Raw genomic sequence first — 134577 nt, 5'->3', positions numbered from 1 at the left:
CGCCGGGGCTGGCGGCGCGCCGGGGCTGCGGGGCGCGGGCGGGGGAGGGGTGCCGCGTGGCCGCTGGCCTGCCCCAGCCCCCTCCGCTTCCCGCCCAGCTCCTCGGCGACCGGGCGGGGGAGGGGGTCATTCTTCGCATTCCTCACCCCGCCCCTCCCCCCGCTTCAATCAAACTTGCGGCGGGCGGAAGTCCCGCCCCCGGGCCAGCGCCGGTTGGTCGGGGCTGCCTCCCGCCGTGGCGTGACTGGCTGCGGACGTAGCCGGCCCCATGACGTCACTTCCGCCGTCAGGTTTGTGGGCCGGGGAGACCTTGGCTCTGGGGGTTGGGATGAAGGAAGGTAGGAAGTGCGGGGGGAGGGACGGGGCGGGAAGGCGCTGGCAGGGAGGGACGGAGAGCCAGCGCTGGCTGCTTGCCCCTGCTCCGCTCGGCCAACTGCGGCCTGAGGGCCTGGAGCAGCTGCCGGCGCTGGAGCTCCGCTGCGGCGGCCCGTCCTTGGCCAGGGGGAGGGGAGCGCGAGAGCCGGAGGAAATTGTATCCCCGGGGATGGGGCAGGAGATTTGCAGCTCGGGGGCACCGGAAGCGCCTCTGGCCTTTTGACTGGGAGGCTGCAGACTCTTGTAACCGAGGCCTCTCGGAAGGCTGGCTAGTCAACTTCCCGGCGCTCCTGAGTGGAGGCGGTGTGGTAACCTTGGTGTCCTTGGCCAGTGCTGCCCTTCGGTGATCCAAGTCGTTCGGGTGGGCTCCCTGTCAGGGGGTCGTGCGAATTGTAGTTCTCAACTTTTTGGGTGAAGAGTACCGTTCTGAAAGGGCAAGGTGGGGGGAGGAAAAACTTCAGAAGCTGAGTTAAAAATCGAAGGCGATGGCAGTTTTAACTGTGTTGAAAATACTGCCACTTGTGCAGCCTGTTCTCGGTTAAAACGTCTTAGCGTTCTCATTTTGACTGCCTGACACTCTTGTGAAGAAAATTAAACGTCAAGTTAAGCAATTTTGTAAGGAAAATTAATACAGACTCTTCTGCATTTTGGCTTTTCGGTATATTCCGTGTCAACTAAAGCAATAATTGGAAATTTTGAATAAAGTCTGAAAATATTTTTAAAGTTGTGTAAATGGGGTGTGTATTTCACCCTTACGAGTAAATTTTGCTGTAGAAATTGATAGTTTTGTAGTCTTGAATCAGGCTTTGCCTTTCCCCATTATAAATTGAAGTTGGGCTGAATTTGAGACTCAGTAATTTTTCAAGTTGGAAAAGTAGAGGAATGCAAAACATGCCGCTATAAAGAAAGTGGAGGGCGGTGGTGGCTCGCATCTTTCATCCCGCCCAACACTCGGAGGCAGAGGCAGGTGGATCTCTAGAGTTCGAGACCAGCCTGGTTTACAGAGTGAGTTCCAGGACAGCCAGGCTACATAGTGAAACCCTGACTCAAAAAAAGTGTAATTCGTTTCACAAAGAGTGAAGTATTGAAAATGGTCTTGCTGGAGTTGTTGCTCAGTGGTAGAAAGCTTGTCTTACATGCCTGATTGGTGGGTTGGGTTTCCAGTAATAATAAAATAGCTGCTCTTAATAGTTACTGCTAGCAACGTCCCCATAAACCTCCCCACTAAGGAAACTAATTGGTTTAGAGAATAACGCCCGGGATATCATGTTCTTTTATTTTAGTAACTGGAATTGTAGAACTCACAGTGTGGATTGGTGTTAACACAAATAAATCCAGGGCCATGGAGACAGCCAGTGGATAAATGCACTTATGCAGCCTGAGAGTGACCTAAGTTTGGATCCCGGGGACTCACCCACGTGGTGGAAGGAGAAAACTGACTCCAGCAAGTTGTCCTTTGATCTTCACGCTTGTGCAGACACAATACAAAATAATTGTTTAAAAATATATATTTTTAAAAGACCACAAAGCTGGAGCTCAGTTGGTAGAGTGCCTGCCAGCCATGCCTGGAGCCATGAGTCCATCCTCAGTACTCTGTAGTTAGGCGTGGCAGTACCTGCCTGTAATCCCAGCATTGTTATCCTCAGCTGCACAGAGGGTCCCAGGCCAGCCTGGGCTGTATAAGACCCTGTTTCAAAAGAAAGGGAACACCACACCAATGTTCCAAATCATGTCACTTATGTGTGATGATCAGAAACTTTAGAAAAATGATAAAAACATGAAATAATGTGGTAATTCAGCATTTGTATTCCTGTGAAGTACCATTTTGTGAGTGGCAAAAAAGGTTAATGACCACCTGAAGGGCATGTTTTCTCTTAACACTGGTCTCCAAGGAATATTAGAAACAGCTATTACTGTAGGTAATATTTTGTGACATTTGTCCACCCCACCCCCCATTAAAGAGTGCATGAGTTGAAAAATATTTTCCACTCAAGGCTGGCATGTGTTTCAGTTGTAATAACTTTCAGTACCTTTAGAAACTTGTTTACACTATAAAGAATATTTTTTCAGAATACTAGTTTTCTTTTTTTGCTTCATGTTACCTTGGGACTAGAGTAATTGGAGGGGGAACCTTACATGGTCTTTGTATGTGCGTTATGTAATCAATTAGGAGCGGGCTGACTGCATTAACTAGATAGAATGAGTCTTTTTGGTACCTAGTGAAATCTAGAGTATCTTACATTTACAACAGCAGTATATTTTAGTTACAGTGTGGACCATTTTGGGCTACTCAGGTGTCAGCTGTTCAGCACTGGTCATTGTTTCTTCATGAGTAATGCAGCTGTGATGAATTGTTAGCTCCTTTTCAAAAATCAGGTTTGATACCTGGATATATTTGTCTTAAAGGTGGGCAAATGTTTTCTTCCTCTCTGCAGCCTTATTTCAGATAAGGCTTTTTCTATAAAGGTACCCGTTATTACTTTGGGAATATTTTGAGACATTTTAGATAACTTGCCTTTAATTGATAAGTATGGTGCATATGGTTTGGGAACATTTTGTTGTAACTAGTTACCCTTTTCTCTTTTGCCTGGGTATTTCATGAAGATGAAGGTACATTGAAGTCCTGGGAAGGAAGGAATGACAGTCTTCAACCCATTCTTATACCTTTTTTTTTTTTTTTTTCTTTTTATCTTTGTTTTGAGACAGAGCTCTATGCATCCCTACCTGGCCTGGAACTCAAGATTCTGCCTCTGCTTCCCAAGTGCTTGGATTAAAGGCCTGTGCCACTATGCCAGCCCCATATCTTGTTTTCTTTTGGCTTGTATGATTGCCTAATGCCTAGAAAGAAACGTAGACAGAATTGTTTGTTAAGAATAGTTAATTTTAGCAAGTTGTACAGTCTATATTAAGTGACTAGATTTAGGTTAAGGGTTATGTTCAGGGTTTTTGAGTGTAGAGAAGGAAGGTAGAAGATTTTAGAGTAGAGAAAAAAAAAATCTCAGCCAAGTTGGAGTCACTGCCTTTCCCCTAAATGTTTGCACTTATTTATGCTTTAGAGCAGAGTATATTTAGGTGTGTGGGGATAGTGTTGAACTTGCTTATCATCATAATCAGTTTATACTGAAAACTTAAAAGGAACTAGCTCTGAGGATTGCCTTGGCATTGATTACCTTTTAAATAGTGTCTTTAAGTGTCTTGCCATATGCCTAAGAAAGGAAATGGTCCTTTTGGGAAATATGACCTAGTAAAATACTTTGCTATTTAAAAGTTAGCATGAACTTCAGGATTAGTGCAGTGTGCTTAATAAGTAGGCTAATAGAAATCTTGGAATTGGGTTAACTTTGATTAGAGAAATGAGAATCTAGAAAATGCCATCTTGTTAATTACTCAAATTACCATTGCTAGAAATACTGCAAATGCTTTATCAAAGAAGAGCAAAAATACCATTGGAGAGTTCGTTTAATGTTATAATATTTAGCAAGCAGCAACAGTTCATTCATATTCAGTTGAATATTTGATAGAGGGAAATTGTAAGTGGCTGGTATTCTAATTTTGAATTGTATATGATAAGCAAGTGAAACTGAAGGTGAAGCTAGAGGAAACTTCATTTTACTTCTAAGAAAGTTGGGCCCAAGTGAAATTTATACCAAAGAAAAGTAGCATTCTGAGCTCCTCTGTAGACACAGAATACCAAAAGCATAATGTGTTAGTACACTATCCAAGTGTTTCACAGTGCTGGTTGTCATTATTTCTAAATGGAGTTAGATGGTTTTCCAGGCTGTTTCTCTAACCTTTGGTTACTTCCTGTCAGCTTTTAGATTTTAGGTTTTTTGTTGTTGTTGTTGTTTTTTTTTATAGTGTTCTGCCTTCATGTACACCTGCACTCCAGAAGAGGGCTCCACATCTCATCTTAGTTGGTTGTGAGCCACCATGGTTGTGGGAATTGAATTCAGGACCTTTGCAAGAGCAGCCAGTGCTCTTAACCTCTGGGTTATCTCTCCAGCCCTAGATTTTAGTTTTTAATCAAGTACTAAATAGAAGTTAAAGATTAGTATTGATTTGTGAACAGTATCATCTTTTGTATTTTGTATTTCTATACCTGACATGTATAGACAGGTCAGAACTGTTTAGAATTACAGATACTGAGTGTGGCGGCTCACAGACCTGTCATCAATCTCAGCACTGGAAATGTGGATCGGGAGGATTATTGATGAATTTTGGGCCTGGCCTGGGATGCAAAGTAAGATCTTGTTTCACACACAAAACAAAAAGAATATGGGAAAAAAATTACTTGTTAGGTTGGGAGAGGTGGAGATAACTATCATTGGCTTGAAGAAACAACATAAAGTAAGCATGTCACACATCAAGATTGAAAAAAGAGTGCATCTTAAGGACTAAGTGTATTTTTCAACGCTAGAACACTTGCTAGCATGTATGGAGTCCTGGATTGTTTTTTTTGTTTTTCAGCATCATTTGTACATGTACACACCTTGAAAACCCTTAAAAGATTGTAACATGTTTGGTTTTTTGTGCAGTGTTGGAGATTGAACTCTTTAACATGCATCTTTAACATGCTAGGCAAGCATTCTACCACTGAACTATAGCCCCAGACATAAGCATGATTTAAATGAGGAATTTGGCTGGAGGTTGGTGTTGAACTTGGAACAGAGAGCAGTTTTCAGTCTTGGATGATTCTGTTTTCTAGAGATTTGGCTTTTTTTTTTTTTTGCATTTATTTGTATGCATGTGTGTACACATGCTCAAGATAGACCCTCTTTTGTCCTCCATTTACTTGGAGCTGGAGTTAGAGGTTGTTGTGAGTCACACAATATGGGTGCTGTCCTGGAAGAACAGCAAATGGTCTTCAGCACTAAGCCATCTCTCCAGCCCTAGGTTTGACTTATCTAGAGACAGTGATTATAAATGCATATCTTGGCATTGTGGAATTTCCAGCTCTGGTGTAATATGTTGGCGATCCTGTGCTGTTTCCTCCAATTTGGGGCAAGCTGTTAAGCGTAGTACCAATTTTTACTTAGAAATGGTAGAAGTTTGCTGTGTTGTAAATATTTCCCTCTTTTCATAGTTGTAAATATTTCCCTCTTTTCATAGATACTACAACTAGGAAAACTGAGAGGTTAGAAAGGCTAAATTAATTGTACAAGGTTTCAGTTTGAAGTGAACGATGAGAATTTTGGAACATGTTTTTTGTATAACTTTCAAATGCTGCTCTGGTATGCAATACTTGTGTTCACATTTTTTGAGTAGATGTATGCTGAGGAACAAAGTTGCTAGGTCTTATGTTAAACTTTTTACTCATTTAAAAAGCAGTTCTGATCAACTTGGCATTGTTTTTGACGCCAACAACCACTTCTCTAACTCTGTGAACACGAGTTGTGGTTAGCGTAGGTGCCATAAGATTGCCTGTCCTATTTCAGAAGCTACTTAGAGTGTTAGGGTGCTACTCGAATGTAAACTCTGTGGCTGTAAATTCACAGGCTTCCCACAACTCAACTTTCTTAGGCTCAGGAATTTGCTAGAATGATTCCTAGAACTCAGGAAAGATACGTTATAAACCATCACTGGTATGTTCGAAAGGGTATTTATAATGAGGCCCGGTGATTTCCTGGAGGATATCAGTTCTTCCACTATGTGGATCCTGAGGATTGAACTTAAGAGCTTTGTCCTGGTGGTCAGAAGCCATTCTTGCCTGAGCATGTTTCTAGGCTGAAAGCTCTGAAACATGTCATTCCTTTTAAGGGTCTTCATTACTTAAAGGCATGGTTGGTTTACATCACTGGCCATTTTGTGATAACTTTCTTGTAGGTTGAGAAGTGAGGCTGAAAGTTCTGCCTCTGTAAGGCCTTGGCTTTTCTGGTGATAGCCCTCAACCTAAAACTTTTTAGAGGCCTCTGGTCACCCATCATCTTTTTGGTATTAAATCACATTCATCACTTGGAAGATTGGGAGGGATTTAGGCACAATATTTCAGGATTGCTATCTTGAGACCAATACCTTCTTACATTTGTTATGTTTGATGACATCTTCAATTTTTACTAAATTATTAAATTTACAAGAAGCTTTGCTATTTCACTATTCTTAACAGCAGACTGTAAGATTCCAGTTTGGGTACATCATTGCTGGGATTTGTTAGTACCTTAAATGTTTATTTGTGTGTGGGTGCTAACCATGGTGTGTGGAGGTCAGAGGATAGCTCGTGGAAATCAGTTCTTCGTCCATGTGAATCCTGACGACTGCATTTCGGTCTTTAGGCTTGCTGATAGGTCTTATTTCCTGAATGAACATCTCTAGTTCTCATTTCCTTTTCGTTAGTAGCTAATGTGAGACGATATGTGGTTGTGTTTTGGATAGGTATTTTTCTAGTGACTAATGAATGATACTTAAGATTTTTTTCATGTACTTATTGGGTATTTGTGTTTATGAGCCATATCTTTGCAGTAATTACACTGTACTTTCATTAAGTCACTTAATGCTGTTAACTTCTGTACATGGTAGTAGGAGATTCTTGGCAGGTTATTTCTGTGCTCCTAAGGTAGCTATCCCAGCACTAGCGAAACAATTTTGAATATCTTGCCTGGCTTTTTGTTCTTGAGATGGGTTTAGCCTTGTTTGGCCTCAGATTTATGGGCCTCTTGCCCCAGCCTCCTTGGTACTCTGAAAATCTGTTGAACCTGTGTATGGCTTTATTTCTGAACTTTAAACTTTTATGACATTGAATTATGTATTTTTGCTTATATTTGTAATAATATGGGTATCTTTGCTACTAGATCACTACAAAATCTTCAAAATCTTCAGTGTTTAATATAGTGCCTTCTGAAATTTTTATGGTAGCTACTTAAGTATTGAAGCCTGTAAAATTGAAGACTATTATAGTTTAGACTAATTGGGGTGTTGGGATTTTTATTGTAAGTTCGTGCTGGTCATGTTGCTTAGTTGAGAGTTAAATATTTTAGATTTTATGATTCCCATCTGTATGAAACCTGTCTATCTAAAAGGAAAGGTCCTGATAGAAATATTGTCAGCTGTTTCTGTTCAGCTATTTTTGTTTTTCTGAGACCAGTAAGTTGTTGCTTAGTGGAATAAGCAGGCTTCTATTAAACAAACATCATTTCTTTGCTCATAGGTGCATTTAGTAATGGGTTATGTATGACATATAGAGCTTTTAGATTTTAAAGCCACTGGAAATTGCAAGATTGGGTTCTCTTGTAATATCTTGTTTATCATCAAGGAGTAAATAGATTTTATTTTTTTAGCAGTTACAAGATGCTAAGACAGATAAGACAGGTTCTTTTTCTGAAAAACTTGACTTTGAAGGGTCTTAGGTTATAACTTAGGTGTTCAAGATTATTTGCATATGTATCGTTATTTACATATATATCTTGAGATCTTAAACACAACTCATTTCTGTCTCATGAACACCTTTACCTGCTGGTTGAATATGATTTTATGTAGTATATTTAATGTGCCCGTAATTTGGCTGTGATTTCACACATGTAGTCAGCTATAAACTTTTACATTTGGTTACCTCATATTAGTGCTCTGAAAACTTCTGGATTGGGCTCATTTAACCTTCAGTATGAGACAGTGGTAAGAATGTAACTTTTGGATGTTACACTGAATTAGGGGTTTGTAGCTCAAGTGTATCATATAATAAAATTACAACATAGCTAATGCTTGTAACAGTGTTCAGTTAAACTTTATATTCAAGTTAAGAAATTAAAATCTAACCTTTTCTTTTCTTTACACAGGGAACCAGGATTACAAAGGAGAACGGCTGCCTGTGGTGCTCTGCTGTGATTACTTTCAACAATCACCATGGATGTTCTCTTCACTGTGGGATGAGGTAGTAGGTTGTATAGTTTTAGGGTCACACCCACCACTGGGAGATAACTATACAATCTACTGTCTTTCCTAAGGTGATAGAAAAGTCTGCATTCTTGGGGTCTCATAGAAAACCAAGAACTAACTGTAGTGTTTTAAAGTGGAACTTGCCTTAAAATGTTTTTGCTTATGGTGTGCATGTCTTTTTAGTGATTTTAGATGATAGGGATGGGCAAGTTTGTACTTACTATGTTCTGTGTCAGTATAAATGAGGATTTAGTTTTAATTGATGGTGATAATTTAATGTTAACCTTTCTTGAAAGAGATTGATGTTTATTCCAGAAGAAAAAAATTGCTCTGTCAGAGTGAGGTAGTAGATTGTATAGTTGTGGGGTAGTGATTTTACCCTGTTCAGGAGATAACTATACAATCTATTGCCTTCCCTGAGGAGTAGACTTGCTGCATTGTTTTTATCTAGAGGATATTATAGAACTTAGGTGAGTTCTGACCTTTTGTTTTACAGTTCCATTTCCTTGCAGTACAATAAACATTGTTATAACATATTTAGCATTCATGTTTTAAGAAATAATCTGAACGGGAAAAGTAAGTATCTAGGACCGAGCCTTTTAGGATTCTGAATAGTTTCATTGTTCTATATTTCTGGTAAACATGTCCAGAGAAAGATGGCTCAGGTAAATGGACATACCAGCTGGAAGGGCACTGCTGGACTAAATTGAAATCAGGTTGATTATTTTATTATACTTAATGCTGTTAAGTATTAATACTACTTTATTGCTGTGTTGATTTGGACAGACAAAAGGAAAGAGGACCTCTGGCTTCTGTTTTGGTGTTGCTAAGACTGAATCATCCAAAGCTTGGGACAAAGTTTATAACTGACAGCTTTTAAAAAATGAGAGGGATATTAGAAAAGGTGGCTTGAATATTAGCATCATCAATGGGCTCATATTTCAACTTTTCCTAGTGGTTAAACTTAAGTATTTGCTGTTCAGACTATTTGGAGTAAAGAGTGGGGAAAGGCAGAATGTGGAAGGCAAGGGCAGTTACATCTATTATAATTACAGTACAATGTTGTAGTCAGTATGATCTTTACATCAACCAGATTTAAACTATTTACTATCTGGCATAGGTGGACACTGCACAAGATTGGTTTTTGTTCTAAATTGGCCATATAAAACATTGAGGAACAAGGGGACTTACACAGTTTACTTAATACCAAAGAAAAGCAGAAATGCTTAAGATTCTTTTTGCCTTAGTCTTTTAAAGTTGGCACTGCGTATAACCTACTTGATTGTGTTGCAGGTAGCCGAGGAATTTTGTGGTTTTCTGCCCTTTATTATTATTCAGCACGAATATCTACTAGTTGGCAGTTTTGAAATGTTCTTTACTGAGGCCTGGAGGTGTTTATTCATATTTTAATTATTAATTGCACAAGGACCAATATCCTTATTACACCAAGTAGATGGAATTTGGGAAACTGGTGGTAATCTCTTAAAGTTGGTTTTGGCCAGTGATAAAAGTCATGACCAGAATTTGCTTCTGTTGGTTTAGGCATCAAAAATTGAAACAATTTCTGGGACCAGTGTATATGCTAATTACAAGTGACAAGCATGTGTCCTGTAAATGGGAGCTTTAAGTTCATTTGTTTCAATTGATACATTATAAGCAAGATTTTATATATAATGTAATTTTCTGGTTACCAAGAGGCCATGAGACTTGATAATTGAATTTTTGATAACTGTTTTAAATAAAGTATGCAGGGGATTGAGTGTTAGACTTTTTTTTAATCTTATGTAATTGGGTTAATTTTTAACTTTGTAACTTAGTGGGGTTTTTTTTTTTTGTTTGTTTGTTTTTATCGATGTGTTTTGGCTTTTGCCAAGATCACGTGGCCAAGAACTTTTAAGAACATCAGTGAAAGAATTCTGAGTGCTTGAATTTGAAACAATTCAGGCCTGATTTAACAGGTGTTTGAAGTACATCTACCAAGTAGAAGACCAGCAAGAGTAAAATGGGTTCCTAGGAAGAGGTAGTAGGTTGCATAGTTTTAGGGCAGAGATTTTGCCCACAAGGAGTTAACTATACGACCTGCTGCCTTTCTTAGGGCCTTATTATACCAGCGTACAGTTTCTTTTCTACATTGGTTTGGTGTAAGCAAGAATTCTGCAGGTGGTTTTGTAAGTGGAAACATTGCAAGCATCCTGAAGACAGTGTTTGCATTAATGATTAGTAAACAGTGGCTACACCAGTATCAGCTACGTCATCTAATGAGAATTTGAGATCTCCAGAGTAACCTTAGTTGCCTGTGTTTCTTATATTTGGAATCACAGGTTTTGGGAAGCAGAGTTTTCATATTCATCTTTTACTTAGTTTTTTTTTTTTTTTTTTTTTTTCCTGTGACATGAGAACATCAGCTATTCCTATATTATGTTGGAAAGAAAGCATTTAACAAGATTATTGGAATATTTGCCTTTAACACTGTAAATATGTAAAATTTTTGTGTTTTCTGTGGTGTGGGAGGTAATTTATTAAGTGGCTCAGTACAGCATGCAGCTTGACAATACAAGTGAAAATGGTTGCTAGGGTAGTGGAATAACATTTTCAATAAAAGTATGACATACTTAAAAACTTGTGTTTTTCTATTTTATGCTGAGTCTACTTCACCCAATATTTATAGCATAGGCTGGTCTTGAACCTGAGATCCTTCTGTTCTACTTCTCAAATGTTAGAATTACAAGTGTGTGCCACTGCACCTGACACCATCTTATTTTTTAAAGATCTATTGACTTTACTAGGGACTACTACATTCACAAATACATTACTAAGGCTAGTTCAATATTCAGTGTTTCCTATTTTGTAAATACTTGTGTAGCTGTTATATGTATTATTACAAATTTGGTTACACTTGCTTACACCTTTGAGTCTGAGCTTGCACAAGCAAACACTGCCTTATAAATACTGTTCCCTCTTCCTTTCCTCAGTCTGTTTAAAACATTTACGAAGTAAGGAAAGTGCCAAGTCTGGGATCCCAGGGTAATTTTACTAACAGTAATGTGTTCTATGAAAACTTGGGGTAAGGTTGAATGGTGTCTTAATTTGCATTGTATTGCTATAATAGACCATGATCATACTTGAGGAAAGGGTTTATTTCAGCTTAAAACTGATGATACTCCTCTGAGTAAAAGCAGGAACCTGAAAGCAAGAACTGAGACAGGCTATAGAATAGGTCTCCATAGTTTGTTCAGGCTGCTCTCTATACAACCCAGGAAAGCTTCCCCAGGGGTGATACCTCCTAAAATGGGGTGGGCGTGGTCCTCCCAAGTCAGTTTAAGGCCTCAAACTTTCCTGCAGACTAATTTGTAGCTTTTTCCTCATTGAGGCTGCCTCTTCCAAGATACCTTGTGTCAAGTTTAAACAATTGGGAATTCAGGGTATACATATAAACAGGATCTGATTATAATGAGATCAAGGAGATGGAGTTGTGAGGGTTTTTTAAGTTAAGGAGAAACGTTTTAATGGTGATGGTAATTGCAGCTATTTTGTGACACGGTGTAGGTTGGTCAGTAAAGGTAGTCTAGACTTAGGCAGCAAGCAGAACCTTGATGTCTAGCATTTGTTGCTCTCATAAGCTGTCTTGGAAGTCACTCTGGAGGACAGCCTGGTCTTGAACTTAAGGTCCACCTGCCTGCCTCTGCCAAGTATTGGAATTAAAGATGGGCTATCATGTCTTATTTCAATGTTAAATTTTGTGTGTGTGAGAGAAATGTACTACCCTACAACTTGTGCGAAGAGGAAATTTAATGTTTTGTGTTCAGGGGAATCCTGAAAGTTTTCTCAACCCTGAGGGAATAGTGAAGACAACAGGCTCTCAGGAAAAGGCTTTGTGGTTTACCTAGAAATAAAATAGGTGCCTGCTGGTGTGGTGAGTATGTGAGCAAGAGCACAGAAGGCGCTGGGTAGAGCCTGTACCCCATTTACCTGGCAGCCAGACTAGGATAAAAAAGGATCAGATGTTTGTAGTGCTAGCCTTGGAAAATTTGGGTCACCTTAAGTTGATTCCTAGTGTGTTAAAGCAAGATAATCAGGTGCACAGGCAAATTGGTAAGCAGTGAACTCAAAGGTACATGGGAGCAGAGCAAGGTGACCCCTGAGATAAGGTAGTCGAGAAACTAACTTCCCCATAGGAACATAACTTTTAATAGAACAATTTTAGAAGAGTTAACCGAGGTCTGACTATCTTCGCTGCTATTAACATCCTAAATCGTCAGCAGGCTTCCCAGATTTTGCAGTGTTTATAGAGAATTACTTGGGAATGAGTTAGGTTTAGACTTCACACTTGAAACCACTACTGGGTCAAGCATCACTGCCCTGTCTGCAGAGGACACCACAAATGGCCTCTACTCTCTTGATGGCTAAGGGACTTGCCTTACCTCAGGAAAAAGAATATGGTTTCACCTTGAAACACGGTGCCTGTGTTCCATGAATCCTTTGTTACAGTACCCAGAGTTCATGTACCCACGCAGTCCTCTGCAGACAGCTTCCTATCCTAAGAACTGTACACACCACACAGTAGTGATGAACTCATGTTTGAAATTGAGCTGGAGCTGGAGCCTGTTTTACTGTGGCCATGAGACATGCTGTGCTATGATGCTATCATTGGGAGCCAAGAGACTTAAAATCCATAACCTGTTCCCAACTTAGGATGAGTGAGATTGTTGATGTGTGTGTATGTTTTGGGAAAGGGAAGTGAGCACAAGACAGAACCCAAGTAAAAGCATTCGGTGCATCCCAGTGTCTTGCCCCAGTTAGTATGGTGACGCAAAGCCCAGCTACTTGGATCTGTGTATGGCTTGCATTGCTGTGCCTGGTTGTGTCATTCCTTGGTTATGAGTGTGCCACAGAACCAGGCATTTGCTACTTTTGCACTGGTGTTGGCCTTCATGCTGTTGGTGGCCATGGGTTTCCCTCCTAGACTCAATCCCTGACAGCACAAGATGAATTACTTTGGAGGAAAAATAGTTAAATTAACTGGGGCTAATCTCTATACCTAATGCCCAGAAAAGGGATATCAATGATACCTAATCACAGGTGAATGACTGTAACCACTCATTGGCTTCCACTAATCTCTCAGAGAAAGGCTTGGTGTGATGAGGTGTTCTCAGTTATTCAGTGGCTTGAGTCATCTGAATGTTTCTGTAACTGCTCATTGAAACAGGAGCTTCAGGTGGTCTTTAGCAGGAAATCAACATCAGACAAGACTGCAAACGACTGAAGGTACCAACTAGTGCTGAAATGGCAGAAGTGACTACAAATTTAGAATAATAGCCTCCCTTTTTGGGGGGAATAATGGGCACAAATAAAAGAAAAGCCACAGACTTTGAATGCCTATATACATCAGGAACTTTCTGGAATGGTTTTGATAAGGAATAAAATGGGCATCAGAAAATGGCCATTTAACAATTGATAAATGAGCTTTGGGATATCCATATAAATAAGTATTAGAGAAATAGATCAACTAAAATAATAGGGGAGCTCTTAGTAATCTGCATCACCCAGACAAAAACATGGCAATTACAGAATTTATACTGTAACCAATAGTTAAGAATATTACAATTTTAAATTTCATGAAACAAAAATGGGAACCACATACTAAAGTACTGCTGAAAGGGAATTTAGAGTGACCAGTATGTACATCATGAGAACAGGAAGATCTCAACTTACTGTTACACTTAAAGGAACTAAAGGAGAACAAACCAGTCTCCAGATCAGTAAAAGGAAAGAAATATTAGAGCAGAAATAAATGAAAACCCAGTTTTAACAAAAAAGCAAATTAGCAATTTGGGGTTGAGGAAGGGACACAACAGTACTCAGAATCAGGAAATAGAGATGTTACAACTGACTGTAGAAATAGAGAGATGGGCTCCTAAGCTTTTTTCCAAAGGTCCTACTTTCAATTCACAGCAACTGCATGGTGGCTCACAACCATCCATAATGAGATCTGGCGCCCTCTTCTGGTGTGCAGGCAGAACACTATAAATAAATCTTTAAAAATAATGTAGAGATAATTGTGAACCGCTCTATATAGTTGGTAACTTTAGAAGTGAACAGAGTTTCTGAGACTGAATGATGTAGAAAACCTAAGCAGACCAAAGAGCAATAAATTAGTAAAAGGTTCCCACTAAAGAAAAGCCTTCACTCCTGAAATATATTAAGCATTTAAAGGAAAACAAACTCATTTGTTTCAAAATCATATGAAGAGGAAAAAGGCCTTCCAAATTCATTCTCCAGTGCCAGCATTATCCATAGAGTAAAACTATACAAAGGCTGTGGGCTGGAGAGATGACTCTGTGGTTAAGAGCATTGTCTGCTCTTCCGAAGGACCTGGGTTCAATTCCTAGCACCCACATGGCAGCTCACAGCTGTCTGTAATGCCAATTCCAAAGGATCCGACACCTTCACACTAACACACATAAAAAACATATTTTAAAAAAACTATACAAAGGCACAAGTCAGTGACCAATATGCTTATAAACATAGATGCAGAACTCAATACAACTAGAAAGCCAAATCCAAAAGCACATTAAATGGTTTTCCACCACAATCAAGTGGAAATCATTCCAGGGATTCAGGATGGTTTAACAATGCAAATCAGTATGACAAAGCACATTAATGAAAGATAAAAACCATATGATTATTTTGATACATTCAGAAATGGCATTTGACTTTGAAGATAAGAAACAGGACAATAGTCCACTTTTACCACCTTTATTGAAAATGCAGTACTTCTAGCCAGAACACTGAAGCAAGAACATCTGAATTGAAAAGAAGGAAGTAAAATTGTTACTATTGGAAGATGACAAAGATGTTATAGATAGAAATCCCCAAAGATTCTGTTAAAGAAAAAACATAGAAAAAGTGATAGCACTACTAGATGCTAATAGTGAATTGTCTGCAACTAAGGTTTGTAGGTCTAATACCTACAAAAATATCTAGAAATGCATTTAATTGAAGCATGGGCACTTAGAGTAAAACACATTTCAGTGATGGAAAGAGCACACAGTATGTCTTACTTTCTTACTGCTGTGATAAAGCACTGTGACCAAGCAAGTCAACTTAGGGAAGAAAGGGTGAGCCAGGACCTTCGTGGTAAGGAGCACGGTAGCAGGCGGGCATGGTGCTGGTGCAGTGGCTCAGAGTTGCTGAGGGCTGGTGTCATGAGACAACAGCCATGAGTTTGAAACCTCAGAACCTACCCCTGTGACACACCTCCAAAGTGGCTGCACCGTGGCTATACTGCTTCCTGCTGTTCCCACCTTTGTGTTCCCTCAGCAGGCACTTCTAGGAAGGAGTGTGCATTTTTCAGAAGACCGTTTTGCTCAGAATTCAGTCAAAGTAGAACTATGAGGTACAAGGATATACATTATAAACGCATGAGGTACAAGATTGTATTATATAGGAGATACAGGAATATATATATCTATTTAACCCTAAAGAATATATATTTATATATAATATATAACATAATATGTTCTTTAGGGTTAAATGAGCCTTCCTTCATGTCTGCCAGGGTTGAGTCCACTCGCTGTTGCTTTGCTCAATCTAACATAAAATATCTAAGTAAATGAATATGCATCTGTGATCCCAGTTCTTGGAGGCTGAGGAAGGAGAGTTTTAAATTTGAGACTAGCTTGGTCTGGGTGATGTATATAGTGAGATCCTGTCTTACAGAAATAAAAATACTACTACACACACACAAGTTAGAAATTGTGTGTGTGTGTACATTTAGGGTTAGATACCCCTAAAGTGGAAAGTTTGCGAGGGAAAGGGGCGGCAACACTTAACACATGCTCTCCTGGAGAAGTCTTGAAATGCTTCAGTCTGACCCATCTATCAAGGACCACTGCTGCCCGTTACTGTTTTGGGGACCTTGAGCTGGCTCATCTGGAATAGACCGCAGCTGCTATCGTTAGGGCCTGTTTCAGGGCCTTGAGCTGGCCCACCATGCTTCTCCATGTCCTCTCTCTCGGGCACTAAGCTCTTGCCTAACAGAACAGATGACCACTGGTTTAAATTTCCCATGGCGCTGGAGGCATAGCGGAAGATACTTCTCTTCCACTCCTATAGGGCCTCAACGTGGCGGGCAGAGTAAGAAACAGAGGTACAGACATAGTTATAGCCTACTCTTGACCCATGGGTGGTTCCTTCCCTTCTCCATTCACTGTTTCCTCATCCCCTCCCCGTCCCCAAAACAGGGCCTCGCTATGAAGCTCTGGCTGTCCCAGAACTCATGATGTAGGTCAGGCTGCCTCTGATCTCCAAGTGCTGGGATAAAAGGCGTGCGCCACTTCACCCAGCTCTGTTTCATCACTGTGATTGCACTGACTGGAGACGCGAGAGAAACAGGTGAAGTCCCGCTCAGTAGCTGCCACGGTCAGCTGCTGAGAGCCGCTGCCTTTTGACCCAGCAGAGAGGAGGAGCAGCCGGGATGGCCAGAGACTCCTGGCTTCTCTCAGGACCTTGCTGTGACTACTTCTTTGGGCTGGCTCTCCTGTGGTGGTGAAGTAGTTCTATGGCACCCTCAAGCCTGTCATTTCGGACAGAGACAGGAACATCGCCTTTTGGCTCCATGTAGATACTGCTGTGAGGGTTTACAGACGGTTTTGTGAAACACTGTCCACTAGAGATATAATAATGTGAGCCACGCGTGTACATTTACTTTTGTGAGAAGTACAGAAGCAGTGAAAATAATTTCAGCTGTATATATAAAACATTAATTTCCACATATAATCACTACTAAGCACTAATTAGATGTAGTAAGGTCTTCTTTCATACTCAGGTTTCAAGCCCCACTTCAAGCGCTCACCTTGGCCGTTTATGTGCTGAAGGCTTTCTTTTTGGATAGCCGTAGTTTTGGATTTGACTTCCTGAGAACAGAGCCGTGCTGCCATCTGGTGGTAGATTAGTCAAATAGCATCCAGGCACCACTGTCCGCCTGGTCCTTGCCCTTCTCAGAAACTTCCTTCCTGTGCTCGTACCCTTTTAACTTAAAATTAAGACGAAAGGTGCGACTTCTCAGAAACAAAAGTATTTTCAGTTTTCAGAGACTTGCCTGTGAGAAGGCTATAGGAATGAGGAGGCATTTTATAGATGCAGAGTAAGAGAACACGAGATCTGCTTGGAGCCAGGCTCTCAGGGAACCCCATCTCCAGGGAGGCCACAAACACCCTCACCTAGACCATGGCAATCACCCGGAAGTTTTCTGTCTTTACTGATGCATCCCTTCGATTGACCCGAGTGTCTCTCCCAGGCCCAGCCCCTAACTGCTTAGCTTCCCGTTAGTGAGGAATCACAAGCAGAGCTGTGGTAACCCAGTGAATATTTATGTGTGGAAGTCTATTTGTAGAATAGTTGTGTGTGCGCGCATGCGTGTGTGCACGGGTACATGTACTTGTGCATCCACTCGTGGAGCCACAGAAGCTCAGTGTCCCGTTCTGTCCCTCCTCTGTCTTCTTTCTTTAAAACAGGATTTCTCAGTGACACTGGGACTACGCTGCCAGCCTGCAGCCCCTCAGCCTGAGCGAGGGCTCTAGGCAAGTGCGGCCATACTCAGATTTTCACCTGGATGCTGTGAATTTGAATTCAGGCCCTCGTGCTCGGGTGGCAAGTGCTCTGACCCAACACTGATCTATCTCTCCAGCTTCATAGAACAGCTTCACGATTAGACTTGTAAATGGATTTGTTGGGCCCAGGGGTATGTGCATCTGTAATTTTTTGAAATAAAAAAATCAGTTTTATTTAGATATAATCCACATACAATAAATCTGCTGTTTTAAGTGTACAATTTGATGAATTTTGGCAAAGGTATACAGTTATATAACCACCACCACAATCACGATACCATTTCCATCGCTCTCAGAAATTCCCTACGGCCTTCAGCAGTTAACTTTTTTATTCCCTTTCCCATCTCTGGCAAGTACTTACATTCTCTGTCTGTCTGTCTGTCTCTTCCTCTATCTCTTTTTTCCTTCCTTCCTTCCTTCCTTCCTTCCTTCCTTCCTTCCTTCCTTCCTTCCTGCCTTCCTGCCTTCCTGCCTTCCTGCCTTCCTGCCTTCCTGCCTTCCTGCCTTCCTGCCTTCCAATTGAGACAGGGTCTTACTCTGTAGCCCTGGATGGCACGGTCCTCCCTTGGTGTAGCAGGCTGGCCTCAAACTCCCAGAGATCCTCTGCCTCCTGAATGCTGGGGTAAAGGCCTTCACTATCCCGCTTGGCCTTGTGAGGGAGTCTCTTCATTTCATTAGTTGATGTGAGTGAAACCATTTCCTGGACAGGGGATTCTAGGCTGTACTACATGGAGAAACAGAGTTAGCCCTAGTTTTGTATTCATTTTTCACCATTTTTTTCTTTTTCCTTCCTTCCTTTCCTCCTTCCTTCCTTCCTTCCTTCTTTCTTTCTTCCTTTCTTTCTTTGTGAGACAGGGTTTCTCTGTGTAGCCTTGGCTGTCCTTGACTTGCTTTGTAGCGCAGGTTGTGCCTCAAACTCACAGAGATCCGCCTGCCCCTGCCTCTGCTTCTGTTGGGATTACATATGTGCACCACTGGACCCAGCATCCTTCTCCATTTCTAATTGTGCAACGTGACCAGCTACTTGAAATTCCGCCTCATGATTTCCTACTGTGAGGGTCTGTGAGCTGAGATAAATGCTTTCCCTTTTCAGTTCCTTTTGTCAGGGTAATTTGTCACAGGAAGAGGAAAGAAATGAAGGTGGAGTCGCTTGCCAGTAGAGGATTATCAGAGTAGCTAGGGAGGCAAGGTTGGCCACAGATGATGCTGAGAGGGATTTCAGAATTTTTACACCAGGATGTAACAAATTGTGACCTTATCTTTAAAACATGGGAGTTGTTATGACATTTTGGTCAGTTTGTGGTCTTAGAAGTTGCAGTGATCTGAATGAAAATGGCCCCCACAGGCCTATAGGGAGTAGCACTATTAGGAGGTGTGGCCTTGTTGAGTAAGTGTGTCACTGGGTGGGGTGGGCTTTGAGCCAAGCCCAGTGTCACTCCCTCCCGGGTGCCCGAGGATCCGGATGTAGAAATCTCAGCTGCTTCTCCAGCATCACACCTGCTTGTTTGCCCACACGCTTTCCACCACCATGACGTGAGCCATACCTAATTAAATGTTTTCCTTTATAAGAGTTATGAGAGTTCTGGGAAGTAAAACATATTGGACAGCCATTAGATCGGACCGAACACCCACAGTCAGCTTCTGTGTGACCAAACCAAAATGTACCCAGTCATGCCAAAGTTCCGCTTCACCAGCCCAAAGTCAAGGTATTTGTTTGACCTTTGAGATATAAGGAGAGACTTTGTCATGGAAATCTCTCTAGAATAAACACTCGGACACGAATGATAGTGGAAGGGAGCTGTCACTGGTGGGCTGAGGCCAGGATACTCCAGAAAGGCTTTGGCCCTGGATCCAGCTGGCATTTTTATTTTATACTCCAAACCCACGAGGTGGGGTGATCGGGCAGGCAGGTGAGATTTTACGGAAGCTGTGTGGCAGTCAGCTTTTGTCTTTAAAGCCATATGTTATAGTTGACAGAAGTCAGCTTTTGTGATACATTGTTAAGGGCAACAGTCATTGTGTTTTAGCTGCTTCTCTAGGCCATTCTGTTCCAGTGACAAAGTGAAGTCCTCTTTGGGAGTGAGCAGTGGTTTAATAAATCTAGTAAATCCAGTAACTGCTCTTTTCTACCTCTGCTTCAACATGGCAGCTGCTTTCTACCAGGCTGGTTTTATCAGGCTTATGGAAGTCCCTTCTGCTCTTCGTCTCAGAAGGAATGTTACTGACATTAATCAACTTTTTGTGTTCTGCTGATTCTTGGTTCCTGTTAAAGCTGCCTTATGAGAAAACTGACAGTCTGTTATGCCCAGCTTAACATGTCTCCATTTTTAGATGAAATGCTACCTGGTTCGTGAATTGCAAATAAAGGCAAATTATTTGACTGTACTTATTTTGAAAAGTTGCCTTTTAAAACAGTAGATGGTCTATCTGAACAAATTTGTGTTAAGTTCTTTGTTGTTGTTGTTGGTTTTGTTTCTTAACTATGCAGTTTATCTGTTTTACAAATCATGTTGCATTTTACAAATGGTTTCCTTTTCTTTTTTTTATGTCACTCTTTTAAATTTGGTGTAGAAAATACAGTGTGATAAATTAATATATCACAGTAACAGTTCTAAGAGGCCAAGGCAGGAAGATCAAAAGTCCAAGCCCAGTCTGTGCTACATCGCATAAACATGTCTCAAAAACCAAGGGAACAGTAACAAATTGGGTGGCGTGATCAGTGTTGGGAAGGGCTAGAGCAGGGACATGGCTATGTTTACTACAATGCTGGCTTTTCAATTGGGCTTGATGTTTAATGAAAAGCAAGTCAAAAGCTTGGCATGTCAGCCTTAATTTTCCATTCCTCTTTTTTGTCATAAAGTTTGGGTCAGATTCCTGCTCAACTGTGCTTGTGGATATATTAGTCATTTAAGGAACAATCATCCAGAGCCGAGTGCCCTTCTTCTTTAAGGGTTAAGATACCAAGATAAGAGTAAGGCTCTTTCCAACGATTACCAACTGCCAACTCTTATGACACCCGGTTCCAAACCCTTTGGAGTGCTGCAGAGAGAGTCCTTTTCACATTGCCTTTCCCTTGTAGGAACACTGGAGGCTTGCAGGCAGATAGCCCCATGAGGGACTGTCCCCCTCTCCTCCATGCATAAGCACTCACTGATTCCAAGAAAATGCTACCTTTCTATGGTTAAGGTGTGTGTGATCGACCATTTTATGGAGACCGCCTGACTATGAGTCCTTCTTGTCCCCTTCAGTATGAAATTTTGGAGCTTGTGTTAACACCTCTGAAGATATCTTTCCAATACAGATTTATTTACTATATTCCGTTCTTTTTTTCATAATTACCCTTTCCATTTAATTCCTGGGATCCTGGCCAGATCTGATTTCTTGGGATCTGACTTGAGATAAGAGCTGGGCTAAGACTGTTAGTAAGATACATATGGTGGCACATGCCTGTAACCCTAGCCCTTGAGAGGTGGAGGTTGGAGGATCACAAGTTCCAGGCCAGCCTGTTCATGATAGTAAAACCTCTCAAAAAAGGAAAAAAGACCACTAAGAAAGCTGGAAGTAGGATATCCATTTAGGAAGTAATAGTTTTGCACCTTTACCCTATTTATGATCCTACTGTATAAAGTGAATTATAAATAATATCTAAATATGAAAATCAAATCCAAGAACACATAAAAAATCATCCACCATGATCAAGTGGGCCTTCTCCCAGAGATGTAGGGATGTTTCAAAAATAAGAAAATCAGTCAGTGTAACCCAACATATAAACAAACTGAAAGAAAACACACATTCACACACACACACACACACACACACACACGATCATCTCATTAGATGCAGAAAAGGCTTGTGACAAAATTCAACATGCCTCTGTGATAAAAGTCCTGGAGAAATTTGGGATACAAGGAGCATACCTCAACATTATAAAGGTAATCTACAACAAGCTGATAGCCAACATCAAATTAAATGGAGAAAAACTCAAAGCAATTCCACTAAAATCAGGAACAAGACAAGTTTGCCCACTCTCTCCTTACCTATTCAATATAGTACCTGATGTTTTAGCTAGTGCAATAAGGAAACTGAAGGAGATCAAGAGGGGTACAAACTGGAAAGGAAGACGTAAAAGCATCATTATTTGCAGATAAAATGACTCTAAAAATTTCACCAGGGAAAGAAATCAGGGGAACAACACCTTTAACCACAACCCCAAATAATGTTAACTATCTTGGGGTAACTCTAAGCAAGCAAATGAAGAACTTGTCTGATAAAAATCCCAAGTCTTTGAAGAAAGAAATTGAAAAAGATATCAGAAGATGGAAAGATCTCCCATGTTCATGGATCAGGAGGATTAATACAGTAAAAATTGCCATCTTTCCAAAAGCAACCTATAGATTTAATGCAATCCCCATTAAAATTTCAACATGATTCTTTACAGACCTTGAAAGGACAATTTTCAACTTCATAAGTACAAACAAACAAAACCCAGGATAGCTGCAACAATCTTGAACAACAAAAGAACTTCTGGAGGTTTCATCATCCCTGATTTCAAGCTGTACTAGAGTTATCGGAATAAAAACCATATGGTATTGGCATAAAAACAGACTTGTTGACCGATGGAATTGAACTGAAGACTCAGACATAAAGCCACACACCTGATTTTTGATAAAGAAGCCAGAAATACACTCTGGAAAAACTGCATCTTCAACAAAATGGTGCTGATCAAACTGGATGTCTACATGTAAAATGCAAATAGAACCATATTTATCACCCTGCACAAAACTCAAGTTCAAGTGAATCAAAGAGCTCAGCATAAAACCAGACACACTGAACCTGGTAGAAGAGGGAATAATCTTCACAGTGGCACATGTGTTCAGCTTCCTGAATAGAACACTGATCGTGCAGGCACTAAGATCAACAGTTAGTAAACGGGACCTCATGAAACTAGAAAGCTCTGTAAGGCAAAGGACACCGTCAATCAGAGCAGCAGCTCTCAGAATGAGGAAAGATTTTTATCACCTCCACATCCGATAGAAGACTAACACCCAAAATAGATAAAGAACTCAAGAGACTTAAATATAAAAAAAAAAACCCAAATAATCCAAAATTGAAAATTTTGAAAATGTGGTACAGAGCTAAACTGAGAATTCTCAACAGAGGAATCTCAAATGGGTGAGAAACACTTAAAGAAATGTTTAACATCCTTAGCCACCAGGGAAACACAAATCAGAATCACTTTGAGATTCCATCTTACACCTGTCAGAATGGGCAAAAGTGATAACACAAGTGACAGCTCATGCTGGTGAGGGTGTGGGGCAGGGGGAGCACGCCTCCATTTCCGGTGGGAGTGCAAACTCTTACAGCCACTGTGGAAGTCAGTATGGTGGTTCCTCAGAAACCTGGGAATTGATCCACCACATGATCCAGCTATACCACTCTTGGGCAAAGGATGCGCCAATTCTATCATAAGGACAAATGCTCAGCCATGTTCATTGAGGCTTTATTCATAATAGCCAGAAACTGGAAACAATCTAGATGCCCCTCAACAGAAGAAGAGAAAAAGAAAATGTGGTATTTTTACACAATGAAGTATTATTCATCTGTTAAAAAAAATGACATCATGAAAATTTTAGGCTAATGGATGAAGTAGGAAAATAAATCAACCTGAGTGAGGTAACCCAAACCCAGAAAGATAAATATGGCATGCGTTCACTTGTAAGTAGATATTATCTGTAAGTAAATGATAGCCAAGCTACATAACCTGTAGATCCTGAGACATCGGGAAAATAGGAACGGTCTGGGACAGACACATGGATCTCCCTGGGACAGAGAAAAGAATAGCGTTTATGGGTGGGGAACACGGAGAAGAGCTGGGTGATTACATGGAGCCTTCATCCCTATGCTGTTCTAGTCTCTGGTGAGGGAAGATGCTTACTCTGCAGGCTACCAAAACAAACAAACAAACAAACAAACAAAACGTGGAAACCACCCAGCCACAAAACCTTAGAAATTCAATTTGTCCTGCCTGCAAAATATGCCACCAAATGATGGCACAGAGCTTGTGGGAGTTGTCAACCAATTTCTGATTTGGCTTAAGGCTCATTCTACAAGAAGGAGCCTGACACTGTGTAACCAAGAGCCGGAGACTAGAATATCCCAGAGACCCAGGGTCAACTCAAACACTGTTTGTCTAAAAAAAAAGCATTAATAAAACAATCCCTAATAATATTCTGCTATACTGATATGGCATAGTCATATCCGCTGGAAATGGCGAGAGTCATGAAGCCAGCACAGCTGCTTGACACAGCTCCAGCAAAGCTGAGCAGAATAATATATTGCTACTGCTATAATATTCTATATCTAACTTCTGGGTTTTGGTCTCCGTGTGTTGCATCGTTGGGGACTTTCTGCATTATGATTCATTTTCTGTCTTTTTCTGAGAAAGTTATATCTAAGTCTTTTTAGGGAAATACCAAGATTAACTTTATCTGTCTACTATTGAAAGTCTTCTTCATGCCCTGGAGATCATTAAGCATAGATAAGCACACAGCTAGAAGCGGTCCAAGAGTCTTCTTGGGGTATCTGCCCCTGAGCTAACTCAAACAGTATAATTAGTGCAGGGTAACAAACTCTGTCTGACCAGGAGGACAGGTTATAGAGTCAAGGTCTCTTTTTATTCTCTTTTTATTCCAAAAGCTTAGAGCTTTTGGAAAACGTAGTTTAAGGATAGAGGGTCGAACAGGGTACACCCCTGGAGGAACAGAGCTCAGTAAATAAGATAGATGGACTAAAATAAACTTTTCCACGCTATAGTGTAGATGATGACACATATAGCAAAAGAACTTGGGTATTAGTATTTGTTATTCATAAAAAGACTGGTTCAGACAGTTTCTGTTTGTCTGGAGTGCTCTCCTAGTACAAACGCTGCCAGCCTAAAAGCAGGTTGTCATATAATAAATGTGTTTGCATCGGAGAAGACACTCTTTAGATTCTTTAAATTGGAGCCATGGGGATGATAATAAGGATAAGATCTGTTCTGTTTGTAATTTCTAATTGTGACTGAACTTATAACCCTGTAATGAAAAATCAAACACATAATCTGTACTTCTTGGCTGTGGGGGTTTGTCTGGTACTATGAAATCTAATGCTAAATATTGTCCACCCCTCCCCCAAATCTGGTTGCAGTACATCCTCATGTACGCTGGTCTTAGCTGTGTAAACTTTGCTCTACCTAATTTGAATGTTAATTGGTTAATAAAATACCTAGAATCCTGTAACTGGGCAGAGGAGAAGTAGATGGAGTTGAGGTTCCTGGGGTTGGGGTCTGAGAGGGATCACTAAGTGAGAAGGAGAGAGAGGAAGCAGAAGATGTAACAGGAGGAGAAGTGGGGGAGAAGGAAGCCGCCATGGGGTGACTTTTAGGATCAGACTGGCCTCGATTTTAAGATCCTCCCACTTCCGCCTCCACAGTACTTTAACTTCTCCGGGATAGACTGTCTACATACATCGTTTGGCATTCTTTGATTTTGGAGATTTGAATGTTTTTTTTTTCACATTTATTTATTTATCTAATAATTTGCACTAATATTGACTCAATGGATACTTATAGTTTAGATTATGACCCAGGGTTTTTTTTTTTTTTTTTTTTTTTTAACAAATTGTTACAGACTTGGGTGCTGTGAGATTTTTGAGTTGGTTCCTGGATCCTTTTGAATAATCTCATCAGTTTGTTTTTTAATTCTTGCAACTTTTTGGTACTATGAGATAATCTAAGCTCATTCTGTGTATTCCCTGTAAGTCCCACACAGGGAGCTCTGATTCCTCCAGTAGAGAATGGCCTAGGAACCAGATGTGGGAAGATGTGCTCACTGCTGCTATAACTGTCTTTGGATTCTTTCAGATGACAGAGCTAGGAAACACATATGTGAGCATTCCAAGCCACAGGCACCAGCTATCTAGGTATCGGCACCCACCTGCATCTTCACTAGAGTAAAGCAGAATGCATGATGCTGGGTCTCATTCTACTGTTACCACATCCTGACTGCATCTTTCCTCAGTTCTTATCAACGACCTTCCTCTTCAACGGTGGAAAAGTCTAGTTTCCACCGTCTGTCATCCTGTTGGAACAAGGCCCAAGAATGGAGCCATGTGAGAATTCTGAGTGTTTGTGAGAAAAACAAAACGGAACGGAACAAACTAAAGAAGAAAAACAAACAAACAAAACCCAAGAGTTTTATGACCTCAGTTTCTACAAAACACTGAGTTGTTGTTGGAATGTGTTTCTATGCTCTTCCCATTGGTGGTGGATAGGAGTTTATTTTAGGTTACTCATTATTTCTCATTAGTGCTTGCCTGTGTTGTTCAATTAAATGTTTATATGCGCTGGGCACGGTGGTGCACGCCTGTAATCCCAGCACTCTGGGAGGCAGAGACAGGCAGATCTCTGTGAGTCTAGGACAGCCAAGGCTGCACAGAGAAACCCTGTCTCAAAAAAAAAAAAAGTTTATATGCCCCTATGGGAAAACATGTTTTTACCACATGTGGCTTGTCCTCAGCTTGATTGCAGAACAACTTTACTCAGGTGATTTTTTTTCTTAATCCTCAGTATAAATTGGCTGATGCTATGACTGAAGTTGGCTATTGCATTCGACTTTCTTTAGTCCGCCTCAGTTTTTGGCTCCATTCTCCCAGGTCCCACCTTCTCTGGAGTGGTGGACAGCATACTTTTTGTTTGTTTGTTTGTTTTCTGTCTCAGTATGCACACTCCTTTGAGAAACATTTTTTGAACTAAAAGGCATTATAGCAGTTTCAGGACAGAAGCTTCTTAGGCGTCTTAACAGTTTGAAAAGAAAATCAGATGACCTTGGATAACGGCTTCTGGAGGTGTTCTGGACTTATGGACAGACACCCGGGGTCCTCTGCTGGCTTCCAAATGCTGGCTTCATTCTGGGCTCACGCCCAGCTCTCTTTTTCTTTTGCATGTGTTTGTCAGGTGTTCTCTTCGGTCACTCTAAATCATATAGATTGCATGGTGCCACACCTTTAACTCCAGCACTTGGAGGCAGGAGCAGATGGATCTCGGTGAGTCTGCGGTCAGCCTGGCCGACGTGGTGAGTTTCCTGGACAGCCAAGGGATACAGAGAGACCCCTGTCTCAAAATGCAATACAAAACAACAACAACAAAATTGAAACAGGGTGTTGAGCATCCAAACCTAAGTCTTCCTGCTTGAGTGCCACGCACATTATCCAAGGAGCCGGTCACCAGCTCCCCAAGGCGTTCCTTACTCTCCTTTGACCAGTGTTTTGCCTGCACGAAGTCATCAGGTGCATGCCGTGTCTGCAGAGGCCGGAAGAGGGCGTCTGATTCCTGGGAACTGCAATCCAAAGCAGTTGTGAGCCACCACGTCGACGCTGGAAATGGAACCTCCGCAAGAACAGCAAGTGCTCCTAACTGCTGAGCTATCTTTCCAGCTCCTCCCCCTATTTGTTAATTTTATTTTTATTGATTTTATTTTTTCTTCATCTGAGCACCATAATCCTATTTTTCTTGTGTGACATCTTTTGGTTGAAAAATTTAACCCTTCAAAGTTTTGCCTTACTTAGTGTGACGTAGGTACGTGTTCTAAGTACGTTTACAAATAAAATGAGGTTACTTGTAAACAATTCGATCTTTTTCTAGGCTTGGTTCTGAGCTTTCTTAGCTGAAACAGGAAAGGCTCTGAGGCCCACATTTGTCTTACTGTGGAGGTGAAACCATTTCCAGATATTACGTAAAACTCTGAAGGCTTTATTGTTTCACAGCGTAAGCCTTGTCGCTCACCCGCTGTGTTCCCGCTAACATTTCCCCCGTGGTCTTCTCCTGGATGGGGCAGCTTTGTGTCCCCTGCTGTCCGTATACAATGGATGGGTGAAGAAAGGGAGCCAGTGCCCATCTCTGGGTTTCTTTGTCGTTTGAACTCAGGCTGCTTTGGTTCCCCCAGGACTCCCTTCTGTGTTCTGGGAACAGAAAATGTTCTCCACCAGGGAAGTTCCCTGCTCACTCCACTTATTATCCGTATCGCTGATTTGCCTTCACTGTTTCGATGTGGTGTTTCCACATCTGCACTTTGTCCCTTTAAAGCCTGACTTACGTGGAAGACTGAATCTGGTCCCTGTGAATTCTGATATTTGTTACTTCACTTTAAGAAGCAAATAGGAAATATTTTGAAAATACTACTCACGTCAAATTCCCAGGAATACAATTCAAAATTCAAGATCAATTAATTTCAGTTCCACTCAAATTCCTGTTTGCAAAGGATCTGCCTTTCTGTTACAACCAACAAGTGATTTTTGTATGAGTAAAGTAATTTTAAACATTACAGCTTTAAATGTCTTCAAACTTAGCTTGCCCTCGTCTTCTTGTAATCATTACAAAAATCAGAATTGTTTTCAAGAATTTTTGGCATTAAAAAAAAAAGTGCATCCATACATGCTACAGTTTAAAACACACCATGTCATTTAAAACAGATGTGTAAAGAAGAGTTGCCAGGATGAAGGCATTTAGATAACACATCTTTCTAAAATAATTGGTCAATGAGCCTCCTTGAAAAATACCTGATGATTATTTCGGTTTGGCTTTTCTAATTTTTCAGTTTCTCCCAGACCCAACCCTGTCGTCCTGCAGGGGTGGGGAGACCCCTCCAAGTCGTCCGAAGCTTCGGATTACAGCGTCGGACTCAGTACCGGGCGTCCTGCTGCACGCAGCATTCTGGGTATTGTAGTTCCCCCACGTCTAGAGCTGCGTGGGTAGCGAAATGCGCGCGCGTCATCCCGGCCGGTGTACTTCCGCATCCTGCAGTCGTCACCTGAGCGAGTACACGGTCCTCCTGCGGGTCTGGTGAGCGAGTGTGCGGACCACCCCGGCTCCTGCAGATCTCTCCAGGCGGAGAAGATTCCAGAGAGCTGGCGCGGGCCACCACAAGGTTCAGGCGGCAGGGGCTGCTCCATCCTCGATGCGTGGAATCTTTGGGAGCGGAATCAGTTGCGCTGCCCCTCTCAGAGGGGGGTCTCGGTGAAGACCCTCGGGTGGGGAGGGGGCCGTGTGGGAGTGGGATTTGGGGTCCAGTGCCGTGTCCTAGACAAGGTGCAGGTTAGCCTGGCCCGAGACCTGCTTCCCAGGCTACGCTGTGGGGGTGTGATCCCTGGGTTTATGCGCTGTCAGGGAGACTGGATCTGGGGCACCCAGATGTCATCCTTCCACTCCCACCCGCCACTGAGACTGCGAGGTGAGGGATCGGAGCCGTCCTCCACAGGAACTCCTGAGTTGGGGAGGACGGGAGTCTCGGGTAATAGTCTCAGGAGAGTTTACTCAACAGGACCTGTGTTCATGCAGGAGCATTGCCTTGCGGGGGAAAACATACAAAATTGTCCCATTGAAGGGACCAACAAAGACCAGGAGACTGGGGCCAACCGTGAAGTTTGGAGCCCTGGTGTGCCAAGGCTTGTGTGTGTGTATGTGGGGAGTGTGTGCGGGGGAGAGGGAGGGAGAGAGAGGGTCTGGGGATGTTGGCCTTTGTCCATGTTGTGGGCTTCTGACCTTGTGTGGCTCCCTTGAGCTTTGGGACCTTCCGAGAGCCTGGAGTGCTGCGGAGGAAAGGGACATTTCCCTCATGTCCAAGGGCTTGTCGGCTGACTCGCTGAATTGCTGGAGGTGTGGCCAGGTCTTTTTCTTCTTCTTAGGTCTTTGAGTGATTCATACAACTCATTGTGATCGTATTTACCACCCAAAATCTTCTCAGATCCTCCTGCTTTTTCTACCCAGTCATCTTTGTGTTTAAAAAAAACAAAAAAATAAAACAAAACCCATTACAACTAATATGTGCTGCCCAAATATTCTTGGGTATTTCACTGTATCGTGATTGGCTTACCGTAGGCTATACTCTTAGAGAAAACTGTCCTCTCCTCTCCCAGGAGCTAATTGTTGCTTGCACAGGTCTTGGGCATGCTGTGAGTTCATGTGTACAGCTGCCCTACTGTGATCCTAATACACTGTTTCTTTGAAGTCACCCACCACCTCTGCCCCTTTCTGGTAGCTCTTCCTCAGTGATTCCTGAGCCTTGGCTGGGGATTTGTAGTATATATGTTCCTATTAGGGCTGAACTGGCTGCAGTTTCTTACTCTGCACCAAGCCAGCTGTGGTCTCGGCGTTAATCATTCTGTAAACAGAAGTGTCTCAAATGAGGATGGAGATGCATTAACCTGTGGGTAAACCAACACATCATTAGGAATTGGTTTAATTATACTACATCCATTTAGCAGAATAATGGTAGGGTCCCCTCCAGGAGCTATTCCGTGTCTACACACTTGAGAGGGCTGCCAGTAGAAATTGTCTCACCTGGTTTATTCCAAAATTCCTTTTTACGGTCAGGTCGGGGCAAAGCACCTCAGTACAATGAAGGGGTTCATTGAGAAGTCAAAGTTGTTTACCTCGACCACCTGTCTGTGTGATCCTCACACAAACAAAAGGGAAGTAACTTGGCGAAACATTCTGCCTATCCCTGTCTCCAGGTGAAGGCCAGGGTGAAAACATTTTTTTTGCTGAGAGCTCAATAACAAGCAGCTCTCCAAGGTTTCATCTTGTGGAGTAATGCTTATATCCAATCAGAAAGTGGTTGGTTATTCCTTAATGTTTTTGTCACTATTGCACCAGGGGACATATCTGCATATTGCTAGGCCAGTCATTATTGTAGTTTACAGGGTCATAGCGAGGTACAATTGATGACTACCTTTTCACTCTGGTAGCCTGCGCAGCACCTTTCAACAGTTGAAAGCTAGTCAGAAGAAATAAAGCTGCCAGGTCAGTGCCAGCTTGAGCTCTTCACGTTCTGTTACGCAACTATGTGGTGTCTTCAGCAACAGGGTCTTACTGTCACGTTTTGGAGGGTAGCCAAGAGCAGTGGCCATAGCCTAGAATGTTTGGAGAAGTGCTTTGGGCCCCACTGACTGTTAACTCCCAAAGATGTAGCCCAGTCCTTGCAATGGACTTTTAGTGTTAGTCTCTGGTGCCTGGTGGGGATATTGTTACAGGATAACTACATTATAACTCTTTTTCTTTCTCTACCATTGAGACTTCAATGGAAGTAGGTTTTCACATGCTTTTTTCAAAAAGGTGTTCAGTGTTTTTATCCCCCTCTCAGGATTTATTTCTCTCTCTTTTTCTTTCTGTATTTTGTGTGTGTGTGTGTGTGTGTGTGTGTGTGTATCCTTGGCTGTCCTAGATTTGCTTTGTAGATCAGGCTAGTCTTGAACTCACAAAGATCTACTTACCTCTCCACGTTCTGGGATTACAGGTATGTGCCACTGCACCCACTGTGCCCTCTGAGCCCGGCTTCAGGACTTACTTTTAACTTTTACAGGATGAAAACATTGTAGTCATTCCAAGAAGTGTAACAGCTCAAAGGTTCCATGGGTTCATAGATTTGTCACCTGTAAATGAGTAAATGGCCCTGTACTCAGTCTTCACCTCAGAGTGTGCATTTCTTTGGAATTGGCTCTTTTCTAGAGGCCCAAGCCAGAGCCTGCTTTTGGGTCCAGCTGTTCTTGCAATCCCTCAAGGCCTGGGTCAGTTCTGGTTTGCCTCTTCACTGAGTCACTTTGAACATGGTTGTTGTAGAATGTTATCCCCAAGCCTAGGCATCACCATCTTCATCAGAACAGTTCCGATCTCTTGAAACAGAGTTCATTTGACTCATTGTGTGGATGGGTTTCTGAGTTTGCTCTTCTGTTGTCGTGATTACTGCTGTCACTGCATCGTGGGCTCTGGCAGTGTTTGGTTCTGCTCTTCAGGATTGGATGAACTCTTTTGTGTCCTTTGTCTTTTAATATGAATATTTGAACTTTAAAAATATCTATAAAGTAATTGCCCAAGATTTTGATTGGGCATGTGTTTTATCTATGGGCCAGGTTGGGGAGAACTGACGCCTTAACAGTGCTGAGTTTTTCTACGTATTATATGGTATATGTCTTCATTTATTCAGATCTTTCCTCTCTTTCAACAGAGTTTTGTCCTTTTCCTTGTAGCCATCTCATAATTAAAAACTTACACTTAGCATTTCTTTGTTTGGATGTTATAGTAAATGTTGTACTGTTTTAATCACAAATTCCAGTGGTTTACTGCTAATGTATAGGAAAATAATATTTTACTATTAACTTTGTATCTACTAGTTGAAAACGACTTGCTTTAGGGTTTTTTTTTTTTTGTTTTTTGTTTTTGTTTTTGTTTTTTTTTTTGGCTGGTTACGTGGATTTTTCTCCACAGTCATGCCATCTGTAGAACAAATCTCAGTTCTTTCTTTCATTGAGTACTTATAATAGGCCTCTCTAAGGTTCACATGATAAGTTTGATTGACATGTCTTTTAAGTACTTTTTTATACTTTTTATACTTTTTTATACTTTTTAAGTACTTTCCTTGAAAGTGTCCCCCCCTGTATATTTTAATACTTTTATTTGTTGAGGGCCTCATATTTAACAATAATTATAAATATCAATTCATCATTCAGAACCTTTGATTTTTAATAATAACTGTCATTTTCCTCTACCCCAAATGTCATAATCACACCTAATAATACTTAGAATTTTCTGACATTGTCTCATGCCCCACTTAACTTTTCTGTATAGTCTCCTTTTCTCGTTTATGTATGTAAGCCAGGATCTAGTACAGGTCGCACACATCATGTGAGAAATGTTTTTTTTCTTGCCTTTAATTATGAGAAGCGCTTCTTCTATTCCTTCTTCAGACAATCTGTTTACGAAATTGACTTTCTATGGAGTGGGGTGAATGTTGCAGATGACCTAATTTCCAAGTGACATTTAAAATCTTGGGATCCTCATCTTAGATTTGTGAGTGGGCATAGCCAGGCCACATGAGATCAGGCCTCTGTTCGCTCAGCTTCCGTTGTCCCCAGGTCTATAATTGGCAATTCTCGTTCCTTCTACTTTGGGCTTCCTGGACCCTGCCTTTTAGCCTCCAGCAGGTCTGGATGTTTTCAGGGTGCTCGGGAGCTTTATTTCTGTGTGAGGGTTTGCCCTGTGGGCGCTCTGAGTTTTATTCAGCTGTTGGAGGATGGAGGCGCCGTTACTCAGCTGGAGACAGGGTTTGATGGACTGGTGCAGATCTGTGGGTTCTCTTTACTGGTTAAGAATGGGCTGCAGGGGTGCTCTCTGCCACCCTGCCCACCTCACCTCTATCTACTTTCTACTGGGAGGGGGGCACTGGGACTTGAAGGGCCTTCCTGAGTGCCCTCACTTTTCTTCTTCTTCCTCAGATTGCACTCTGAAAATAGACTTCGTCAGGGGGATTATTCTGGAGCGTGGGAAATGGCTCCCGGGCTCCTGACAACCAGGGACAAGGTGAGTCCTGACATTTCCCATATCCCTTTGCCCTTTTCCTGTCTGAAGTCTTCCTTGTGGGTTCTAGGCAGGGCCTGCCCCCCATCTGGGAGGTCTAACCGATCTTACCTGGAGCTTTCTATAAAATTTGTTTCAGTCAGGACAAAAGTGTTCACCATGAATTTAACTGTGACCATCACATGGCTAACATAAAAACAGAGGATACCCAGGCTCACGGACCTGGTGATCTTCAAGGCCTAAAAGGTGTAGAGTGTGTGTGTGTGTGTGTGTGTGTGTGTGTGTGTGTGTGTGTTTGCACATGAGGGTGTGGAAGCCAGGAGTCAGCCTTGGGTGTCATTCATTTTGAACCTTTGAGACAGCCTCTCGCTGGAACCTGGAGCTCGCCGATTAGGCTGGGCTGATGAGCTCCAGGGGTGGCTCTGCCTCCCGGCACTGGCATTTCAGCTGGCTTTTTGCATGAGTGCCGGGGGATCAGGCTCAAGTGCTTTTGGTATCAAGGCACGTTCTCTACCAACAGCTGCCTTCTTGGCTTCCAGGATGGCCTTTGATGGATTTGGTAAACTAGAGAGTTGGGTGAGCCATTCCTACAGGAAGGCTAGCCCTGCTCAGACCTAGTGACTGCAGGCTGTCCTTGTCTATCGGTTTCTCTGTGTGGAGGAGAGGAAGATGCTGTCCTTACTGTCTGTATGCAGCACACAATGGCTTTGGTTTTGGGGCTGTTACGCTGTGTGTTTGAGTTTTAAATCCACGTGATCCTTGACTGATGCTGGGGCGATGTCCTGAAAAGCCCATTATAACTCGAATGTACCGTAAGAAAGTGGATTCAGTGCACAGGGTGGTACCAAACACAGGAAGTTAGCCTTACAGGGCACAGGCGAGCACCGGTACTTACCCTCACGATCACTAGGAACCTTGTTGCACTGTATGCAGGTAATACCATGTGTCGTGCGCTCAGGAAGAAATCACAGCCCAGCGTCGGGCTACTTACTACAGAATGAGTGCACACAACCTTCATACTACTGTGGAGTTAAGAGTGTACGTTGGAGATGGGTGGTGGTGGCGTGCGCCTTCAGTTCCAGTGCTTGGGAGGCAGAGGCAGGCGGATCTCTGAGTTCGAGGCCAGCCTGGTCTACAAAGTGAGTTCCAGAGAAACCTCATCTCGAAAAACCAAACCAACCAAACAAACAAAAAAAAATCAACCAATCAAACAAACAAAAAAGAGTATACCATGGACCATTTTAAGTTGAGGAACCATCATCCATGCTTAAAAAATTGGAAGATGATGCTTAAAAGTCTGGATTGGGCTGGGGTAATAGGTCAGTTGATAATTTTTTTTTTAAATAAGTTTGAGAACCTGAGTTTGAGTCTGCAGAATCCATATTAAAAAAAAAAAAATTCTGGTCTGCAGCTCACATTCCAGGGCAGCTGGAGCTACACAGAAACTCTGCCTCGGCGCAAGCAAGCAAGCTCTCTGGAGAGCTGGGGTCTGTTTTCTAAGACTCACCCTGGTTGGTTCGCTGCCCCCTGTAGCTCCAGCTCTAGGGACTCTGAGTCCCTCCTCTGGCCTCCCTGGGGCAGCTGCATGCATGTTCATGCACATACGTATTAGACATGCATATCCATACAAAAAGTGAGGGGACGGCAAGTAGCTCAGTGGGGAAAGGCGCCTGCTGCCCGTGACCTGAGTTTGATCCTGCGATCCACAAGGTGGGAGGGGAGAACCAGTTCCTGCAAGTTGTCCTCCGACCTGCACACGTTGCCGTGGCAACGTGTCTCCCCCAACACACATACACACAAGCATTCAGGCATGGTGGTGCATGCCGGCAGCCCCACTGCTGGGCTGGCAGAGACAGCAGCCTCTCTCACCTAATGAGTCTCAGGCCAGTGACAGACCTTGTCTCCTAAAACACGATGGACAACACTTGAGAAATGACAGCTGAGGTTTCTCTCTGGCTGCTGTATGCATACACACGTACCCTTGTCACCTGACCCTCGTGCACACCCACGGGGTGTGAACCAACCTGCTTCTCTGACAACAGATCATTCCACATCGGCCAGACAAGCTAACGCCTTGATATAGCTCAGTAAAGCGAATATTCATCAAGCAGTGGGGCACCCAGCTGCTAAGGAGAGCGCTTTGTGCGTATTCTGTTAGTTACACAATGTTGCTGGCCATTTTTGCTGATTGAGTTTTGCTCTGTGCTGTAAATATATCAAGCCCTGAATGTTTTGAGAGAAGATATGGATATTATCCTTTTTCTGGGGTCATATGGTAAGTATTTACATAGTCATGGATAAGTTGATAATTACTGGTTTTGATATAATCAGAAAGAAACTGAAAGCTCTGTGCTCCTCATTTGTCAAATCTTTTATACTGTTGTAGAGAATGTTTGTTTGTTTTGACACAGACTTTCACCACGTAGCTCCGGCTGGCCTGGAACTAACTATGTAGACCAGGCTGGTCTAAAATTCACAGACCTCTGGCTGCCTCTGCCTCCCAAGTCCTGGGATCGAAGGGCTGTGCCACCACACCTTGCTGTTTTTAAACAAAATCCCAAACGTTTGATTTTACCAATAAAGACTCAGGAGCCAGATGCTGGGTGAAAGCCTACCAGCTCAGAGAGGCAGAGAAAGCACCTTTCTACTCAGCTGATGTCCCAGAGGAAAAAGCCCCCTCTCCTTCTCCACTGTCTTAAAAACCCTAGAAACTGGATGTCCCTCCTTTCTGTTTCCTGTGTGTCTCTCTATCTGTCCTCTGGACTTCCTCTCACTCTCTATGGGTTTTTCTTATGTTTACTCCCTGTTAGCTTGTTGCTGGTTACACCTCTTGACCTATGGTTGAATTTATTTAATCCTGTTTACAGAAAGCTCTTGGATTAGAAGTGTGTGCTAGGGCTGAGCCATACCACAACTAGAAACAGGTTTTCTAGTATATAATCTTGGGGTTCACGGTGTGATCAAATGTACTTCAACAACACCTGCTCCTAGAGAAACATTCTTGATCAACGGTGGTTTTTCAAGTTGTATGTTGTAAACGGTGGTGTATATTTACTAATAATTATCTTTTAGTAATGCTGCTGTTAGTCCTAAACAGCTGTATACCCAAATCACCACACAGAGACCGGGTTTATTTAGTTAACCTAGAACACAATGCTGGGCAATAGTTACTCCATCCTAACCTCCAAGCCTCATAGTTTCCTGACATTTAGATTTCCCACATTATACTTGCTTTTTGTGAAATCTTAGGTCTGGTTCATGCTCCACGTCCTCTAAGATCTCTCCTTCAAGATCTCTCCTCCAGCTTCATCTGCAAGCTCCCTCGTGGCCTTTCTCCTCCCACTCATTTCCTGTCCTCTGGCTCCTCCCAGCTCAACATTGTGTCTGGTTGCTTTATTTGGAAGTTTACACCAAGTTGAGACAAGATGTTTAGGATTGAAACCAGAGAGTGGGGGTGGGGGGGGGAGAAATCAGCATTTGAATGAACAAGGGTAAGGTGTACACATTTTAAAAGAACATTATACCAACATTTCCTCCTTTAAGTCCAATAAAAAGCTCCTTTTCTTTCAATACAATAATTATGAAATAATGAAAACTGTTAGGTAAAATCTACATGTGCAATTTCCAGTTCATGTGTATTTAGCACATGGAGAGGGTATCTTAGGAGAAAGTATCTGATTATCCTATCTATATTGACAAGTTACAAGTTCTATACCTAAATTAACTTTTATCCTTACTGGTACTACCTATATGAAAAGTTTTTTAAACTTCTAAACCACTCAAGCTTAATTGTGGCACAATAACTATTTGGTCTTCAACCCCATCAGAGACTTGAGAAGGAATAAAGTTAGTTATTAGAGTAAATTGGAAGTGCATGTTAGCAGCTTCCAAAAAATAAAAATTTGACAGAGACAGTTGGCTTCCTGAACAGTCACCCATAACTTTCTGTAACGTTGGAGCATCATCTTCAATCTTCTGGCTCAGAATATTTGACAGACATATACGTGAGGCAGGAACTATTTAGGTCTTGCTTACCCTGTCTTGGCAAAGTTCGGCAATTGACTTGTCCTGCATTTAAGTTTGCCCATTTTTGGCAGAATTTGTCTGTTGTGAAGCGAGGGTATTTTCTTTACCCAAGTGGCTTGTTTGCCACATTTGAAGCCATCTCCATATGGAGGTCCTTTGATGCTCATTATCTTCTTTCAGGTAGGCGGGGTGCTGCCAGGAAATGACTTGTCTCATTGTCAAAGAATCTTTAAAATAATAATATTTTAAATGCCATATTTTGTAGGTCTCTGAAGTTTTTGAAGACTACCTATCTTTATGTAAACGATTTGTATACAAAATCATATCTATCTGTTAAACCTAGGATGTATACTCCTGTGATAAATTAGACTAGTGTCTGACATGACTATGAGTTATGAATAACTAGCAATTAACTTGCATACCTAATATCCTAACCACTTTTTAATAATTTAAAAGTATTGGAAGTAACTTTGACTTTCTATCAATATAGTAAAGCTTATACCAATGTATTAAAAATACTTATTTTTGCATCAATATGCAAAATCCTATACCAGAGTTAAAATTAACCTTATTTGGGAATAACAAATAAAACCTTAAGTTGAGTAGATTCAATAATCTATCTTTTTTTCTATTTCTATAAAATATCCCTGTATATTCCTTGTTTCACTTTGAATAAGACCATTAATAATAAACATCTCCTAATGACAATAAAATTTTGTAGCCATAGCAAACAACCAAAAACATACCCAACCCCCTTTAAGGAAAATTGGATGCCGTTCTCATAGATTTCTTCTAGCTGACATTTTGGACATGTAGAAATCCTGTAGGGGGCCCAAATAAAAATAGTTAATTAAGCAAGCAATAACATTTGTGGTCCAATAACATTTGAATGTTGAGAAATTTCAGGCTTCATAAAAGTCCTTTTTGGAACAGTCTAAAATGCTGGATCAGTTAAAATTAGTAGCTTTCTTCAAAGTTCTTTTGAGAGCAGGCTTTGATGAGAAACAGCAATTGAAGCAGTTGAGGCAGGAACAAGCAGAATGCTGGAACATGCAAGATGCTGGAACAGATGTGTCAATGTCTCAGCATGCTGAAGAATGATTCTGTTAGGTTTGATCCAGCATCTCTGGTGTCCAGCTTTTTTGTTCTGCAAACATATAATTTCTCACAAGCATTATAGAGTTCTAAAATTAAAAATGTATGAGATGTGCAGGATGAAACTAAACTGTAAGCCATTTGTATCTGTGCAATTAAAAGATTAGCATAATACATTTTGAGGATATTATAGCCAAGGATTTATTGGCCAAGTATTGATGGAGTTCTGGCTGGAGACATTTTTTATGTCTCAGTCAGTTTCAGAGGTATTTCCAGGTAAAGGGATTATCAACTTATGTTACCTGTTCTGTTTGATCTTGATTTCTCTCTTCTTCTGAGTGGCTAAGGTCTTCCTCTGTCATTTCTGATTTTTATTGGTTTTGAAGGAACCCATAATTTCTCTTCTCCTGCATGAACATAGCAAAACCTCTTCCCTAGCGTAACACATTCCCCACTCTCCATTGTCAAGTTAGGGTATCTTTGAAATATATAGGCTGAAATAACTCAGCAGTTTTTTCTGTAACCCAGTGTCTCTCCGCAGCTGTTGTTTGTTGCTCATTAACATTTAAGAAATTTAAGGTCAATGAAGCATTATGTAATCTATCTCTGGGGGTTTTTAATACCCCTCTCTGTTTGTTAAGCATGTCGCTTAAAGTACGATTGGATCTTTCAATGACTGCTTGACCAGTAGGATTGTGAGATATACCTGTTACATGTTTTATCTTGTAATATGTAAAAAAATCCTTCCATTTTATTAGAGACATACGCTGTAGCATTATCAGGATTAATTTGTTTAGGTATGCCCATAATTGCCATCACTTCTAATAAATGGGTAATAACCAAATCAGCCTTTTCAGAGCTTATTACTGTTGCCCATCAAAACCCTGAATGTGTCTATAGTAAGGTGCACATATTTCAGTTTACCAAACTCTGTAAGATAAAGCACGTCCATTTGCCAAATTTCATTTTTTGGTTACCTTTAGGGTTACTTCCTGCAGGTAGTGGAGTTTGGCTGTATAAAGAACAAGTGGGGCATTTTCTCACAATTTCTTTGGCTTGTTGCCAAGTGATCGAAAACTCTCTTTTTAAACCTTTGCTGTTAACATGGTGTTTTTTTATGAAATTCTGAGGCCTCTAACATGCTTCCTATCAATAGTTATCAATTTCATCATTGCCTTGTGCTAGAGGACCTGGTAAACCTGTATGAGATCTGACATGTGTTATATACAACGGATTATTTCTCTTTCTGATTACTTGTTGTAATTGAAGGAACAGTGAAGTTTGAATTATCCTGAATTAGGTCAGCAGTTTCTATCTGCACAACTCTTTCTGCATATTGAGAGTCAGTGACTATATTAAGAGATTCCTGAAAATCTGATAATACCAAGAGAATTGCATATAATTCTGATTTTTGAACTGAATCATAAGGACTCTCCACCACTTTACTCTGATTTTCTGACTTATAACCTGTCCTTTTTGATTTATTGGCATCTGTATAAAACTCCAGAAATTGGAGTTCCTTTTACTATATGAGGGAGAATCCAATTGGTTCTTTTTTATAAACTGAAGTCGCTTGCTTTTTGGGTATCTGTTGTTGATTTCTCCCAAAAATTCACAACAAGCTCTTTGCCAATATTCGTTGTCTGCCCATAATGACACAATCTCAGCATTGGTAAAGGGCACCACAATTTCAGCTGGATCTATTCCAGCCAGTTGATGAAGTCTCATTTTTCCTTTTAGGATCAATTCAGAACCTTTTCTATATTCGTTCTTAGTTTTTTTATTTTGTTTGTGTGCCAAAAATATTCATTCTAAAATACAGTCCTCCCTCTGCATAAGAATTCCTGTGGGAGAATGAGTGGAGGACAAAATAACCAAAATACAGGCCCTGTTTGGATCAATACGGTCTATACATGCATCTTGTAATTTCCTTTCTACAAGAGCCAATTCCTTTTCAGCTTCAGCTGATAACGTCCTTGGACTATTTAAGTCCTTATCACCCTGTAAGGTTTGAAATAAGTTACTTAGCTCTTGAGTAGCTAAACCAAGGGTAGGCTGTAGCCAGTTAATATTTCCCAGCAATTTTTGAAAATCATTAAGAGTTCTTAACTGTTTTTTTCTAATTTGTACTTTTTGTGGTCGAATTTTCTGTAGACCTATTTTGTATCCTAGGTAATTAATAGAATCTCCTCTTTGTATTTTTTCAGGAGCAATCTGTAATCCCCAACAAGGCAAAGTTCTATTTATTTCATCAAAAATATTTTCTAATGTTTTCGTATCTGAAGCAGCTAATAAGATATCATCCATATAGTGGTAAATTATGGATTGAGGAAATTGCTTATGAATTATCTCCAACGGTTGTTGTACAAAATACTGGCACAAAGTAGGACTGTTTAACATCCCCTGCGGTAAGACCCTCCAGTAATATCTCTTTATTGGACAGCTTCTATTCAAAGTGGGTACTGAGAAAGCAAACCTTTCCCTATCATGTTCATGTAAAGGAATTGTGAAAAAGCAATCCTTTAAATCAATCACTGTAATAGGCCATTCTTTAGGTAACAAGGAAGGCAATGGGATTCTGGATTATAACGATCCCATTGGCTGAATAATTTTGTTAATTGCTCTTAGATCTGTTAACATCTTCCATTTGTCAGATTTCTTTTTGATGACAAATACCAGAGAATTCCAAGGGTTGTTGGACTCCTCTATATGTTGAGCCTCCAGCTGTTCCAGGACTAGCTGTTCTAGTGCCAGTAATATTTCTTTACTCATAGACCATTGTTCAATCCAAATAGGTTGGTTTGCCAACCACCTTAGTGGTAAGGCTGTTGGGGATTTTATTAGCAGTGGCTTCCCAACAGGAAGTTGAAAAGACAGCCTCTGCTATATTTTATTTATGGACAGCATGGACAGTCTGAAACTGTTTTTGATGACATTTTTTAATAATTTTAGCTTCTTTAGCAGGAGTATTACCTGTTTCTTGGCTTGTCTCAGAACTTGGGGGGATGTTAATCTGGGTTTTCCATTGATGTAACAGATCTCTTCCCCATAAGTTTATGGCTATCTCAGCCACGTATGGTCTTAGTTTTCCTATCTGACCTTCTAGTCCTGTACATTTAAGCCATCTAACACTTTGTTTCACTTTAGATAAAGTTCCAACTCCTTGGAATTGAATATCCACCTCTTGAAGTGGCCAATTTGGGGGCCAGGATTTAGGAGTAATAATTGTGACATCAGCCCCAGTATCTACCATGGCTTCAATTTCAATAGTATTTAAAATTACCTTTAACTTTGGCCTTTGATTATTTATAGAGGTTTGCCAATATATTTGTTTTTTGTTCTCTTCCTGGTTTTTTGATTAATCTATAGAATCTGCTTTGGCCTCGCTGTCCAAGTTTTTAATGTTTATTCCCAGAGCAGTCTATTTAATTTTCTTGTGGAGGAGTATCCCTGTCCTGTTCTGGGGCCTGTGAGAGGCCCCCTTGGGCGTTTTTTGTTAAAGGATTACCCCATTTATGTGACTGCTCTACATTCACTAGGCCAATGGCGACCCTTGCCACATCTTCTGCATATTCTAGGAAGCATAGGCTCCCTTCTTGAATTATTTTGGTTTTCCTGGTAATTTCTTTTGTAGTAATCTCGCCTATCACAATTACAACATTTCCCAAGGTCTTTTGGGGTAGCTTCTATCAAGGTCAAATTGGGTGAATGAGGTCTGATGTCAGTCTTATTTCTAATTCATTCATCTATTGGAGCAGATCTTGCTCTTAATGGCCTTATTGCCTCTTTGCAGTCAGTATTAGCATTTTCAAAAGCTAAAGATTCTATTAGTGTTTTTCTAGCTAGTGGATCTGATATACTTCTATCCACAGCTGAAGTCAATCTTTGCAAAAAGTTAGTAAATGTTTCACTTGGACCTTGTATGACCTGGGAGAATGGCTCAAGCCTTTTTCCTGATTCCTCAACCTTGTCCCAAGCATTTAAGGCTGCTAGGCAACATAATGCTAAGGTTTCTTCATTATATACAGCTTGTATCTCTGTGTCAGCACACTGGCCATCACCAAGCAGCTGTTCCTTAGAAACACCAACACCTCTGGCTCTATTTTTGTGCGCTATCTCTCTAGCTTCTTTTCTCCACCATGAAAGCCATTGTAAATATGGCCCAGGTTCTAATATTGCCTTTGCCATATCCTCCCAGTCCTTGGGGATTACTCTACTTTTGATTGACCAGGAAGTCAGCATTTGTTTTACAAATGGCGAATGCATTCCAAAATTAGTAACACTTTCCTTAAATTTCCTCAGATCTAGCACTTCTACAGGGCGCCATTCAGCTTCATGATAATTCAGTGGATGATCATCATCTGCTAGTCTGTGCTGTATACTGACTGGATAAGCCAACGTTTGTTTTCTAACCACCTTTGGAAGGCTTTCTTTATTTTTGTCTTTTGCCTCTACCTGAGTATTTTCTTTACTTAGTATTCTAAACTCTTCTCTTAAGGTCTACACCCATATTTCATACCTATCTCCCTGTTGTTTGTTTTGTTCAATAATGTCTTGAATCTCGTTTTTTGCCTCTCTTCCAACTTTCAAATTTTTCTTTATATTATTCTAGTTGTTCTTTGTGCTGTTCCAGTATCTTTTCTAAAACCTCTGCCCTATCTTCCTGTTGTTTATTCCGTTCTGCATGTTTTTTTATTTCTTGTTTTATGCCCTGTTTCCAACCTTCATTTTTTCTTTTATATTGTTCTAGTATCTTTTCTAAAGCCTTTGCCTTCGGGAAGACATAAAAGGCTAATGCAATGATTAAAGTTAAATTGAGGACTAAGAATGTAAGCATAGTCACAATTTCTAGACCTTCCCTTATTTCAGTCTTAAAACCATAGAATAGATTATCAGCCAAGCTCCAAGAAGTCTGTTTTATTGTTTCTTCCATCCTGTTAGACTGTAGTGGCAGCTAGTTTTGTTTTGTTAAGTCTGAGGTCTGCCCATAGTAGGCTGCCTTTTGCTCCAAGGTCTGTTTAAGACTCCTTCTTAAAGAGACAGTAATTAACCTGGGAGTTTTTAGGTTTTAAGTTTGGGTTTTATCACTGGGAGCTTATTCCCCCCTCCAAATTCTATTTAAGTATGATTTAAAAGGTGTGGATTCTTAGATTAGTTGGGCACCATTTGTTGTAAACGGTGGTGTATATTTACTAATAATTATCTTTTAGTAAATGCTGCTGTTAGTCCTAAACAGCTGTATACCCAAATCACCACACAGAGACTGGGTTTATTTAGTTAACCTAGAACACAATGCTGGGCAATAGTTACTCAATCCTAAACCTCCAAGCCCTCATAGTTTCCTAACATTTAGATTTCCCACATTATACTTGCTTTTTGTGAAATCTTAGGTCTGGTTCATGCTTCATGCCCTCCAAGATCTCTCCTCCAGCTTCGTCTGCAAGCTCCCTCGTGGCCTTTCTCCTCCCACTCATTTCCTGTCCTCTGGCTCCTCCCAGCTCAACATTGTGTCTAGTTGCTTTATTTGGAAGTTTACACCAAGTTGAGACAAGATGTTCAGGATTGAAACCAGAGAGTAGGGGGGAGAAATCAGCATTTGAATGAACAAGGATAAGGTGTACACATTTTAAAAGAACATTATGCCAACAGTTGTATTTTCAGTTATTATATTGTGTATCAAATCTGAATTGCATAGAACTATCTGACATATATATGTATGTCTATTATGTACAGGATACTTGTTAATTAGAAATCAATTAACAGCCCGTCATTGAATCTTAAGTTTTTTTGAAAGTTTGCTGCAAGCTGTACTATGTTTTATAAAAAATAATAACCTCACTTCAGGCTCCAGTACTGCAAAGTTCCCCATTTGATTAGAAGACCCATCACTGGAACTTTGAATGTAAAAAATGGGGGCTGGAGAGACTGCTCGGTGGTTAAAAGCACTTGTCCCTCTCGCAGAAGACTGAGCAAGTTCCAGTGGAGTCCAACCTCCTCTTCTAAACTTTGCACCAGTCATGCATGTGATGTACAGATAACACATACAGGCAAAACACTCAGAGACACGAAAATAAAATAAATGTACCTTTTGAAATGTATGTGGATATGATCTATATACTATAAAGTTCACCCATAAGAAATAATGCATTTCAGCGGACCTTAGCTTACTGTCAACTGGTATGCACTAAACTGTACAACAGTCACTGCCATAATGTTTGCATCACTTCCAAAGAAGTCCTGCATTCACAGGAGTGACTCTACCCCATACTGTCTTCTCTGAACTCCTGCTAACCACTGTGGTGGTTTTCATAAGAACAGCCCTCATAGGCTCATGTGTTTGAATGCTTAGTCATTAGGGGGTGGTGCTACTTGACACAGATTAGGGGTGTGGCCTTGTTGGAGGAGGTGTGGCCTTCCTGGGGGAAGTGTGTCCCTGGGGTTGGGCTTTGAGGTCAAATGCTCAAGCCAGTCCCAGTCTTTCTCACTTCCTGCTGTCTGCCGATCTGGATGGAGAACTCTCAGCTCCCTCTCCAGCACCATGTCTGTCTGAGTGCTGCCATGCCTCCAGTCTTGGTCATAATGGACTAAAGTGTAGGCCACCCCCAAAGAAATGTTTTCCTTATTAAGAGTTGCCATGGTCATGGTATCTCTTCACAGCAATAGAACAGTAACTAAGACAACTGCTAACATGCTTTGTGCTGTGTGGATTTACTTGTGGACATTTCATATACATAGAATAATTCAGTTAAAAAGAATGTGTAATAAAAATATCATAGGCGGGAAAGCCAGGTCTCAGTCCTTCCCAGCAAGCAACCAGTGAGCTGACAGAACGATGTCTGTAGAGTGATGGGGTCTCGTCAAAACAGGAAGATGCTGTGGAGGGAGAGAGCTGGTGTTCAGTGCTGTGATATTTTCAGCTGCCTACCTTCCCTTGTGTTGTCTGCCTGCTAAGTGACCACGAGGACACTCAGCACAAAGAGCTAAGGGAACCCAGACATGGAGTCGAGAGAATGAAGTATACAATGTTTCGACAAAATAATTCAGTAAAGAAAAATTATAAAAGGAAACAATACAGGAATTATGGAGCTGTAAAAGGTGGTAATGGAGTGAAACTTTCAGCATAGGAGTTCAACAGATCGAGTAGACATGCTGAAGACTGAAGACAGGCCAACTGTGTCCATTCGAAAGAGCAAACAAAGAATACAAGACAGAGTAATAAATAAAACTGGAGCTGGGCACTATCCAGTGTACTGATGTACACAGCGGGAATGGAAGGTCCATGGAGGAGGTGAAAAAATGATTTCTAGAAAGCCTATGAAGAAAGATGTCTACACATAAGAAGCTCACAAACACCAGATGAGATGAACATTACAAAAATCCATACGATTGTCATAACCAAAGACAGAACTTTGGAAGCCGTTAAATGGGGAGTGATCCCTCTTCCACAAGAGATCGTCAGTGTGATTAAGTTGGTCTCTTATCTGAAGCTGACACCAGGCAGTGAGCCACCACATTGCTAAGGAAGAGTAAAATTGTCTCTTCACTTGAAACCTGATCCAGTTAAAAGCGTGAAATACTTTACTGTAGTCTAAATGTTTGACCCAAGATTCACATGTTGAATCAAGATAGGATCTTTGGGAGGAGAGTACGTCATGGGGGGGGGGGCGGGTCAGGACTCTGACAGAAGAGTGATCGAATAAAGGGCTTTACCGGTAACTTCTTGCTTTCTGTCTCCTCTTCCCTATGAGGATGGTATTGTCTGTGGAGGATAAGACACTGTCTTAACCGAGCCCAGCATAGACAGCACTTTTAGTTGGCCTCTAGCACCGTGAGAAAGAAAAATTTCAGGCATTTTGTTAGAGCCTTGCGAATTGAGAAACATTCCCACAGCCAAAAAGATGGTTAGAGTTGGCAAAGTAACGAAATAATGGGCAGTCATACAATCAACACACAAACTCCAGTTCGGTCTCTGTGTCTTAACACCTGATCTGTCCGAATGAGAAAAATTAAAAAAAAAAAATTCCTTTAAAATGGTACTGAAAAAATTCTTGGTAATAAATTTAACCCAGGAAGCCAAAACATTTCTGGAAATGAAAACGTTTCTGGGAAAAAGAAAAGAAATTAGAAGAGCTCAAGAAATAGGCCGTTTGTTTATAGCCTCTGAATGTGCTCCATTCCAGACTGACTGGGGAGGCTCAGCTAGTCCTGAGGGGGGAGGAGGGCTTTCCATGCGTGAGGGTAGATGGCAGCACCACCTCTGATGATCCAAAGGTTCAACTCAATTTGTATCACTGCCAGTCTCTTTTTTTGTAAAATTCTTTTTTTTACTGCACATTTTTAAATTAAATTTTTATTTTTTAATATTAATTACATTTTATTTACTTTGAATCCCAGCTGTAGCTCCTTCCCTCATTCCGTCCCAATCCCACCCTCCCTTCCTCATCTCCTCCCTGCCCCTCTCTCAGTCCACTGATAGGGGAGGCCTTCCTCCCCATCCATCTGACCCTAGCTTATCAGGTCTCTTCAGGACTGGCTGCAATGTCCTCCTCTGTGGCCTAGCAAGGCTGCTCCTCCCTCAGGGGTAGGGAGGTCAAAGAGCCAGCCACTGAGTTCATGTCAGAGACAGTCCCTGTTCCCCTTACTAGGATACCCACTTGGATACTGAGCTGCCATGGGCTCCATCCGGGCAGGGGTTCTAGGTTATATCCATGCATGGTCCTTGGTTGGAGAATCAGTCTCAGAAAAGACCCCTGTGCCCAGATATATTTGGTCCTTGTGGAGCTCCTGTCCTCTCCAGATCTTACTAACTCCCCTTTCTTTCATGATTCCCTGCATTCTGCCCAAGGTCTCAGCATCTGCTTTGATACACTGCTAGGTAGAGTCTTTCAGAGGCCCTCTGTGGTAGACTCCTGTCCTGTTACTTGTTTCCTCCTACTTCCAATGTCCATCCCATTTGTCTTTCTAAGTGAGGACTGGTCATCTTACCCTGGGACCTCCTTGTTTAGCTTCTTTAGGTGTACTTTTTTTTTTTTTTAGAATTCTACCACACATTAAAAGACAGCCTCACTGCTGCACCATACCCCAAACACTAGACGAGGAGCGAACACCTTTAAAATCCCCTTTATGGAACAGGTATTATCTGGATACCCAAACCAGACAAATGCAGTTCAAAAGACGGTTAAAGACTATCATGTCATTGAATCCTACACCTGACCACTGCTTGTTAGGCTGTGGGGTTAATATGCGCTGTCATACTAGAGTTTACCATTTTTACTGTTTTAAACCAACAATTCAGTGCCCTCAGGTACCTTCACAGTGTTGGGGAGCCATCACCTCCATCCTTTAGATAAATAAAGAACAGCGTTTCTCCTTTCGTGATTGGCATACTTTTCTTGCTGTAATATTTTCAAGGCATATTCTAAAACACACAAACCACAATTTCCTTTCGAACGTCTGTGTGTGCTACAGTTCATCATTCGCCATTGGTTGTTGGCCACCTGGGGTTGTTTCCTCCTTTAGCGGCTGGGAACAGCGCTGTTACAAACGTTCTGCAGTGCTCTGGGTTTGTGCTTTTGGAGTTTTTGGAGGCTGTGCACACACAGATGGATTGCTGTTGAGGTGCTATCAACCATCTTTATAGAAATGTCATCTATGCTCCCACCAGTAGCGTGCAAAGTGCAGAGTTTCAATTTCTCTGCACTTTGATGACTTGTCCTCGATTTTTGATAATAGCTATCCTGATGTTTACATGTTAACGGCGAAAAGCTGAATTTATTCTTTTTTAAGATTGAGGACAAGCATAGAATGTCTGTTTCCTACATTCACTCAATGTAATGCTACAAGTCCTAGCAAGAGCAAAAAAAGCAGGGAAAAACATACATATGATTAACTACAAACTAAAAATGTTATTTTCTTTTTCAGTTATTATTTATTACAATTTATTCACTTTGTATCCTGGCTGTAGCCCCCTCCCTCTTCTCCTAGTCCCACCCACCCTCCCTCTTTGCCTCCTATGTCTCTCTCCCAGTCCACTGATAGGGGAGGTCCTCTTCTCCTTCCCTCTGACCCTAGCCTATCCAGTCTCATCAGGACAGGATGCTTGTCTTCCTCTGTGGCATGGCAAGGTTGTACCACACAGGGAGAGGTGATCAAAGAGCCAGCCACTGAGTTCATGTCAGAGACAACTCCTGTTCCCCTTATTAGGGAACCCACTGGAAATTGAGCAGCCTATGAGCTTCATCTGAGCAGAGCGGTCTAGGTCCTCTCCATGCATGGTCCTTGGTTAGAGTATTGGTCTCTGCAGGACCCCTGTGCTCAGGTATTTTGGCTCTGTTGCTTTCCTTGTGGAGCTCCTGTCATATCCAGGTCTTTCTATCTCCCCATTCTTCCATAAGATTCCCTGCACTCTGCCCAAAGTTTGGCTATGAGTCTCAGCTTCTGTTTGAATACTTCGATGGGTAGAGTCTTTCAGAGGCCCTCTGTGGAAGGCTCCTGTCCTGTTCCTTGTCTTCTCCTACTTCTGATGTCTATCCTGTTTGCCCTTCTGAATGAGGATTAAGCATCTTTCCTAGGGTCCTCCTTGTTGTTTAGTTTCTTTAGGATTATAGATTCTAGTATGTTTATCCTATATTATATGGCTAATATCCATTTATAGATGAGTACATATCATATGTGTCTTTCTGCCTCTGGGTTACTTCATTCAGGATGATTTTTTTCTGGTTCCATTCATTGGCCTGCAGATTTCATGATTTCCTTGTTTTTAATTGTGGAGTAGTATTCCATTGTGTAAATGTACCACAATTTCTGTATCCATATCACATGATAGTTCCCGTAGAAAATCTCAGGGAACTTAGCAGAAAATCTTCTTAGGGCTTGTGAGTGAGTTCGGACAGGTTGTATACAAACAGCTATATCACATACCATGTATATTGTAGCAGTGGATATGCATCCAAAGTGCAGGCCGTTAAAGTCACACACACAATGCAGACAGAAACCCTGAAGTGGAATGCAATAGAAATACTTGTAGGATTGTAATGCTGGGAACTACATTTTGTTAAAGAAATCCTAGTACACATATCCAATATGGTAAGGACTGGAAGATGTGACATAGTAAAGAGGTCGGTGTTCAGCATGTAAAAACACATGGTGTGTTGAGTAGGTTTGTGTCAACTTGACACAAGCAAGCTTTAGTTGTCTGGGAGGAGGAAACCTTGATTGAGAAAGTGGCTCCGTGGGATTGGGGTGTGGGCAGCCAGTTTAACATTTTTTTGGTTAGTGATTGATGGAGAGGGCTAAGTCCATTGTGGGTGGAGCCATCCCAGGGCTGGTGGTCCTCGGTTCTATAGGAAAGCAGGCTGAGCGAGCCCTGAGGAGCAAGCCAGTAAGCAGCACTTCTCCACGGCCTCTGCCTCAGGTTTCTGCCCTGTTTGAGCTCCTGTCCTGGCTTCCTTCAGTGATGGACTACAGTGTGGAAGTGTAAGCCCAATAAATTCTTTCCTATTCAACTTGCTTTTGGGTCATGGTGTTTTATTGCACAAAGAAAACCTAACTAAGACAATGGCAAACAGAAATTCTGCTAAAGTTATAACAGTTTTTGTGGTTGTTTGTAGGTACATACAAGATTACTCTGAAATTTGTATAAGACCCAACAAGGTTTTTAAAAATAGCTATGTAATTTTGTAAGTGAAGTTTAACAGCCCAGTGGTGTGTATCTAACCCCATCTACTCAGGAAGCTGTGGTAGGACAGTCTGGAGTTGAGCCAACATCAACATCACAGCAAGAACCACTTCAAATAAAGAAAAATAAAAAAGTAACGTGGACGGATTCAGTCTTCGTGATTTTAAGCGCTGGTATATAGCTGCAACAATTAAAGGTGTGGGTTTTGAAGGTCTTGCATGTGCCTAGATCAACAGAGCAAAACAGGAAGCCCAGCATTTCTAGGTTCTGTGTATCGAGCTGTCATCCCTCTGTGGATGTTGTCTTCAGCGTACATAGGTAGGGTTGAGGGTTCAAAGCAGGACCTGTAAATGTCATGCTGTTGTATTGGCTCATCCCGTTCTTCCTGCCTTGGTTCTGAACTGGTTACTGGTTTTAGCTCGGCTGCTTTGATGAGCAGGAATGTGTTTTTGTTGCAGGCATTAATGGCCTTCCATGATGTGGCTGTGGCCTTCAGCCAGATGGAGTGGGAGCTGTTGAGTCCAGCTCAGAGGACCCTGTACAGGGAGGTGATGCTGGAGAACTACAGCCACCTGGTGGCCCTGGGTAAGGGGGCTGTGTCAGGCCTTGGAGTTTACCTGTGGGCATCGAAAGTGTCTGGAGTGGCCAGTGTGCCCTGTTCTTTAGAATGTCCATGTTTGGTAGTGAAGTTGTGTGTGTGTGTGTGTGTGCGCGTGCGCGCGCATGCACATTCAATGACTGACGGCGTGTTTCTAGGCTTCTTTCTAGGCGGCACCCTTCAAATATGGGGGGAACTTTATTTACTCGAGAACAGGGCATGATTACCCTGCTCCTGGGCCAGGATTCCCTGCCCTGGCTCATTCTTTCTCAGTATTCTGATATCCTTATATCAGAATATATACTTCTATACTTCCCTTCCGGGTGTGTGACGCTTCCTACATTGGCCTGGAGCTCTGTTATAGCCTCTTAAGACACTAGCTTAAGGTCACCTTGGTTTTGTTTTTTGTCCATAGGAATTGTGTTTTCTAAACCGAAACTCATCACACAGCTGGAGCAAGGGGCGGAACCCTGGAGAGATGGCAGTGGTTGCCTTTTGGACCTTTGTCTGGGTAAGTGGAGGACTGGGCAGATGAGGACGCAAGGCAGTGAGGAGCTCAGTAGGCAAGGAAGCCCCCCCCCCCCCAGGCTCCAGGTAGGGCTGTGCAGCGCTGCCTCCTCCTCCTCCCACCCCCTCATGCTTGCCAGGAGGGGGCACCTCTGGCGGTCTATTTCTCTGCTTGGCTCCAGCGGCACATTGAGGATTTCCTCCTCTGGTGCCTCTGTCAGTCTCGCTTTTGATCTTCAGAACAGTGCCTGCCCTTGGAGACAGACTAGCCTGCTCCTGCTGAACTTCCCTCAGTTTCTGTTCGTGACCCAGAAACTGCTGTACATCACACCCACCGTGTACATTCCCATAGCTTTGTTTTCTTAGTGATGGCTTAGGATTACAGCAAAAGAACTGTAGTACTCTGGCAGCCCTGTGGGCGAGGAGCACATTGTCCACCAGGGGGTAGGCTTGCTGCTTCCGGGACTGTCCTGCTTCCCTGCTTGATTCCTTGTTTACTTTCCGTGACCACCAGTTGCCTTTGTATCTTGCCCCGTGCGTCCCTTAGCACAGCACGTTCTTTTTTGCACGTTTTTAAACTTACCCACTCCTGCTATGTACTCCCTAATTCCTGGCAATTAAATAATGCTACTCTGTATTTGTATGAACACTGGAAGAACTCAAGACCCAGAGCTAGGACTGAAGTAGCTGGTCCATACACAAGTGCATCGAAACTTCCTGAAGCAGGCAGGAACATGCGCTCCAGTGGCAGTGTGGGAATTTTTTTAACACATCCTTACCAACATTTGATGCTGTCTGACCCCATTTCCCCATCTTTTTTGGAATCTCATCGGGGTATAGGTGGCTAAAATTTATATCCTCTCATGTGATCTGTGTCTTTTCCATTAATTTATTTTTGCTTTTAATGGCATTTTAAAAAGGTTTTTGAAACAGGCGCTCACTGTGTAGCAAAGCACCAGCTGGCCTGGGACTCCCTTTGTAGACCAGGCAACTTTGCCTGCAGAGAGCTCTGCCTGCCCCTGCCTCCTGAGAGCTGAGATTAAAGGTGTGTGCCACCACACTCTTATTCTTATTTTGTTTTGCTTTGCTTCTAAATAAACACCCTTAAGGAAACTCACACCCTTCCTGAGAAGCTATCAACTACCTCCTTTCTAACCCATTTCCCTGATGATATATTCATTTGAATTTTCTAGAATTGGTGTAAATTGATTCATATAGGATATAACTGTCTTCTACACTTAGCATAATGACTTTGCATTTTATCTATGTGGTGTACACCGATAACTCATTTTTTATTGGTGAGTAGAATTACCTCATATTGATGTGCCCTGATTTACTTACTGAGTGTATCTGGACATGAAGAGAGCGTGTATTTCTTTAAAGTGACATTGAAGTAAGGGCCAGATTCTCCTACCATGAAAGCCAATCAGGATAGAATAAAAATATCACCCATCACACCAAGAGCCGGGAAATTGCAACCTGAAGATGACAGTGACATTAAGCTGATGAAGTGGCAGGGGTGTGTAGGGAAGTCAGAGATTAGAACTACCTTTCAGGGCCTGGTGGATGCATGACGTGAATTTAGCACTTGGCTGAGGTAGAATAATGGCAAGAATCGCAGCCTGGGTTATAGAGTGAGTTCAGGGCCAACCTGAACAACTGGAGACCTTCAAAATGAAAGGGGCACAGTTCATGGTTAAAGCGCTGGCCTTGAATGCACAAGGCCTCGGGTACCATCCCTAATTCTGAATAATTAAGCATTCTAAGGATTTTCCACTTTTTACAATGTACTCTTGAAACAAATAAAAAGAGTATAAAAATATCAGCAAAGAAATATTTTACACAAAAGATACATCTGCAGTTGCGTTACTGAAATATACAATAGAGAGTGTGAACTCACTGGAGGGGCTTAGCTATAGAGTTAGAACACAGAATGGAATTAGTGAACTTGTCGTGTATCTTGAGACAGGGTCTCACTGTAACCTGTGCGGCCTTGATCTGACTTGTCTAGATCCACTTGTCTGCCTCCTGAGTGGTGGGACTGAATATACGCACCACTACATCCAAGTGGAATCAGTGAACTTGATTCCAGAACAATAAAATGTCATAAAAATGAACAAAGAAAGGAAATAGACTGAAAAAAGACTGGTTTCAGAGACTTCTGGGATAAAAACAAGAGAGCACTTGTGTCATCAGAATCCAGAAAGGATACTGAAAAATATTTGAGAAAACCATGGTTGAATACTTACTGAAATATATAAACATATAGACACAAAAAGCCATAATAACAGTAAATAAGCTTATATGCATAAACACTGAGACACATGATAAATACAGTTTTAGAAACTAAAAATAGAAGAAAAATCTGGAAGGCTTCAGGAGAGGAAAATGTCTTGGCTATAGAGCATTTGTCATTTGAACAAATAAGGTCAATGAGGACATGACAGGAATTTTCTTCAAGTGCCGAAAGGATTGTAAATTCTACACCTAGCAAAACTATCTCAAAACTATCGAGAAATAAAAGGAAAATGATTCATTGCTATTCACAGAAATAAAGAATTTTTGACACATGGTATATTAAACTCTAGGTAAGGAAATTCTTCAAAAAGATGGACATGGTAAAAGAAGTAATTCTGCTCTCATCCCTAACATCAAAATTCAAACCCAGAATCACAACGACTACAAAAAAAAACCCGTTTAAAAAAAGAGAAGTCCTGGAGCCTAAGCATTAGAAAGAAGAAGAAAAAACTTAAAGAGTACAAATATGGCACTGCAGTAGAATGTCCTTTTCTTTTAAAGTTTTTTTGCAGCTATACTGATGATTAAATCATAAGTTTTTACCTTACTACAATTTCTTTAAAAAGTATGATGAGAGTACAGAAGATAATGAAACCTAAACAAAGGTAATATTTTCTCTACTTCAGGTGGTAAAATGTTGATAGGTGTACTCGGGCAGCTTCCCTCTGTGGGCTTTTCTTTGAGCCTTGTGTGTTAGGGTTAGGATATTTCTATTCTACCATTGACAGAAGAAAGGGGGATAGACACCAAGCAAAACACAAAGTAGGTAGACAAATGGTTATGGCTCAAAGATAATTCTCTTGGGCTTGCTCTGCCCTCAGGCTCACAGAGGCAATGGCCAGGTCCTCCATCAACTTGTGTCAGGGGTTCCATTCCTAGAATTCTGCCAAGCCCCATCCCATGCCATCAGCCAGGGGTCAAATGCCTTCTCAGAACTACTGTGGTACCTTTCCCTTTGAAACCAGTGTGGAGGTCTGCTTGTCTACTTGTGGACTATCTCTGTGGTGGAAATGACACTGGTTTGATTTGGGGGGCCATTCTCTATTTTTTTTTTTTTGAAGCACAGTGCATGTTTACATCAAAATAGGTCTGCTAAAAATGAACTAGTAAAGGACCAAATTAGTAAATGAACTGAATAGACAGTTGTCAAAGGAAGAAAAACAAGTGAGCAGTAAATGTGTGGAGAAGTATGCAACATCTTTAGCCATCAGGGAGTTGCAAATTAAAGTTGCATTTGATTCCATTTTACCTCCATCAGAATGGTTATTATCAGAAAAACAAAACAAAACAGCATAGATGCTAGTGAGGATGTGGGGAAAAGGAACCCCTATGTACAGCCAATGAGAATATAAACACATGCAGCCTCTACGGAAATCAGTATGACAGGTCCTCAAGAAACTAGAAGTAGAGCTATTGTAGGACTCAGCTGTATCACTCCTAGGTATATACCAAAGGGATTTGCAGGTTGAGGAAGGTGACTGAGAATCATTGTTAAACAAAATAAGCCAGAGTGCTCACACACACAGTCTCTCCTCTCTGTGTGTCACAAAACTTAATGGGATCAATTGTAAAGTGGAGGATACACTTAAGGGAAGTGGGAAATGGAGAAAGTAACGGAATATACGTAATAAAGCAGAAGTTGGAAGGAAGAACCAGCTAGAGGGAGTATAGGGAAGATGGTGGGTGAGGAATCGAGGGGGTGTCATGACATACATATATGAAGGTGCCATGATGAAAAAGCCTAATTTACAAAATCCGTAATATTAAAAAACCAAGTTCTTCTGACAAGAGCTTTAGACTCCAAGAAGTACGGCAGCCTTTCTCCGCTTTATCCTATTTTCCTGTTCTCTCTTTTTTTTTTTTTTCCTGTTCTCTTTTGGTCCACCTGGCAGTGTTTCTGGGCCGGGACCCCGTGTCTGTGGTAGGCTTCTGCCATTGTGGGTGGCTATATGGTGCACGAAAGGCTGGCTAGTGATACTCGGTATTTTCTTCAGAACAAGCCTTCTTGTCTTTCCATTCTGCATAAGCTGAAAAGATTCCTTTTAACAATTCAATTAATTTCTTGCATCTTACACTAAAGTGGTAAGGACGATCCAAGCTGCAGCTGTAATGCTTTGCTCAGGAAATTTCTCAGCTAAATATTTCACTGTGCATTAAGTGTACTCTTCCACAAAAACTGGAACACAGTTCAGAAAGTTGTTTTCCACATCTCCTATCAACACTTCCCCTAGGCCCATTTTAGTGTATCCTCGCCTCTGTCACCCAGTTCTGAAGCACTGCCACATTTTTCCATGTGACAGAAATATTTACTTATTGGTACCAAAAATCTATTTTTCTTCAGAGAGATAGCACAAGTTCCAGAAGGATGGAGGTGTTCCCAGAGAATTGGCTCACACAGTGAAGGGGTCTGACAGTCGTCCGGATTTGCAGTCAGCCAGCTGCAGCTCTGCAAGGAGTGAAGCAGCTCAGAGAACTGTGGGCCAGGACTTGTGCTCGAGTTGGGAAAGTGGGAAACTATTTCAAGTAGGAAGGCACTCAGGAGCAGAATTCTCTTATTGGGAATTTAGTCCTCTTCAGACCTGTGCATGATGGGATGAGAGTCACTCATTTATTATGTATACAGTGTTCTGCCTGCACGCCAGAAGGTACTGGATCTCATTATAGATGGTGTAAGCCACCATATGGTTCTGGGAATTAAACTCAGGACCTTTTGAAGAACAGCCAGTGCTCTTAACCTCTGAGCAGTCTCTCTAGCTCTGACTCACGTTAAAGAAGGCAAGTCCCATCACTTTCAGTTTAAATTTGCCACATTGCTTCACTGCCAAGTGAACTAGGAGGGCAGATAGCCTTATCAGGAGCTACGCCTCCCCTAAGGGCGATGGTGGGCGTGTTTAGGGCAGTGGCCACATTAACACCAGACTCTTAACAACTCCCCTGCTGCTGAAGTCACACAGAAAGATGAACAGTGGACATGACTACTATTTATTGTTATGGGTTCAGGAATAGGTGTACACTGACCACTCATACTAGATTGATGGAAGTTTAATGAACACTGAACAAAGAACTGTCCGGTTAGGGCCACATCCGGTCTTGGGAGACAGTGAAGCCAGTCTGTCTTTAAGACAGGTTTTGTTTTTTTGTTTTTTTTAATTTTTTATTTTTAAAAACGAAAAACCATAGCGAGCTAAGGAGGTCACCAGGTGTAGGAAGTGGGGTGGGGGGCCAGCATTACATTATTTTGACCAGTTAAAACATTTCAAGTACATTGTATCTTGATAGCTAGATAAAACATTTGAAGCTGATTGGCTAGGATATAGGCTTGGGGACTTTCCAGTTCCCCATCATTCCAGAAGGAAGGAATATAGCAGGATGTTGCGGTCTTAACTCTAACAGAACATATATTTACCTTTGAATCACGCAGAACATGCACTTACATCTATTGTTTTATCTAAGCAGCAAGTATTGAACTATTGAATTGTACTCCCTTTTCAGGCTCATAGGGCCTGAGAACCTGAACTTAATTTCACCTTATGATCAAAATGGAGACTTAAAAACAAAATGGCTTCTGCTTTGTCAAAGACAAAAGTAGGTGTTAACAAGAGAATGTTAACAGAGGAGCTACAGTTACGCTGAGAACTAAAGGAGGTCTCAAGAGAGGGTCTACAGAGTTTAAGCAGGTTAACAAGTTACAACATTACAACCAAGTGGGAATATTGGTAAGACACGGCAGGGGAACCTTTTCTTCCGTTGAAATCTCAGGCAAGTAGTCAGCAGTATGTTCTTAAAGCTGTTAAAAACTCCAGAATTACAGAAACTGTGTGTTGTTCCATGCTAAACATTGAACCCAGGGCCTTGTGTATATCAAATGTGCCCTGCTGGTCAGCTATAAATAGCTGATAGCTGGGAATGCAGACAACTGCCAGGAGTTCTGTTAATATGGACAAACTAGCTTAGTAAAGTGAGTTAGTGAGCCGAGTTAGAACACACTGCCTGATGAGATGCTGACCACTTCTGGGGGCCAGACCTGGGTACCAAGGCTGAAAGTTAACTTTCACAGTTGAAGGCCTCAAGGAACAGCATTAGTAATTGCCATGTAGAGCCTGTTCAGCCAGTAGAGACACCCAGAGAGGCAGCTCTTTGAGCAGTTTTCTTGAGAGAGAGAACAGAGGAACTTAGGGGTTAGGCAGGAAGCTTCATGGCAGTTACTATTACTAAATGCCTCAGTGTTTTTAGATCAGGGCAAGTGAATCACGGGTGTAACGGGGGCTCTGCAAACGTCTCTGGTTAAAGGTTCACAGTGTGTTTTAGACTGTGTGATGTGTTCCTGTCTGGTGTGGAAGGAGATTCAGGTGGTGCGCGTTAATAACTGACCGTGGTCCAACAGCCTATAAACCAGTTGGCAGCCCTGTTCTTGCAGGTGGTTCACAAACGTCTTGCTTTGTATTCGTCGGGAAGGGTCAGGTGGGTCTGGAGAGGCTGGACATTGGTGCTCAGTCAGAGCTCATCAGGTTTTTTATAATCAGGTCCAAGTGGACAGGGACCAATTGTAGTGGAGCAGTGTACTGGCTTGTTATCTCCCAGGCTGGCCCTGTTACCAGGGGGAAACGCTTGTCCTTTAGGACTTGAAGAAAATCCAACGGCGTCTTGGAGTAATTAGGCCGCCGGAGCCAGATTCCTTTAAGGCTCATAAGCCGAGGCCATGGCACCACACTCGGCTGCGTTTTCTGAGTGAGCGCAACCAGCTTATTGTTTTCTTGCGGGTGAGGGAACATTGAGCTTAATATCACATATAGATCTCTAACACTGGCTTACGCCACCTCTCCCGCTGGAGGAAACCTTTAGGTAGACAACTTCAGACATGGCCCCTTTCTTTCACAGCAGAGAAAATCACTGGAGAAACTTGTGGTAACTCACTAAGAGCAGCAAGTATTCTTGGACGCTCATGCTGTTAGCAAGCTTGATTGCGGCAGTTTACAGAGCGGACGTCGCCCTTGAAGCTTTTCCGTGTTCTAGTTTTCCTGACGTTCAGAGCTGAGCTAAGGCTCAGGCTTGTAGAGGGGCGCTTGCCGTGCGCGTCCGTGCCCTCGTTGTTGGGGACCTCTGCGATTCTGACCAGTGCTCTCTCTCCGGCAGAACCCAGGATGGAATCAGAGGCCCATGTCCCCTGCCCGATACCCTTTGCCAGTCCGGAAGTCCTCCGAGCGTGTGTGCCGAGCGGACAGCCCCCTCACGCCTGCCCAGGCCCACCGGCAGGCAGCAGGCTGCAGTCGGAAGCTCCGGGCTGCCCCCGCGGCGGAGGCGGCGAGGAGGCAGACAGCGGCGACGCCCTCCCGCAGAGGGCGAGCCCCAGCCCGTGCCGGGGCCACGCAGCCTGCTGGGCGGAGGGCAGCGGGACGGACCCCGGCCTGGCGCGGGCAGGGCTCCCCGACAGGGCGGGCGCGGTGTGGCGCGGACCCGGGGAGTCCCAGCCCGGAGCGCTCCTCCACGGAGCTTTCCCGCTGGCCCCGGCCTATCCTGACTTCGGACGGGGCTTCTGCCAGGGGTCGGAGGTCACGCCGCTGCAGCCGCTGCCCGGGGCGGAGAAGCCTTACTCGTGCTCCGAGTGCGGGCACCAGTTCGCCCACAAGGCCTCGCTCACCGTGCACCAGCGGAAGCACTCGGGGGAGAAGCCGCACGTGTGCGAGCAGTGCGGGCGGGGCTTCATGTACGTGTCGTCGCTCAACAGCCACAAGAAGGTCGTCCACTCCGGGGAGCGGCCGCTGGCGTGCGCCGAGTGCGGCCGCGGCTTCCGCCAGCAGATCGACCTCCTGCTCCACCAGCGCACCCACCTGGCCCAGAAGCCCTTCGCCTGCCCCGAGTGCGGCCGCGGCTTCTGCCGGAAGGCCTCGCTCATCCAGCACCGCTGGAGCGCGCACTCGGGCGAGAACCCCTTCCTGTGCCCCGTGTGCGGCCGCGGCTTCCGGCTGCTGTCCAGGCTCCTCACCCACCAGGTCACGCACTCGGGCGAGAAGCCCTACGCCTGCCCCGACTGCGGGAAGCGCTTCGGCCAGAGGGGCACGCTCATCCGGCACCGGAAGACGCACACCGGGGAGAAGCCGCACGTGTGCGCCCAGTGCGGCTGGGGCTTCACGCAGAAGGTCAACCTCGTCCGGCACCAGCGGGTCCACGCGGAGGTGAGGCCCTACCTGTGCCCCGAGTGCGGGCGCGCCTTCGAGTTCAAGTCCCTCCTCACCAGGCACCGGAAGACGCACACGGGGGAGAAGCCCTATGTGTGCGCCCAGTGCGGCCGGGGCTTCAGCCAGAAGTTCAACCTCCTCGGCCACCAGAGGGTGCACGCGGGGGAGCTGCCTTTCCTGTGCCCCGAGTGCGGGCGCGCCTTCCTCAAGAAGGCCACGCTCGTCCGGCACCAGCGGACCCACGCGGGCTGGGAGAAGCCCTACCGGTGCGCAGAGTGCGGGCGCGCCTTCGAGTTCAAGTCCCTCCTCACCAGGCACCAGAAGACGCACACCGGGGAGAAGCCGCACGTGTGCGCCCAGTGCGGCCGGGCGTTCAGCCAGAAGTTCAACCTCATCGGCCACCAGAAGACGCACACGGGGGAGAAGCCCTACGCGTGTCCGCAGTGCGGCCAGAGTTTCAGGCAGAAGTTCAACCTCCTTCGGCACCAGAGGATCCACACGGGGGAGAAGCCGTTCCTGTGCGCCGAGTGCGGGCACGCCTTCGGGAAGAAGGTCTCTCTCCTCCGGCACCAGAGGACCCACGGGGAGGAGAAGCCTTACCAGTGCCCGGAGTGCGGGCGCGCCTTTGAGTTCAAGTCCCTCCTCCTCAGACACCAGAAGACGCACACGGGGGAGAAGCCCTACGTGTGCGCCCAGTGTGGCAAGGCGTTCAGTCAGAAGTTCAACCTCATCGGGCACCAGAGGAGCCACACGGGGGAGAAGCCCTACCCGTGCCCCCAGTGCGGGCGCGCCTTTGGTTTTAAGTCACTTCTCACCAGGCACCAGAGGACACACTCCAAGTAGGAGCCTCCTGTGGACATCCTGTGAGGTTAGGGGCTGCATGGGGTGTCACCTCTGGCTAGAGGACTCAGGCCAGTCTGTAGGGAAGCCATTCGGTTTGGTTTTAACTCTGCCCTCTTTAGCCGTACTCTGGGAAGAAGTCCTCGGTGTGCAGGGATTGTGGGGGTGGCGTTAGCCGGAAGTTTGACCTCCGCAGACATCAACTCCGAGCAGGAGAAGTGTTTGGCTGGCCTGTTGTCTTCCTTTCCCCAGGAGCGTAAGGCTGGCAGAAATCACTAGTGACTGTTCCACTTTCCTGAAATGGAGTAGGGGGAATATCCTTGCTTGTTCATGAAATCATTGGTTTATGGTTTACTTTCTTCAGTTAGCAGTATGTGTTAGTTTTCTAAGGCTCCCTAACAAAGTACTGCAAAACAAAACAAACAGAAACTTACTTTGTCACATTACGTGGAGCCTGGGAGTCATTTGTCAGGCTGGCTCAGGTGTGGCCCCACACCTCTCCACAGCTGTTGGATGCCTTCCTGCTTCGCCATACTGGCACAGGACCCTCTCTCCTGTACAAGCTTTTCTGGTGCAGGACCAGATGACCTTCTCTAACTTTAGTTACTTTTTAAATGTAATTTTAAAGATCTAATCACTTTTTGCTCAATAATTCCCTGAACTTATCTCTGCCCTCATGTTTTGTTAGTTGCAGCAAGAGCAAGTAAGGCCACACTTTGATAATCTGTAGGGCTTTCATCTGAGTATTTTGTACTTACAGTTCTTAAAATACCCCCTTTTGGGGCCATCAAGATGGCTCAGCAGATAAAGGCATGTGGCACAGAAGCCTGGGGACCTGAGTTTGATCCCTGGAATCTGCACAGAAGGAGAGAACCAGCTCCACAGTTACCCTCTGACCTCCAGACACACTGTGGCCTGTGTACTCGCTAGTGACGATAAACACTCCATCCTGTGATACGCGAGCACTCAATTCAGCCAAGTTCCTTGCCGCTGTATAGCAAGGGTACTGTACCCAGTCTTTTTCCACCCGTCATCCTCCCCCAGCCCCTGTCAGCAGCTGGGAAAGAAGGCTAGAGGGAAGGAGGGAGGAAGGAAGAGAGAGATCCGTTTCTAATCTGTTTTTTTCTTTGAGTACGACTGCTAACGAACTACAACCACCTCCACCTAGCTTCGCCCTAGCATTTATGTACCCTCTGAAAAAGTCCCAGAATCCCTCATGTCAAACAATGGAAGAATGTACCTGCAGCTGGCAAAACCACGCTTCTGCTAGAGCACGAGGCGAATGATAGTCACCTGCTGGGGGCAGCTCCTGTCAGCACGCCTGGGATGCAAACAAAAACATTTTTAGAACATTTCCGTGTTTTTAAAAAGAAACTGAAATTTTAGAATTCTCACTGTAGGATACCGGTTTTTAAGTCCGGTGTATCTGATGCCTGTCTGAGACCTTGTCAGAATTACTTCACACATGCGCCTCAAACGGAGTCTAGCCTCCACATACATAATTCCAAGCATGAACACATTTTTAGGTTTGTTATGACAATATCTCACTCTTGGTTCTAAAATCCGTATTAGCTAGGGTTACCATAGCACTTTCCCCATTCCTTCTCTTTCCCCATTCTTGCCCCCAACCCCATCCCTTCCTACCTTCATTTTTTTGAGACAGGGTCTCATGTAGCCCAGGAAGGCCCTGAGCTGACCATGTAGCCAAGACTGGCGTCAAACCCCACTCTTACCTTCCTCCCCAATGCTGGGTTTACACGTCTGTGCAACAATGCCCGACCTTTCCAGTCTTACAAAGACACTTCATATTAGATTAGGCCCAGACCTTACACATTTCTGGACCTCTTTAAATGTTCTACCTCCAAACACAATCACATCATCGCAGCTTTAACACATGAACCGAGCTTGGAGTGGGACATGGTTCAACACAACAGTATTCTCCCTCCGTTCCCAAAGTTGTGACTAGCCATCAGCTCCGGCCATGAGATGTTCTTGACCATTCCCTTCCTCCACCGTGGTAAAGATGTCAGGAACCACTAGTAAATGCTCTGCTTTTCTGATGGGGAGGGAGGAGAGTTGCATTTCCTCACCCATCACGAGGTACTCGATGTGTGCTTTTTTCATGGCAGCCCTCTGTACTTCATACTCTTTAAATAAACTGGTTCTCTGAAAAGCTGCTCACCCAGCTATAGACCACACTGTGATCTACTGTGGAGTATTCTCGGGCATTGAACTTCTTGGGAGCCGTGGAGCATTTACACTGCACATTCATTCTGGGTCCTTCCTCTTTAAAGTGAGTAATGTCTTGAACCTCACTTTCTTGAAAGGTTCTCCAGTGTGACTGTCCTGGAACTCACTACATGGACCATGCTGGCCTCAAATTTGGAGATTTGCCTGTCTCTGACGCCCTAGTATTGGGATTAAGGGCCTGTGCCACCACTGCCCAGCCAGGCATTTGTTTTTATCCTGTGTGCACTCCGAAGGCTCGTCTCATTTAGCTGTGCCCTCATGCCAGTGTCCAGCCTGAGGAGTCACACCCTTCAGTCACAAACTTCCTTAGTCCTCCAGCCAGGAGTGAAGCGTCCGAGGCCACCCACCTTTTACATCTAGCCCCAGGCAATACTTCTCAAGTCCCTTTTCTCTAATCTTCAGAGTCAAAGGTCCTTAATCCTGAAAAGTACACACTCTAGGTTTGGCCCCAGCCTGGTCCCCATGACGTCACATTCACCATAGGATCGGTCAGGACTTGGAAGGTTTCCTGGCTCAGGTGAGGTTTCCCCAGAATGAAACCAAACGATTTCAGTGTGGAAGAGTCAGAGCCTGGGGAGGATGGATGGAAGAATGGTAAATGGGTATCACTGGCCCTGCCATGCACCTGGGGATGTCCAGGCTTGCTTGGTATCCTGGCCAGCCTGACGGGGGTGGGGGGGGGCTAGGAATATTTGGGGATGGGACCTTACTTCTGAGCCTCTTTGCCTAATCTTCTCAAGTGGCCTGGACTGAGAGTGACATGTGTATGTGGTGTGGAATCGGCTCACATCAAAAGTTTTAAAAATTTCATTTTCGAAGTGGACACCAACATATGTATCTACCATTTACCTCAGTAGTTTGATCAAATCTACCTCTTGTTCCCTTTCATCTAATTCCTCCTCTCTCCAGCAAGCTTTTCCTTTCCAACTTTATGTGCTTTCTGTCTTAAAAGAAAATTTAATAACCATGGTTCTAGTTGCTTTTCTGTTGCTGTGATAAAACACCACAACCAGAGGGAACCTAAGCACGAGAGAGTTCATGTTGAGTGACGTCTCCAGAGGGATGAAGAGTCTGTGATGGTGGCCTGGAGGCTTGCTAATGAGGCAGGCATGGCGGCTGGGCGGGATGCCGAGGGCTCGTGCTTTGCTGTTAGCTCGGGGTGTAGAGCACAGCACTCTTAAAAGCTCACCCCAGGAACATGCTTCCTCCAGCAAGGCTGAACCTCCCAACTGTCCCCAAACAGCACTGCCAAGTGGGGACCCAGTGTTCAAACTCCCGAGAGTCTGGGGTACAGCTTCTCGTTCAAATCACCACACCACTTCCCCAGCCATGCTAGGGAGTTTAGGCTGGGTCATGTTCAAAGTCTTGTGCATCCAGTTGCATGGCTGAGCGTTCACGTGTGCAGCTGTACTGTCCTGTCTGGCACAAACACTGTTTTGCTCCAGAGCCTCCCTCTGGCTCTTATAATCTCTCTGCCCCTCCCCCAACCCCTTTTTGTGGGCCTTTATATTAATTTCCAGCTACGGCAAAAAGAAGATTCTCAGATGAGGGTTGAGAAGTGCGCAAATACGTAGGTGTAAAAATAAGAAATCTGGGGCTAAAAGTTTATTACTCAGCAGTCTAACAGTATAGTGGGTTCTGCCACAGGGCCAATGACTTAGCCAATGGAGTATTTTTGGCACCCATCACGGGCTCCATCTGTGGAGCGGGCTTCACAGCCAAGGAGAAAGTAGCCGGTTACTTCCGTAACATTCATGCCACAGTTGCATGACTGAGCGTGTCTTGCTGGGTCAGTCATTGTGGTAGCTTGCGGGGCTCACACCTAGGTAAGATGGTTGATGATTTTTTTTCTCCCCCGATCGTGTGCATAGAACTTTCTAGCATGCTGAAAGCTCTCCAGGAGGGATGGAATTTTCACACTGTTACCAGCTTCATTTCTCCATGTCCCGTGACACAGGCAGATAGTGGTTCGAGCAATAGTATTTTACTATCAAGTTCTGAATAGCTCAGAACAATGGCACTTGCCATAACCTTTTTGAGGGAGTGGTGTCTAACCCTCATTGACCAACAACTTCAGGTAAGCCATACCTGGCACTAAACTTTTTGATAGCCAGTGGTATGTGGGAGAGGCATTGTCACCTGTTAGAGGGTGACTCCCTTTGCTCCCCTCCCCTTTATATATGCCTGTGTATATGCCTCAGGAAGCTTCTGAAGTACAAGTTTCCGTGTGGCACTCTCAGAAGTCTTTCGTATTAGTTATCCTTCATCAAACTCCCTTATCTACACATCCACACAGCTCTGTTTTTCCAAGATTTATTTGTGTGTGTGTGTGTGTGTGTGTGTGTGTGTGTGTGTGTGTGCGTGCGTGTGCAGATGCCTGTGGAGGCCTCAAGAGGGCATTGGATCCCCTGAAGTGGAGTTAAAAATGCAAGGGTTTTGTTTTTCTTCTTTTTTGTTTTGTTTTTGTCCACTCACTGAAAATAGTGATATATAAATTAAAAATAGAAAAAAACAAAATCCGACCTTGTGTTTCTTTTTTGATACAGCACCCCTAGATAAATACGAAACTACGCAGGCTTGGTGATGCAAGCATAACAAGACTTTTAGTTGGGATAGTAGGAAACCACACATGAAATAAACAGTAGAGTTTTGTAGAAAGGGTCACACAACCACAGCTACTCAGCTTTGGGAAAACAAAACAAAAACAAAACACCAAAATATATATTCTTTAGTACTAACCATGTCTGAACTGGAATTCAATACACCTGGCTCCTGACACCTCCAGAGCACAAAATGGCTTTTTTGCTTGCTTGCTTTTGTTTTTGCAGTGCCGGAGACGTGAGCCAGGATCTCGTCGCGTATGTTGGCAAACGATTCCACAGTTGAGCTACGACCCCAGCACCCAAAATAACTGTTATTAACTGGGTCCTGTGGTAATAATTGTCACAAGGGTATCATGCTCCCCAATTGGTTGGTTACTCCAATTTTGGTAACATTGGATTAAGACAAAATATTTAGGAGTAATATTAATACAGGATAGGCCAGTAAGAAACCCCTACAAACCATAACATTCAAAGTAACAAAGAGCTCAACAAATGAAAGGGTATCCTCCTTCTTGGTTAGAATATCTCAGTGTAATGGAAACGCCTCACAAACTGCAATTCACAATATTCAATCTGACAAGAATTCCAATGAGGGTTTGTGTGTTGATACAGACTACAAATTAACCTCAGAATTCATATGGGAAGACTTAACAGGCAATGTAAAAATTGCTGCAGAATTACTGCTCAGAAGTGCTTCCTGAAACACTTCTGAGCCAGGAAGCACTTCCGAGCAGTATGGAGATACCCCATAAGCATCTATCATATGGCATATGAATAGCTAATGTAACATAATAGTAAAACTACACTCAATTTTAAACAGTCTATTTCAGAAAGGGGAAATTTCAAATTTTATTGTGGTGAAGATTGCTAAATGGGATCTGGTTAGCCATTTGGGAAATGATAAAACTTCATTCCTAATATTATACATGGGGATTTTAGAGCTCTAAATATGAAAAAAGTTTCTCCCAAGTATTTTGTAAAATTAAAAATATTTTTACACTGAAATGGAAGTGACAACAAACAGCACAGGGCCTGTGGGATGCAACGGAAGTGATTCTTGGAAACGTATAGCTGTGAATAACCTATATTAATAAGTCAGAGTGGAGCTGGGCACGATGGTGCATGTCTGTGATCCCAGCACAGGTTGGCAGACGTAGGTAGATCTCTGTGAGTTCGAGGACAGCCTGGTCTACCGAGTGAGTCCAGGACAGCCAGGGCTACACAGAGAAACCCTGTCTTGAAAAAGAAAACAAAATAAAAAAAGGGCAGAGCGGGGCTGATAAGATGGCACAGTGGGTAAAGGCCAGCCTGAGGTGCGCGTGCTTTAGATGCCCAGGATCCACCGTGTGGAAAGGAGAACCCATTTCTACAAGCTGCCTTCTGACTTACACCATGACATGTGCCATGCCTACACAAATAAACATGTAAGTGTAAAAAAAAAAAAAAAAAAAAAAGTCAGATCTCAAATAAAAAACCTGACAACACACCTAAAGTCCTTAGGAAAACAAGAGCAAGCCCATCTCAAAATAGAAGGAAAAGAAAAGATCAAAGCTGAAATTAATGAAAGGAAAAGTAAATGAACAATGTAACAGATAAGTGAAGCAAAGAGTTCTCTTTGGAAAGGATGTGTAAAATTGGCAGACTTTTCACAAAACTGGCAAAAGAAAGAAGAGACACTGATAAAGTTAGTGATAAAAATGTGATACTACAGCAGGCAATACTGAAATCCAGGTCAGTAGGATTCTTTCAACAGTCACATGCTAATAAATTTAAAAATGGAGGAGAAATTGATATGTTTCTAGACACAGCTACCAACAATTGAATTAGGAAGATGCAAAAAACAAACAAACCCCTGAACAGAGCAATAATGATCAATTATTGTTGTTTATTAGACTGAAACTAATAAAACAGCCTCCAAGTTCATGACCAGAAAGATTCCCTGACGAATGATCCCAGGCCCTTTAAAGAACAAACACCAATTCTTCTGAGGTTTTCCCAACATAAATAGGGAATAAACATCTCCAAACTCATAAAGATACACCTGAGACTGAAACCAGAGGAGGAAAGAGGAGGAAAAGGAGATGGCTGAAGGCCAATTTCCTTGACAAACACAGATGTAAAAGATTTCAATAGGAACGAGAAACCTGTCGACGGAATTCAGCATATTGAAAAGATCGTGTATCACGATGAAGTTGTATTCATTACAGGGTGATTCAGCATGTGCAAAAAAATGAGCATAATGCATTGTACAGAACCACAGATGAGAACTACGGAACCACTGAACAGATGCAGAAAGGGCCTTGACAAAAACTGGCATCTCTTCATAATAAAAATCTCTATAGAAAGTTGAGCTCAAGGGGCCACCCCTCAGGGTAGGTAGGACTGTAGACCTATAGCCAGTGTTTATATCGACTGAGTAAAAACCCTGAACGCCTTTCCCCTAAAATCAGGAACAGGACAAGCTTATTTGTTGAGACCATTCTTGCATAAGTGCTTGAAATTATGGTTGGTGCAAGAGAGAGAAATACACTGGGCACAAATAGGAAAGGGAAAAGTCAAATTATCCCTGTTTGCAGATGACATGATTCTATCCTCAAAAGACGACCCTCAAGTCTTTATCAGAAGTGTCTGAGATATGATAAATACTTCCAACAAAATAGCAGAATACAAAGTCAATAACGTAAAAAGCCAGGAGCTCTTCTACACACAAACAACATACTCACTGGGAAAGCATTCAGGAAAAGACTCAAGTTTGCAATAACTTCACAAAAGGAAATGGTTAGGTGTAAAACAAAATGCTAAATATTTTTACAGTGAAGGCTATAAATCACCAAATAAAGAAATCTGAGAAACTAGAAAATGGGAAAAAAAAAACCCAAAAAACCAAACAACCCACCTTCCCACTTTCTTTGTTTGGCAATACAATATTATTAAAATGGCCACATTGCCAAAAATGGTAACAGATTTGAAGCAATCCTACCAAAATTAAAATGACATCCCTCACAGCCACAGAAAAATCCCAAAGTTCATCGGGGAACACGAGAGACTATGACTACCCAAAGCGATGCTGAGCACAAAGATTAATGCTAGAAGTTAACACAACACCCGACTCTGAGCTCGACGGAAGAGCTGTCTGGACAAAAGTAGCTCTGTGCAAACAACACGGAGCCCAAAGGATGAGAATAGGAGATTCAGAAATAAGCTTAAGTATCTTCAGCTCCCTGATTACTGAAAAGAGGACAAAGGGCTACAGCAGAAAACAGTGACAACCATTTAAACAAGCAGTGCTGGATGAGCAAAAGTCAACCCAGAGATCAAAGGCTTTGATGTAAGATTTGAAATAGGAATTACTAGGGAAAAACGTTTTTAAAAAAATCCTCTGCAGTTATTAGTTTGTTAGTATCATCCAGGATTCATCGTCAGTATTCCTCCTCAAATTACATAAACAAATACAAATAGAAAAAAAAAAAAAACAAGTCAAAATTACATAAAAAAACAGCACTCTAATTACAAAAGTGTGTAAAATGACAAAGATGCTACTTTAAAACACTTGCACTTCAAGAGAATGATAATCTCAAAAAAGCCACAAATTTTCTAAACTGTTCCTTAAACTGCTAAGCCAATTAATATGCCTCTAATGAATGAGTTTGAGTTTTGTAAAGAAAAACAAAATTCACTGGACAAAGGTACTAAAATGTAAAGCTTATCTTTCCTTGCTTCTGACTTATAGAGAGGACAAATCATAATACAGGAAAAAGTGCCTTTATTGTAATCTTACATGTAGCATAACTTAAAAAGTTGGCTCAACTAATTAGAAGTACTTTTAAACTGTTCATATTGAGATAACTGGGCCAAGGCATGATAGCCATCGTTCTCAAAGCCTTCACTAATGTCAACAAACGTTTAAGATGGCGGTCTTAAGCTTAAGTTTAAGATGGATTTTAAGCTCATGTTTTTGGGGATACATTCTGAGGCCTTCTTTAATAGGGAACTGCAGAATGTAGCTGCCATTAGATAGTAATGGTAGTTAAAGAATGCAGAGTCCTCAGAACACACTTTTCTATGAGTCCTTCAGGGACAGTGTGATGGCTAAAGAAACTCCACTTTATGTTGGGCATCCATTTTGGTACCCACTAGGCATTTGTCTCTGACTCTAGGCCCTGGAAGATAAGTTCCTAGTAACCTGGACTCAGTGGCCCCCACCCAAAAAATGTACAGCCATCACTCTGCTTGTCATGATAGGACTAACTCCTTCTCGGCTTCTGTAACCTGCTTGTGCAGACAGTCAAGGACTAGTTTGAGGTTGCCTTCACTACCTTATCTTGGCAGGACAGAACAAGCTCTTGGCTTGCTTGTAAACACACTCAAGGTCTTCTTGTGGTTTTACCTTTAAAAACTCCTCTCCCCATTTTGAATGAAAATTTCTAGTTTGGCTCAGAGATTGTTGTTGTGTAGCAGCTTAATAAATTTAACTAATTATAATCTGATGGGGCCAATGGTGTTTTTCCAGGGGTCATAGACTCCATAACACAGATTTTAAGATTATTTTATTCTCATAATTTCATGGTGTGTGAAAATTGATCATTCTTAGCTTTGCAAGTGGGCTATGAGAAATTTCTAATTCAATCAATCATCATCTTGGAATTTCAACTGTGGATGAAAATGTTCTAATTTTTGTCACTTCCATCACAATATGCAGGATATGCAGACAAATACCTTCTTCCCCCAGCTAAGAATATGCAAAGAAAAGCATTAATTCACGTAACCCAAAACAAGGCAAAAGCAAAACTAGCTCCCCCTTTAGACGAAAAATTTCAGACCCATGAAAAGGACAATGATACTAATTATAGAAAAAATAATATTTACTTAGAAGCAATCAGAATGTCAACAAAACAGCTGCAGTTTTTAAAAACTACAAAGTGGTATTCAGTCAACAGGACAGTGCTTATTTTCTTATAAGCTACATCAGATGAAAAACAAAACGACTGTCCCCCTATAAAGTAATTTGTGCTGTGCACCAACAAGAACCTGCCTTAAATTTCCATGTCAGTTTACTGTAGCAGGCAGGGCAAGTGGCTTTGAAGATCTCATCAAGCAGGGTTGGGCCATCTACAGACACATTCGGTACTGTTTTAATGCTGCAAAAAAAAAAAAAAAAAAAAAAAAAAAAAAAAAGATGCTGTACAGTCTAAAACCAAATCTTAAATAGCCCTACATTTCATTTTTTTCTTTAAAAGAAGTGGGTTGTATTCAGGGATTTAAATTCATGGAAAAGAATATCCAACATGTCTAGACCTTAGGGAAATGCAAAGCAAAACTACATATAGATTCCCCTTCACCCCAGTCAGAACAGCTATCATCACCTAGAGGACAGGTACCCTATTCACTGATGGAGGGAACTCAAATCGGTCTGACCTGTGTGGAAAGGACTATGACGTTCCTTAAGCAATAAAATGTCAGTATTATAGAGATCTCTGCATACACACACACACACACACACACACACACACACACACACACACTCCTAGTGGAGGGATATGGACACCAACTCACCCACAAAACCTTCAACTCAAAATTTGTCCTGCCTACAAGATGTCAGGGACAAAGATGGAGCAAAGATTGAGGGAATGTCCAACCAAAGCCTGGCACTTGAGCCCCATGTCGTGGGAGAGAACCAGCCCCTGACACTATCAATGTTACTCTGCTGTGCTTGCAGACAGGAGCCTAGCATAACTCCTCTGAGAGGCTTCACCCAGCAGCTGATAGAAACAGATGCAGAGACCCACAGCCAAACACTGGACAGAGCTCGGGGAGTCCTATGGAAGACTTGGGGAATGATTAAGGAAGCTGGAGGGGTCAAGGACTCCCCAAGGAGACCTACATGGTCAACTAACCTGGGCCCATGCGGGCTCACAGAGACTGAACCACCAACCAAAGAGCATGCGTGGACTAGTCCTCGGTCCCCTGCACATAATTAGCAGATGTGCAGGTTCGTCTTAGTGGTTCCATAGCCACTAGAGTGGGGCCCTCTCTGACTCTGATGCCTTTCTTTGGATCCTGTTCCCCTAACTGAGCTGCCTTGTCTGGCCTCAGGGAGAGAGGATGTGCCTAGTTCTGTATTGACTTAATATGCCAGGATGGGTTGGGACCTATGGGGACCTCCCCCTTTTCTGAGGAGAAGGAGAGGGGAGAATTGTGGGGTTGTGTGTGTGAGAAGGGGGACTTGGAGGAGAGAGGCTGCCATTAGGATGTGATGTGAATAAATAAATTAAAAAAAAAGGTTCCCTCCTTTCAGATAACTCTGTGTCAAGTTGACTTAGGACTAGCTAGCACAGGCACCAAGTTTAGAAACCATTGAAAAAGCACAACCGTACACACTTAGAGCTAAAGCCATGAATGAGCCTGGTCTTAGAGCCGAATGCCAAGGGATAGCTGATGACGTCACACTTCACTCGCAGGGTTAGCATCTTCTACAACCCACGGGATACTTATTAAAGGAAATAACGTAGGAGCACTAGCTGAGCTGCAGGGTTTATTTGGATTTCCACTCGTTTTTCTCTGAATGCTCTTTCTGGTTAAAGACCCCAATATCTCATTTAGTGGCTCCATTTTTTTTTTCCCCCTAGCCTCCTTTATCGGGGACACCTGGACCGGAAGAGATCTGCCAGGGATTTTATAGAATGCCTGATGTTTTCTTATTAGTGTGGTTGTTGACCCGGGAGGAATACTTCCTTGGTGAGTGTCCTTGTGTCTTGGTAAAGACAGCAACTTGGCTTATTCCTGGTGGCATTAACCTTCACGACTTGGTGAAGGTGGAGTCTGCCAAATTTCCTCACCAGAGTTGTAATTTCCTTTCTACCCTCTGAAAAAGTAATAGCCAAGTGCAGCCAGCAAGTCAAGGAAGGGGGATTATCAAAGAAATTTATGCAGATGTACGTTTTAATGTTTAAGCCTGTATTTTAAGCTGATAGGTGTACTGAAGCACCACATACACGTCTGTATGTGAAGACACGTATATGCACTGTGAGGCTGAAATCAGCATGAGAATCTGTCTCCTTAAACACCCCGCATCCGCCGCCTGAAACAATAGTGCATTGTTACTCACACTCATGTGTCGTGTCACGGCATGCCAACGCTGCCCAACCCCGTTCATAACCATTGCTAACTGTTTATCACACCGCGGCCCCTGCGGACCACCGTTCCATTCCCAGCTACTGTGAGACCAACTTTACAAAAGGGCTTTCAAATGCGTTCTCCGAGACTTTCTAACACGTGGGGACTGTGTTTTGTTTGTTTCTGCCTCTCCCACTTCCCCTCTCAAACCCTAGGCCCGGCACACTGTTTTCCTTCCAGTTCAAGCCCTCACTCGTTTCTGCTCCCTCCCTCGCCTCTCTTTTTGTCCCCCCCCCCCACAAAAACTGAGTCCAGTCAGTGCTTCTAGTGTGTGGGTGGGCATGGGGCCATCCTTTCGAGTCTTCGTATGAGTGAAATCGTGTGGTACTGTCTTCCCACGCCGTAACTATTTTAACGAAATGGTGCTTTCATTGTAAACTTAACAACGATTAATAAATATCTGAGGGACAGTATGTTGGCTATTCATGCCAACTAAAGTGGCAGGGGAAAACTTCCCTGCCGTGGACTCTCTTTGTAAACTTTGTAAACCCTCAAGGCAGGAATGTGGCCAGGCCCCTGCCTGAGGAGCTCCAGCGGCCAGGCCCCTCCCCTGGACCACTCTAACTGTCATAACAGCGTTCCCAGCCTCTCTAACTGTCACAAAGGTCATCTTCAGCCCCTCAATAGGACCCTAACCAGATTATGCTAATTTTAGGTGAAAAGTCTGGAGAAAAAGCCACCAATCCCTGAGCTCCTCCAAGCTTAGGACTTGAAATCCCACCAATCCTCACCCTGGAAGTCTCTGCCCTAGAAAGCCCCACCGCCTACAAAATCTTATATAAAGGAGGTGTCTTTCAGTTCCCTGCTGTCCTCTCCCGGGGGCAGGGCAGTCAACCGTGCTCTCTCCATACCCTGGAGCCTCCCAATAAATCTCTGAAGAGATTTGCTGTCTGCTGTGACTCTCTCATCAGAAGAAGCCGAGAAGCAATGAAGAGAATGGAAGAAGCCAAGAAGTGGAGCAGGGCTGAGGCTCCTGAGCTCCTGAGCTCAGCTGGCAATTTCACCCTCCTCTGGGGGCTGCGACACTCTGCTGAAGAGGCTTCCTCTCAGAGCAGCTCTTGTGTCTCAGGATGCCCTTTTGTTGGTACACTGTCCCACCCCAGAGCTGTGTGGTGTGCCTGTGTCCCAGAATACCCTTCGGCTGGGATACCTTCTCCCCTCAGCGCTGTATGGTTTCTGGGCTTCCAAGTCCCAGAACACTCTTCCATCTGAGCAGAAAGGCTAACACAATAGTTTGAGGATAACATTTCTTCTCCTGAAAAAAAAAAATTTTTTTTTCGATGCTGACACTTAACAATGTACACATACTTACGGGTTAATGTACGAGGTTGTCCAGTCTTTTAACATGGTGACATGAGTTCAGAGTTTACAAATGTGTTGTGCTGCATGTGGCCCGTGGATTACAGGCTGAATACGCCTGGCAGTGTGACATTCCAATACATGCATACTGCACATTGCATTTCCTGCCTCTTGGACACTTTAAACTCCCTTGTTAGTTCCCTATAAAATACATAACAAATTGTATCTGGGTATGGCGACCCACATCTATAATCTCAGCACTTTGGAGGCAGAGGCAGGAGGACCCAGAGTTCAAGGTCATCCTCAAAGTCCTCTCAATTACAAAGTATTTGGGAGGCAGAGGCAGGTGAATCTTTGAGTTTAAGGCCAGACCGGTCTACTGAGTGCTTTCCAGGACAGCCAGGGCTACACAGACAAAGCCTGTCTAGAAACACCAAGCCACGCCAAACCAAACCAAACCAAACCAAAAAACAAAACCGAAGGAAGGGATTTCAAGGCCAGACTGGGCTACATGAAACTTCGTCTTCAAAAAACAAAACAAACAAGACTGGGGAAGATGTTCAGTGGGTGAAGGGTCTGCCCCACAAACAGGAAGACCTGAGTTTGGATCCTCAGAACCCTCATCAGAGCTGAGTATAGCTGCACATGTCTGCACCCCAGACTGTGGGCGCAGAGGCAGACAGAGCCCCACGACCTCACCAGCCAGCTGGTTTCGCTGAAATGGTGAGCTCCAGGGTCAGTAAGGACCATGTCAAAAACTACAGCGGAGAAGTAGTATAGGAAAATGTCTGATGTCGTCTCTGGCTTCTACGTGTTCAGGCATGGGTGAACACACCTTCACCCCCTCCCCATAAGTAATAAATTGTAACCCATCCTTCATGTCCTAACTGTATTTTAGTACCTGTTATCCAATCTCTTATCTTTCATTACTTATCTTTTTTTTTTTTTTTTTAAGAGTTTTCTGTGTACCCCTGGCTGTACTGGAACTTGCTCTGTAGACCTGGCTGGCCTTGAACTCACAGAGATCCATCTTCCTCTGCCTCCGAAGTGCTGGGATTAAAGAGGTGCACCACCACTGCCCAGCTTCATCTGTCTTTTTAACGTTTGCTCCCTAATTTCAGCATTTATCCTAGATTGCGAAGAGGTTTATGAAAAGTAGTATTTATCTGTTAGAAAGAACTTCATTCTGATCTTTGTTATGCTTTCTAGTAGAGAAATGAGAGCAGATGAGGAAGACTATGTGGAAAAGACACAACAGAACTCTGCATTTATATTTCCAAATAAAATAAGCCAATCTAAAAAGACCATGAATTGTGTGATTTGTAACTATATTAAATTATAGGAAAGGCAAATCTGAGGAGAGGAGAAAAGGTCAGTGGTTGCCAGAAATTCTGGATTTTTTTTGGGGGGGGGCAGTGAAACTATCCTGGAAGATACTTGTGCTAGTTAGTTTTAGCCATCAACTTGATACGACTTAGAATCACCTGGGAAGAAAGTTTTAATGAGGAATGATCTCGGTGGTTTGGCCTATGGGCATGTCTGTGGAGGACAGTCTTAGTTGAATTAATTGATTTGGAAAGACCCTAGGCGGGGGTTCTGAAGAGTGTAAGAGAAGAGAAAGCCAGCTGAGAGCAAGCAAGCAGGCATTTTATTCTCTGTTCACAACTGTAGGCATACGAATAGCTGCCTGAATTCCTTCCTTAATTTCCCTTAAATGAAGGGCAATGAATTGTAAGCCAACCAAACCAGTTATTCCCTGGATTGCTTTTTAGTCAGGGTATTTTTATCACAGTAACAGAAATAGAACCAGGGCAGTACCTAATAGTCAATGTGCGTTTCTATAAAAAACAAACGAAACAAAAAACCCACCATAAAGTGGGCACACAACGAGCAACACCTAATGGAGGCTATGGACCTCAGTTACAGCAGTATGAAAACCCTGGCTCACCAGTCCCAGTAAATGCCCACACTAAAGTAAGGTGTTAGTGATGGAAAACCGTGTGGGGAGGGCGAGGGACAGGGGACAGCTCTATTTCCTGATAGCCTAAAACTGCTAAAAACAAACCTAAGATAACATACATGTAATTACTTTAAAATCACACTTCTTCATTGCGTTTGGATACGTGTGTATAGAGGTCAGAGGGCAACTTGCAGGAATCAGTTCTCTCTGTGGTCCCTCAGAGGTGGGGGCCTAGATGGAGACACTGGGTCTACGGAAGCCTGAGACGGTCAATACAGTGTAATCGGCTGCTCTCACCGTGACGTCTCTGTGACTCCCGGGAGCCCGAGTTAAAAGAAGCCCTTGGTTCACAATGGTTCCTTGTGAGGGGTTTCGTCACAACCTACAATCTTTGGGGACAGAAAATGAAGAAAACCACCGTGGGTGTGCCCAGTCGTGACTGGTCCGCTTCTTGGGGTGCCCTCACAGGGTGGCATTGGGAGGAATGCTGGGTGCCAGGCCACGGAAGGCAGCCCTGGGCTGGGTCTTGTCGGCTGCAGAGAGTTGTCGGTTCTGGCGGACAGGGATTCTCCTATCTGCTGGCCCTTGACAGAGCGAGTTTGCTTCTCGGCCTGTTGGTTTCGGTATTTGGGCTTTTGTTTTCATTTATACACTGGTTTTGTTTTTACCTTCGTCTTCAATTTCTTTTAAACTCAAAACCCTTCTTCCTTTTTAAATTATTCATTTTTTTATAACTTTGGCGTTTCCCTTTACTTTAAAACCTCTGTTGGTGTGTATTAATTGTAGACAATAATTTCACCATGACTCTTCCATACCCGCCCGCACTGCACTTTGACCGTAGCCACTTGCTCCATTTTCCTAACCCCGGCCCTTCTGTGTGAATGCTACTCCTCTTTTACAAAAGCCGAGCCTCCTCGCTTCCTATGCACTTAGGAGACCAAACATACGCTCTTTGTGTCTGTGGAACTGGCCTGTTTCATGTAACAGGATCTTCAGTTTCACCTATTTTCCTTAAAAATGAGGCATCAGTTCATTCTTCTTCGTGGCTGAGTATGGGACCCTTCCTGGCTTTCTGCTTAGGGGCCATATTGGTTCTCAGTTTATATATGTGGAATTGTCCTTGTATTACTGACATGAATGTTTCAAAATGTGTATGGGTGTTTGCCTGTATGTGTTATCTATGTACCAGTTGTGTTCGTGGTGTTGACAGAGGCCAGAAGAGGGCATTGGATCCTTTAGACCTGGCATTAAGAGACAAGCTATGAGCTGCCATGTAGGTGTTGGAAATTGAACCAGGGTCCTCCTCAAGAGCAGCCAGTGCCCTAATCTGCTGTGCCTTCTCTCCAGCCCATAGTAGGAGTTAGATCTTTTTCATCTGTGGTTGGATTTCATGTGAAGGATTTTCACATCTCTGTTCAGCAAGGAAACTGGCTTCCATTTTCCTCTTTGCTGTGTCTTTCTGTGGCTTTTCCGGCAGGGAAATACTGGCTCTGCAGGATGATGTCTTCTTTCCCTTTTTTTACGGGATATTTTCAGAGCATTTGTGTTCACTCTTCTCTAAAGGCCGGGCAGATCCACCACAAATCCATTGGTGCTGGGATCTTCTGTGTTGGGAGCTATTTTTATAACTACTTCGATGATGTTGCCTATTATTGATCTGTTTAGGCGCTTTATTTCATTTCAGCATTGTCGGTCAACCAGCAGGGAAAACCGGTCTGCCCGTTGCTAAGTATTCTTTATAGGAAGGATTAACAAAATCTGTTAAAATCATGTACTTAGTAATCTATCACAGACCTTGTTACAAGGAGGTGAGAACTCGGTTTGGCAGGTCACCGGCACAGGGCGAGTTACATACACTTCAGAAGCCACAGTACGCATTTGAAAGTGGCGTGTGCATAGAGCTTCTTCCTTTCACATCCACAGCTCCAAAGCGGGCTGGCGTAGTTCCCTTTGAAATAGGCAGATTTCAAGATAAAGAGAATTTGCTCCTAGCCACATCTTCAGACTAACATTCCTTCACTCCTCACTAAGACCTACGTTAACTCCCTTCAAAGCATATTAATAGTGTTTTTTCCTCTTTTCCGTGTGTGTGTGTGTGTGTGTGTGTGTGTGTGGTGTGCTGTATGCGTGTTTTCCTGTGTGGGGGCACATGTGGATATTTAGGTACTGTCTGCCGGAGCATGTGAGGGCGTCAGGATGCTGCTGCTACTTTTCTGGAGGCAAGGCCTCTCCATCACACCCCTTCGCTCCCTCCCAGGCTACACTTACACGTAGGCCACTACACCTACCTAGCATTGACGTCTGCTTTGGGGACCTGAACCTCAGTCCTCATGCTTGTGTGGCAAGCGCTCACCACTGAGCTACCTCCCCAGACCCGTTTTTAAGGACAAGTAGCTTCAGGTCACAGGTGTACCAGGCTAACGGAGTGTACACACTTCTGTGCTATATCTCAAAGGTTCCTACAGGCAATAGAGAAGGAAAAAAGTGTACTGTTAGGCAGAGAAAATGGATAGATATCAGTTTCCACCCTGGCAGCTTGTAGAAGAAGGAAAAACTACCTTTCTTTAAACTTTCTGATACAATCATCCCCCGAATGTCAAAATGCATTGATTTTAGACATTTGTAAATGATAGGATAAAAAAAAAATAATTCAGGAATCTACGCACACTTTTACAAAAAGGGGGAGCTGGGCATGGTGGCACCCAGTACTCAGGGGGTGGAGGCAGAAAGATCAGGAGATTATAGTCAGTGTGAGTTATGTCATCTTGGAAATATAAACAACAAGAAAGACGAGAGATGCAACATTCTCTTGTCAAAATTTTGAGTCAAGTTCAGTTGTATGCAGGATTGGTTAAAAAAGATCAACTGAATTTGTGTAGTGAGGAAAAGGATATTTTTGTTTATTTATTATTGCTGTTTAAGAAATAACCAGTGAATCCGGGCATGACAGCACATGCCTGTAATCTCAGCACTTGCTGGCCCGCATATTTGTTTTCTTGATGATCGTTCCCACCTAATATGTGTGTCTGTACATGCAGTAGCTCCTTTTTCACAGCCATGACCAAATATTTGATCCCAAGCAACATAAGGCAGGAAGGATTCGTTTTGGCCCGTGGTTTGAGGGCACAGTGTGTCACCATGAGGGAGCGAGGTCCGTAAAAGCAGCTCTGGGCTGTGTCGGCAGGAGTGCCAGTCAGTTCCCTCACATCTGGGAAGATCAGGGAGCAGAGGTGGGGCCAGAAGAGGGGCTGAGTCATGAGCCTCAGGAATTGTCCCCAGGAAACTCCTTTCCTCCTGGCCAGGCCACACCTCTCAAAGGCTCCACTACTTCCCCAAACAGCACCACCAGCTGGACAGTAAGTGTTAAGACACATGGGCCTCTGGGGGACATTTTATACCCAAACTCTAATTCATTTGTCTCTTCATGACTTCAGGTTCCACACCCACACTATCAGCCAATCGGAGACTGAAGATGCTGTTAGACCTACAATGGTTGCCTCTCTGAATATAACTATGTAGATTTCTTTCCTCGCCATTATTCTCTAAGTAACATATAGTTACATAATATTTACATTGTATTAGATATTAGGAGTCATATGTAGACATTTAAAGTATTCAGGCCGTGGGCAGGTTATATACAAACACCATCTATTCTGTGTAGGATCCTGGGGAGTCTGTGGACGTTTGGTCTTTTGGGAGTCCTGCAGTGACTTGGCATGTCACAGTACCAGGTACATTATCTTTAATACATTAGTACCAAGCATCTTAAAGCAACAAACATTTATCTACCGCAGTGTCCAAGGGTTAGAAATACACTTCTGCTGGGTGTGTTGGCTCACTCTTTAATCCCAGCTCTTTAATTGAGAGGCAGATGGATCTTTGTGAATTCAAGGCCAGCTTGGAACTACATAGTTCCAAGATAGCCAGAGCTAAATAATAGAGAGACCCTCCCTCAAAAACCCAACCCAACCAACCCAAGACAGACAGACAGACAGACAAAAAAAGAAACATACCTCTACGTGGTTGTTCTGACTCAGGGTTTCTCATGAGGTTGCAACAAAGATGTCAGCCAGGGCTGCGGTGTGGAGTAGGTGGAAGTTTTATTTCCAGGCTCATCGCTAAGGCTTGTTGTCATATAGAGGCCTTCATAACAAAGTAGCTGGCTCAGTAGCTTGAGAGTAAAATGGCAGTGCCATTTATAATGTCATATCAGAAACGACATGTTCCGGGAATATTCTATTGAGTGTAGCAAGCAGCCCTGTCACCCCCACCCCCAAATCTGGATCAGGCACCCTCACAGGTCTTATGACACCCTTGTGTTCCTTCTTTCTGTGACAAGCACTTCACTGTGATCTCATCATTGTGCTGATGCTCTTGCCTCTGCTTCTTCACCCTGGGGTCTGATGTGTTCTTTATGGATTCGTGCTAGTGCATTTTTTTTTCTGGGTGTCTTAGAGACACCATGACTACAGCAACTCTTAAGGAGGAAAGCATTTAACTGGGGCTGACTTATAGGTTCAGTAGTTTAGTCTCCATTTTCATCATGGTGGGAAGCATAGTGGCACACAGGTAGACACAGTGCTGGAGAGGGCACTGAGAGTTCTACAACTGGGTAGGGAGACAGCAGGGAGAGAGAGAGACAGAGAGACAGAGACAGAAAGACAGAGACAGAGACAGTGAGAGAGAGGAGAGAGACACTGGGCCTGGCTTGAGCATCTGAAACCTCAAAGTCCACCCCCAGTGACACACTTCCTCCAACAAGATCATACCTGCTAATAGCGTCACTCCCTATGAGCCTATGGGGGACATTTTCATTCAAATTATCACATTCCACTTCCTGGTCCCCCTCTGCTTGTAGACATGTCCTAATGCAGACATGCATTCAGTCTAACTTCAAGAGTTCCCATAGTCTGTAACAGTTTCAACCCTGTTTAAAAGTCCGAAGTCTCTTCTGAGACTTATCGCTGCGTCTTAACTGTAACCCCCTGCAAAAATCAAAATCAAAAAGCAGGTCACATACTTCCAACATACAATGGCATAGAGTATACATTACTGTTCTGAAAGGGAACAGAGTAAGGAAATGCTGGACCCCAAAGCAAGACCAAAATGCAAGCTGGGCCAACTCCAAACTCTGTATCTCCACGTCTGATGTCAAAAAACTCTTCGGACCTCCAACTCCTTTCAGTTTTGTTGACTGCAGCACATTTCTGTCTCTTGGGCTGGTTCCACTTCCTGTTAGCAGCTCTCCTCAGCAGTTGTATTATGACTCTGGCATCTCCTACATCTTGGGGTCTCCAAGGAAATCCAGGCTTCACCTTCACAGTGTCCTTGTCACAATGGCCTCTCTGGGCCTCCATGCAGGAACACCCCTGACATGTGCCTGTCCTCGGAGGCTTTCCTTAGCTGTGGAGGGAGATTTCATAAACTTCTTCTTCTATCCTTAAGCCAGATCCATATGGCTTAACTTGCCATGTTCTGCTGCCTGCTGGGGCTGGAACATGGTCCCTTCATTCAGTTACATCTTCATCAGCTTTCTGTCTTCAGTGGCTTCCTCCATTTCTTAAACATGGCTGTCCTGGAGCTCACTCTGTAGTGAGTGGCCTTGAACTCAGAGATCTGCCTGCCTCTGCTTCTGGAGTGCTGGGATCAAAGGCGTGCACCACTATGCCTGGCCCTGAGCTTTTCTTTAGTTCCTTTTCACAAGTTGGAGGCTTAGCCGAGTGGGGTCTTGCTCTGAGGTCACCACTCCCTTTATTTCGCTTAGCACCAGGCTACTCTTTTCTGTTCAGACTTTCTGGTGCTTCTTTTCTCCTCAAACTGGACATTTTGTTGTTTTTTTTTTCCGGTGCTCAGCTTGCTTCCTTTAATTATAGATCTGCATAAGTATGGCAACACAATCAATACTAGACTGTCTGGAAATCTCTGCCAAAGCTTTTAATCCATGACTCTTCAATTTAGCCTCAGGCATTTTTTTTTTTTTTTGACAAAGGGAGAAATCAGCCATATTCTTAACCAAAATATCACAAGAATGACCTTTAGGCCACCGTATTAATATTATGCTCCTCTGAGACCTTTTGAGCCAGGCTCCCACATTTCAAGTAACTCTCAGCACCACTGTCTTCCACGCTACTACTAGGATGGTCATTAAGCCCCACTGAAGGCGTTCAGCTGCTTTCCTAATCCAAAGCCTCAAAGCCCGAATTCCTCCAAACAAAAGCGTGGCCAGCAACACCCCACTCCCAGGGCCAGCTTTTGCCTTAGGGTTTCTTTCTTTCTTTCTTTTTTAAAAATACTTTATTCATTTATACGGTACTCTGCCTGCATGTATGCCTCATGCCAGAAGAGGGCACCAGGTCTCATTATAGATGGTTGTGAGCCACCAGGTGGTTGCTGGGAGTTAAAGTCAGGACCATTTGGATGTATAGCCAGTGTTCTTAACCTCTGAGCCATCTCTCCAGCCCCCGTCTTTGGGTTTCTAATGCTGAGAAGAGACAACCCTGACCACGGCAACTCTAACAGAGGAAACATTTACCTGGGGCAGGCATTACAGGTTCAGAGGTTTTGTCCACTGTCATGATGGTGGGAAGCATGCTGGCATGCAGGTAGACATGGTGCTGGACAGTTCTGAGAGTTCTGCATCTGGCTAGGCAGGCTGCAGGCAGATAGACCGAGAGCAAGAGCGAGAGAGCGAGAGAGCGAGAGAGCGAGAGCGAGAGCGAGAGCGAGAGAGAGGAGAGAAACCCTGAGCTTGGCTTGAGTATCTGACACCTCAAAGCCCACTCCCAGCGACTTTCTCTAACCAGGCCACACCCCTCCAACTAGGCCACACCCCTCCAACCAAGCCACACCCCTCTACCAGGCCATACCCCTCAACCAGGCCACACCCCTCCACCAGGCCACACCCCTCCACCAGGCCACACCCCTCCAACCAGGCCACACTCCTCCACACTCACACCCACTTAAACAAGGCCACCTCCTATTAAGTGCCACTTTCTATGAGCCTGTTGGGGCTATTTCAAACCACCACACCGGGCAACATTTTTTTGTTGAATGAATCAATAAATAAATGCACCAGGAACGCAGCTAAGAGCTCCGGGATTCCAGAGATTGGCAGGTGAGATCCTTTTTCTCCTTCACGGCTTCCCCATCCTTCTTCCAGCTCCATTCTCGTCGTCACGCTCTCCGTCACCGTTGTTGTGCCTTTCTTGTCTCCCCAGTGGGCTGCAGCGATCCAGAGCTCTGCTGTGAGAGCCCTTCCAGATCCAGTGTGTGCCAGCCAGCATTGCAATTGAATTTTGTTTTCATTATACGGGCTTCCTGTGAAGTTTCAAATTAATTTGAATCCTCTCCATACTTTTAAGGCCTCTCTACAAAGGGCTGTGTTTCTGCCTTTCTCGGTAAATGGGAACCTAGTGCACTTTCCCAGGATGGGTTTTATCCTGGCGGGGACGGCATGCCCCTCATCTCTTTGCCAGGGTAGTGAGCTTCCATACTTCCGAGCTGTGGGTGGCTCTCCACCTGGGCTCTGGGGGATGCATGCCCAGGCCACCTGCACCATGCCAACGTCCACCTGTGTCCGATGGGCCCTTTGCTTTTAAAATTCACATCACAACATGGCATTATTTTCTGTTTTATTGTTTGCTTGCATCTCTGTTAATGATAGACAGCATGAAAACAATTTTCTTGCAGAGTGCTAAACATTTGAACTGTCTTCCTGAGATGTTTGCGTTAAGGCTGGTTGTGGCATTTCGGAATAGGCACAGCACGTTCTGTTGGAAGGGGTTCGAATATTGGTTGTTTGAGTCCCCTTCTATAAAAGGATTTGTGTTTAACTTATACACATCTTCTTGTATACTCTAAATTATCTACAGATTGTTTCTGATATCTGGCACGACGCAAATGCTGTAGAAACAGTTTCTGCTCTGGATTGTTGGGGTGTTAATGTCAAGAAAATATGTCTGTACACGCTCCTCACAGATGTACATTATTTTGAAGCCATCTTCCATCGTGATTGGTAGAATCCTCAGCTGTGGAGCCACGAGCACCGAAGGCCAACTGCACTTCCTGTTCCGTTTCCTGGCCCAGCGTCTCTGAGCAGCATATATGAACCCACTCAGGAAAGTTAGGATGGAGAAAAGGAGCTCCTGTGACATTAGTACCTGCTGTGCTGTGCACCTTGTGGAAACTCTCTGCAGCAGATGTTATTGGCCTTGCTTTGCAGAGGGTGGGGCTGTCTGAGGGGTTCAGGTTCCCAGAGCTTAGCACGCTCAGAGCTGCCCCTTTGCCTTCTGAGACTGGAGCTGGTTCAAGGCTTCCTGCGCAGTTTCTTCTGCCGTCACTCAGCGTGGACAACTTGGTGGTCTGAAGACGATTTCCCTTTTCCACTGGGAGCGATGACCTTTCAAGTTGGAGTAAATAAGTGAGATGAGGTCCTGCCCTCATCCTCCTGCTGGCCTTTCAAAGGAGGCAAAAACCATCTAGGTGTGGGGAATCCAGAGCCTCATATTTTCATGACAGTGGCAGGAACATCTTTGGGCCATGACATGGAAAGTGACCTGATGGCAGGATCCAGACAGACCTCCAGGAGCTGGTTCAAAGTCATGTCCTCCTCCAGGATGCTACCCCACAAAAGGTATTCTATTTTCCCAACTCTTGGATTTTTTGCTTCCATTTTTGAAAATAATATTTCTACTAGGTGCCGGGTGGAATGGTCCCACTAACTCCGTGAGCTGCTAAGAGCCTGAATTTCCCTCCTTTCCTACTTTTTATTCATTTACTATTTTAAAGAATAGGGAGAGATCTGGTAATCTCTCCAGTAGGAGTCGTGGCCAGGTTCCCACTGAGCCAGCCACACATAAGGGCTGGCTTATGTTCATCCCAGGCGTGGGCCTCCCCTGTGGCGGCTCAGCCATCAGGCTGGCTGTGAAATGTCTTATTTTGTTTTCTGCCTAACGTCAGGCTGCAAATGAAAATACCTTTTCAACCCTGGTATTATTACCCCATGGATGGTACCTTTAATGCGCGCTATTCATTGTTATAATGGCCGCACCTGTGTAGCGAGAGCGCACCAGAACCTCGGCAGCTGTGGACGGTAATTGCAAAACATTATTTTCTGTTTCTCCCTGAAAGCTTTTGTGCGTAAGTGTGTGCGCGTACACGCGCACACACACACACACACACACACACACACACGTGTGTGTGTGTGTGTGTGTGTGTTTCGGTGTCCATGTGTTTGTTTCATTTGTAATGAGACTCTGGCCCAAAGAGTCTCCCCTCCACCTCACCCCCTCTTTTTAATACAAGGGCTAACTGTAAATACTCTCTTTCTCAATTGGTGTTTCAGGAATGTCAGGCACTAGCCCCATCCTCCCACCACACATGGTCAGTAATGACCCTTCAGAGAGCTCTTTGGGAGCTTGGGGTCTGCAGAAAGGTTCCTGTGATCGCCGCTGCTGGGAGCAACGGCCTTTATGTGTTTGGCACCCAGGCGCTGTCATGATTAACGCATTTGTTCCTTGATATTCAGCCCCTGGGTGTCTGGAGGACAGTGAACCAATTTAGTGTTTGCAGATCCAGATAGTCGCTGGCACCAAGGATGCTTTTGCACGAGGGACTTCCTAGCCCCAAACAGGATTTCTAAGAGAGAAAAGATGCTCTCGCTATTACTTTCTCTTTAGTTTCTTTGTGTTCTTCTCTGAAGCCATCCTTCGTGGCGACACCGTGGCCACTGAAAAGCTGCTTACCCATCAGCTCTGCAGACTGGGCAGAGAGTTAGCAGGCAGGCAGAGTTTTGCAAGGTGGGAGGCAGCTCGCTGCCGCCCCATCCATCACGCTACGGCTTCTCTGGGGACCTCTGGTGACACACTGACATTGAAGTAGGTTATCTCGGGTAGGACAACAAAAAAGGTGCCAGTTGGCTAAAGAAAGTGAGTTTCCCTCCTTTCCCTGTGTTTACCTCATTTGCAAAGACCTCCAGGACTTCTCTACCGCCTTCGCAGAGGATACTTGTGGAGCAAACAGAAGCTGTGTCCTGGTACAGTCGTCAGTGGCTGCAGTTTTGACTAGGTGGCTGGGGAACAGAGGATAGATCCAAAAGTTTGGGGGGACTTGTTGCAAGATGGGGGTTCTCTGTAAAGTTTCTCCCCAGAGTGAATGTAGACAGGGTGAACACAGCTGTCAGCCACAGTTCATCATATCCTTACAGTGAAAACGATTCTCAGAGAAATGGCGCCCGATACCGAGAGCTTACAGGCCGAGGTGCGGGGGACTAATACGGAAACTCACACAGTGAGAGGGTGCTGAGCACAGCAAGCCGTGCGGGTCTTCTGTGTTGTTGGCATCGAGCAGGCTTTCAGACTTTTCCACACTGGACTCACAAACACTCGGCACAGGGACACTGCCTCTTGCGGTGCTGCGAACCTACTGAGTGCTCTGGCTCCATCCTTGCTATAGGTTTATTTTAGTGTCTGTCTTACTCGCCTATCTTAATTAGAAAAGAATTATAAGGACAACTGACTAACAGGAAGTTGGAACACTGCAAAGGTAGTAGGACATCCTCCCCCCCTCACCTCCGCCCCCTCCCCCTTGCCTCCGCCCTTCCCCCCCCCCTCCAGGCTTCACGTACAGTGAGCTATATACCCTCTGCCTCTTCAGGTGTCTCAACTTTAAGTCTTTATAACCAGGCACGGTGGTATGTTAACACTTGAGGCAGAAGAACCATCAGTTCAAGGCCACCTTGGGCTCCACAGCAAGACTCTTTCAAAACGCCAAAAGCAGAAACTGAACATCGCTGGTGACTTTTTATAATATTAGAATACACTGAAAAATTCAAGACTTGCCAGGCAAACATGAACTTATTTATAAAGCGAGATTAACAACAACAGCAGCAAATGTATAAAGGGGAAGAAACAAGTTGAGATTCTTCCAAGTTTTTTTTGGGGGGGAGGGGTAAACCTGTTTGGTGTGAACTATTCTTCCCATGGAGAATTTTATTGTTGAAATGGGCTTTTTAGTTAGATTTTGCTAAGTTTTGTGTTTTTTAAATAGTGACTTAATTCATTTTTTAAAAGCCTATCAATGTCATGTGGGAAATAGCAATAGGAAAGAGAGGAGAGCCCCTTTTATTGCCCATGGAAATGAGGCAAGCTGGGCAGCAAGGTCCTGGTGGCCGGTCATCATGCTTTTGTCCAGGAGGTGGCAGTATTTCCTTAAGAATGTTCCAGCTTGAGCTTGAGCAAACCCACGATTTATCTGAGGACATTGTGTTTTGTTCTCCTTTCAAAGGTACAATACAAGAAAGCATGGTTTCCACACCCCAGCCAGGCTCTCCCCCAGTTTCCAAACAATTAATGTACATTGCTGTTTTCTTCCTTATGAGAGAATTTAAATTATTAAAGATTTTCAGTCTGAAGTGAGAGCGGACAAACGAAGCGCACACATTTATTATGAGGACAAAATTTTAATCGTTCAGTCTCCTGAAATCACTCTATCCCCCAGATTATCTAATTCTTCTTGGATAAAAGGGCTGAGTGAAGTTACATCCTTAGCAGTTAAAGTCGATGCCCACGCACAAGCATGAATGTGCTTTACTTTATTTAAAAACCCCTAAGATGATGTTTTGTAATATATTTTTTTTCTATATTCGATGGCTTTCTTGCTCCGTGTGTGTGTGTTGTGTGTCTAGTGTATGTTGGTTTTGTGTATATTGGTATGATATGGATACTGCTAGTTTTACGTCAGCTAGACACAAGTTAGAGTAATCAGAGAGGAGGAACCAAAACGGAGAAAAATGCCTCCCTAAGAACCAGCTGTAAGCTATTTTCTCAATTAGTGATCAACAGTGGAGGGTTGAGCCCACTATGGGTGGTGCCAGCCCTGGGCTAGTGATCCTGGGTTCTATAAGAAAGCAGGCTGAGCAAGCCATGAGGAGCAAGCCATGAGGAGCAAGCCAGTAAGCAGCATTCTCCATGGCTCCTGTGTCAGTTCCTGCCTCCAGGTTCCTGCCCTGCCTGAGTTCCTGTCCTGACTGCTTCTGATGATATGGATGTAAGTTGAAATAAACCCTTTTCTCCCCAAGTAGCTTTTGGTCTCGACAATAGTAAGCCAATAAAGACACTGTGTATTCTTGCAAGTATATATGTGTGTAGAGGCCAGAGGTTCAATATTAGGTGTCTTCCTCTATCATGCCCACATCTAAGTATCTATCTATCTATCTATCTATCTATCTATCTATCTATCTATCTATCTATTTATCGAGATACAGCTGTGCTGGAATTCTCTCAGTTCTGTAGATCAGGATGGCTTTGAACTCAGAGTGCTGGGATAAAAAGCTTATACCATGCCTGGCCATAAAATGTGTAGCCCAGGCTGATCCTCCTGCTCCCTTTGGCAAACTGGCGCTTATCACTCCAAGCAGCTCCTGCTTACTCAGTGGGAGACGGTCTCGCATTGAACCAGGAGCTTGCCAGGTCAGCAACACTGGCCAGCAAGCCCAGAGGTCCTCCCAGCCTGGCTCTTCACACAGGTGCTGGAGATCTGAGCCCAGCTTCCTCAGGCTTGTGCAGCGAGCCCCTCGCTGGCTGGGGTGTTTCCTCAGCCCCAGCTGTGTTGTCTCCAGCCTTTGATCGTGCTGTGGAGATTAAGAAGCAAGGTGCCAGGGAGTGAAGAGCCCTGTTTGGACTGAGGTAGTGAAAATGAAACAACGGATCTGGTTATGGACCTTAAAGACCTACACGTTGTCGAGTTCCTTAGTAATAAGTTTGGGGAATACGGTTCCAGGAGCCCAAAACATTGGCATGTCTATTCTACCTTGTCTTCATCTCATTTTCTGACTATTTGATTTGTGGAAAGCATGGTAGTTGGAAACACATTTTCATATACACACAGGTGAGTAAGGTTTAAAGGAACTATTCTGAGGCCAGAAAGGCGGGTACAAGCACTTGTCCTGGTAGAGGGCCTAGTTGAGTTCTCGGCACCTGCACGGTGGCTCACAGTGGCGTGTGACACTAGCTCTAGGAGTCTGACACTCTCTTCTGGCCTTTGTGGGCATCGAGCACACACAGGCACACACATGTCAGTAAAACATTCATATACATCAGCTAATAAAAAAATTGCAATTACTTTACCTCATGACTGACTTTAAGTCATGACTGACTTCTGACCAGAATATCGGTCTAAATTACTTATCTCCTGGTTTTAGCCAAAGGTTTGAAAATAATAAACATCTGAATTGACAGACACGTCACACACCTCAATCTGATCACTACACATTGAATGCAATGTCACAGCGTATGCAAAAAAAAAAAAAAAAATAGTTACTCTGTGTCAATGAAAGATAAAAACATATTTTAAAAGTTTGGGGTGAATATCACTTAGCTGTAGCTAAGTAATTGCTCCAAGGCAAAAGCAGAAAATAAGGTCAACCTTTGAGACAGGGTCTTGCTGTGTGACCCAGAATGGTCTCAGGTGGGTGAGGTTCCCTCCTCAGGAGTGCTGGCATGTGCCATGCACAGGTTTAGAAGGGACGAGTCTGTGTTTTGTCTCCTCTTGTAAGCTTGTCTTTGATGCTGAAAGGAGTGAAAATGTGCCCATTTCCAGGAGAGTTCTCCAAAGCCAGTCCTCCTGGTGTTCTGAAATATGTGTACACATACACACAGATCCGTAGACACACACAGACACAGGCGTCCCCCACCCCCACCCCGCCAAGCACACACACAGGCTCTGTGTAGGATGTGCAGCTCAGGTCTTTACCCCTCTGGTGTCCAAATCCGATGCAGCCTGTACTTCCCCGTGGCTGGAGAGCAGGAAGTGGCTTCTCTCCCCTGCTCAGTGGCCCTATTGGCTGTCCTGTCTGCCACATTACAGGTGCCGTTATTCTTTCTCTGTAGCCGCTGCATGGTTGCCTCTTCCGGTCATCCAGGAAGACCTCTGTCTCTGAGGTTGTTTCCCTATCTCCTTTCACATGCCAGCTTCCCTCCACTCTGAGTTTTGTCTCCTCTCTTGGCCTGGTCTCACTCCACAGGGGAGACGTGGCATCCCTGCATGGGAGCAAACAAACAGTTCTGACCTATGCCGGAGTGGGGGATGGGTAGGGATGACCCAAACAGTGGGAAAGAGGAGACGACAAAAGGTTCCTGACATTTAGGACCACTGGTTGTTAAATAAACATGTAACCTGGTATAACACAAAGCAATATGTGGTGAGAGTAAAGTTTGGTCTTCTGGAAATTGGCAGCATCAGTTTCTTCCAAGGCCTAGACTCTTCCATGTTGCACGCATTAGTTTAGACTCCACTTGAAGCTCTGGCTCCGAGCTGCATGTCTTCTCTCAGGGCATTGTCTGTAGGTTTGTCCCAGGCTATGGTTGGCAAAGCTGGGTGTGGGATGGATGTGTAATTCGGGGACCACCACCTGTTACGGACATTCCATTGCTTCGGCCTGCTGTGTAACTTAGCTCAAATCTCCTTGGGTGTTTTAAGTCTCTTCTCCCTGGCTCTTTTCCTTGCCCACATGAACTACTGGAGGTAAAACCTATTTGTGTCCATTTTGTCTTCTAAAGAGAAGGGCTTTCTGCTTCCCAGCCTGGCAAGCCTGGAGAAATCTTGGTTCCCTCTGGCTTTGCAGGACTGGTGTGTTGGAATCTACCAATGGTTTGAGTCATTTTCTTCTTTCATAAAGCCTCCACCTGAGAGCTTTCTTGTTCTAATTCTAATCCAGCCTTTCCTGGTCCCCTTTCCCATTCTTGCACAAAGGCACTTGATTGCCATGCGACTGGAGAAGAAACGTCAGGAGACTTGCCAGGACCACCTCCACTGATAAATGCTTCCTATCTGGAAGACCTCCAGTCTCTGATGCACCATGATGTTCTATTCCCATTGTAAGGATAGAGAGGATCCTGACGATGGAACTGGATTTTTTTTTTTAACCTTTTTCATCTCTTCCCATAATTCCTTGTCTAGAAAGAGGAACCAAGTCTCAGCCTCCCGCCTTCCTCTTTGTCATGCTGCCATTCTACTTTAAAGCAAGCATGTCCTCTCACAGCAGAACAGGCTGGTCCCAAAGGAAGACTTGCTAAGCTTTATCTTTCAGGGCATTCCAGTGGGTAGTATTGAAAGGACGTCTTTACAGAATGCACACAGGCATTTCTCATTGAGCTTTCTGGAAGCTCTGGGGCCAACTGGCTTTGCCTGTGGGGGACTATCCACCAAAAAGACTTTCACCACTAAAAATCCCAAGAGTCCATGATGGAGAAATATTAGAAGTCTTACGCAAAATTTGCCTGTAAGATATGGAAAATGACTGTAGTATGTATAGATTTAGGATCATGTCTGTTCTTCCACTTTCAATACCAGTAGTTGTTTATTAACCCGGAGGTCCAAGCTTCTCATCTCCTGTTGGCGAGTGGGAGAGTGTTGGATGTCGCTGCTTTGTGTGAGGCTTAGCCTTAGTATTTACACATACGGTGGTTCCCATCAGGCCACAAGGACTTTCGTATGACATGGGTATCTGTCATAGCCCATCTATAAAAGGGACTAATTATCACCATCAGCATCAGCAAACATTTATGGAGGAGCTCCTGTGTGTTGTAATTGAATTAATGAATTTGCTAATCGTTGCTTCCTCGTCCCATAAATTTCCTGAAGTTGAATCACAGAGGCACCAGGCTAAGCTACCTTGTCATTTAAATAGATCAAGTGTGTGTTTTTGAATATGCAGAGGATTTTAGCTTTGTTTATATGTATAACTAGGTTTTCCTCTTCGACACCAGCTCAAAGAGAAATCTCTTCCCAGTGTAATGTTCTAGAAGTCCCAGCAGTGGGGGCCTTGTTTGTGGAGATTCGGGGCTCCTGGTAGAGCCTTGGAGCAGTACCCTGAGGCCTTCCTTTGTGATTTGTCTGCTGTGTGCCTAATAAAGCTGATCTAACCTTTCCAGCTATGTTGTTAGAGGACTATATTAATTACCGTTCCTGTTTCTGTAATAAAATATCCCCCACAAAGTGACCTAAAAGAAAAAGGGTTTATTTTGACCCTCAGTTTGAGGGTGCAGTCCGCCGTGGTGGGGACTTCCCAGTGTCAGGAGCTCGAAGTGGCTTATTACGCTTCATGCCCATTGTTGGTCCGGAAGCGCAGTGATCTGAGTGCCATCCTTCTGAGCCTCTTCTTTCTGATTCAGGCAAGGACCCCAGCCCACGGAATGATGCTGCCCAACCGTCAAGAGGGTCTGCTCGCCCCAGCTAACCCAACCTAAGGGATCCCTCACAAGGATGCCTGGAGGCTAGCTCAGCCTGGATAATGCCTCACAGACAGACGCTGAGGCATGTCTCCCACGCGATTCTAGATCTGGGCGAGTTGACAATATCAGTCATCACAGGCCCCTCAAGCTGGTGATGAGCAGGCCATACTGTCCCTTGGCATCCTTTCTCCCTCAGTGCCCTCTGCCGACAGTGACTGGGCTGTGCCTTTGGGTTTATTTTGGATGGCTTCTTGCCAAATACCCAGTTGGATTCGAGGCTTAAAGGAGGATGGTCTAGAGTCTTGTTGGGGTGACTCATTTCCCCTGTTCTATCTCATTCACTCCTACTCTGGCGGAGCCACGAAGCTCTGCCCAGGATCAGTCAAGAGATGGGCAGGGAGGCACACCCCTGAAACACCCTTGATTGTCTCTCAGCTCTGACATCTGGCCAGCATCCCTGGAGATTAGGCCTTGACTGGGGTTCACATTCCTACTCAGTTCCCAGGCCAGCAAGTCAAGGGCAGTTCTCGTCCTTGCTTGTCAGGACATGTTCTGTGCTTCCATTTCTAACTGAAATTTGAGTTTTTGTCTCAAAAGTAAAAACCACTCCCCACTTAAAGGACCATGGTCAGGTGAGATTATTTGACTTCAGAGAGGAAGAGAGAACACTGAGGAGGAGACAGATGGCTCATGTAACATCATGAAGAGGTGGAGGGTGATTGGCTTTATCTGTAGGGTAGAACCCATCTCCAGTGGTGTCCACCTACTTGAGGTACACTCGAAGAGGGGACGCCTTCCTGGTTTACCTTGGAGGCAGGGAAGTTCAAGTTTTCCAAGGAGTAGACTAGAGCTAAAGCCCCCACATAAAGACCCAACGGGAACTGAGCCGCTGTAGCCCAAGCAGTGGAACCAATGGAGATTCAGTCGGTGCTGTGGGCTTCCCAGGATCAGTGGGGCCTCTCCAGCCTTGTGCTGCATGAGATTCTTTGTCAGAGCTAGGGAACTCAAAAGGAGACTGACTGGTTGGACTTTCCTAACATGGAGGGACTTAAAGAGAAATAGAGATGGTATTTCTTGCATTGCATGTTCTGAGAACATTATTGGGTATCCTCTGATCAGCCTTTGCTCCCCCAGAATAAAATACACTGTTGTAGCTAGATGCATTTGATATCATGTCAGAAACATACTTAATGGGCAATCTTGTGGGATCTTCATAGCAAAAGAATCATCAAACAGTGAAGAATCTCTATTCTGGTTTCTTAATACGGAAGATCTTTTTTTTTTTTAAATTGTGATACGAAGAGTATCAGATGGAAGTAGCAGGTACAAGTCATTCCGGGGGATGAGTCTGCTTTGTGAGGTGTAGCAGCTGGCAGACAGGAAGGTGGACTAAGAAAAGAGGCAGAAAAAGTGGGCAAACAGTGATTTGGGTTGTGAGAGCACTTTAAATGTTCCACTGGGCGGCCTGGGTAAGGAAAGAAATTTTAGTCATTATTCATTAGTCCCTGCTTACTTCACGTTTCATTCTGGTGCTGCCTACACAGACCTGAGCACAACAGGAACCAGGAATTGTGTGTTTCAAAATAGCCGAGAGAATAAACAAAACAATGGGAGGAGAGGTGATGGCCAGCTAATCTGATTCAGTCATTCTGGATTCTAGAGTGTGTGTGTGTGTGTGTGTGTGTGTGTGTGTGTGTGTGTGTGTCAGAACCTCACATGGTAGTCCATGAATGTAGACATTATAATTTGGCAATTAAATTTAGTAGAAATTGTGTCCATGAGAACTGTTGCTATTTGTTACTGGAAATTGTCTGGTGGAGATCTCGGAACTTGTACACGATGAAAGCTCTGGAGCATGTGGGTGGAGACCCCTCTGGGGTCTCATATCAGAAATCCTGCAGATCAGGTATCTGCATTACGTTTCTAACAGTGGCCCCATTACAGTTCTGAAGCAGCAACAGAATAACTTTATGGCTGGGCTCGCCACAACGTGAGGAACCGCCCTGAAGGGTCACAGCGCTAGGAAGGCTGAGAAGCACGCTCTGGATTTTTCTGCTCTGTACACTGTAGGCCACCAGCGCTAAGTGGATGGAAGGCTTAGACGACCCTTCAGAAGGCTTTTGTTCTGTGGGCGCAACTGTGCTGGTGGCAAAGTGGGAGGTGGTTACGGAGGCTCCCTGTTCACCCCGCCCCTCCCGCCTGCAGCCTGTCGACAGAGTGAGCCCTTCTACCACCTCTCCCATGCATGGGAACAAGCCATGTGTGAACTATATGATACATTATGTAATATGATCTGCCCCGTAGAGACTTATCTTTCTGGTGATCAGCTAAACATGTGTCTCTGACCTTTTTCTCTTTTAAACTAGTTCGTCTAAGCAGTGCAAATCACAGCATTGCTTTCATGGCCACGTGAATGAGTAAGTTCAGGAAGGGTAACGGGCGACAAAAACCCTGTGTTCTAGCACAGAGAGAGAGTCATCCCCCATCTGAGGGGTGGGCACGGCTTAGAGTCCATTACACCTCAGGTACATCTGCTGTGTGATCTCATTCACCCTTGTCAGCAGCAATGTGGGGCAGACAGAGGACAGCCTCTTTTGGTTAAAGGAACAGAACCTTTGAGGTTAACACAGTGCCTAGGCTTTCACACAGGCATTGCACGGGGTAGAATTTAAATGAAGTTTGTTTATATCTAAAGTTTGTATTATGTGCGTTCTGCCACAGTGTCCTAGACTTAGACCATGAACCCAGAGTAGAGGTGCTGGTGAAAGAAAGGGAGCTCAGAACCACAGGGCTTTATATAACGAGTAACCCAATGGCGTCTACAAAGAAACTGGCCAATTATTTGATCACGTTTTCAGGACAGAACTCTGACAGCTCCTGGAGAGTGTGGGGCCTAAATTGTCAGCTGAGATGAGACTTTTTTGACAAATCCTTAGAGGGTTAAGACAATCACTTTCTATTGCCTTATTTAAGTCATAGAAAAGATTAACATGTACTAGGCTGAACTGAAATGATAGGGCAAAGCCAACAAGAAATAAATTTGCTTCTGACAGATTCTCTTCTTCATTCTTCCACTTGCTCCAGATGGAGGGCAGTGTAAACCTTATATCATAAACGAAATGCCTATTGAATGATTGATTAAACATTGACGCCTGCTTCCTGTCTCCATCTGTGTGAGAAAGGGGTTGTTTTCAGAATTAACCCTTCAGTAGCTCCGATGCATGCTATTAATGTACATCCCGAGTTTTGGAAGCCGGGCTCTCCACAGTTGTGCAGCTATGTGAATGAGGCTGCTTTCCAGATGTTGGTAGCATGCAAAGATAAAAAACTACTTTTATGGTTTAGTTTAGATGCAGCACACATGAGAATGATGTTACTTCATTTCTTCAGGAGCACATGGCGCCTCCTCATTCTGGGGCACTCTTCTTGCGCCACAAGGAACAGATCTTTCTTTAAGTAGAATTCACTGGGAAGGGATTCCCCAAATAGTAAAAAGAAGCACTGCTCGCTGGAGATGTCTCTTATCTAGGCAGTTCTTTGGCCTGATGAGAAATACATGCATCTTCCTCTTGGCTGTCACAGTAGAAACTAAAGGAAAAATTTGTGCTCACCTTGATTTTTTTTTTCCCCATCCCAACAAAAGATTCTCTGCAGCTATTGATTTGCTTTGTGGTTTTAGAAGGTTAGACTCTCTGTCGTTTTCACTTATACTCAGCTCTCCCAAGGCCTCACCCTTGACAGGGGTCCTAATAGTGGATTCAACAACGTAGCAGGCAGTCCTGGTTCTGATGGACAAAATACTTAGTTTGGTTTCATTCAACAACTGCTACTGAGCTGCTCCGGGGAGCAGGGTTCTGTTACACCACACAGAAAGACAGATGTAGGAAGCTCCCTCATTCCCTTTAGAATTAGGAGAGGAAAGAAACTGGGCAGAGGTGGAACTAGGTACAAGGCAGAGACAGTATTTGGGAGGAGGAGGAAGAAGAGGAAGTGGAGGAGGGGGTGAAGTTAAAGCAGAGGAATTTTCAGAGAGCAGAGATATTTAATATACAGTCATATATTCTAAACACATTACGGATGAACCTACCAAAATCATCCTAGACAGTATTCTTATGTCCTCTGCTGTAGATCAGGACATTTAAAATATTGATATTAGATGTTACATAAATTTTTCTGTTCCCCCCCACACACCCAAAATTTAAAAGCAGTTCAACTTCTTAAAGTCTGAAGTCCCACTTCTTATAATGAATGAAATTACTTGACAAAATTTAATAGAGACTGGCTAATTGTAGATTCCTAATAAGCCAGCAGTGAGAACTTCAATGTTCCCTTAAAGTGGATGAGTGTGCAAAGAGATGCTTAGTCGTGCAGTGTGATTTAATAGATAGGATAGAATACTAGGTACCATTTCCAATTCCGTTACTTGTTCATTGAGTAGTCATTCAAACACTCTATACCTTAAATTTTCATAGCAATAAAATGCAAATAATAAGGTTTTAGAAGCCCTTATAGGAAATTAATGTTAGAGCAGAACTTTAGAATCTTGATATTTCAGAAAACATGAATTAATCACTGTTTAGTTATACTGTGCAAGAAGATGGTGAGGTGTACCTTCAAAGCAACACTGTGAAAAACCCTACACATATATGAAAATATTAAATATATATTATATATATATATGTAAACTGTAGCTGGGCATGGTGGCTCATGTATGTAATCTCAGCACGCAGGAAGCCAAGCCTGATTGCTATGAGTTTTGAGATCGGCCTGATAGCTGCACAGTAAGTTTGAAGCCAGTGTGACCTACATAGTGAGATGATCCTGTCTCAAATACACACACACACACACACACACACACACACACACACACACACACACAGCTTAGGCACTTGCTACCTATTTAATTCAAGCTATTTCTGTCCTTTTGTAGCATTTCAATTTCTTAGAAAGGAAGGTAGTATTGCTTTAAGTTTTCTTTCTTGGAAGTTAATGTTGTCCTAGGCTCTCTGGGCACCCTGCTTCATATTGGCCCCTGTCTCTGCGGGCTGCTAACAACACCTGAACTCGGACTTGCACGTAAGTCAGGAGAGAGGGTTTCCCCTGCATGAGCGCCCTGCAGACTGCATGATGAACAGATCCTGCTCTGAAGGTGACCTGCTTTCCGAACAGCTGGGCACTCCTGAGACAGAATCAGTGTGCCAGCCTTCTGGCCTGGAAGCAGGTTTCAGGATCCTCCTCCAACCATGTACCAGCTCTTATTTTTTTCTGGCCCAGTGCTATGGTGAATAGATGTCAATCCTCCCCCAAGCAGATGCCGGAGGTTGTGGTCTGTTAGGGACTGACCGGGGAGAGCACTTCCTATGAGAAACAGATCTCAAGACAGGCTACTTGGGAACTCTTCGAGTCTGGAAGGGAGCACTGATTTCTCTGACCTACCCAGCTTCAGGATTTCATCAAGACAATGCAGGCTGCAAGGCACTCTGTGTCGCCCCAGACTCCTGTGCTGTGCTTTAGCCAGCACTGCCTGGCCATGGGAGCCTGGGTGCTCCCACATAGGACCGAGGGGTATGGTGCTAAGGGAGAGCATGTCCATTCAGAGCCTCTTTGGGCCCCTTCCCAGAATCCTTTCTCCTGGAGGTAGATGAGCCCCCCATGTACTAGTTACTGTTTCTCACCATGGTGACAAAATACCCAGCAAGAAGCAACTGGAAGGAGGAAGACTTGTTTTGGTTTATAGTTACAGGGGATACCACCCATCATGGCATGGGGTCATCAGGAGCCTCGGGGGGCACTGAGCACACTGCACCTGCCGTCCGGAGGCAGTGATGAATGCTATTGCTTAGCGCCTGTCCCCTTTTTTATTCAGTCCAGGACTCCAGCCAGTGGAACGGTATTGCCCACAGTAAAGGGGTCTTCCCACCTCCGCTGGCCTATCCAGGCAATCCCTCCCACGCACCCCTGGAAGCCGGCCTCCTAGGTGGCTCTGGACGGTGCAGGTTGACTGTTAATTACTGCACACCGTGTCTGTGCATCTCCAGTAGCCCGGCCCTGTGAGCAGGGCTCACACTCACTGGGTAAGGGTCCCTCTCCACCCTCACCCTCAGCAGCGTCTGTTTCATCTGACCTCTGAACACCGTTTTCACCGTCCTTCCTGGTCCATGCAATGCCAACCACATACGTCGTGGGCTCCTGATGCAAGGAGACCACACGTGCCCGTTTCTAGCTCTGTGACGACTTTTGGCCTCGCACATCCTGGACACTGGCCATCTCCAGGCTGAGCTGCCTCTGGACTGCGTGTAGATCACACACTCATCTGGACTCATCTCCTTTCTCTGTCTGAGTCTCTCCCGAGTCACTCTTCCCTTCAGTCATCACATGGGTGGCTAAGTCCTGATAACCCAACCTCAGTTTTTCCTCAGATCTGTTCTGTATTGTCAGTTCCCTCTGCCAGCGCCACAGCTCTGCCCGCATTACGTTGTTAAATTACGGAGGTGCTTCCTGCTGCTTTCTCTATCTTCCATCTTGCTCCAATATTATCCATTCTTAAATTCCAAAAGAATAATTTGTGTGAGACATGAATCTCATCAAGCTATTCTTTGTCTTGGAAAAGAGAGTCATTAATAGTCACAGAGGAACTGCTGAGGTTCTTAATATAGCACGCAGCCCCTGGCAGTTGCTCCAAGTCCTCTCTCCTGCTCCATCTCTCACTACAACTTATATTAAAAGTTATTTTTTAATAATGATTTCTTGCTATGCACCTCCTGCTCACGAACAAACATGTTTCACATGTTTCTCTATGTCTCAAAAGCTTTCCCTAAATTCAGGCTCCAAACCATTTCTCCCAGAGTTTCCTCCAGTCCCACAATCAGTTCTGTGGTCTTGTTGTGACCTTTGAGCAGTTCTTATCACTGTGCTATTTATTGCATTATATCGTAAAGACCTTCTCTTGGCTACGCCCCTCAGTATGTGTAGAAACTCTGGAGCTGGGTGTGTCTCACTAGCTTGGTGTCCTCAGCACCTGTGTGGAAAGTACCTCTTGTGAGCTCTGTGGCATCTTTCTAGTTGCTGCCCTGCCCCACTGTTCCCTCTATTGTGCAGTTCCGGGCCCAGTCAGCAGAGGGAAGTTAACCCTTCTCATTCTGCCTTATGGAATGACTGAATCTGATGCCAAGGGACCCAGTTCTCTAACCACAAAGGCACCAAAATGCTGAGGACTTTTGCTTGACCTGCTAGTTAAACTGTCTGGGAGGCTCCAAACTCCCTGAACCCCCTTTGACAGAGCGACCAATGATAGACAAACTGAAGGGCCGCTGACCTCGGGTTCTCAGTGTTACAGGGAACGTGATGATGGAGGGTATGTTAGAGATCAGAGCTTGCTTCCCTTATGGCCTGCTATGTGCTAAGGAACACTGATTTAGAGAAGGACACTGGAAGGGTCTCTGATTCCTCAACAAGTGGCCTGGCCACATGGCTATCGGGCTTTTCAGCATGGCGCCTGAGTTTCCAGAGAGCAGACACAGAAGCTGCCTGTCCCTCCGGAGGCGACTTCTGGAATGGGTGCCGGGTTGCCTGAACTGCTTGCTATTACTGCTGTTAGCCATAAGCTTCATCTAAATCCCAGGGGAGAAATGACAGGAAGTTAAGGACACAGGGTATTAGCACATAGCTGTGTGGGGAAACAGGAGGGGAAGGGTCTGGGGCATAGTCCACGGGCAGCTTCGTCCGTGAGAAAGACTTTGGACTTCATCCTAAGCACAAACAACTGAAACAAACAAGCAAAAAGAAACCCACATCACTTATCCACCTCTGTTCTTCCGGTTTAGGAGGTTAAGGAGAGTGAGTCCTCTGTCTCAGGTGTGGTAGGTCCACAGAGCACACTGGCGTGTGTTTAGATGCACTGGGAGAACGCCAGCCCCTGCTCCCTTGTGGGAGCTGTTCCCTGGCTTGTGAACCGTCTGTGTCAGAAGTGGTTTCTCCTCCAGTTTTGTGGGGCCGCCAGCTGAGAGCAGGCGAAGCAGGATGTGTTCTCCCAGTTAGCCAGCAAAACTGTAAATCCGGGAGGCAGACAAACTAGTGCCGCTGCCTCCTGCCACAGTTTGTGGGTCGTTTTTTGCCCACAAGATCTGTGTCTGCACCCTTAGACAGGTCCTGTCCTTACTCAGACTGTCCTTCCTTCCTTCCTTTTTGTCGTCCTGACATGACATGGCTGCTGGTTTTCATCCTTGCCACCTCTTTACAAAGCTGACCTTGAAAACTGTCTCTCGGGGCTGACCTTCTGTCTTTCTCTCACCTGCAATTTATTGTTTAGCCTCAGGTGAGTCGTTCAGCCTTTCCTGGACCTCAGTTATCCTTATGTTCAAAGTTGGGGTTATAGATGTGATTGATAATGTGTGAGGTATGAAATATCATGCCTTGCACATAGTAGGCACTTCACAGTAATCCATACTGTGACTGTTCATAGACTCCAGAAATCTTACCTGGAACTGTCTTCAGCTTTCATGCATATCAGAGGGGAGGGGAGGGGATGTGGGAGGCGCCAAAAACATCAGTCACCTCTGGGTGAGGACAGCTAAGCGTCATCTGTATTGATGGTCTTCAGGCCCTCTTGTGGCTGTGGGGCTGGAGATGATAATGGCTCTTATTAAGAGCCTCTGGTCTGGTGGGGTTATCATTTCATCATTAGAGACCTGGGCATCTCCTCTTATTTGCACAGTTCTTATCCTACACTGAGCAGATGACTCGGGAAAGATAATGACCCTCATTTGTATCCGTTAGGGTCTCAACCTGCTCTGAAATGCTCTTCATTAGGCCGTGAGCAGAATTTGTTTTTATTACTCTCGTCCTTCCAGAACTATTTGCTTCTGCCTTTTTCTGGATATTTCTCCTTGAACATTAAAAAAAAAAAAAAAAAAAAAAGAAACCTGGGTGAGAAATGCGTTTTATCTCTTCCTGCAACATACATTTTAATGTTTTTTTTTAATCTTATGTGTGTCACTGTGTGTGTTTATATGGTTTATGCATGTGTCTGTGTGTGCTGTGTGTATATGTATGTGTGTTTTATGTGTGTGTGTGTTTATGATATGTGTGTGTATGATGTGTGTGTGTTTGTATGGTTTATGCAGGTATCTGTGTGTGCTGTGTGTATGTGGTTTATGCGTGTGTTTATGACGTGTGTATATATGGTTTATGTGTGTGTTTGTGACGTATGTGTGTTTGTGGTTTATGTATGTTTGTGTATGATGTATGTATGTGAGTATGTACAGATGCACTCGTGTGTCTATCCCCATCCATCACCACCTCACTGTTTGTGAAATAGCATCTTCACTGAATGTGGAGCTCATTAATTCCACCATGCTGGCTGGTCAACTAGCCCCCGGGATCCACCTGTTTCCACCCTTCAGTCCAGAGATCAGACATGCCCAGCTCTGCCCAACATTTTAAGTGGGCTCTGGGGATCTGAACCCAGCTTTCCATGCTTGACAAGGGAGCACTGTACCGGCAGAGCTGTCCCTTCCCATCGTCTTTCCGCTCAGTTCAGTGTGCTGCCTAGAAGCCCCCTTCCCACAGCTGTGTGCAGACCGTTCACAGGGCCGCCTCTGAGCAGCTCTGTTCTATGGTGGTGACGGCCCAGACAGCCACAGTGGAGCTTCAGAGAGAAATGCCTGACTGCAGAAATGCTGGCTCCCCTTCTCAGAGCAGCCTGATAACTCATGATCAGTAGTGCGCTGCTGTTGCTAGGCTTGTGTGCAAGCTCAAAGAGCCAGCCATCAACTCAGCATACGGAAGAAACCAAACACGCAGCTGCCTCTGAGATGTGGCTTCACTGGTACAGAAAGAAGGGAGCTGGCGTGTGTACGGGACCTTGCCCAGGCCAGGACAGTGGGCACCATTCTGGAACCTTGTCTGGCATGGTCTCCTGAGGTCTCCCTGTCTCATAGCTGAGGCTCTGTGTTCCTGATATTGCAAATGGCCCCCGAGGAGCACAGAAAAAACCACCTGGGAGGAGAGCACAGCCTCCTTCAAGGTGTGTTCAACCATGAAAGTGAAGGATGGTTGGGATTTCAGACAGCCCTGGCTCCCACGTGGTCTTCCCACAGTCACAAATGCAGTTCTGCTACTAACTGTTTTGGTAAATGAGTCACATTGTAGCAATCTCCATGAATCAGAGATAATTATATTTGTACTCAGCCAGCATTGGTGAAGAAAACTCCCTCATTCTTCAATTAGCTCTTTTCACTCTAGTGTAGAAGGGGGGGGGTCTTTCATAGAATGTTAACCTAGTTCCCTGTTCACTTCCCAGATCAGTTAACACCTTCTCAGTCAACATCCTGCCTCCTCATGTCTTCTTACGGCCTCTTTATCATTCTGCTTCTCTTCCCATTCACAGGAAGCCACTGCAGTGGATTAAATTAGGCTGACCCTGAGGGGGCAGAGATAACATTCTTCCATAGCCAGGAGAGTTATTTATAAACCGTGACATTAGTCTTTCTTTCCTCAAAGAGAAAGTTATTGTTCACATCTCATCTGTCTTATACTAACCTAAAATCTTCTTTGGAAAGACCATGGAATTGAGATGAAATTGCCACTGTGAGAGCTACTGTTCTGAGTCCCAGAAAGCACCCCAAGAGCTTTAGATGGTCAGTTCCTTACAGGTCACAATGATCCCAGGAATTAGCTATTACTTTTTCCACTTAACAGATGAATAGACTGAGGCTTTTGAGATGAAATTATTTGCATTGGTCTGATAGCTATGCCCAAACCTCCCAGAGCCAAGCTTTGCATGAAACATCTTTTTATTTGAAATTGAATTCAGCTTTTTGGGCGCTGACCACGAACTGTATTTGTAGTTGAGGATGACCTTGAACTCCTGATCCTCCTGTCTCTACCTCCTGAATCCTGGGAGTAGAGGCGCACATCACCACACACCTGGTTTTAACTCTCTGTTAATATTTTGCCTCCTTTGTAATTTTTCTTAGTTTCTTTGGATATCCATAATAAATTACTGGAGGCTAGAGAATTTGGAAATAGCCTGCAATGATTATTCCTTTATTCACAGAAAGCAGGAAGTCTGAACTGGAGGTACCAGGGATCAGAGGTAGCAGACTGTGGTGCGAGTTGACTGTGCCCATTTCTAAGACGTTGCTTTATCACGATGAGCTCAGACAGCAGAAGGGTAAAAAGGAACACGTGCTGTAGACAGCCTCATCGACAAAGTTCCTGTTCCTCCTCTTCAGGGTGGAATGCCCCAAGACCAGTCCTTTCCCAAAGACCTCACACTAATACCATGGCATAGGTGTAGGTGTTAAGTTTCCACATGAGTTTTGTTGGAAGGCCATAAAGATTCAAACCACAGTCTCGCTCTTTCCTGACAGAATGGCACCATCCCTCTGCTCTGGCCCTGAAGTAGTGAGCCTGGAATCATCAGACCCACACTTCGGGGTCACCAGGATGATACCATTGGAGGTGGTGAACTTTCTTTAATTCACATCATTTGAAGATGAGCAGGAGCAGGCTCTCCACCTTCCATTTCCTTATGCATGCTTCCTTTTGCAGACTATGCCTGGGCCTTTGGAAAATGGGGATAATTTTCAGCTTGTCTTAGGGCCTTTATAATCTCTCTCCCCCCCCCTCATTATTTATGTGTGTATACATGCGTAGAAGTCCGAGGACAACTTGCTGGAGTTAGTTTTTCTCCTTCCACCATGTGGGCCCCAGGGATCAGACATCGAGGCTATCAGGCTTTGTGGTAAGTACGTTTTCCTTATCTTCTCAGCCCTTCTTTGGGACCTTTGAGTTTGCCTTTTGTGTCTTATTCTTTTCTGGTTGGTCATCATCTCTCTGAAAATCCGCCACGGTGAGGTTTACTCTTCAGGGCTCTAGTTTCTATGACCTGAGTTTGACCTCAAACCCCTGTGTGCAGCCAGGGGTGATGCTCAAGTTCCAAGCCTTGGTCTGATCTGAAGGGAATGGGTGAGGCCTGAACATCCATTTCTATTAAGGACACAGGGTGAGACAGTGAGCAGTTTGAGGAAGTAGTCCCCTGAGGCCCACGAGGTGAATGTTTGGCTGCTGGTCTGTGTGCTATTGGGTAGGTGGCTGCTGGCGGGAGGAAGGTAAGTCATTGGAAATGTACCAGGGATGGGTACCCTGGCCTCTGCTGTTTCTTGTTGCTTCCCAGGTGCCATTATGTGAGAGGCTTTGCTCCATTACATGGCTCAGCCATGGTGTTCTTCCTGTCTGCTGGCCAGGAAGCAGTAGCACCAACTGGTAACACAGGCTGGGACTTCTGAACCCTTGAGCTGAAACAAACTCTTCTGCTGAGTAAGCTGTCACGTCAGGCACTTTGTTCCAGCGATGGAAAGCTGAGTGATGCGGGCTGCGAGGGTACACAGATTCGGGTTCCGTTAGTTCGGAGCGTGATCCAGACATCGGCATCTTTCCGTCTTCCACCGTGACATGGCGTAGTCTCAGTGGGAACCTCTTGTGTGGGCTTGCCTCTCCACCCCAGAACTTGTTCTCCAATTTGTTGTGTGCCCAGGCCAGAGCCGTGACGCAGCGTCCAGGAGTTTGTTTTTGCCTTTCCAGTGGAGGCTGTCTATCCTCTTTAGCATTCCCATCCCTGAAACAAGGCTTCCTAGCTGAGACCTGCCTGCCTAGGTGGTCGTCACCTTGTCCCCAGAGGCTCTTGAGGTGAACTTGGGCACATTTGTTTCTTCCTTGTTGCTATGACAGAACACCTATCAAGAGCAACTTACAGGAGGAAGGCTCTACTTTGGCTCCCCGTTCAAGTGTACAGTCCGGTCAAGGTGGGGAAAGCATGGAAGTGAGAGACAGCTGCTCACGTGGTGTCCAGTCAGGAAGCAGAGAGATGAGTGCGGGCACCCAGCTCACTTCCGCCTGTTTATTTAGTTGGGAATCATAGCCCATGAAATGGTGCTGCCTGAATTCAGTGTAGGTCTTCCCTGTCCCATTAGACACTCCTAGAGGGGTGTTTCCATGGTGATTCTAAATTCAGTCAAGCTGACGATGAAGATGGGCTATGACTTGGGGTTAATTTACCCTCTGTTCTGGGCTCCTGTTTCCTCTCTGCTAATCAGTGAGAGTAGAGCCGAGTGCTCAGGGAGGACCAGAACCTGGTCCTTCGCCTTCTTCAGGTCGGTGTGGTTGCCAGGGCTGTTGAGAGAACAGGGAGGCATCTTGGAGACTGAGGTGGTGACTGTTGCCTGAGGTTTGCCTCCTCATAGGACACTTCAGTTTTCTCTCTTGACTAGCTTGGAGATGGACCATGAAAGTGGAAAACCAAGCCCCTGGCCAGTCACTCAGGCCTCATGGAACAGCTGCCACGGAGAAAAAAATGTCTGCTGGCTCTTCAGTCATTTTCCAAGGTGACACCAACCCAGGGGCATCTGGACAGCAGCCTCTTCATCTGGTTCTCCATCTTGGCTGTACCATTACCCCCTCCCTGTAGAACTAGGTACCTGGCGGATGGAGGTGGCTTGCGCTTCTTTCCAGAGAATTTGCTCAATACCTTTCATGTCACCAGCTTCCATGAGAAACGGGAAGCTGTTTTCCCATTTCATTCTCATACTAGATGAGACAAGCCGTTAGCAGCTGGATGAGCAACCTGGGGGCTGTTTATTTTGTCACAATAAATAAGGCCCTGCCTACAGCGGCACGCGTGTAGAGTGATCCGATACATGCCGCACTGTTTTAAGAAAGAGCTCACATCACAGACCCCTGACGGTTCCTTTTCGGTCTTCTCCTCTGCCCCTGCTCAAGGTTCCCCCATCCTGGAGACATCCTATAAACCCATGAGTTGTACAGCCTCTCAAAGCTCTGCCCTGAGCCACCACTGGGCCCCCCTCTCGTTATACGACCTTCCCCACACCTCTGCCCACAGGGAGCTGAATCCCAGGCGTGGCCCCCACTAGCAGCACTGGCCCCCCAGAAAGCTGTGAGGGATGCAGTCTCTACAGCACTGTGGCCAGACTTGCTGAATCAGAACGAGCCACGCCGTGCTCAGTTCATGCCTGTGCACAGCGAAGTTTGAAGCGCAGAAAATGCCGCTCGGAAGAGCCAGCATGGATTCTGTAGCCTGGGGATACGGAGATGGAGCTGCTGCGTGGCTCATGGACGTACCTTGGCTGCCGCTTGTCATCGACGCAGCACCCAACATGGAGGACACTTCCTCAGCACGGACGGCAAGTGGGGGCCCCTACCGCACTGTGGACAAAGGAGGGAACTGGCGGAGTCCAGGAATGTTGTGGGTACCAGCCCTCCATGACCGCCTGTCCTCCGAAAGAAGGGGCGTCGGTCCCCCCTCCTGCCGAAGGAAGTGCCAGGCTATGCCTTAAACCTTCCCTCTTTTTAGACTCTCCATTGGTGTCGGTATGTCACGCTATCGGAAACGCGTGAGCTCAGATGGGTTTGGAGAAAATGGAAACTCAGGTTTATCACATTCAAATCGAAGGGAAGGAAGCTGGCCATAGTGGCATATCCCTGTGATCCCAGCACTCGGGAGGTGGAAGGTGAGGAGTTTAAGGTCATCTCTAGCTACGTGTCAAGTTTGAGGCCAGCCTGGGCTACGTGAAACCCTATCTCAAGGGGGAAAAAAAAGAAAGAGAAAAAGAAAAACAACCCTCTGACACAGTGTCACCAAAAAAAGCAATTTATTCTTTCAGTTGTGGAGACTACGAGTGTGAAGCCAAGGCACTGGTAGGGCTGGGTCCTGCTGACACCCTTCCCCTTGGCTTGGAGATGCCGTCTTCTAGGTCATCTGTTTGCCTTCTAACCTCTTCTCCCGAGGACGGCCGTGGAGCCGTCTAGGGCCCAGTCTATCGGTTTCATTCGTACATGTCCACATGTCTAACAAGAAGGTTGGTTTGGAGACCCTCAGGGTGAGTCTACTTCATGACTGCTTTCTGGCTTTGGCATCCTTTGACAGCCCCTGGCTGGGAGACGCAGCCAGGATGTCCGCCTGCCTCTCGAGAAGTCGCTGTCCTGAGGTGCGTGACTGCCTCCCCCTATCCCCCCCCTGTTTCCAGAAGAGCTCCCATCAGGTGGGAGTGAGGGCCATCCTAAGAGCTGCATTTTAAACTGATGACCTCTGCACGGTCACCCTTCCTTCAGAGGCCCGAGGGCTCAGGACTCCAAGATCTTTTTCTTTTTCTCCTTCCTCTCTTCTCTTAACGTGGACAGTCGATAGCAGAACTGAAGGTAGGCATCTCATGAAAACCTTCCTGAGACTGCTGGGTGACGAGAGCATTGCTTCTTTGCTCTCACCTTCCTACCTTCCTTTTGCAATCGAGATGGTGTGTGTGTGTGTGTGTGTGTGTGTGTGTGTGTGTGTGTAAAAAGGACAGGACGGACAGTATAGCTGGAAGAAAGAAAGTGCAGCCAAGGCAGGCTTTGTGGTTGTTGTTGTCTAATGTTTAGAAAACTAAAGAAAGGGGAAATCAATTATAGGGCCTACCTGAATTTTATTTCCTCACCCCAAACCAAATTACTCGGCAAACTTATCGCTTGCTCTTGCAGGCTTTGGTATTAAAGAAAACAATCAGGCGGGCAGGATTAATCTCCGGCAGCCGCCTTATCTTTTGCTTGCACCTTTGTTATTTTCTGATGAGCGTCTCCCTTTTCGCAGCCTCGTTGTACCATACCTCACTGGTTCCTTTCATTTTATCATCAGGCAAGAGCGGAGGACCTTTCAGTTTATTAAAAAACCTTTATTTGTGAAGAACAAAGGGGTGGGGGGAGGCAAACAATGAGGTCAGACAATCTCCTTCCTGCCAGGAGTCACTCACCTGTTATTTAGAATGTTATCAGTTGGGGGTGGGACTTGCATCCTGGAAAATGGGGCACTGACAGGCTCCTCAGAGTGCTCATGGGTTGGGGGGTGGTTGTGGTGAGCACACACACACACACACACACACACACACACACACACACACACACACCCTCAGGTCTGACTGACTGCACATCAACCTCCATCAAAGTCCTGGACTAACCAGGCTGTGGCGTTTCTGTTTGTTTTAAACTTGTAAAAAGCCTGCATAGCAATTCCACCCCACGCTTCTTTTTTGTTTCGATTTCTCCTTCAACACAGCCAAGGTTCCTGCAAAGAAGAGAGCCGTGGTCGTCTCAGTCCCGTGTGACCTGGGAACTAGTTGGTTGGTTATCAAGGGAGCACATACCTTTGTGTATCCTCATACCACTGCCACCACCAGTGCCAGGACCAGTGCCACCACCAGGACCATTACCACCACTGCCACCGTCACCACCACTGTTATCACCATCATCGCCATCATCACCATTGTTACCCTCACTATGGTGGTACTTTGAATAAATTGTCCCCATAAGTCTCAGGCGTTTGAATACTTGGTTCCTAGTTGGCAGCTGTGTTAGGAGGATTAGGTGTGGCCTTGCCAGAGGAAGGAGGTCAGTGTGGGGGTGGGTAGAAGTAGGCTTTGAGGTTTCCAAAGATTCTCAGTTTTCTCTGGGACCATAAGCCCCAAATAGACTTTATTCCCCCTCTACAAGTTGCCTTGGTTGTGGTGTAGCTAAGATAATGACCACCATTACCCTCATCATGATTTTGAGGCAGGGTCTCTTGACGTAGTCCAGAGTAGCCTCAAACTATTTGATCCTCCTGTTGCCGCCCCCCCCCCCGACCCAGGCAAATGCCACAACACTCAGTCTCTTCTGTATATGTTACATTTGTTGTTTTGGGGAGGGATGAGTGTGGGCCATGTGCTGATTCCTCTTTGGAGGCTAGTGGCAAGCTAGTGCTATTCTAGGTCTCCACCAGCTGCTTGGATGTGACTCCAATACTTGGCGAGGACACATTCATATATCTGTGCCCCAACTTCTTCTCGTCTCAAAGAGGGTCAGAAAAGATGGAAGAGGCTGGAGAGAAGGCTCAGTGGTTAGGGATGCTTGCTCCCTTGAGTCCAGTGACCAGCACCCACAGTGGGTATCTATCAACTGCCTGTAACTCCAGCTCCAGGGCATCCAACTCCGTCTTCTGGTCTTCAGAACACCCTAACACACACACACACACACACACACACACACACACACACACACACACATACACACGGAGAGAGAGAGAGAGAGAGAGAGAGAGAGAGAGAGAGAGAGAGACATAGCTAAAGCTTTAAAATCTTTATTACTATTTTATTCTGTGTGTATGTTTGTGTACTACTTGCGTTCCTGGTGCCTGCAGAGGCCAGAAAAGAACATCCGATCTCCTGGAACCGGAGTTACAGATGGTTGTGAGCTGCCATGTGGGTGCTGGAACTGAACCTAGGTACTCTGGAAGAGCAGCAAATACTCTTAACCTCTGAGCCATCTCTTCAGCCCCTAAAAACAAACCCTAAAAAAGATGGGTAAACTTCTAGAATTCCTGATGCTCAGATTCATCCTATGGTAGAATGACTTCCAGACAGGCTCATCATGTTCATCACTTTTCTTACTTCTCTGGCATAATATCTGAAAAGAGCAAATTAAGGAGGTGGACGCATTGATCTGGCTCAGCACTGGTCCCAGCCCATTGTGGCAGTAGAGGCAGGGGGATTGCGGTGTGGGCAGCTGCTCACAGGAAGCAGAGAGGGGTAAACGCTGGTGCTCTCCTCTATTTCTCAGTTTTCTTCAGCCCCAGCCCACAGGGAGGTGACAGTCCATGAGAAGGTGGGGTTCCTTCCTCAGTTAGGAGGACACCCTTACACACACACACACACACACACACACACACACACACACCCTAGGTCTCCTAGGTGACTTTAACCCCTAGGAGATTCTGTTGACAAGATTAACCAACAGTCATATTTAGATGTCACCGCCATTTTTGCCCCTGATGGGCAGGGTGGCTTTGAGGAAGTCACTTAAACCCGTCCAAGGGGTAGAGAGCATGGGCTCTAAGCTTTCACAGGGAGCTGGAAGGTGGACACACTCCCCTGCTGTTGCACACCCAGACTCAGATCTGAGCAGCTGAGGCTCAGCTGAAGCTCTTGCTTTTGCCCTCTAGCGGGGGTGCTTGTTTCTGCTCTGCTTCAGAAACCCAGGCTCTTTCCAGGCTGATGCCAAGGTGTCACTGGGCTGGTGAAGTCACCCAAAGCCCAGGGTTCTCTTTCAGAAAGGACAAGCAACGTTCTCAGCTCCCGGAGGTTGCCTGTGCGCCCTAATCCTGGGGCAATGGGACCATATCTTCTGTTGTTTTACCTTTCTTCCCCCTCAGGGCTCCTGTGCCTTGGTCAGGCTGACCAAGGCTGATCTCCCTTCCTCCTGCCCAAGGGTGATATTTCTCGTGTTCACAGGTCCCCTCAGGACAGGAAACAACACACACTGAGGCCTGAGCAACAGGAGGTTGGGCCACTGACAGCTATACCTCTCATACAAACGTTTCCATTTCTTCTGTTCCGTTATCCTTCTCTGGGGTCCATGGTTCCCTAAAATCCGTCTGTGGATTTTTCTCCTGGAGTTTGGGGTGAGGGAGATCCATCAATCTCACACTGTTGACCTCACTGAAGAAACGGGGAACAACTGTGATGGTTTATAGCTGTTTGGAGAGACTGATGGTATCACAGCCCTTTGGGGAGCTAAGCCCACGGGAACGGCGTTGGTTGTATGCAGGAAGATGGATCACAGGGACGTTGGGAACCTGCCCATAACGCTGGTCATTTGCTTCTCTATTTGATAAAGTTTACTTACTCAGTGACCTTGAACTCTATTGCCTTCTCAAGGTTTTTCCAACCCCCAGTTTCCTGCGTAAATGATCTTAATTTAGAAGCCCAAATCAGGCCTTCCAGTTTTTGACCTTGCTTCCTGTTAATTAGCTTCAATTTCATTCCAGATCCTAATCTCTGAGGTCCTGACCCCAGTGGTAACCTGAAACCCAGTTTCCGAATTTCTCCCTTGTTAATACCCAGCTACCCTTGAGTCTGGGCTCAGCTGAATCCTAGGATTTGCTGTGGCAACACAACAGGAGAAGCTCTACCTCTTCACAGAGATTTGGGTCACCCACATGACCCTCTCCTCGGGCACCCTGCGCTCTGGTGCCTCCTGTCTTGTCCCTCTTTTTCCTCCACTACTTCCTCAGAGGGTTTGGAGTCTTAGAAGTGAGTTAGAAAAGGCTTGGACAGGGGCCAGCTTCTCAGCCCAACATGCTTCTGTAAACTCTGGTGAACTCTGCTGCATCTGAGCTGAGATGAAGAGCTGCATCCTCTCTCTGGGAGTGATGTCCTAGCCTTACCTCTGGGACAGGGCTTGGGATCTAATGACAAAGGTCTTTTCCATCCCTGTCACAGTCAGCTGCTATTTTGACCATATAGTGCACATGCAGGCATGAATGCACATATGTACACACATGTATATACACACACAATCAAACCCACGCTGAGACTCCAGTTCATATTCACTAGGATGGCTATTGTTAAATGTGTATGAAACGTCACAATGAGATCCAGTAGTTTGTATGCTAACCTGAAAAAGTAATGGGGTTGAGCAGCAAGATGGCTTCCCTGGTAAAAATGCTTGCCGCACAAGCCTGACGTCCCGAGTTTGATTCCTGGAAGCCTCATAAAAGACAGAGTTAATGCCACAGTAGAGTCCTCTGCCTTCCACAAGCACACTAAGGCATGTGTTCATGCTAATAAAGAAAACCTTCCTCACACCATGCTAATAAAGAAAACCCAGTAAAACAGTTGATAATACTTCTGAAGAAAGTTCCAGTGGTAGACCACCAATGCCGATGAGGTGCAGAGAAACTAGAGCTCTCACGCACAGCTGAGTGGAGAGTGGAATGCTACAGTGGAAATCAGTGTTGTAGCTACTCAAAAATCCAACTGTTGGCCCACCCCACGGAGCCTACTGAAGGCGTATACTATATCAAAAAGAATGGGAATTGGGAACTCAAGGAGATGCCTATGGCCACAGCAGAGCTGCCCCAAAGGTGGAAACATCCAGATAACCGTTGACTGATGGCTGTCTAGACAAAGCAGTGCATGCACACATAATGGAGTCACAATGGATTCAGCCACAAGATCGTGGTGGTCCCGACACATGCTATACACAAGTGGCTAAGCCTTGAAGACATTAAGTAAAATAAGCCAGACACAGATAAAGATAAAATTCTACTCATGAGGACCATATAATCAGCCCATGAAAATAGGAAATAGAAGGGATGGCGGGGGTGGAGAGCAGGAAATGGTATCTGCTAAGTGGATATGGCGTTCTGCACTGGTTTGGGGAAGTGGTTCTCCAAGGACTCACCTGTTAGAGAGTTGGTTCCCAGCCTCTGATGCTGTCAGGAGGTGGTAGAGTCTCTGTGAGGGGGATTTAAGTCACTGTGTGTGCCTGTGTGTGCCTGTGTGTGCGAGTGTGTGCACAGTCTTGCACCCTTGAAGGAGATACGTCAACTTTAGCAACTTTAGTCCTTTTCTCTCTTGTCTTTCTGGAAACTTCCTTAGGCATGAGCTCACGCTGTGATAAGCAACCTCTCCACAAGCCCCCCAAACAATGTGGCCAACCAGTCACCAGCTGCAACCTTTAAAACCACGCCCACACAAGCCTTCCCTCTTTATAAGCTGGTCACCTCAGGTACTTTGTCACAGTAGTGGAAAGCTAACTTTGGGCTTAGGTATGAAAATATTCTGGAGATGAGGGTGGTGATGATTGTATGACATTGTTGAAAATTATCTAGTATTGCTGAACCGTATACTCAGAAATGGTAGAAATAGTCAATTTCCTATTACATGTAAAGCCCCCCAAATAATTAGGATGTCGATGTGCTTATGCATGTTCCCTGAAAGATTATAGAACATATGACAGACTTAAGGGCTTTCCCCCACGTCCACAGTCTCCCTACTCCCTGGGTAGCCCAGGCTGGCTCTTTGTTCAGACTCTCCTGCCTCAGCCTCCCATGTACTGAGGCTGCCGGCAGGTGTGCCATCGTATGTGGTTCAGGGGGGCAGAGATGTCGTAAGGGAAGCGGTGTGCCTTAGGTCAAGATGCCCTGTGAACATGGGGGAAGCCAGCAGGAGAATGTCGGTTTGTGCTCCTCCCAGCTCTTCCCCGGGGGTGACAGCTGTATTTACCCCACATTTAATAATTACACACAGACCCAGCAGTCCCAGCGGAAGCATCCTGGGCTGGGTTTCTTCAACCAGCTATTTGAAGATGATAAAAGTGTTTTTTTTTTTTTTAATTTCAAGAATTGCATAACCTGCTCTTCCACTGTGGAACATGTTTAAATCTATGTTAAAAAAAAAAACAGGGTGGGGGCTGGTGGTTGTACGGAGCCAGCCATAGTGGTGTGTGACTGTAATTCCAGCAGCACTCAGGACAATCAGGAGTTCAAGGCAAAAGGAACAGGAAACCCTGTCTCAACAACAACAACCAAGACAAAAATCTGCACAGAAGGAAATGTAAGAAAAACACAGCTCATTAACTCGGAGGAGGGCTTGAGCTTGTCACCCGAAAGCCCTGGGCCGGGAGGAACAGTGGGGCTTTGGTCATGTGTTAATGATTTTTTTAGCAAGTAGTTTAACTTTGAGAGTTGGGGCAGGGGTTTGAGGAGGGTGCTTCAGCTTTTTTCTTGTGCCAAGCAGGAGAGATTATGCTGGAATCACCCCTGCAGTCCTTGTGTCCTGGTGAGCGTTTAGTTGGGGCAAGGGACTCTGCTAAGGTCCCCATGCCCATGAGAACCACAGGAAGACCTGGGCATAGCTCCAGGCAGCAAGCCGTCCAACAGAGTGGCTTGGAAGCTGCAGGTTTTGCGCCCGTGCTCTCAATCTACCGTGGCTTGAAAGGATTCTGTGGAAACGGTGCACCACGCCAAATGTGCACAGATGCCTGCCTTGTTTTTAGCCCCGAATGGGACAGTACGACTGTCTACATGACGGTTATGTTGTACCGGGCGCTAGCAGCCATCAAATGTACGGGGGGATGCGTGCGGGCTCTGTGCACACGTTTCACTCTTTCCTAGAAAGAGCTCAAGCTACTGGAGGCTTTGGTACCCAGGCCCCACCTCAAAGTCATGCCCTTTGTTCCCAAGACCCCTTGCTGAGCTTTTTGAGCTTTTTTTTTTTTTTTTTTTTTTTGTCTATTTCTCTCTCAGGTTTGCTCTTCTCTTTCTAGCAATCTCTGCATTTCCCTCGCTTGGCATAGTATTTCATCACTCAAGTGGGCTCTGAGTCCCTGAGGTGTGATGGGCTCTGGCCACATGCAATAGGCTGCATGTCACTGCTGGGTCCCTATTGCTGTGATGAACGCCAAGACCACAAGAACCTGGGGAGGAAAAGGTTGATTTCGGCCTACGGGTCAAAGTTCGTCACTGAGGAACTCAAGGCGGGAACTGGGAGAGAAGAACTGAAGCAAGGGCTGTGACTTATCCTTCACAGTTCGCTCAGCCCATTTTCTTATGCCACCCAAGACCTCCTTCCTAGGGATGGCATCCCTCGCAATAAGCCAGGCCCTCCCAACATCCATCCTTAATCACGGAAACGACCCACAGACTTGCCTGTAGGCAATGTTATGGAGGCATTTCCTCAACCGAGGTTGACAAAACAAGCAAGCAAAGACCCACCCAACCAGGACACCAGACAGCACATGTTCTCAAAATCTCGTAACAGCTCATTTTTCTGATTCTGGAAGTAATGCAGCAATGAATTAATGGCCACATCTGTAGGGAGGTTGTTGCCCTAGTCCAGGAGAAAAAATGGGGACCGAGTTGAAGGGGCGAGTGGGGACAGAAAGGAAGCAAGGCTGTGACACCTGGCAGATGGACTCTGGCCTGATGTATAGCTCAGAGTCCCTTAAGCTGCCTGAAGGATGCTCAGGAAGCACCTGCTGGCCACGCCCACCAGTGCCAGCTTATGGGAGTATCCAGGCTGGCGGGTGGGGCCCATGGCTGTGGAGGCAGATGGCATGCAGAAGCCCAGGCAGGTGGTGGGTGTAAGAAAAGTACATGGGCCGGGTGGAGTGAGGCACAGGAAACCAGGGATTGGCGACGCGTGTCTGTATGGGCCAAATTAGCTCCCCGAAGGAGCCGAGGACGGAAGCTGCCAGGGGTGGAACAAGGTCTGCCTCCCTCCTGGGCCTGGTTCAGTGAAGCAAGGACCAGGCTTGGGAGAATAAGTGTGGGGTGGATTATTAGGGCAGAGCCCCAGAAAGGAGCGATCTGATAAGGGCTGGGTACAGGGTGGGGGACCGTGAGGAAAAGGCAAGAATTAAACAAGGCTTAATGTAGATCCAGCTCTTACCTCACTGGGTAAACACCAACTGTGCATCTATTAGGTGACAGGCACACTGCCGGATGGGAGGAAGGGTGGGAGTGAGGTAGGGCAAACAGGACCGGTGCATGCCAGCGACAGGGGCATCCAACAGACAGGTACCCAGAATAAGAGTTAAGTTAGAGATATACCACGGGCCATGAGGTGGATGGTGGACAAAGGAGAGTTGGCTGGCAGAGTAGCTTTGTACAGGAAGGATGGGAGGTGGCAATGCATGGAAGGTCAAGAGCCGGTGCCCAGAGGTCATGGAGGCACAGACAGGAGGCAAAGGAAAGGGCATGGGGCCCGGCTGTGGGTGCAAGGCGGTGGTTAGAGAAGGAAGCAAAACTCAAGTCTTGTAGAGGCTGCAAGGGTAACAGGGCTTGGGATGTATCATTTACCAGTTTTTGTATGTGTCTAGGGGTGCACAAATACAATTTGTTTTTTTCTGGGGGGTGCTGTACACGCATGTGTATGAGCATTGGTCCACACCTCCACGGTGAGGGGACAGTTTGACCTACTGTTGGTCAGCGGTGAGCTTCCCTGTGTTTTGAAGCAGGGTCTCTCTCTGGCTCGGAGCTTGCTGAAGTAGGCTAGACTGGCTGGTCAAGTGACCCCAGGATTCTGCTTGTCCCTGCTTCCCCAGTGCTGGGATTGCAAGCACATCCCAAAAGGCACAGCTTTGCAGGGGTTTCTGAGGCTTGAACTCAGGTCTGAATGCCCCTCGGCAAGCACTTTACTGACAGAGCTAGCTCCCTGGCCCTGACTCATTTGTCTTTATTCGTTTATCAGTGGACATACACATATAATTGATAAATTATTCATGACCTACTAGAACATTTAAGTTGAATTTGTTTGATTTCCTTATTTAGTAATGTGAAAGTCACTCTTAGGTGGGAGGGGGGTATATGGTAACTCAGTAAGTTCTTGCCAGCCACGCTCCTGACCTTGGGTGTGTGTGGTGAGGCTTCTGATTCGGTCTCTCTGTGTGGCACAGTAGGTTTGTTAGCTTCTGTAATCTTTTTTTCTTTTTAAATTTTTTATATTAATTATAGTTTATTCACTTTATATCCCAGCTGTGGCCCCCTCCCTCATTCCCTCCCAATCCTACCCTCTCTCCCTTATCTCTGCCCTTGCACCTCTCCAAGTCCACTGATAGGGGAGGTCCTCCTTCCCTTCCATCTGACCTTAGCCTATCAGGTCTCATCAGGACTGGCTCCATTGTCTTCCTCTGTGGTCTGGTAAGGCTGCTCCTCCTCTCCCAGAGGGGGAGGTGATCAAAGAGCCAGCCCATGAGTTCATGTCAGGGACAGCCCCTGTTCCCCTTACTAGGGAACTCAGAGAATGAGCTGCCATGGACTACATCTGTGCAGGGGTTCTAGATTACCTCTATGCATTGTCCTTGTTTGGAGTATCAGTCTCAGAGAAGACCCCTTTGTCCAGATATTTTGGTTCTGTTTCTCTCCTTGTGGAGCTCCTGACCCCTCTAGGTCTTTCTATCTCCTCCTTCTTTCATAGGATTCCCTGTACTCTGTCCAAAGTTTGGCTATCAGTCTCAGCATCTGTTTTGATACCTTGCTGGGTAGAGTCTTTCAGAGGCCCTCTGTGGTAGGTTCCTGTCATGTTCCCTCTTTTCACCCTCTTCTGATGTCCATCCTGTTTGCCTTTTCTGAAAAGTGAGGATTGATCACCTTACCCAGGGTCCTCCTTCTTGCTTAGCTTCTTTAGGTGTACAGACTTTAGTATGATTATCCTATATTATATGTCTAATATCCACTTATAAGTGTGTATATACCACGTGTGTCTTTCTGCTGCTGGGATACCTCACTCAGGATGATCTTTTCTAGTTCCCACCATTTGCCTGCAAATTTTATGAGTTACTTGTTTTTAATTTTTGAGTGGTATTCCATTGTGTAAATGTACTACAATTTCTGTATCCATTCCTCAATTGAGGGACATCTGGGTTGTTTCCAAATGCTGGCTGCTATGAACAAAGCAGAATATCAATAGAGCTGCTATGAACAAAGTTGAGCAAATGTCCTTGTTGTGTACTTGAGCATCTTTTGGATATATGCCTAGGAGTGGTATAGCTGGATCTTGAGGAAGCACTATTCTTAATTGTCTGAGGAAGTGCCAGATTGATTTCCAAAGTGGTTGTACAAGTTTACATTCCCACCAGCAATGGAGGAGAGTTCCCCTTTTTTCACAACCTCTCCAGCATGCATTGTCACTTGAGTTTTTGATCTTGGTCTTCTAATGGGTGTAAGGTGAAATCTCAGGGACGTTTTGATTTGCATTTCCGTGATGACTAAGGACATTGAACATTACTTTAAGCGTTTTTCTGCCATTCCATATTCCTCTATTGAGAATTTTCTGTTTAGCTCTGTACCCCATTTTTAAATTGGATTATTTGATTTGTTGCTGTTTAACTTCTTGAGTTCTTTATATATTCTGGATATTAGCCCTCTGTCAGATATAGGGTTGGTGAAGATCCTTTCCCAGTCTGTAGGCTGTCGTTTTGTTCTGACGACAGTGTCCTTTGCTTTACAGAAGCTTTTCAGTGTCATGAGGTCCCATTTATTGATTGTTGCTCTTAGAGACTGTGCTGTTGGTGTTCTGTTCAGAAAGTTGTCTTCTGTGCCAATGAGTTCAAGGCTCTTCCTTGAAGGTAGGTAGTGTGTGGTGGGGGTGGGGCTTCTGAGTCTCTCTGTGGCATAGTGGGTTTGCTAGCTGCATCTGTTTCTCATTAAAACGGTGAACAAAAATGTATAGAAACACACACATTTCATTCTGTTTTAATTTATTGTGTGTGTATGCGCACGTGCATACAGAGGCCAGAGACAACTGTGGGAATGGAGCCATGTGCGTTCTGAGGATCGAACTTAGGTCGTCAGGTTTGATGGGGGGGGGTTTATCTGCTCAGCCATCTCATTGACCCCTATAAAACATCTGCAGGTCTTCCTCCTCACGGAAACATCTTTTGATCTCATGGTACAAAAGTACCCAGAACCCTGAGGAGTCAACAGCTGCTCTCTGCAGACAGCACCGGGAACCTCCTTCAGTTCAGCTGCTGCAGCTCTGTTGTCTGCCTCGACGATAACAGCCAAAGGCAGGTGTCTACATGTCCAGCGAAGACTTGGCCAGGACATCATTGTAAAGCCGGGGATGACCAGGTCCTGGGCTTGCCAAGACTGATACCATGAGAGAAATGGGTGGCTGGCTGGCACGAATGTAGTTTGGGCAGACACCTGAATGAGGGGGTAGGGAGTGTTGGCCTGGAGGTGGGGTGGACTGTCTTGGGGTGGGTTGGGGTTAAATGTGGCAGCTGGCTGGTAGATGACTCTAGGTCTGCTTACAATATTGAAGGCCTGTGGATAGCACCCCCCCCACACACACAATGAATTTTAAGAAGAATGGGAAGCCCTGATGATTTTATGGAAAAGGAGCATTTGCTGTGCTACGAGTTGTAGAGGATCACACTTAGACAGACAGACAGATACCTTGAAAAAAGAAATCTATCTATCTATGTATCGTGTGAGAGCTCTATCTGCACGTACACCTGCGCACCAGAAGAGGGCATCAGATCCCTGTATAGATGGTTGTGAGCCACCATGTAGATGCTGGGAATTGAACTCAGGACCTCTGGAAGAGTAGCCAGTGCTCTTATCCACTGAGCCATCTCTCCAGACCCACACTTTGATTTCTTGCCGTTCCAGAAACTGGAAGCCTGAGATGGGGCCACCATGGGCAGGACCTGATCTTCCTGGCTCGTTCACTCCCCAGTCTCCGTATGTTCCCGTGCCGCAGAAAGGGACCAGCCTGGCTGTTACTGCTATTATGTTACCTTACAAAGACAGCAAATGCGTGGTGGCAGTTCCGTTCCCATGACCCAGTCTAAACCTAACTACCTCCCGAAGGACACATCTGCAGATTTTGTCACACTGAGCATCAATCGGCTGTCCACACATGAGTTCCGAGGCAGGGATGGTGTGGGGACAAACGTTCAGTCCTCACTAGACATCTCTGCGCCTTCTCCGGATACTGTGTGCAGACTCCGTGCGCCTGGGCAGGCACACCATTTGTGCACGCAGGCTCTGAACTGCCGAGGCACTTTCACAAGGACAGGAAAGCGTGTCTGGAGCCAGGAGTCTGGCAGGTTAGTATCGCAAGCAAACAGGACTAGCTGTGAGGACGGGTAGCTGTCAGCTCACTATAGTGAGTGCTTAAAAGAAATGTTTGTGTGTGTGTGTGTGTGTGTGTGTGTGTGTGAGAGAGAGAGAGAGAGAGAGAGAGAGAGAGAGAGAGACACTTGCTCCTGCAATGCTGGAGAATGGCAAAAGAGGCAGAGGAAGGAGGGGAGGGAGAGTCAAAAGCTCAAGGTGACCTTCAAATCTCAACCCAGTGTTTGTACAGAAGTGAGGTGGGATGAGCAATACACACAGACAGACAGACAGACACACACACACACACACACACACACACACACGTGCACTCGAGAGTATGCACCCACCCGACATGTGCATACATCTTATGGCTGGATGGGTTTTCAGAAGGTGAATACCCTGGGTCGGCAGCACCCAGGTGGGTGGAGAGAAGGCCCTGGTCTCTTTAAAGCTCCTTCTGGCCCTGTCCTCTCTCTCCCGACACCCAGGCTTCTGACACCCCGATTAGCCTTGCCTGTGTGTGCACTTAAAAGAAGCAGAACCGCTGGCTCCCACTTTAAGGCTGACTCCAAAAGCTGTTTTCAGGTTTTTATTCCCAAGATGAGACGCTACCTCAGGGAGAGAGAGTAGTGTGATGAGTACAGAATCTGTCGAAATCTATCCAGTCCTAAACAAGCGTGGCTGCCACGGGCCCCTTGCTCCGGAGAATTTTTCTCTTCTGTTTCCATGTGTGTTGCCTGTTGCGCCCGCATGAACACGGCCACGCATGCCTGTGGAGGCCTCAGGTTCATGTGGGGAGTCCCCAGCTGCCCTTCACCCTTATCCGCACGGGCGGGGTTTCTCACTCAACCCCGGCGCTCACCCACGCGGCCAGCCTCGCCGGAAGCCTGTCTGGGATGCTCTGCCTCCAGAGTGGAATTGCAGGCAGGCCTCCGAGCATCCAGAGGGCGGGACCCGAACTGAAAACGCTCCAACCACCCCGCCATCCCCTCAGGCCTGCCTGGCTGGGCAGGTGGCCTGGCAAGTTACTGTCTTGCCAGATTTCACACTTTGTCTTCTGCAGAGCAAAATGCAGGGAGCGAAGAAGAAAGGAAAACGGCCGCTTTTCATATCAGGTGTCCTGAGTTCAGTCTCACAACATTCTGAAGGGGGAATTTTTAGTTGGTCAGTGAGAAGGGCTCGGGGAGGGCCTCAGTGGGTGAAGCACTCTTCACGCAAGTGTGAGGGTGGAGTCTGGGTCACCAGCACCACCTGAAAGCCAGGCATGGTGCAGGCGGCACCATTCCAACCCTGGGGAGGTAGGTAAGCTCCAGGCTCACTGAGACACCCTGTCTCCAAAAGTAAAGTTCAGAGCATCAGAGGAAGACAGCAGGCATTGATCACCAAGCACACACACACCTACACACATACACACATATACAAGCACACACACGCACACATACACACATACTGAAGCATACACAATACACAAACACGTGCATGCACATACACACAGACATACAAGCATGAACATACACACAGAAGCACACACATACACACACACTTAAGCACACGATTCACAAACACATGCACACACATACACACGTAGACATACAAGCATGAACATGCATACACACAGAAGCGCACAGACACATGCACAGACGATGAGGAAACAAGCTCACAGAGGGGACATAGTTGCTTACGATTACATACCTAAAACTATGTCATCGGAGTCACTGATTTTCCTTTCCGACGATCTCTAGCTTTATCAGAATATCTTCATATCGTGTCTTCCTTTCCCTTTCATCAATTATGATTTTAAAACAAAGATATAATATACGCTTGGTTCACTTATTCAGCAAATGAACGAGGCCTTTCACCTTCCTGAGGGCCTCTTAGGTTCCAAGCGCGGTTCCGCACATTGGGGAAACAGTGGTGAAGAACGATATACATGATCTACCCTCAAGAGTTTAGAGCGACCCCCTTGGGATCCATGGGAGGCACATGGACTAGGGAGGTTGTTACGGAAGGGGAGGGGCGATTGCTCAGCAGTTAACACTTCCTGATCTTGCAGAGGACCCGGGTTTGGTTCCCAGCACCCGCAGGCTGCCACATAACCGTCCATAACTCCCATTTCGGGGCATTTGATGCCACCTTCTCTACAGGCACCAGACACACATACATCCACACAGGCAGAAGACGCATAAGAGAAAGGAAATGAATAAAAACAGTTAAAGAAAAAGGAAGAGGCCACAACGAAAGTGTGGGAGCGGATATGGGGGAGTTGGGAGAGAGTAATATGATCAAATATGTTCACGTGGACAGCAGAAACTGGCTCTGTGGGGAAAGGCTTCCAAGCTTGATGACCCCAGTTTGATCCCTGGAACCCCCAGGAAGGAAGGCAACCATCAACTTCCTCCATGTTTCCTTTCCCTCCACATGCTCGGGGTGGCGCAGGCAGCATGCGTACCCCTGACAGGATCTAGGACAGCAGAAGGAAGAGACCAGCCTCTGGGCACACTGCCTGTGAGGGATTACCTTGGTTGAGGTGGGAAGATTTACCCTGAACATAAGCAGCTTCATTCCCTCAAGGAGGCCTTGGGCTAAATCCAAGGAAGAACACAGCGGCCTCAGGTTTCACCTCTGTCTCTGGTTGCTAACTGAGGATATGGTGTATCCGGCTGCCAAAGCTCCTGTGGCAGGTTGGGCTCTTCTCTCTGAACTGTAAGCCAAAATAAACTACTCTTTCCTTAAGTTATTTTCATCCTAGCAACAGGGAAGTACCTAAAAGGTGTGTGTTGTAAACTGGCGGGGTGGGGGTGGGGTTAGGGGTGGTGGTTGGGTGGAGTGGGGGCGGGGTGAGGAGTGGGTGATTTCTGAGAAAGCTTCCAGAGAGCATAGAAAGTTCTTTGCGTGCAGTGGGAGTTAACAGGGTGAACTGGCCAAAGGAGGTACATTCTAGATAGAGCAAGAAGTGTTCAAAGGCCCTTTGTGAGCATAAAGGGATTTAAGAGCAGCAGGGCAGAGCACAGACAGGGAAGTGGGGCATGCTGGGAAATGCAGGGGAGACACTACAGGAGCCATACTAGAAGCACCTCAGCCTGGAAGGAGAATGAAAAACTGTTGCAGCCACACAGGAGGGCTCCTGGGATTACCATTATTTGCTTCCTTGGGTTGGGGTGGGGGGATCTGTTCATGCCGCAGTGCTCTCCAGAACCAAATTAAAAACAAACATCTAAACCGCATTAGCTGCCTAGAAACACTGATAATGGGAGCCAAAGCAAACCCGACTTTCGATGCTGAGTTCACGTCGGGTGAACTGTCGGCCTGCCACTCACTTAGCTCCGTTGGAAGCTTTGCACTGAGTGTGAAGGCATGCATCGCTTGGCCTGCACAGTGAGGAACAGTTTTGCTAAGGTTCTTCAGGCCCCTACCCTTCCCTGTGAAGCTATATGCATTTATGCATAGGTACACGCACGGGGAGGGCAGACACCTGTGGAGTCCGTAAGTATCATCTAGCATTTTTGGGCGACAGGTTGTCTCATTGGCCCGGAGCTCGCCTGAGATTGGCTGGACTGCGGGCCCCACCCATCTGCTTGTCTCCACTTCTCCAGAGCTAGGATTGCAAGTGAGGGGCGCCCCACCTGGCTTTTTCTGTGTGTGTTCAGGCTCTGGGGGGGGGGGGTGGAACTCAGGTCCTGCTACGTGCCAGGCAAGCGTTTCATCCTTTAGTTATCCACCCAGCTGGCCTCCTGAAGGTGTGTCACAATGGGTCAAAATACATTTTTTTTTGTTTTTTTTGGTCAAGTCCATGTCTCTTGATTTTGCACATCATTTTTGCTTTAGTTGCACAGAGTGGGGCGGGAGCTCCACAATCGCACACTACCTAAACAGTGTCCAGCCAGTGGATGGCAAAGCCCGAGGGAGATTTGAAATGACCTCGTGAGAATCTGAGATCTGTAAGTTTACCCTCTGTTGTAGATAGACTGAATCGGAGAAGCTTGTTCCTCGTCCGGCCTAGGCCCATGAGCTGTACCTAGACACCCTGTGATTATGTAATTCAGCACATCTCTGTCTTTTTTTCAGTCTTCAGCAGCAGCTCGTCAGGGCAGTGCTGGGCTGGAGGTGGCCCTGGCACGTTGTTGGAGTTTGAAAGGGGCCTTGTGCTCTGCAAACATGTGGAGTCCTCTGATTGGGCAGCCCTGTCTTCAGACTTGCTAGGTTTAAGGAGTGTCTAGGGCACTTACCTCTTTCACGAAGACTCTGGACTGCTGGAGTGAGGGACCAGGAAACGGATTCAGGCCTAGCAGAGCTGATGAGCAGTGGTAGGTGCCCAAGAGCTGCTCATGCAGTCCTGGCAATGACAATGCTCACGCGGTTTATCACTGCTGAGATAGGGAATCAACAAGCCTGTGTATATGGGTCCCCAGAAACACGCGTGCGGGTTCTACCTAGAGGCAGGCCCTCTCACACATGAGGGAGGTAAGCTCTCCTGTATTTATGTTTAATTCTGTGGCTCTGGGGGATCCAGTGCAGGGAGGGCCTTGTGCGTAGCAGGCAAGTGCTCTACCACTGAGCCGCACGTCATACCTGGGCCAGACATCAGCTGGCAGGCAGTTCAGACACCCCAGGTATGCAGCTTAGGCACTGCAGGAAATTGTTAGCTTTCTGAGACGGAGGTGGGTAAGCCGTGGTGTCGGTCAGCCCTTACTCCATGCATGATAAACACTTTGTTAGTGGCTCTCTGATCATGCATGCTTTTCACAACCCTTTGTATTCAGGACTCTGAACCCCATCCCCCTGCCAAGCCCAACCCGCAGCTAATCCATACTTAGGTATTTTGTACCCATTTTCAAGAGGCAAGCGATACGTTTAGGGCCACAGGGACATCATTCCTCCTTGGTGGCAGGCCCCTGCCAGGGGGTTCCTGAACACGCAGACCCTGGTGCGCTTCTGTGGCAGTGAGAGTGTTTCCAGAGACCTTAGCTTCGGATATGTCAGGGACAACCTAACGGCAGCTTCAAGGACCCTTCAAGGACCGTTAGCTGCAGAGGGTCAGGAGGGAGACTGCTTTCCTTGGTAGCCTCATGTCCAACTCCTCGCCTGCTCTTTTCAGTAGAAGGACGAGGCAGGGAGCTACCCTACAGTGCCTTCTGTGTTCTTGTCAGGCTTCACGTGGTTCCTACGTCCCAATAAAGGGAAGCTTACTATCACCCCATTTCACAGAGACGTGAGAGACCATGCTCAGGCTCATCTAGCTGAGAGGATGGGCAGGCATCCGGATCCAGGGTTGCCTAGCTGTGGCCAGGGCCCTTTCCTGAACGGCTTGTTGCCTCCTGTCATTTTTGGTTTGGAAATCTGTCTTCAGAGAGAAGCTATCTCCCACACAAGTTTCTCTTTGTTAGGTGGCAACAGTTGCCCCTGGGAAGATGTTGTCAATCACGCCCCACAGTGAATGTGGTCACTTAGGCAAACCTTAAGTAATCCCGAGCCAGCTGTCCCTCCCCAAAGTGAGCCTCTCCCACCTCCCATGAACACCCGGGCAAGGATCACCATCCACAAAATCCATATTCATTTTCCTGTGTGTACAGATTCCACCCAGTCTCTTTCCCCCTTGGGTGATTTTCAAAACTCCGCAACAAAATAAACAAAAACATGGCGGGACAAGCCCAGACAGGCTGAGAATCACCAGGGCGCTGATGGGATTAGGTTTTCTTATTGGCAGTCTTCACGCCTCCTGTTCCTTTCCCTCTGGCACTGGTGTCCGTGGACACGAAGACCATGTCTTCATCTTGGGTACCGAAGACCATGTGCTTCCTCCCTCCCTCCCCGAGGACGACAATCCGTGCTGCCCAAAGTCCTTCTTTCCCTACTCTGGGTAACAGCAGGAAAGTACTGCCAATTCAGGGAACTCGGGGCGCTGTCTGTAGATATCTGCGGCCTGTTGTGAACGCATCCCCCTTTTCTTCTGCTGTCTTTTCCCCTACGGTTTTCAGAGAGCGTGTGCCTGCCCACCTGTGGTGAGTGACAGCTTCCCCAGCACCTGATCCTGTTTCATGGCTCCCACCATCAACTGTGTATCAGCATGACACATGCTCAGGGCATTGCGCTTTCTAACTGGACAGGCATCCTGATGAAGGATGCTTGGGGCCTGACAGTCTAGGATTACTCTTCTTATTGAAGACTGGGCCACTGGGGTCTATAGATTTGACTCTGATGCTGTAGCAGGCAGTCAGAGGCTATGTGACACAGGACCAGGCTTATCTTACACTTTTTAGAAGCCTGTGTTGAGCTCTGTGCTTTCTCTGGCTCTGTTCTGTCTGTGACTTTCTAAGGGCTTCTCAGGAAATATTCTATTATAATTCAGCGTATGCATTGGACATAGTTTGTATTTTACGAACTCAACATCAACACCTGCTGCTAAACTGGTTATGTTTTCTACTTTTCAGGTCTTTTTGCTGTTGTTTTCATTGTCTGAAAATCCCCAGCTTTAGTGATTTTAGCCAAAAGAATTGGTTCATATTCATTTCTATTTTCTTTGTTTTTAAGAGGTATTTATTGTATTCTCAATTATGTATGTATTGTGTAATGCGTGGGCGTGTGTAGGTCTGTCTGTATGACTGAAGTGCCCAAAGGTACCAGAAGAGGGCAGCAGAGACCCCTGGAGTTGGACTGACAGGCGGTTGTGAGTGGCCAGTTGTAGGTGCTGGGGACCAAACTCAAGTTCTCTGCAGAAGCAGCACGTGCTCTTAGTGACTGAGACATCTCTCCAGCCCCAGTGCTTCCGTTTTCTCACGCTCTGTGACAGGTGCCATCTCTTCTTCTTCTCCTTTTTTTTTTTCTTTCTTAATTTTTTGGAGACAGAGTCTCACTGGGTAGCCCAGCTGGCTTGGAACACACGCTGTAGGACAGTCCGGCCTTGGACTGATGTGTGCACCTGCCTGTGCCTCCCAAGTGCTGGGATGAAAGCAGTGCCACCATGCCCACCCATGGCTTACTGTCTTTTAAACCCTCACTCTAGCTTAATGAGTCTGCTCTTGATTTGGGGAAATATTTTAGCCATGGACCATCAGAGGTTAATCACTAAGGAAAAAATACTTTCACAAATCATAAAGATTGTTCTGATCTATGCGGCAGGTGCCGTGAAGTCGTACCATGCAACAGAAATCATTCGGGGAGGTTTATTAAGAGAGGGGATACAGAGGGGGCCTCTGGGTGGAGGAAGGGAACAGGCCCTTTTATGAGGAGATGCAGTGCATTCACAGGGGAAGGACACGCAACTTGTGGCAACAGAGGGGCTGTGTCACTGTAGTGACATATCCTGCTGTCGCTGGGTCCCCGGGGCCGGCTGTGGAGATGCGTGATTGCTAGCAAGGATGGCTTTCGTACCAAAAGAACAGTGTTACAGGGCTGGAGAGATGGCTCTGTGGGTAAAAGCACGTGTTGTGTAAACCTGATGGATGACCTGAGTCAGTCCATGTAAAAAAGCATGCCGTGGCTTGCATTTGAAGTGCCAACATTATTATGTATCATCACAGGGAGATGGGAGGTAGAGTTGGAAGAAGTTGCCCAGAAACTGGTGGGAGGAGCTAGCCCTGAGTACACAGGGCGGCAGGAAGAAGAGCAGCCCTGCCTCAGCAGGGCGGGTGGAGAGATCTGACTCCTGAAGACTGTCTGATGCCCACGTGTGGGGTGGCATCTCTGGCCAAGGGCCCACATGCATGTTCACACACTACAAAAACCATAACGATACAGCTACCAAACTTCAGCTAACTACCTGGAGGAGCATGTAATTGTGAGTATATTTTACATGCCATCTGGCATGTCAGTTTATAGAGCATCATAGCAAAGGAGAACCGGTAGTTCCTTAAATTCCAAAATTTTAATAGATGAACACATGAATAATGAATAAGTGTGCCATTTGTCTCTATTCAAAATGTGCTATCTTAGAGTTTTTAAATCCCTACCTGATGGAGAGAGTTTGCAAACAGCGCGTTGATTTGTTTGAATTAGATGTCCGTAAGCACAAGGGATGAAAGTTGTCAGAAGGTTGAAAAGAAGATCCGAAAAACAGGGAAAGGCTGCCGCTTACTCATTTTGTTCCTGCCTGGCATTTGCCAGAGAGAAACTCAGCTCAACAGGTGGACCCTGGTGTCACCTTACACAGTGACCTGGGGCAGCTGTTGGGCTACAGACAGGAAGTGGGAGCAGGTGAATCGGATCTCCAGCAGGGACCCAGGCCTTTGGGAGCCACTGTAGCCCCGCCTTTGAGCAGCAGCTTCTACCTCCATTCCTTCCCAGGATAGCTTTGTTGTTATCAGTGGTACCATTTGCTATACTGACTTCCAGATCTGCTGCTGGGCTCATAGGTTCTCTGCGACAGGGATGTCTTCATCATCTTCATTCACATCCTCAGCAATTAGCGCAGTACCTGGTGTAGAACTTGCACAGAATCATAATCCGTTAAAGGACTACGTCAAATTTGTACAGTGTGTTAAGAGTAAAAATTGCACAGATTAGGGGTTTGCATGATCGTGGCAATGTGGTATATTAGCTACTTGCCATGTTCCCAGGAGCCTGACAAAAGCAGGGGAGGGGAGGGTTCTTCTGTGTCAGAACATGGTCATAAGAATGGCCCATGGTGAACAATGCCTTGCAGGGACTGTGAGACAGACTTCAGGAGAAAAAGGCAGAGGGCCTTTTCCTTCAGGTGCACTTGGATTCCTTGGATGTGATTTTGCGCCTCCTGTGTTAAACATTTACATTCAGTTCATAGACGTGTTTATTCTTGTAGGATGTCAAAACAGAGCTCTAGAGCCCAATCTGGTCAGTGTTCCCTGAATCTAGATATGCTTTGTGCCTTCCCAGATATAACCTTTAGAACATGCCAGCCAATTGTCTGTCCTGAGAAAGTTCTGGAAAGAGGCTTCTCTGTTACTGCTTGCTTTGTGCTTACTGGTGTTTATTTACATGTTTTTCTGAACTCCATCTTCCTTGGAGCATTGCTTTTCTGTGTACGAGTACATTCAAACTGAGGTCAGAGTACATACAGCACTAGTCTGGAGTCTGGCCCCAGTCTTTCAGGTCCTCAGAGCCCAGGTCCAGCAGACAGGATCTGCACAGGTTGGCTGAAAAGTGAACAATTCTGGCTTATAATCCAGGAGGGGCATCTTGTCACCCTGGGAAGGCATGCTGGCAGGCACAGGAGGCTGGCTGGTCACACCCCAGCTACAGTCAGGAAACAACAGTTAACAGGAATTGGGGGGACAGAGACAGAAGCTCAAAGCCCGCCTCCAGGGATCCACTTCCTCCAGTGAGGCTCCACCTCTTAAAGGCACCACACCCCTCCTGAGCAGCAGGGACCAGCACCAGCCTGGAGTAGAGGGAGGTATGAGAGCCAGTCAGGCTAGATGACCCGAAAGAACTGACACAGAGCTTCTTCCTTGCGAAGGGGAAGTCAGTCTTTTACTCCCTTCAAGCCATTCACTGATCAGATGAGACCCATTCATGTATTTTCTACCCAAAGTCCATCAACTTCAATATAAATCTCATTCAGAAACAAAACTATTCAGGATAATATCTGGTCATTTCTGAGATCAACCTGTTCTACGAAGTGAGTCCAGGACAGTCAGGGCTTCACAGAGAAACCCTATCTCAGAAACAAAACAAAACAACAACAACAACAAAAACTCTGTCTGAGAAAAAAAATCAAGAAATGGAAAATACTCTTATTAAATAATTTGTTGGGAAATCCAGACTAGATAATGGTTTGCTTACTATTCAATTAGGAATCTGTCTTGAACCAGCAAGATGAATCAGTGGGAAAGGAGCTTTCTGTGAGCATGATTACCTGACTTTGATGCTTGGGATTTATGTAGAAGAAGGTGGAAACCAACGCCTAGGGTTGTCCTATGATTTCCACACATGCACTGCTGGGCCACATGTATGCCTCCCCAAAACATATGTAAGAAGTAAATCAACAAATGTAAGAATTTGTTTCCCAAGACTTGCAATATGAGGCCTAAACTGTTTTCTGGAAGATCCGCATATGAAGAGATAGTGGAATTCATCTGTCTGAGCAGATGGCAGAGAAGGGAACACGCCTAGTCACAGTGTGCGCCCGTTTTGAGTTGTTGGAATAAGACACCTGAAATTAACACGAGGTGTTCATTTGGCTCTTGGCTCTGAAGACTCACCACGGTGGTGCAGGTACCTGCCTGGCTCTTGTGAGGGCCTTGTGCTTGATGGTATCACAAGGCAGCAGCTTATGCAAAAGCAACCATGTAGCAAGAAGCCAGAGCCTGGGGCCCAGGCTTACTCTTGTTTACAACAACCTGTGTTCTCTTCAAATCCTGGTTCAGTCTCACCAAAGCCAGACCTTCTGAGAAATCTTATCAACTCCACCAGCAGGGAGGGCTCTCTATTGGTCCTACTACTTACCACTAGGCTCTGTGTAATAATGATGAAGCAAAGGCAGGTAAACAGTACAGGTACGTTTTCATAAAGAAATGAACAGTTCTATGCATGCTCATCAAAATTTGTGTGTGTATGTCCATGGAGCATAATGATGACTTTAACACTGAAATAGAAGAGGAGTGATACTAAAGAGAAGAGAGGGGTTACGGGAGATACTGTCAGTGGAAAAGGAGGGTTTACTAACAAGGCAAATAAGCAGAAAGTTGGTGCTAACAGAAACCTTAGCTTGGTATCCAGGAGGGGCCAGGAAGTGTAAAGTGCTTACCTACAGCTACAAGCAACATGCCCACTTCAGAAAGGATGCCCACGGGCAGGGGGTGCCTGGGGGTTGGTCTTTCATCCACACAGGATTAGCAGACAATGCTGTTTGGAGGTCCCACTGGGCCTCCACTGTCCTGCTTGCTTTATGCTGCTTCCCTTGGTCCTTGGGACAGCACTGCACACAGGTGGAAGCTCAACAAGGCGATGCTATTGTGGTTGAGGATAAGGAAGCAGAGCCAAGAGTGCTGAATACAAACGAGGAGGCGCCCTATGTGGCCTCACCCCTCCAGGCCTGGCGCTCTGCTAACAAAACAGAGCCTGCTGGACTTTCTGCCTGGCAGCCCCAAACAGAACCAGAGGAGAGGCCACTCCTGGGTACCCTCTCAATAGGTGCATTGATTCTCTGGACAAAAAATGAATTTGGAGTTGGCTGAAGCTGCATCCAGTGGCCTGCACAGAATGAGCGGCACTGACAGGGCAGCATTTTGTTGGTCTATGCTGTTAGCACAGGATGCAACAGCTGTAGATTTGTTTCCAGAATGGGGAACCCTCAAGTTCTGGCATGCCTTGTCATGTGTGTTGTGGTATTCAGTTCCTGGGCAGAGAGGGAGATTGGAACAAACAAACAAACAAACAAACAACAGCTCCTGGGAGAAGGGAAAGCATTTCCATGAAGACAGCAGGAAGCAGGAAGGCTGTCAGAGCCCAAGCCCTGTCTTCCCGTAGCATCGTCCCCACCTTCCCTCCCCCTTCCCTTCCTCCACCCCGCTCTGTGGAGTCTGCTGAGCTTATTCACTTGGACCCTTTCCATTGCCAATTTCGATTGTGCCATAAACTGAATATTGTCTGTAGGGACGCAGAGAAGGAAGGGAAATAAAGCACCAGGGAAAGCTTGACATGGCAGGGGTGGCATGACCACAGAGATGCCTGCGCACCATGTTGACTGTGGCACCATAGTAGCAAGAGGTGCCAGTCAGCGAAGTAAGGCTGGAGAAAGGGGAGCATATCTGTTTGACACATACGGACGTGAATGCATACAGACACACACACACACACACACACACACACACACACACACACACACACACATGGATATACACACTTACCCACACATACCTCTTGCATATTCCCACATGGACTCACACACACACACAGCCTCATATATTCCCACAGCGCTGTTCTTATCATTGCCTCAGGAAGAAATCAGTTCTTTATTAAGGTAGCCAGCAATTCAGCAAAGGTTAGAAGACAAGTTGATGCCTTTTTTCAGCTTGTTTTAAACAAACTAGAGGTTCACTTTTGTAGCTATGTGAAATCTTTGAAAGTTTTCAGTTACTTCCTGTGGCTGAATTCTGAACAGCTTGCACTCATGTGCTAGGCTCATCAGCAGGGGGAGATGATTCCACTCACTGCAAACTATTGATGTCCGCAGATGACAGTGTTTGGTGCTCAGTGCTGTTGTGACAAATTGACCACAAACTGGGCAGCATAAGCCACAGCAATAAATACTTTCATGGTTATGGAGGCTGGAAGTGAAAATTCAAGACACCGGCTTCATCAAGTTCTCTCCATAATCTCCAGAGCCTCTTTCATTGCTCTCTGAGCTTCAGGTATCCCATGCCTTCAGGCACCCCATGCCTTCAGGCTGGATACCTGTGTCTCTGCTTCCCTTTCTTCTCTCTGCCTCTGTCGTATCTTCTATTTCTTAAAAAATAAAAAAAAAATTACTTCTTTTGCATTACGTGTGATTGCTTTGCCTGCATGTATGTCTGTGTACCACATGCATGCAGTGGCCTCAGAAACCAGAGGATGGAGTTGGATCTCCTGACAGTGGAGTTACAGGTGGCTGTGAGCTTCCATTGTGTGTGCTGGAAACTGAACCTAGGTCCTAAGTGAAAGCAGGAAGTGCTCATAACCACTGAGCATCTCCTCGGCCCCTCTCTTCTGTTGCTTTTAAGACAGTGTCTTAGAAGTAGAGCTTTGGGTCTTATGTTAAAATATTTGATTTTAAAAATTGGTGCTTGAGTTACTGTCTTACATTTCATTTAATAAATTTTTCAATGAATTTTTGTTCAAGGTTAGGATGTAAATTATTCTGAAATAAGCCTGTCTTAGCCATTGTTCTGCTGTTGTGAGGAGACACCATGACCATGAAAACTCTATAAAAGAAAGCATTTGGTTGAGGGGTTGCATATACAGTTTCAGAAGTTAGTATATTATTATCATGGTGGGAGCATGGTGGCATGCAGGCAGACATGGTGGAGAAGAAGCTGAGATTTCTACATCCTGTTCCAAAGGCAGAAGGGAGGGAGAGAGGGAGAGAGAGAGCAAGAGAGAGAGAGAGAGAGAGAGAGAGAGAGAGAGAGAGAGAGAAGAGAGAGACTGGTCTTGTCATAGAGTTTTGAAGCCTCAAAGTCTACCCCCCCCTTGCCCGCCATGACACACCTTTTCTAACAAGGCCACACTTCTAATTCTTTCAAACGGTTCCACTCCCTGGTGATTAGGCATTCAAATATATTATTGAGAGGTGGCGTTCTGTTTTTGTTTTTGTTTTTTTTGTTTTGTTTGTTTGGTTGAGACAACATCTCTCTTTGTAGCCTTGGCTGTCCCGTACCTTACTCTGCAGACCATCCAAGCTGATCTCAAACTCACAGAGATCCACCTGACTCTCAAGTGCTGAGATTAAAGGTGTGTGCCACCACCAGCTGCTTGCCATTCTTATTCTTACCACCACATTCCACTTCTTGGCCCCCATAGGCCTGTAGCTATATCATAATGCAAAAATACATTCAGTCCTACTTCACAAGGTCCCACAGTCTATTTATTACAGTCTCAACACTGTTTAAAATTCCAAAGTTTCCGAGTCTCTTCTGAGACTCATGACAATTTCTTAACTGTAACCCTCTATAAAATCAAACAAAAAAGAGCAGATCAAATATTTCCAACTTACATGCATTCTAAAAGGGAGAGAGCATAGTAAGGAAATACTGGACCAAAGCAAGACTGAAAACCCGAAGGGAAAAACTCCAAATTTTGTATATTTATATCTGATGTCAAAGTGTTCTTTGGACCTCCAACTCCTTTTGGCTTTGTTGACCGCAACAAACTTTTCTCTCTTAGGCTGGCTATGCATACCATCTGCAGCTCCCTCCATTCAGCAGGTACCCCATGCCTCTGGCATCTCCAAACATCTTGGGGTCTCCAAGGCAATTCCAAGCTTCTCCTTTACAGGTTCATACAATGGCCTCTCTAGGTCTTCATTTAGGGGCACCCCTGCCACATGCTGGGCCTCCATGGCTTTCCTTAATCTGGGAGGAAGATTTGTAACCCCTTTCTTGTATCCTTGACTCTAAATCCAGAACCACGTAGCCGAAGCTGCCAAGTTCTGCTGCTTGGTGAACCTGGAACTTGGCCCCTCCTTCAGTTATATTTGTATTAGCTTTCTGTCATGATGGTTTCCTTCACAAAAAACAAAATAAAATAACAACAACAACAAAACCAAAAAACAAACAACCCCCCCCCTAAGATTTTCTTTAATTCCTTTTTACAAGTTGGAAGTTTAGCTGGGTGGGGTCTTACTCTGAGGTCCCTTAATTCCCTTTAGTTTTCCACTTTCTTAATTCCGTTTAGGATCAGGCTTTTCTATAAACATTTTTTTCTCCTTCTGCACTGGACTAAGCTTCTTTTCACTTCAAAGTGAAAAGTGCTTCTCTTCTCCTTAAACTGTACATTTTGTATTTCGCTTTGTCCAGCTTGCTCCTTTTCATTATAAATCTGTGTAAGAGCGATTACTGATAACCACAAGACAGAATCGATACTAGGCTATCTTGAAATTTCCTCTGCCAATGCTGCTAATCTAAAATGCCTCAATTCAGACAGATTTTTTTAGACAAAGGCAAACAGCAGCCATATGCTTTGCCAAAATATTGCAAAATAGTCTCCAGGCTGCTTCCTAATATTCTTCCCCTCTGAAACTTCTTGAGTTGGGCTATCATAGTTCAAATTGCCCTTATCATTGTCTTCCATGCTCCTACTAGTATGGTCCAGTGAGCCTGGTTTACACTGCTTTTTAAAATTTTTTTTTATATTTATTTATTTACTTATTTTTAAGTCTGAAGTCCTAAAGTCCACATACTGGTAACAAGTAGCATGGGCAGGAGGCATGTCACAGCAATGTCCCACTCCTAGTATCAACTTCTATCTTAGTTATTGTTCATGGCAAAACGACACCATGACAAAAAGCAACTCTTAAAAAAAGAAAGCGGGGGGCGGAGCCAAGATGGCAACTAGCACACACAGTTTCCGAGCTGTGGAAGAGATAAAGTTCTGAGTTGATGAGTGGAAGAACTTCTGAAGCCAGGGAAACAACGGAGAGACTTTCTAAACAACAGGGAACATTGCAGGAGGTGAAAACCTTGGTCTCGGGTCACCCAGGGACTTGTTTGGGGAAGGTGAGAGATGAT

General features: G+C 45.0%; 1 protein-coding gene across 2 annotated transcripts; it reads left to right on the top strand.

The window, feature by feature from the left end:
* The first annotated feature begins 28707 nt into the window (after window positions 1-28707).
* Znf169 (zinc finger protein 169) lies at window positions 28708-65164 on the top strand. Of its 2 annotated transcripts, none has more exons than XM_055595176.1 (5): window positions 28708-28813; window positions 33156-33240; window positions 50494-50620; window positions 51049-51144; window positions 58572-65164. In XM_055595176.1, the coding sequence occupies exons 2-5, from the start codon at window positions 33208-33210 to the stop codon at window positions 60455-60457; spliced, it is 2142 nt and encodes a 713-aa protein (XP_055451151.1). In that variant the 5' UTR covers window positions 28708-28813; window positions 33156-33207; the 3' UTR covers window positions 60458-65164. The 2 variants fall into 2 exon arrangements, with proteins under 2 accessions (XP_055451151.1, XP_055451150.1); XM_055595175.1 differs by lacking the exon at window positions 28708-28813 and adding an exon at window positions 28964-29342.
* Window positions 65165-134577: the final 69413 nt, after the last annotated feature.

This window comes from Psammomys obesus, unplaced genomic scaffold, assembly GCF_907164565.1.
Source record: "Psammomys obesus unplaced genomic scaffold, mPsaObe1.curated_primary_1811, whole genome shotgun sequence".
Taxonomy (NCBI): domain Eukaryota; kingdom Metazoa; phylum Chordata; class Mammalia; order Rodentia; family Muridae; genus Psammomys; species Psammomys obesus.
This window is presented reverse-complemented; position numbering and strand designations above follow the sequence as displayed.

Excerpts from the sequence above, each read along its gene's own strand:
- Znf169 (XM_055595175.1), top strand. The coding sequence starts at position 29,041 with ATGCGCTGTCAGGGAGACTGGATCTGGGGCACCCAGATGTCATCCTTC. Across the intron at positions 50,621-51,048 it reads CAGCCACCTGGTGGCCCTGG|GAATTGTGTTTTCTAAACCG; the intron begins GTAAGGGGGCTG and ends TTTTGTCCATAG. Across the intron at positions 51,145-58,571 it reads CCTTTTGGACCTTTGTCTGG|AACCCAGGATGGAATCAGAG; the intron begins GTAAGTGGAGGA and ends TCTCTCCGGCAG.